Source organism: Ziziphus jujuba, chromosome 3, assembly GCF_031755915.1.
Source record: "Ziziphus jujuba cultivar Dongzao chromosome 3, ASM3175591v1".
NCBI classification, from domain to species: Eukaryota; Viridiplantae; Streptophyta; class Magnoliopsida; order Rosales; family Rhamnaceae; genus Ziziphus; species Ziziphus jujuba.
The window spans coordinates 2,412,061-2,556,239 of record NC_083381.1 but is presented as its reverse complement, the minus strand read 5'-3'; the positions used below and the strand labels follow the sequence as shown (position 1 = coordinate 2,556,239).

General features: G+C 33.0%; 8 protein-coding genes, 5 long non-coding RNA genes and 2 pseudogenes across 42 annotated transcripts; 9 read left to right on the top strand and 6 right to left on the bottom strand.

Moving 5' to 3' along the window:
- The first annotated feature begins 17,135 nt into the window (after positions 1-17,135).
- LOC132803259 (putative disease resistance protein RGA3) lies at positions 17,136-19,529 on the top strand. The gene is made up of 3 exons (XM_060815846.1): positions 17,136-17,139; positions 17,283-19,420; positions 19,524-19,529. The coding sequence occupies exons 1-3, from the start codon at positions 17,136-17,138 to the stop codon at positions 19,527-19,529; spliced, it is 2,148 nt and encodes a 715-aa protein (XP_060671829.1).
- Positions 19,530-19,589: 60 nt separating this feature from the next.
- Positions 19,590-21,627, top strand: LOC107433806 (putative disease resistance protein RGA1). Of its 2 annotated transcripts, XR_009638449.1 has the most exons (4): positions 19,590-20,519; positions 20,651-20,717; positions 20,860-20,949; positions 21,049-21,627. XR_009638449.1 is itself a non-coding variant. In XM_060816015.1 (3 exons), exons 1-2 carry the CDS (start codon positions 19,604-19,606, stop codon positions 20,713-20,715), a joined length of 981 nt encoding a protein of 326 aa, XP_060671998.1. In that variant the 5' UTR covers positions 19,590-19,603; the 3' UTR covers positions 20,716-20,717; positions 20,860-21,627. The 2 variants fall into 2 exon arrangements, 1 of the variants encoding a protein (XP_060671998.1); XM_060816015.1 differs by having other exon boundaries at positions 20,860-21,627.
- Positions 21,628-34,715: 13,088 nt separating this feature from the next.
- Positions 34,716-36,615, top strand: LOC125423330 (uncharacterized). Its single transcript, XR_007241860.1, has 4 exons — positions 34,716-34,915; positions 35,154-35,292; positions 35,831-36,026; positions 36,542-36,615. It is a non-coding gene; the product is annotated as an uncharacterized LOC125423330 (long non-coding RNA).
- A 1-nt stretch (position 36,616) lies between these two features.
- LOC125423331 (uncharacterized) lies at positions 36,617-39,966 on the top strand. Its single transcript, XR_007241861.1, has 2 exons — positions 36,617-38,974; positions 39,504-39,966. It is a non-coding gene; the product is annotated as an uncharacterized LOC125423331 (long non-coding RNA).
- Positions 39,967-42,141: 2,175 nt separating this feature from the next.
- LOC132803218 (uncharacterized) lies at positions 42,142-45,760 on the bottom strand. Of its 6 annotated transcripts, none has more exons than XR_009638240.1 (4): positions 45,453-45,760; positions 44,312-44,827; positions 42,974-44,215; positions 42,142-42,891 (listed from the first exon to the last, which is right to left on the bottom strand). It is a non-coding gene; the product is annotated as an uncharacterized LOC132803218 (long non-coding RNA). The 6 variants fall into 6 exon arrangements; XR_009638242.1 differs by having other exon boundaries at positions 42,142-43,069; positions 43,303-44,215; positions 45,453-45,755; XR_009638244.1 differs by having other exon boundaries at positions 42,142-43,069; positions 43,312-44,215; positions 45,453-45,755.
- Positions 45,761-47,969: 2,209 nt separating this feature from the next.
- On the top strand, positions 47,970-56,477 carry LOC107433818 (putative disease resistance protein RGA3). 23 transcript variants are annotated; one of them, XM_048477557.2, is made up of 10 exons: positions 47,971-51,554; positions 51,674-51,740; positions 51,842-51,921; positions 52,020-52,408; positions 52,640-52,722; positions 52,839-53,017; positions 53,126-53,244; positions 53,515-53,620; positions 54,440-54,556; positions 54,650-56,477. In XM_048477557.2, the coding sequence occupies exons 1-2, from the start codon at positions 48,074-48,076 to the stop codon at positions 51,736-51,738; spliced, it is 3,546 nt and encodes a 1,181-aa protein (XP_048333514.2). In that variant the 5' UTR covers positions 47,971-48,073; the 3' UTR covers positions 51,739-51,740; positions 51,842-51,921; positions 52,020-52,408; positions 52,640-52,722; positions 52,839-53,017; positions 53,126-53,244; positions 53,515-53,620; positions 54,440-54,556; positions 54,650-56,477. The 23 variants fall into 23 exon arrangements, with proteins under 23 accessions (XP_048333523.2, XP_048333519.2, XP_048333517.2 ...); XM_048477555.2 differs by having other exon boundaries at positions 52,835-53,017; XM_060815710.1 differs by lacking the exon at positions 52,640-52,722 and having other exon boundaries at positions 52,347-52,408.
- A 2,934-nt stretch (positions 56,478-59,411) lies between these two features.
- LOC107433823 (uncharacterized) lies at positions 59,412-68,094 on the bottom strand. Of its 2 annotated transcripts, XM_016045183.4 has the most exons (11): positions 67,919-68,094; positions 67,192-67,412; positions 66,116-66,600; positions 65,333-65,679; positions 63,733-64,024; positions 61,984-62,142; positions 61,124-61,489; positions 60,603-60,668; positions 60,436-60,484; positions 59,997-60,120; positions 59,412-59,903 (listed from the first exon to the last, which is right to left on the bottom strand). In XM_016045183.4, the coding sequence occupies exons 1-11, from the start codon at positions 67,987-67,989 to the stop codon at positions 59,831-59,833; spliced, it is 2,253 nt and encodes a 750-aa protein (XP_015900669.3). In that variant the 5' UTR covers positions 67,990-68,094; the 3' UTR covers positions 59,412-59,830. The 2 variants fall into 2 exon arrangements, with proteins under 2 accessions (XP_015900669.3, XP_015900668.3); XM_016045182.4 differs by lacking the exon at positions 67,919-68,094 and having other exon boundaries at positions 67,192-67,668.
- A 2,331-nt stretch (positions 68,095-70,425) lies between these two features.
- Positions 70,426-78,465, bottom strand: LOC107433824 (uncharacterized). The gene is made up of 10 exons (XM_016045184.4): positions 78,078-78,465; positions 76,852-77,336; positions 76,104-76,450; positions 74,985-75,276; positions 73,436-73,594; positions 72,395-72,760; positions 71,490-71,555; positions 71,282-71,330; positions 70,813-70,936; positions 70,426-70,656 (listed from the first exon to the last, which is right to left on the bottom strand). The coding sequence occupies exons 1-10, from the start codon at positions 78,274-78,276 to the stop codon at positions 70,584-70,586; spliced, it is 2,160 nt and encodes a 719-aa protein (XP_015900670.3). The 5' UTR covers positions 78,277-78,465; the 3' UTR covers positions 70,426-70,583.
- A 3,412-nt stretch (positions 78,466-81,877) lies between these two features.
- LOC107433816 (uncharacterized) lies at positions 81,878-88,802 on the bottom strand. The gene is made up of 9 exons (XM_016045178.4): positions 88,498-88,802; positions 88,014-88,350; positions 87,636-87,860; positions 86,990-87,249; positions 85,499-85,725; positions 84,475-84,600; positions 83,710-83,895; positions 82,550-82,687; positions 81,878-82,452 (listed from the first exon to the last, which is right to left on the bottom strand). Exons 1-9 carry the CDS (start codon positions 88,634-88,636, stop codon positions 82,141-82,143), a joined length of 1,950 nt encoding a protein of 649 aa, XP_015900664.3. The 5' UTR covers positions 88,637-88,802; the 3' UTR covers positions 81,878-82,140.
- A 217-nt stretch (positions 88,803-89,019) lies between these two features.
- On the top strand, positions 89,020-96,679 carry LOC107433815 (dihydroorotate dehydrogenase (quinone), mitochondrial). Its single transcript, XM_048477543.2, has 12 exons — positions 89,020-89,367; positions 89,547-89,692; positions 90,251-90,333; positions 91,295-91,618; positions 91,804-92,059; positions 93,062-93,142; positions 93,239-93,346; positions 93,475-93,504; positions 94,301-94,438; positions 94,831-94,868; positions 94,991-95,090; positions 96,169-96,679. Exons 2-12 carry the CDS (start codon positions 89,549-89,551, stop codon positions 96,241-96,243), a joined length of 1,377 nt encoding a protein of 458 aa, XP_048333500.2. The 5' UTR covers positions 89,020-89,367; positions 89,547-89,548; the 3' UTR covers positions 96,244-96,679.
- An 8,374-nt stretch (positions 96,680-105,053) lies between these two features.
- LOC125423584 (uncharacterized) lies at positions 105,054-105,826 on the bottom strand. Its single transcript, XR_007242295.2, has 2 exons — positions 105,696-105,826; positions 105,054-105,255 (listed from the first exon to the last, which is right to left on the bottom strand). It is a non-coding gene; the product is annotated as an uncharacterized LOC125423584 (long non-coding RNA).
- A 232-nt stretch (positions 105,827-106,058) lies between these two features.
- Positions 106,059-107,674, top strand: LOC125423543 (uncharacterized). The gene is made up of 2 exons (XR_007242235.2): positions 106,059-106,361; positions 107,358-107,674. It is a non-coding gene; the product is annotated as an uncharacterized LOC125423543 (long non-coding RNA).
- A 961-nt stretch (positions 107,675-108,635) lies between these two features.
- LOC125423451 (probable L-gulonolactone oxidase 6) lies at positions 108,636-110,418 on the bottom strand (annotated as a pseudogene).
- Positions 110,419-120,562: 10,144 nt separating this feature from the next.
- Positions 120,563-124,674, top strand: LOC107403832 (probable L-gulonolactone oxidase 6). Its single transcript, XM_048477035.2, has 4 exons — positions 120,563-121,319; positions 123,074-123,329; positions 123,480-123,581; positions 123,710-124,674. The coding sequence occupies exons 1-4, from the start codon at positions 120,633-120,635 to the stop codon at positions 124,468-124,470; spliced, it is 1,806 nt and encodes a 601-aa protein (XP_048332992.1). The 5' UTR covers positions 120,563-120,632; the 3' UTR covers positions 124,471-124,674.
- Positions 124,675-136,033: 11,359 nt separating this feature from the next.
- Positions 136,034-138,022, top strand: LOC125423450 (probable L-gulonolactone oxidase 6; annotated as a pseudogene).
- Positions 138,023-144,179: the final 6,157 nt, after the last annotated feature.

The following is a 144,179-nucleotide window of genomic DNA, read 5'->3' as shown; positions in this document are numbered from 1 at the left end:
ATTAATTATTCAATTACATCTTGCTAACTTAGTATGACAATCTTGGTTTCCAAAAAAAAATTATTATGACAAGCGACATTACCCAATTAATATTCGTATTAATTAGCTATTATATTTGAGCTCTTGTCTAATTACATGGTTTTACTTAATCAGAAGAATGTAGTTTAGAAGATGTGACCAGTTCAAATCTTTGGAAAATTGAAAATATTAGAACAAAATCTCTTTAAGTTGTCAATTATAGTGACTTGTCAAAAAAATTTGATTGTAAAAAAGACCAAAATTTGATCCCTAGAAGTCTTTTTTTTTTTTTTTCATATTTTTCACTAAGGTATCAGCATAATTTTTTTTTGTTTGAAAAAAGGAACTTGAATAGGAAATTATAACCATCGACCAGGATAGCTAATTGAAGAGTGACATTTCACTTTGTCGTTTACTACAACTTCGATAATTTAAAACACAAAATATTAATTAATGTTGATAATTAGTTGTCCTACCCACTTATTTTTTTTTTTATCATGATTATTAAATTGAGAGGGGAAAATTTTATCGAGATTAGAATTTGAGCCTTCTGAGTAAAGGTGTATTTTCAGTAGTTTTCTCACTTAGCTAAGTCTATTGACACTTTGTTTTCTTAATTAATTAATTTCATTTGATTTCATATGTAAATCATCAAGCAAGCTATGTAAAGATTTGACAAGGGAAGCTTGAATATCCAAAAAAAAAATTGTTGTGGGTAAAATTAGATCAAGGAAGCAAGGTAGGATCTCAACCATTTGTTATTCTTAAAAGCACTAAATTTAATGGTGGTGACAAAAATCTAATGGTGATGATGACCAATATTCATTTGAGGTGCTCATTTGAAATGGAATATGCGATATCTTTGAAAATAGAAACCAAGTATGGTTAAATAGTAGTTTAATTCATAACTAGCATTTCACTCAGCTTCTTGATGTGTGCAATTAGATGGATCCATCAACCAACCATCACCACTATGGATTTGTATGTTGACAGATCGTCTAACTGTTGGATTAATGCTCTTGGAACAAGCTAATCCATTATCAGGAGCCTTGATTAATAATGGGCCGTAGAATCTCCAAGCTAGCTAATAAAGTGACAGAGTTCATTAACTAATTGTTTAGAAACATGTGTGGCCCGTCTGTTGGTCCAAGGCAATTAGGAAACCTTGAGAGGCTAGGGTTTAGAGTCTATAAATAGACTGCTTTCTAAAGAACCTCACGTGATATAGAGTGTAACACCCCATTCTGAAGTACACCAAAATTTCTTTCATGTTGACCAACTTGACTAGGTTTGACCATCGTTGACTTATAAAGATCAAACTTTGACTTTTTGAATGGGAAAGAATTCTAGGCTGAGGGATTTGTGAATTGCTTAAAATCTAGATTTTATTTTTGTATTCTTTGGGGATTATCAAAAGTGCAATGAGAGTGAAAACAAAAGAAAAGCAAGTGGTTTTTCATGTGTTTGGGTGATATTTGCAAAATTTCATACAAAAAACAGGGGACGGAGTTTTTATGATTGAAGAGCTCAAAGAAGTGGCAGTGATGGGTAGTTAAAGTATGCAGACTACAAAACAAAAGAACCATAAAAAGGAAAAAAAAAAAAAAAAAAAAGGCAGGGACGTTAATTATTACAACTATGTAGTTAGAATGCTTGATATGTCATGTATACCATCTATCTTGGTGTTCATCTTTGCACCCAAGATTAACCCCTTTGTAGTGGTTGGCACTTGGCAGGCTTTGCAGTAGAAAGTCACCAATGGCAATTATAATTCATTTGCTCTCTTTGTCTCTTTAATCTCTTTTCACGTAGAAAAGTCTTCTTATTGTCAAACAGTGGTACTGTTAATTGCTTTGTTGCTTTGTGACTTTTCTAATGGAATCTTTATCATGGTTTCACATGATCATATTTATTAATTATAGTTAATCTGAACCATAATTTTGCTATTTTATTTATATGGTTACACTTGGACAGAGAAATAATTTATAATGATTTATATATTTGTACATATTTGCTTACTTATTTTATTATTTATCTTTTTTATGTTAGCTGCTGCTATATGATATATTTTCCTTCTTAATATGATTTGATTCTTATAATTGTAATTTTAATTTTTAGATGGATGAAATTCAATCTAATGCTTCTAAAACTCCACCAACAACAACATCTGCTACACCAACTGAAGTATGTAGTACTACACCAGCCACTTGTGATATACTAGTAGTGCCACCATCTTTTTCTTCTCAAGTACTTCCACCATCCATTTTGAGCAAGATGAAACTGATAAGAACTTCAGAAATTTAGGCTTATTTTAGTAAAATTGAAGGAAACGATAGTTGTAAATGCAATTATTGTAGGGATTATGCATGTAATATTAAAAAATGTGGGGCTACTACTCTGTGGAATCATTTGAGTCAATGTAAAAAGAATCCACATAGAATAGAGGATATGAGTTAGAAGAGACTCTCTTTTAGAAGTAAAAAAGATTATGAATGTGGTAGTAGTAATCTTATTGCTATGGGATTTAGTAAAAAGGCTTGTAGGGCTGCATGTGCTAGAATGATTATTATAGATGAGTTGCCATTTACATTTTCAGAAGGAGAGAGATTTAGAGATTTCTGTAGTGTGGCTTGTCCAAAGTTTGATCCACCATCTCGAGTTACAATTGCTAAAGATGTGTATCAACTTTGTTTAGAGGAGAAAAAAAAGTTGAGAAATTTATTTATGAATAACTCATCAATAGTTAGCTTAACCAGAAACACATGGACTTCTATTCAAAATATTAATTATATGGTTGTCATAACTCACTTTATTGATAGTGAATGAAAATTACAGAAGAGGATATTGAATTTTTGTCAAATAGCTAATCATAAGGGTGAGACAATTGGTAAACTAACTGAAAGTTATTTGATTAAGTGGCTGATCGAAAAGGTCTTTACTATCACTATGGATAATGCATTGGCAAATGATGTTACCATTACATACATTAGAAGGAGGATTAAAAATTGGAATGGTCTTACCTTGAATGGTCAATCCTTCCACATGCGTTGTTGTGCTCACATCACTAACTTGATTGTGAGTGACGGATTAAAGGATCACATTACCTTAATTGATCTAATTTGTCGTGCTGTGAGGTTTGTTAGATCCTCACCATCAAGGTTAGCCACGTTTAAAGCAGGTGTTGAAAAAGAAAAGATAGAGTCTAAGAAACTCTTATTTTTGGATGTGCCAACTAGGTGGAATTTCACCTATTTAATGTTAGAAAGTGCAATTAAGCTTTGAAAAGCTTTTGAGAGGATGGAGTAAGAGGATGGATACTACCTCAGTTATTTTGAAAATGAACCACCAGTTGAACAAGATTAGAATGATGCTAATTTGTTTCTGAAATTTATAAGAAGTTTTTATGATATTACTTTGAAATTCAGTTGCTCTTTGCATGTGACATCTCACTTGTTTGTGATAGAGTTTTGTAAAATTAAGCAACAATTGAGTAGGTGTATTTTGGAAAAAAAATCGACCTTTGAGCACCGTGGCTAAAAATATGAAGCTGAAATGTGATAAGTATTGGGGGATAATTGATAAGATTGGTAATTTGTTGTTTGTTGCTATTCTTCTTGACCCTCGATACAAGCTAGATTATATGATTTTAGTTTTGGTAAACTTTATTCAAGTGATGTGTGTGAAACAATGATTAAAAGAATGAAAGAAACTTTGGGTCAATTATTGCAAGTGATACATCAACAACTGATAGTCAATCTTCCAAGAATGTCAAAAAAACTAATTTTGAGGTTTATAAGAGAGACAATGATGATGAAGATGATTTATTATGGGAGTACAAGAAAAAGATAGTGGACAATACTTCACAAATAAAAAATGAGGTTGATAGATATTTAATGGAACCTATAGAGGATTGCAACAACCAGCTATTTGATTTTTTGGATTTGTGGAAATTGAATTCCATAAAATTTAATGTTTTATCATCTATGGCTCGAGATACATTTGCTATCCTATTGTCTATAGTAGCTTGCGAATCAGCTTTTAGCACTGGAGGACGCATTTTAGATCCATTTCGAAGCTCACTTACTTCGAAAATGGTGGAATTATTGATTTGCTCTCAAAATTGGATTAGTGCAATCCCACTCCCATTAGATATCTGTGACTATGCTTATGATGAATGATTTGCTATTTGTCAATATCTTGAGTTAGGTAATTTTTTAACTTGTAATTTAACATTCTATTTTAATATTTACATTCATTAACATATTTAAATGAAACTTTTATGTCTTTTAATACTTTTTTTTTCCTTCTTTTAGATACAGGATCTGCTGGAACTTCTGATTAATATATGAAGAAATTATCTTTTAATTGAGTTTGGTGGTAAGCAAACTATGTTTTAATCATATGTATATTTTATTTATTTATTTATGGTTATTTGTGTTGTAAAATGTAATCAACGGGAGTGATGTGTATTGTAGATTGAAGCAGTTGGAATGAAGACTTTAAGCTAGCTTTGGAATTACAATGGCTTGGAGAGATTGAAGCTTTGATTGGATAATATATATATATATATATATTTATTTATTTGATGTGTGTGTTGTATTAAGTTGTGACATGTTATTTAATATTATTGAGTTATAAAGAGTTTATGATGACTATTTTTTGTTGTAATTTGATTGAACAAGTTTGGATTTAATATGTGTTTGTTTTAAAGTAATTTGATTTTTTAGAGAGTTCAAAATTAGTAATTGTCCTTAGTTTTATGAATTTTTATTGAAAAATTATCAACATTATTATTTGGGCTTCAACCCAACTTGAGGCCCAATTTTCAATATTTAATATTTGGGCTTACACCCAATTTAAAGTCCAACCCAATCATCCAACCCAACCCAACCCAACTATTGTTGGGTTAGGTTGGGTTGGATTGGGTTACTATAGGCCATCCGCTTGGATCGGATAAAAATCCAACTTAAACGGGTCGGTTATTATTTTTCTCTCAACCCGACCGATCCGACCCGAGTACACCCCTACTAGGATATACCTGTTCTATCAGTCACTTTTGTTCTAAACAACTAAAAAATTCCCTAGAAAACTCTCTCCCTCTCTAGGTTTCTGCCGCCACATTATTTGTACCAAAATATGATATATTTGTTGTATAGATTTGGTGACTTTTCTTTCCTTGTATCAATAGCTCATGATTTCAAACATTTTCTTTTCTCTGTCTAAAAACTTTTGGATCTCTTTCAATCATTAGTGAATCTAGAGAGCTCTTGGGTGATTTTCTTTTAGTCCAATCAATTACTAATTACTATTAATAAAATATAAAAGTTTAACAAATTTTCAAATCAGCATAGTAATATTCTTGTTGGAATTTTCCCCACTATATATATATATATACATATATTTTCTTTTTTCAGATTAATATACAGTTAAAGTAGAGGGGGAAAAAATAAGGCAGAAGAAAAAACGAAGGAAAAAATTAGCATTTATTGAAACGAAGGAATGTAAAAATAGCATTAAAATCTATTCTTTATGTATTTATTATATATATTAATTACCAAATTGATTAATAGATGCGTGGAGTATTTAGAAATATTAAAAATCTATTCTCGCAAGTAACCTATATTAGAAATATTTTGAACTAAAATAAAAGAAAATAAATGTTGACGATGGAACAGGTTGATAGACACACATCATTGCCTTATAAAAAAACTTAAGTGAGGCCAAAATGATGAAAGGATGCATATCGTTTTATCATTTTTAAAGTTATCATTTCTTAAAAACGAGCAGTATCCTTTTCTTATCTAAGATTTACCTAAGTTTTTGAGGATTTTGTACCATATTAACTTAAATATCAAGGGCTATGTGTAACATCCCGTTCCAAACTATATCGAAATTTTTCTCACGTTGACCAAGCTTGATCGAATTGATCGATGTGACCAAATGGGCCCACATTGACTTTTTGTTTTAGATGATGTTTTATGTTAAGAAAGGCATCATTATGAAGTATGCATCGACCCAAGTTTGAAGACTAGTAGCATGTTGAAAATGGAGCTACGGTTTGAAAGTTATAAGCGAAACAAGTTGCGGCCCGAACTGTCCAAGTAGTGCCATGTTTGGTTTTTTATTCTTGTAGAATTTGGTTTTGACTTGTACATGTTTGTAAAGTACTCATTGATATGATTTCATAGACTAATGGCAGCCTCATTTGGACATTTGATTAAAAAGTTATGGGCTTGCAAAGTTTTTCTAGGACTATATACCATATACCAATCTCTGTGTGTGTACAGTGTCCACTAATATTGTATCACATATCAAAATTTTAACCGATCCCGCGGTGCACAGTGGTACCCATGGATGTTTTTGATTGGGTGAGAAGGGTGTAAGAAAGGAGAGTAGTTCGAGAGAGAGGGGGAGAGAAAGGAGATAGAAACAGAATCGGCGACCACTGGTTCGCTTGCTTGTTGGCATGCATGCATCGAACAAGCAGGTTGATGGTTGTGAAATCGGCCGGCTGGCCAAGTTTCATGGCTGGTAGGACGGCGATGCACTAGGATTAACCACATTTCCACAACGGTTCCACCTATTTCACCGGCTATTTTCTCTCAATCCAGCCATCCATTTTTGACACTGTCCATACCAAATTTCACTACCAGTGGTCTTTAGATGAACTACCACCGACGATGTTTACCGGCGACCATTGTGGTTCACCGGAATTCTTTGTTCCGATGAGTTTCCAACAAGTTCACCAACCTTTCCCCACTAATTTAACCTTCCTAAATCTAAATCCGAGGTCCATTTTCTCCAAATTGCAGTGGATTAGGAGATTCGACGATATTTGGTTCCCAACCTTCTTGGTTAGGTTATGGCTATCACTAGTCCGATCTCTGAGAGGCACACGTATGAATTGTGGAACCGATCCTATTGAGGATCTTGAGTGATCCACACATTTGAGGTGAGTGATTCTCTTTCAAAAACTATCTTGGGGCTATTAAAATACTTATTTTGCGTTATTTGAATTTCTGAAAAATAATTTGTGTTTACTATTTAAAAGAAATTGCTATTTAGATTTATAGTGCCAACTTATATTGATTTAATATATTTGTTGCTACAATCTATATTTTGGGTTTTAAAAGAATTGTGTTTTTAGATTTTTGTTAAATTATTGTTAAATTTTATTGTTGGAATTATTGTGCATAATAAAGATGTATTTATGTGGATTTAAGTATATGTAGATTTTATGTGATTTTATGTAATTTTCGCACAAATGGATTTTAAGGTTTTAGGAAGTATTTATACTAAATTATTGTGTTCAAAAATATACTTGTGCATTTAACTATTTATGGATTTGGAATTTTATTATGGTAAAAATTCATTTATCTAGATTGGTGGATTTATGACGTTGATTTAAAAAAGAAATCTGAATTTTATGGGGTTAAAAAGATGTGATAAACCCATTGCATTTTATGAGATGATGATTTATTGGTTTTAGATGCAATATACAGTACTGGTGTTCTGTATTATATCTGTTTGTTAGTGCACAAGTTTCTGTGGTTTTTCTGTGGGATGCCATGGACCTGAGGTTGACAAGTATTACACAGCTAGCATCAGTCGCCCCCTTCATAGCCAGGATGATTGTTATAATGATACGAACCTAGGTCGACTTGCTCCTAAACCCATATTAAGTTAGCCCGAATTGAAAATTAAGTTCAGATTTCAATAGTCACCTGAACCCGTAATCAACTTGTGATTAGAAACCTTGGTATATGATGAAGACGCCACAATAGATGATGGATGTCCTATTGATAAGGCAAACTAAAACATTTGATTTCTATTAAGTGTTTTAGGTGTTCAAAGAGAATAAAAAGAATTCATTCTCACTAATAATTTTATATATAATATGTATGCTAATTTCTCATTGAAAATAAGCTTAAATAGGCTTTGAATAAACAAAATAAAACCCTAAAAGACTAGGTAAAACCAACCAAGTGTTTAGGAAACAAAGGTTTGGCCGAAATTTTATCTCCTTTCCTAATCTAATTTGGTTTAATTAATCCCTTAATTTTGAAATAGGAATTAATTAATTTACAATCAAAATAATAAAATTCTAACTTTTCTAATTTTTCCAGAAATTAAATAAATAAAAACCAAAATAAACACTATTTCCTAAAACAAAAATCAAATGTTCAAATTAGGAAACTAGTTGACTAGTTTGTCAAATAAGCTGTCTTTGACCAATGACCAGCTAGTTTAGACTCCAAATCAGCTCCAATTTGCCATGTACGATGCCAGATAGGATTAATATCAATTCCTATATGTTGGTCCTTGATTGAAATAAGTGAAACTTGCTTGATCAACAAAAGAAGTCAAAGCCAATACCAAAACATGCATTTTCAGCCAACACAAATCCTTGTATGCCAACATAGTTAATGAACAGCTTTGCTTCTATCTTGGCATGATATCATGGTCCCTTGGAATGCTTAATTATGTTCATAAGTCAATAAATTCATTCCTTATTGTTGGGAGTCCACAGAAGCACCAAAACAGCTTACCAGGTCCATTTCCACCTTCATAATTTGGGTGCATAAGATGGGATTTGAATCTTCAAGTATTGTCATGCTGTCTTGGGATTTAATAACACCTTGAATGAAGATAAGCAAGTTTTCCTTAAATCTCTTAGCTTGTGCCCTTGTGGTTGGTTCCGTCTTCAATTGTATAGGATCAGCACGTCAGCGGGCAGTCGATTGATACTTGGGAACTGGTTATCATCTAGCACCATTGGTATCCTTCCCATCAAAGTGGTACTTGGGATGCTGGTTATCGTCTAGCACCACTGGTATATAGTGTGGTGAGTCAAGTTTCTCTTTTTATCCTTCCTGTAAGAGTGGTACGAAAACGTGCATTTTCGGCCAACATAAATCCTTATACACCAATATAGTTAATGAACAGTTTTGCTTCTATCTTGACATGATTACATGGTCCCTTAAATGTTCAATCACATTCATAAGTCAATAAATTCATTCCTTGCTGGCCGAAGTCCATAGAAGCACCAAAATAACTTGTCAGGTCCATTTTAGCCTTCATAATTTGGATGCATAAGATGGGCTTTGAATCTACAAGTATTGTCATGCCTTCATGGGACTTGATAATACCGTGAATAAAGTTAACCAGGTTGTCCTTAAATCTCTTAGCTTGTGCTCTTGTGATTGGCCCCCTCTTTAATTGTACAGGATCAACACCTCTGCGGTTAGTCGGTTGTTTGGGGATGGGCAGATTCTCATTATTCACCTTTTGAAAAGGATTTGCCTTCAAATTAAAATTACCACCTGCAGTAAATGGAGATAAGTCACCAAATGTAGTAGTCACATTATACTCACTTGGTAAATCAAGTTTGTAAGCATTTTCTTTAACCTTCTTCAAGATTTGAAAAGGTCCATCTCCTCGAGGCATAAGTTTTAACTTTTGTTGTTCCAGAAATCTCTCATTTCTTAAGTGCAACCAAATCCAATCTCTTGGGTCAAATACTATCACAACAAATCTTATAAATACAAGCTCATCTTGGTAAAAATCATACTTTTTAAAATTAGCAAACAATATTTTCTTCCTAAGTACTCCTAAAACTACCCTAAGATGTCCTACATGATCACCTAAGTTTCTACTATATACAAGAATATCATTAAAGTAAACAATCACAAATTTTCCAATGAATAGATGCATAACATGGTTCATTAATCTCATAAAAGTGCTAAGGGCATTAGTTAAACCAAAAGGTATTACTAACCACTCATACAAACCATATTTAGTTTTAAATGTGGTTTTCCATCCATCCCCCTCTTTCATCCCAATTTAATGATATCCACTCCTAAAATCAATTTTAGAAAACATGCATGGACCATATAATTCATCAAGCATATCATCTAATTTAGAGATAGGATGCTCATACTTAATGGTTGTATTATTAATGGCCCTGCAATCTACACACATGCCCCATAAACAATCTTTCTTACGAACTAATAAAACAGGAACAGCACATGGACTCATACTCTCACGAATATAACCTTTGTCTAACAACTCACTTTCCTGCCTTTGCAGCTCTTTTGTCTCCTTAGGATTACTCCTATATACAGGTCTATTAAGAATTGTAGCTCCCAGCACAAAATCAATTTGATGTTTAATCCCTCGGATAGGTGGTAAACCATTAAGAATTTCCTCCGAAAAAAACATCATTAAATTCCTGCAAAAGAAAAGAAATAGAACTTGGCAATTCAAGCTCTTCAAGGTTAGCTTGTTTATTTAAATAAACATCTTTATAAATCATAACTAGCAATGGTTTATTACTCAAAATTGCTATTTTAACCTAATCTAAACTAAGGTATTTTTTTTTTCTTTTCTTTCCTCTCTTTTTCTTTGTGACTCACGGCTACCTCACTCTCTCTCATGCTCTTGGCTTTTTCACCCTCTCGGCTTTTTCACTTTTTTTTCCATTCAATTTTAGTTTTAGAAGACTTTCCTTGGATGGGTGAATTGGTCTTACCTCCTTTCTCAATTGGTGAAGCCGTGGGTGCCACACTTGCCTTCTCTTTTAACTTTTCAGCCCCCTTCTTTGTCACATTTGAAGTTGGTCTCTAAATACTTCCTTTGGAGTTAATGGTTTCAGCTTGATCTTATTTCCCTTAAATTTAAATAACATGAAATTCTCTCTACCATGGTGTATGGTATCTTTATCAAATTTTCATGGCCTACCCAATAGAATATGGCCAGCATGCAAGGGAACAACATCAATATATTTATCAATGCTAAATTTTACCTTGGCTTGTTTGTTTACTTCCATTTCACCATTATCATTAAGCCATTGTAATCTATATGGTTCAGGATGTTTAATGGTTGTTAACCTTAACTTTCAACCACAACATTACTAATTACATTTACACAACTTCCACTATCAATTATCATATTACAAATATTATCTTGAATTTCACATTAAATGTGGAAGATGTTTTCTCTTTGAACTTGGTCCTCATCCTTGTATATAGTCAACACTCTCCTTGCCACCAAGCTCAATTCGACATTTGAAGCTTTGAAATTTTTGGTTTCATATTCAATTTCTTCCTCTTCATGTTTGGACTCAATTTCAGTTTCATCACTACCGGACTCCAATTCGCCATTGTCCTTCAACACCATGATTCTTCAGTTTGAACATTGGTTGGTAATATGTCATCGGCCTTGACATTTGAAATACACAATATCTCCAATTCTTGAAGTTTTAGGATCAGATTTACCTTTAGATTGGTATGCTTAAGTAGGTTCGGCCCTAGCATCTTTTCTTAGCCGATTGGTGCTTTCAACTCCTTGCTTCGGTTTTGTCTTTGCTACATAGGTGGGATTGATTCTCCAAACACTAGAATTAGGCCTCCCACTGTTTAAAACACCTTCAAATCATGATTTTGTATCCCTCCTCTTGAATTGGTTTTCAATCTTGATAACCACATGAAGCATTTCCTTCAATTTTACATATTGTTATAACTCCACTTGGTTCGCTATCTCATGATTCAAACCACCTAAAAACCGTGCCATGGTTGCCTCACGTTCCTCATTTATGCTCTATCTCATCATAAGAATCTACATCTCTTTGTAGTAGTCCTCCATGGTCCTATTTCCTTGTGTTAATGATTGAAGTTTTTGATGTAGCAACCTATAGTAATGATTCAGTACAAATCTCTTTCTCATGGCTCCTTTCATTTGTCACCAAGTAGTAATCAATTCATCACCAACTCGTCTTCAAGTACTTTGCTCATTTGTTCACCATTGGAGTGCATAATGACTAAATTATAAAGTGGCCAACTTCACCTCCTTTGCCTTGAAAGAATTATGGCATTCAAAAATCATCTTCATACTCTCTTTCCATTCCAAGCAGGCCTCCTAATCACTCTTGCCCAAAAATGGTGGTATATTGACTTTAATGTTTCCAAAGTCATCATGTTCATTTAGAACTTGCCTCTCACGATTTTGCCTTCCTTGGAGAGCAAAAATACTATCAAATTCCTCATCAAGATTATCTCCAAAATTACCGCCCTCGAATTCTTCCCTAGGCTATCCACGACCTCGGCTTCCATTAAATTCTTGCCTTGGATTCGGCCTATCTTGTGATGTTTCTAACTTGTCATTCTTTGATCTAGGTGATCAAAAGGAGCATTCATCTTGTGTAATTGTTCCAAGACCGCCATCATGTCGATAGGTTCACCTCCACTTCTGGTAGCTCTAGAATCTCCTTTGATTCCCATGGATTCCTCTTCAATATTTCTTAATGAGTCACCTCCTCCTCTTCTCATCCTTGAATCTGTAATGTTAGCAAAAATAATGCAAAAATCCTTACCAAAATCACTCCCTCACGTGTTTCACTCAAATAAGGTCTCGACACTTGTGTTTACACACTAATTTCAGCTTTTAACCCTCTTTTAAGCTCACACGCTCTTGGCTTTTTCCACTCAAAGAATTATCTCAAAGTTCTATTAAAACACACTCAAAATAGCAATTAGATCACAAGTATGCCCTAATTAAACTTATTAATAAAACAGCAACAAAAAGAAAGCAAATACCAAGTGAATTAATAAAACCTAGTCTCGGCCTAACTAATCAAAAACAAGGTTAAATATCAATGAAATTTCAGAATCAATAAATAATGGTCCAGAACATAAAGAAACCAAAAATTTAAGGATAAAAATTTAGAAAAGAGATTCAAACAACAAACAAGGAACAATTCGAACAAATATGAGATAGTTGTTTGTTGTTGTTCTTGTAATTTAAATCTTTGTATCAAATCCTTTAACCAATTTTATTCCAAATAATTTTAGCACTCAAAATTCAAATATCCAGCAATCCAAATATTGAATAAATAATCAGCAACTCAATAATTACAATTGTATTTTCTCGAAAACAAGCCGCCCCAATAACAAGCCACCAAAACTGGTGTTTGTGTAGTAATTATTTATTTAATTTTTTTTTTATCTTTGGCTTTTCTTCCTTTTTTTTTTAATCACTCACAGAAGTTAAACACAAACTTCAGTAGTAAGAATCAACACCAAAATTGCAATTCCAAATGCCAAATTTCCACCAAACTCGAGACAAACTTTCAAAAAAAAACAAATTGCAAAAAATTGTATTTTTTCTTATGCAATATGTTCCGAAACTCCTTTTTTTTCCCTCTTTTTTTTTGAAATATATGAATGCAACTAATTAAGATTAAAATATCAAATCAATAATAAACCAAATTACTAAGAACAATTATGCAAAACAACCAACAAATTAGGAAGCAAAAATTTGGCCAAACAAAGAAACACATTCGGCTATGTAAGAATTTTTTTTTTTTTATATGCAAAACGTGGATAGATAGAAAAAAACCTTAACCTAATGTTAAAATTATAGAATAATACAAAACAAAATAAAGCAAATAAGATTAATCAAACCTGAACAAAATTTGACTCTAATACCAAATGATACGAATCTATGTCGACTTGCTTCTAAACCCGTACTAAATTAGCCAGGGTCAAAAATTAAGTTTAGATTTTAATGGTCACCTTAACCACTGATCAACTTGTGATTAGAAACTTTGGTATATGATGAAGATGCCACAATAGATGATGGATGTCTTATTGATAAGTCTAACCAAAACACTTGATTTCTATTAAGTGTTTTAGATGTTCAAAGAGAACAAAGAGAATTCAATCTCACTAATAATTTTCTGTATAATATATCTCATTGAAATTAAGCCTTTAAATAGGCTTTGAATGAACAAAATAAAACCCTAAAAACTAGGTAAAACCAGCCAAGTGTTTAGGAAACAAAGGTGTGGCCGAAATTTTACCTCATTTCCTAATCTAATTTGATTTAATTAATTTCTTAACTGTGAAATAGAAACTAATTAATTAATTTACAATCAAAATAATAAAATTATAAATTTTCTAAAGTAATTTTTCCAGAAAATAAATAAATAAAAATTAAAATAGAGACTATTTCCTAAAACAAAAGTCAAATGTTCAAATTAGAAAACTAGTTGACTAGTTTGTCAAACAAGCTGTCTTTGACCAATCATCAGCTAGTTTATTCTCCAAATCAGCTCCAATTTGCCATGTAAGATGCCAAATAGGATTAATATTGATTCCTATATGTTGGCCCTTGATTGAAATAAGTGAAACTTGCTTGATCAATAAAAGAAGTCAAAGTCAATACCAAAACATGCATTTTCAACCAACATAAATCCTTGTTCACCAACATAGTTAATGAACAGCTTTGCTTCTATCTTGGCATGATTTCATGATCTCTTGAAATGCTCAATCATGTTCATAAGTCAATAAATTCATTCTTTACTACCTAGAGTCCACAGAAGCACCAAAACAGCTTACTAGTCCATTTCCGCCTTCATAACTTGGATACATAAGATGGGTTTTGGATCTTCGAGTATTGTCATACCCTCTTGGGATTTGATAACACGTTGAATGAAGATAATCAGGTTTTTCTTAAATATCTTAGTTTGTGCCCTTGTGATTAGCCCCATCTTCAATTGTACAAGATCAACACGTTAGCGGGCAGTCGATTGTACGGGTACGGACAAATTCTCATCTTATATGCATAGGATATTGTTGGGATGCCAAAGCAACTGTTTGCATGTTTCTCTCTTTATTCTTCCCGTCAGAGTGTACTGGGGATGCTGGTTATCGTCCAGCACCACTAGTATATAGTGTGGTGAGTCAAGTTGTTTTCTCAATACGATTTTCAAAATAAAAATGTTTTAAAATTGTATTGAAATTTAAAATGTATTTAATTATGCTTTTTAATCATTTATTTCGAATCGATATTTTAAAATGTATTTATTCATATTTTTATTATTTATTTTAAATTGATATTTTAAAATGCATTTTGTCATATTTTATTATTTAATTTGATTTGGTGTTTTAAAATAAATTTTATTATATTTTTACCATTTATTTTAAAATGGATGTTCCAAATTAATTAAAATATTTCTTTCTTTATTTAATTGATTTATTAAATCAAATTTTATAATTTATACATTGAGCTTAATTTTGCATTTATGCAAAATTTTTCTATAACAAATTTTATTTGTGATTTCATTTTATTTCATGATATTTCATTTAATAATTTGTTACTAAATCATTTTCAATGTAAATTTGAAATTTGAAATTATTTGTATTTTATTTGTAAGTAAATTTGAAATTTGAAATTGTATGTGTTTTATTTGTATTTTTTTAATTAATTATTTATTTATTTCCTTGATTTAAAGGTATAAAAATGATGGATTTTGTGAAAATAATTTTAAATGGGAACCTTTCCAATTGAATGAAATTGTAATAATTTTGAGAGAAAATTATTAATTTTACTTATTTACTATTTTATATATTTATTTATTATTAATCACATTTATTCTATATTATTATATTATTATTATTTATGTAGCAGTTGGGATTATTCACCGGGAAAATTAGTGTCTGATGTTTTTAAATCTGTTTCCTTAGTCCTAGGTTAGTAGGCCTTGACCCTCCGGAGGCTGGCTCAACATCTTGTTCATTGCTGCATTCCAAGAAGTCTTTTTCTTTTATTTTTCTTCTTATATTGAAATATTTCTTCCTATCTTGTATTGTATTAAAATTCTATACTTAATTGTAAACCTTATGATGCTCTATGTACTGTGTTGAATATTTATTTAATTAATATTATGGTTGTTCCCTGTGTTATATTATTATGTAGTTTTGAAATTTGTGGAATTATTTGTAGCTAGATGAGAGGAATTAGGTAGTGCTTTTAGAAGTGTTTTTTCTATACAAGAAAATTTGTGGCTTATCTAACCTTTAAGGGAAATACTATCAAATTTTTCATTGAAAAGTTCGGTTGGGTTTCTGTGGGATCAAGGCTTGTCTAGGAGTCCACCAAGGGATCTTGGATCGGTCTTGATACTATGATTCATTATTCATTTATTCTTTTTTTTTTTCATTTAGGTTTTTCTTAATTTAGTGACATTAGGAAAATAACATATAAAGGATCAAGATCCATCCATTCATTTACTATTCTATTTATTTTCATTTAATCCTATTAAGTCTTAAAAATAAAATGTCAAACAAAAATAATTTTAAAAAAATTGAAAAATAAATACTCATGTATAAAGTCAGGCTCACATCCGTGGCAACTAGATGTTTTAGCATCAATCTTCTTTTATTAGTCCTTAGATCATATGAAATGTTAAGATTTAAAATTTAAAAAATGATTAAATATGGTTCAATGGCATACTAAAACCTTATTTAAAAAATTAATGCTCATATATAAAAATAGGCTCACATCTAGTACAACACGATCATTTTAACATTAGTCTTCTTTCATTAGTCCTTGGATCACATGAAATACTAGAATTTAAAATTTTAAAAATAATCAAATATGGTTCAGTGGCCTACTAAACACTATTTAGGAAAATGAAACTTTATGGAGATCCGATTGACTAATAAGTAAAATTTTAAATCTCAACACTTTACGCGACTTAAAGGTTAAAAAAGAAAATTTTGAGAGTCAAAAATGAAAAATTGTGGCATCAGTACTGATGTTGAGGAGCTGATTTGAGTCTAACTGCTCATACATATATATATATATATATAATATAGCTAGAAAATAGCTTTACTTAGAAGTAACTAAAATTAATCAAAAAAATAAAATAAAATCTTAGAATCTTCAAAACTAACAAAAAAAATCATAATAACATATATAAGTATTACAAGATACAAACATATGAATTATACGGTGAACTTATAAAAATTTGTAGAAGTACTAAACAAAAAGTATTTAATATTTAAATAAATAATAAATAATAAAAATTGTTTGTAAAACAATTTATAGAAGTACTAAGAATATCTGGGGAAAAAATATTTTAATAGAAAAATAAATCTGCAGGTAGTAATAATTTTATTACTATTATTTTAGCATTTGGCGTAAATTTTATTTTAAAAAAAATTCAAAAAATTAAAATAATAAACAAATTTTAAACTCACCAAAAGTGGAGAGAAATATGATCACCATGTAATTACAGAGGTAGCCACCTCCAATTGGAACAAATAAAAAAAAAAATGCGTATGCCCTGAAAAAAATTGCAATTGCTAACAATGTATATAACTTTATATTTAGATTAAGGAAATTAAAAAAAGCAATCGCATCCCATTGAATTTACTTCAATTAGATTTGACACCCCACAGCATTCCTACTTCTTGATGCAGAGGAGAAGCAGAGCCATAATCATCAAATCAAAAATTGGCTAAAGAGGCTTGAAGATGTTGTTTATGATGCTGATGACTTGATGGACGAGTTCAACACTGAGGCTTTGCTACAACAAGGGATGCTTGGTAGTGAAATGACCAAGAAGGTACGTACTTTCTTCTCCACCTCAAATCAACTAGCCTTTCGACACAAGCTGGGCCACAAAATAAAAGCTATTAAGGAACGCCTAGCTGTGATTAGAGACGCTAGACAATTCCATTTAGAGGAGAGACATGAGCAAAGCAGCGTTGTCGCTAGAAGGAGGGAGGATTCTCACTCGTATGTTCCTGAAGAAGAAGTTATTGGGAGAGATGAAGATAAAATAGCGATCATGAAATTCTTGATGGATGAAAAAATTGAGGAGAACGTAGCGGTGATTTCCATAGTTGGTACTGGAGGGTTGGGAAAAACTACACTTGCTCAATTGGTGTATAATGATGAGATAGTCCAGAAGAACTTTGATTTAAGAATGTGGGTGTGTGTCTCAAACGATTTCACTGTGAGATTGCTTGTTGAGAAAATTCTTAAATTTGCAACTGATAAGGACCTTAAAAACATGGAGATGGATCAATTACAAAAGGAACTTCGAAAAGAAATAAATGTAAAACGGTATCTCCTTGTATTAGATGATGTGTGGAATGAGAATGATGGATTATGGCTGAGTTTGAAAATCTTATTATCAAATTGTGCAAAAGGGAGTAGAATAGTGGTAACTACTCGTAGTACAAGAGTTAGTGAAATTATGAGTACAGTGGAGCCATATATATTAGAGGGATTAGATAAAGACAAATCTTGGTCTTTATTTGAAAGGATGGCTTTTAAGCATGGACATGAGGCAAACAATTCTAATATTGTGGAGATTGGAAAGCAGATTGTTAAAAAATGTGGAGGGATTCCTCTTGTTTTAAGGACCATAGGAAGGATGTTATATTTTAAAAATTCAGAAACAGAATGGTTATCCTTCCTTGAAATGGAAATTTCAAGAGTCCCTCAAAATGACGTTTTACCAACCTTAAAACTTAGCTATGATAATCTCCCATCTCATCTGAAACAATGTTTTGCATCTTGTCAATTATTTCCTAAAGATTATGAAATCAATGTACAGATGCTAATAAATGTTTGGATGGCACTTGGATTTGTTAAGCAATCAGATTCAACTAAGTCTTTGGCTGACACAGGTCGTGAGTACTTTATGGATTTACTTTGGAGATCATTCTTTCAGGAACATCATGAGGATAAATTTTTAAATATAAAATGTAAAATCCATGACCTCATGCATGATCTTGCAACACAAGTAGGAGGAACAAAATGCATTTCTTTGCAGCCAAAGATAAAAAGTAATTCTGACAAAAGTACTCGTCATGTGTTGTTTAATTTTCATTTAGATTCATCAGAACAAATTCCAACAACAGTTTTTCAAGTCAATAAGGTTCGGACAATTCTTTTGCTTGGTCAGTCATCAAGTACAGTTCAAGGTGGACGAGGTCAATCAGTTTGTGATGTACTTCTGTCAAGTTTTAAGCTGGTGCGCATTTTGGATCTTCATAATCTGGGAATTAAGGTAGTGCCAAATTCTATTGGTAAACTGAGGCATCTAAGGTATCTGGATCTTTCTCAAAATAAAGGTATCAAAGCGTTGCCATATTCCATCACCACATTGTACAATTTGCAAACATTGAAACTGTCAAAATGCAGACAACTCCAAGAGCTACCAAGTGACACAGAGAAACTAGTCAACCTTGTAAATCTTGATACTTCATATTGCAGCAGTTTGACTCATATGCCGAATGGATTAGATCAGTTGACTAATCTTCAGACACTAACAGAATTCGTGCTGAAGAGAGACAGCAAAGGATCTTCTTTATCTAGACATAGTGACAGTGGTGAGGTGGGTGAGCTAAGGGACTTGATGCAATTAAACAACCTTAGAGGAGAAATGGTAATTCGCAATTTAGGGAATGAGAAAGATACCAAGTCTGCGAATTTAATGGGAAAACATCTTCTTTGTGGTTTGCGGTTAAGATGGGATATTGCTGATGTGGACTATGAAGCAACACTAGCAGGCCTCCAGCCACACCCAAATTTGAAGCGGTTATACGTAAGAAATTATGAGGGTGTAAGGTTTTCAAGTTGGTTTCCATCTCTTGCAAGTCTAGTGAATCTTGAACTAGATAATTGTACGAAATGCCAACATCTACCAGCGCTAACTCAATTCCATTCTCTCAAGAAATTGTGGCTAACTGGATTGCTTTCTCTAGAGTATATTTCAGAGGAGTCCTCTATGTCATATACTACAATTCTGCCATCTCTGGAAAGCTTAGGCTTGTTTTATTTGCCCAATCTAAAAGGATGGTGGAGGGAGGAAGTAGTGGATGAGAATTCCTCTTCAATAAATAATCACTATGTATCTCATTCATTTCCTCGTCTTTCAGACTTGCTTATTGGTGGCTGCCCAAAGCTGACTTTTTTGCCACTATCTCCAAATATAGAGAGAATGGTAGTGGAAAATAATATGTGGAAGCCATTCCAACGGGCAATGCAAAAGATTCCAGCTTTAAAGGAAGCATCATCTTCCAGCAGCTCTCTCATTCCATTCTCCAATTTGAGTTGCCTAATGCTTTACAAAATTGAGGATTTAAAGTTTCTTCCCGAATGGCTCAAAAACCTCACTTCTCTCACAGATATTAGTGTTAATGCATGCCGTAACTTGAAGTGCTTGTCTCCCGGTATTCAACATCTTGCCTCCTCGCTTCAACTCTTACGCATTGATGAATGCTACCAACTTGACATGTCCAATGCTGCTGATGAGTTTACGTCGCTAGCCCTTAAAAGTAGTCTGCATTCACTCGTTTTGATAAATTTACCTCAATTAGAGACTTTACCTCTGGGTCTTCAACATGTTACGAGCTTGCAACGACTTCAAGTCAAACGCTGTGAAAATTTGATTGACATTCCAGAGTGGATAAGCAACTTCAAATCCCTACACACACTTGAATTTGTTAAGTGCTATAATTTGAGATCACTACCACAAGGACTACGTCAGCTCACATCATTACAGAAACTGAAGATTAAGAATTGTCCCGTTTTATACGGAAGATGCCAAAGAGAAACCGGTGAGGATTGGCCTAAAGTTGCTCGTGTACCAGAGTTGATCTTGAGATTAGGTGCTTCCACAAAACCCTCCACCAGTTTTTCAGGTACTTTCATGAATCCACCATCATTTAAATTTTTTTTTTTTTTTTTTTTTGTTACTCTTTTTTTTTTTTTTTTTTTCCCCCTTTTTTTCACTCATGCTATGATGACATACCTAATTTGTATTTATGCTTAGGATGTAATTGGGGAATACTTAACAAGTTTCGGATATCACAATTTTGCAATAAAGGAATGTCATAATGGTAACTACGCCCCTTATTCCTTTTTCTTTGCAGCGAAGAAATGCCACATGTTTTTTACTTAATGACATTGTTTTTGTTTTTTTTTTTTTGTTTTTTTTTCTTTTTTTTGTTTTTTTTTTTTTTTTTTTTGTTTGATTTTTAGGATCCAATTTTCATATTCGAAAATTTCCAACTTAATTTTGAATTGCATAGATGGACTAAGGCATAACAAGCTGAGCTAATTAAGGAATAGGTAACTATGAGCCATTTCGCTTGTACCTTTTATATGTTTGTATGTAACCATCACAGTTTTTTTATAATTAATTGTTTCAATATTTTAATCTTAAACCAGGTTGATGAAGCATTTTGCATTGTTTAAAGCAAAAGATTATGGTGTGCCTCCTGGTTTAGCAACACTAGCGAAGATTGGCTTAATTATTTATCGTAGAGTTGTTTTTGGGGAGATGGAAATGATAATCCTGTTCTCGTTCTAGTATATAAATGTCAATTGCTATTGCTAATCTCTTGACGTCCCCCTTACTCTGAATGACTTCAAAATTTTGAATAAGTTTGCCAAAATAAAGCCCTCTGTCAATGCTGATGATTGGTAATTTCAGTTTGAAGCTAATTTATTCCTCTTTTAACATGAAATGAAGTTTCATATATTTATTTATTGTTGCAAAATATATAGATGGTGATGAATATATACTGGTGTTCTTTCACGATTGAAAGATGGATAATGAAGTTTGTGTTACAAATAATTCCAAAAAAGCAGTGATTCAAAGTTTGTTTCTGAATGGCTTCTCCTAGATGTTCTAATTCTTATTTTTAAATTAAAGGGTATTGCTAATAGCATGGATCACTAATGGTTCATAATTTCAGTTTCAAATTAATTTCTTCCTACTTTAATATGCAATGGAGTTTCAGACATATATATGTTGCAGAATGGATAGTGATGAGTACTGGTGTGCTGTCTATGATTAGAAGACGGATAATGAGTTTATGTTGCACAAAACTCCAAAAAATAGTGACTCAAAGTTTGCTTCTTAGTGGCTGCTCCTAGATCTTCTAATTCTTGCTTTTAAGTAAAAGGGTATTGCTTGGACCTTATTAAAAACTTCTGTTGTTTGTCATCGTTTGAGTACATCTAACATTTCCAGTTTTTCATAGATGTTTCTGTTTTATGTAATTCCATTGTTCATATGCTTCATCTTTATAGCAGATTATAATTTTGATCAAATTTATAATAGTTTTTCATAAATAAAAGTGTATCTACGTTTCAATACAGATATAACCACAAAGCTCATGTTTCTTTTTTGGTCAAACTAAGTTGCATTCAAAACTAAGAGAAAGCAGAAAAACAGGGCATACAAATCAGGAAAAGAAAAAAAAAAAAAAAAAAAAAACAGGCGAACAATCTGCAGCCTGTACAAGGTTGCTCACCCTAGCTCTTGTATTTATTTCATTTTTTTTTTTTTTGTCCTGGGTCAGGTTTGGTCTTTGTGTTGCCAACCTAGTTGGGATGTTCTTCGTCCTCTCTTCTGACTTAGACAACTTACCTCCCAGACTTGGAAGAATGCCAAATTCTCCCTTAATTTAGCTACGAACTAGGTGGGTTCTACCTTAATTTAGATTCAATATTGCCAGGAGAAGATAGGCAAGCACCACATATACAAATCATTGATGCATTATGCATATCCTCCATGTTACATACACATATGTGAAACTGTTAGTTGCATTATTAGAATAAAAAACCACCATCCAACATGCTCTCAAGATTAGTTTATTGCGTTGTTAAGACCACTTGTCTTGGTATTCTCCATCACCACCGTAGCACAGTAGATTTTTATTCATTACAAGAGCCACAGCGGTGTTGGATTAAAGCATGAAGGATATGATCCCGCTGCAGAGGGCTTTCATTTCATGGCAAAAATGGAAGAATTTAAGATCCATTCCTAAGTAAACAAGAATTTGGCAAATCTACTATAAGAATAAGAAATAATCAAAATGACGCATAGTTGACCAAATATAATTGTTGCTTTTAAATCAAAGGGTATCGCTTGGATCTTATTTCAAACTTTTGTTTTTTGCCATTGTTCAAGTAAGTCAAACATTTCCGGTGTTTTCATAGAAATTTGTTTGTTTATATGATTTTATTTGTTCATATGTTTCACAAATACGGTAACCCAAACCCAAAGCACAAATATGGTTTTTCTTTTTGGTCGAACTAAAATTGGGTTGAAAATTGATGAGTGGTGTGGAAACAAAAAAACAGGGGCTATCAAACCAAAAAACAGAAGAACAATCTGCCATAAAAGGCAACCTTTCCTTCTACTCCTAGAAATTTTTTTCCCTATTAAGGGGTGTGGAAAACTGATGCAACTGAGAAAAAGCCATGAGAAAAAGTGGATATATTCAAGAATATTTGGAGAATATCTGAAATTCACCTTCTAGAGAATCTGTCTTTAACAATAATCTAAAGCCATGGGTCCTTGACGATGAAAAAAGCTTGAAGAACAGCACAAAAAACGTTGTCCCTTTCATCTCTGCCCTCTACTCCTTTTCCTGCTTTTTCTTAACTAGCTTCACAATTTTTTCTTGACAAACATAATGGTTTCTGACACTAGACATTTGCTGCATTAATACAAGGAATGACTGCTTGCTAGTGCCAATCTACGCGTTTATCCCTGAAAGTGAAGCTTATTCTTAGCCTTCCAACGAAGCTAACTGGCTTCGCTAAACAGTTACTATTCTCATTTATTTATTCCTGATATAATCTTTGACCATATTCCTTCTATATATAATCTCAAGTATATCGGTTTTGAAGATTTACATGCCCCATTGATTTCCACTATCAGAACCTCAGGATGCTCTGGTTAGAGAAATAATATTGGAAATTCTATAAAAAATCTGACATTATTGCCTTTGTAAATTGAACTTTTCCACTACACAAAAAATACACAAAAAACTTACTTAAAAAATATACATCAGCTTTATTCTTTCCCTTTTACTACAAGTTTCCACTAATTTATTGAACTTCAATAATAACGACCTAAAAATATAAATATAAATAATAAATTATAAATTATAAATTATAAATACATTTTTATGTATGAGGGCACATCCCGGGGTTTCCTACCCCAACCCTAGGATACCCTCGACTCTTTCTTAAGTTTTAACTCAGCATAGAAAACATACTTTTATAAATTCATAGCTGCCCACATCTTTCGTTACTACAATTCCACAATTTTTACTATACTTCATAAATATACTAGTACATAAATAAAAATAAGAAAATAATAATAATAATAATAATAATAAATAAATAAAGACAATCTGGATCCTAGATCCTAAACCATATGATCCATATCTTAACATCTAAGAAATTTACAGATATGAGTTTATATCATTGAGAAAAATTAATAGTAGTATACTTTTAAATGAAATAAATTATATTAAAGTAAACATGTATAAATAATACTTTAAATTGAATAGCTAATGTCGTAATAATAATTCTGATAATATCACCACTATCGAAAACCAACCTTTTTATAAATATACCTAAATATGAATATGTATACAGTCTCTTGAAGGATTTAAGTAACCTACCTTTAAAGTAATACACTTTCTAAAAAACTAATACATCTACACGAAGGCTAAAATATCTATCCGAAGGCTAATCCAAATTTTTCTTATCAGTACTATACGAATTTTTCCACTACCTTATAATTTTATACAGGTACTTTCAAATGCTTAGAGTTATTAGTTTAAACGGATACAATAATTATGCAATTGATGATGATGATAATACTAATAATAATAATAATAAATAGAACTTAAAAATGATAAGTATGTTACTTAAATCGCATACTCGTAGCGAAAATACACTCGATATACATATAATATATTAGTGCATGGTCCTATGATATTAGTTGTCCATAGTTATATTACTACCAATATGACTATAGATGGTTGCCTATAATGATCATTTAACTCACTGATCTAATAGGCAGCAGAAATACGATATTAAACCATTCATGTGCCTAACCAGGTTGTTACTCCGGTATGGTATGATAACCCTAACACATAATATATATATATATATAAATATATTTATCGAAAAAACATCTGATGCATCATACAATATACCAGTATTGTTAGATGGTATTTGGCATCTTAACACCACTTGACAAATAGGGGGGAGGGGGTGGGGGAGAAGAAAACTTGCACGCAATCCTTTTAATGTCCTAAAAGTGCCGGTGCTAAACAACCTACCATCTTACATCTAAAGGAAAAGTGGCTAACGTCGTCAGTGCAAAAAAATACATGTCTATTCTCACTTACCTTGGCACCCATAAGATGATTAAATATAACCTAGAGGATGGCTAATGTTACTACTGTAAAATACCTGCCTATCCCTGCTCACTATGGTGTACAAAGGATAACTACATATAACTAGTATGCTAATATTGATCATGTGTATATCAAGAACACTTGATGAGAATCCACCCGTACCCACACAATCAACTACCCACTGGGTGCTAACCCAATATGGATGAAGACCAAGTCAATCACTAAAGCTCAAGCTAAGAGATTTAAGGACAACATGGCTGCCTTTATGCATGGAGTAATCCATTCTCAAAAAAGCTTGTCGATACCCAAAGATACAAAACTTGTTTTAAGCATTCGAGTGGTGGAGGCCGACAAGGACCGGGATAGCTATTTTCGTGTAAATATGGACTCGGGGCAGCATGAAATGGTTCCAACACTTCATAGATTCAATGAATATCACTAAGAGGTCATGGAATCAAGCCAAGGAATAATCAAAGGCAAACAAAATGGGCTTGTGTGCATAGGAGGAGTTTTGGTCGATTTTTATTGGATTTTGTTGCTGGCTTTACTGTATTTTGCTAACTTGGCATTTTCTCTTTGTTCCAAGCAAGGGCAACATGTGGGACTGAATGATAATCTTATTTGGCATCCTACAAGGCATATGAAAGCTGATTTGGAGCTTAAATTGGTCAAAGACAGCTTAGTAAAAAAAGATAGTCAATTAGTTTCCTAATTTGATTTTGACTTTTTGTTTTAGGAAATTAGTTTTTTATTTGGTTTTAATTTATTTATTTTCTGGACAAATCAACTTAAGAAAGTTATTATTTTATTATTCTCATTGTAAATTAATTAATTTTTATTTCAAAATTAAGGAATTAATTAATCCAACTTTAGATTAGGAAAGGAGGTGATTTTCAACCAACATTCGATTTCCTATTCCATGTGGCCGGTTTACCTTTTTTTTTTTTAGGGTTTATTGTTTTGTGACTCTAGCCTATTTAAGGGCTTATTTTTTAGGAAGAACACACCTTCAATAATATTCAAAAAATTAATTTGTGAGATTAAATTTCTCTTTGCTTTCTTTGAACACCTAAAACACCATTAGAGAGTGAGTGTTTTACTTTTGACTTATCAATAGGATAATCATCACTTATTATGGCATCTTCATTATACCAAGGTTTCTAATCATAGGTTGGTTAGGGGTTAAGGTTTTCATAAGAACTTTAACTTAATTAAGATCAGGGCTAATATAACACGGGTTTAGGCACGAGTCGACATAAGTTCGTATCATTTGGTATTAGAGCCAAGATTTTGTTCAGGTTTGATGTATCTTTATTTGCTTTATTTGTTTTTATGTTAATCTAAAATTTTACCATTAGTTTAAGATTGCTTCTATCATCATATACGTGCTGCATATTGAAAAAAAAAATCATTCCTAGTTAAATTAGGTTTTCCTTGTTTTACCGTATTTTTGCTTCCTAGTTTGTTGGTTGCTTTTCATTATTGTTCTCGGTAATTTAGTTTATTGTTGATTTTTTTTGCTTTTCTGTTTTTGATCTTAAATAGTTGCATTCATTTATTCAAAAAAAAAAAGAGGAATTGAGGCATCATATATAATTTTACAAAAAAAAAAAAATTGCAAATTTGTATTGCTGTCGTTAGAGGCCACTGGTTTGGTGAATTTTTGTTGTTGGAATTGCAATTTGGGTGTTAATTCTTAATACTACAGTTGAGTTGATATTCTATGAGTAAAAAAAAAAAGCCGAATAAAAAAAATCGGTTTGTTGATTTTTTTTATTTTTATTTTTTTTTGGAGTTGAATTTGTTTGTTAGAAATTTATTGAAGCTGCTGAGTTGTTGATTATTTATTCAATATTTGGAGTTGCTGGAAATTCAATTTTGCTACTGGATATTTGAATTTGAGTGCTAAAATTATTGAAATTAAAAATTAGCTAAAGGATTTAATACAAAAACTTGAATCACAAAGAACAACAACCAACAACTATTCTATATTTTTTTTCAATTTTATTCTTGTTCTTGTTTGAATTTCTTTCTCTTAATTTTATTCTTGAATTCTTAATTTCTTAGCATCTGGTCTAGTTCTTATTGATTTTGAAATTTTCTTTGTTAAATTGCTTTATTTTTGCTTGGAAAAGCCGAGAAATAGGTGTTTAAAATTCAATTAGTAATGCTTGCTTTTTGCTACTGTTTTGTTGATAAGTTTAATTAAAACATACTTATGATCTAATTGGTCTTTGTGGGTGTTTTAATTAGAACTTGGAGTTAAATTCTTTGAGTGGAAAAAGGTAAGAGAGTGTGAGCTTAGCAAAGGGTAAAAGCCGAAACTAGTATGCAAACACGAGTGTCGAGACCTTGATTGAGTGAAACACGTGAAGGAGTGAACTTGGTGAGGAATTATTTTATTTTTGCTATATATTTACTAAAATGGCAGATTCAAAAGTGAGAAGAGGAAATGTACCACTAAGGATTAATGAAGAAGAATCCGTAGGATTCAAAGGTGATTCCCAAGCTACAGGGAATGGGGGTAAGCATACGAACATGATGGTGGTCTTGGAGCAATTGCAATGAATGAATGCTCAATTTGATCATATAGATTAAAGGATGGACAGGTTGGAAACATCACAAGGTGGGCCGAATTTTAGGCAAAAATTCGATGGTGGCCGAGGTCGAGGTCGAGGAGGTCACGGATGCCATAGAGAGGATTTTGAAGGAGGAAATTATGGAGATAATTTGAGGAGGATTTTGAAGACATCTATGTTCTCCAAGGAAGGCAAAACTGTGAGAGACCAGCAAGGGAAAAGGATGATGATATTGGGAATATTAAGGTCAACATACCACCTTTCATGGGAAAAAGTGATTCGAAGGCATACTTGAAATGGGAGGAGCGAATGGAGATGATCTTCGATTGTCACAACTATTTGGAGACTAAAAAAGTTGAAGTGGCAGCAATAGAGTTTGGTTATTATGCATTCCAATGGTGAACAAATGAGCAAAGTACCCGAAGGAGAATTGGAAATAAACCCATCACTACTTGGCGACAAATGGAAGGAGCCATGAGAAAGAGGTTTGTACCGACTCATTACCATAGGTTGCTGCATCAAAGACTCCAATCATTATCACAAGGTAGTAGGTCCGTGGAGGATTATTACAAGGAGATGGAGATGCTCATGATGAGATTGAGCATGAATGAAGAAAGAGAAGCTACCATGGCACAGTTTTTAGGTGGATTGAATCGTGAGATAGCTAACCAATTGGAATTGCAACAATATGTGGAATTGGAAGAGATGTTGCATGTGGCTATCAAACTCAAGAATCAATTCAAAAGGAGGGGCACAAGTACATAGCTTGGAGAAGTTTCAAATAGCAGGAGGTCAAATCCAAGTGCTTCAAGAAGCAATCCCACCTTTAAAGCAAGACAAAAGTTGAACCTTGGAGAAGAAAGCACCAATCAGCCAAAAAGAGAGTCCAAAGTTGAATCTGTCCAAGCACACAAGAATGAAGGAAAATATAATTGTAAACCTTCTAGAACTCATGAAATTGTGTGTTTTAAGTGCCAGGGATGAGGACACATCGCTAGCCAATGCCTGAATAAAAAAATCATGGTGCTAAAAGGTAATGGCGAGATAGGATCCCAAAGTGAAAAAAGTGATGCTGAAATCGAAATTGTTGAAGATGAAGTTGGAGATGAAAGGCATGAAGAATCTGAAACACTCAAGGCATCTAGAGCTGATTTGAGTTTGGTGGCAACGAGGGTTCTAACCATGTACAAATATGAGGACCAAATTCAAAGAGAGAATATCTTCCACACCCAATGTGAAATTCAAGGTAACATTTGTAGTATGATAGTTGATAATGGGAGTTGTGCAATTGTAATTAGTAATTTGCTAGTTGATAAATTGGGTTTAGCAACCATTAAATATCCTGAACCATATAGATTACAATGGTGTAATGATAGTGGTGAGATGAAAGTAAATAAACAAGCCAATGTAAAATTCAGCATTGATAAATATGTGGATGTTGTATTGTGTGATGTTGTTCCTATGCATGCAGGTCATAATTTATTGGGTGAGCTATGGCAATTTGATAAAGATATCATACATTATGGGAGAGAGAATTCTATTGTATTTAAATTTAAAGAGAAAAAGGTTAAGTTGGAACCCTTAACTCCAAAGAAGGTATTTAGAGATCAACTTCAAATGCAACAAAGGAGGGAGGCCGAAAAGCTCAAAGAAATGACTAGTATGGCACCCACGGCAACAACACCAATTTAAGGGGGCAATGCCGTGCAAGACCAAACAGGTAAGTTCTAAACTTAAATTTGAGGGGAAAGAAAGAGAGAAAGCCGAGAGGGTGGAAAACTTGAAAAAAGCAAAGAGCGAGGTGAAAGTAGTGGAGCCCATGAATGAGAAAGAAAAAGAAAAATAAAAATTTTATCTTAGCTTTGGTGATGTTAATAAAGAAATTTTGACTAAGAAACCATTGCTGATCATGATTTGTAAAGATATTTATTTAAATATGCTTTTGTTGTATAGAACTTTATCTACATTGTTGAGAGCTTTACTTAGAGGAAATTTGAAAAATTAGGAGAAATTATTTGCTAACTTTAAAAAGTGTGATTTCTATAAAGATAAACTTGTATTTTTAGAATTTTTTGTGATAGTGTTTGACCCAATAGATTGGTTATAGTTGTATTTAAGAAAGGAAAGTTTTCCAGAGCATAGAAAGTCCAAGCTTATGTCGCGTGGAGGTGGATCTCGTCAAGTTTTGGAGCGGATTAATGAGAATGCTTATAAACTTGATTTATTGAGTGAGTATAATGTTAGTGCTACATTTAATGCTGCTGACTTATCTTCTTTTTCTACAAGTGATGATCTTGATTTAAGGACAAATCCCTTTCAAGAGGAGGGGAACGATGAGAATCCACCGATACCCGCACAACTGACTACCCGTTGGGGTGCTGACCCAATACAGATGAAAACATGGCCAATCACTAGAGCTTAAGCTAAAAGATTTAAGGATAACCTAGATGCCTTTATACAGGGAGTAATCCATTCTCAAAAAATCTTGTCGATACACAAAGATACAAAACTTGTTTTAAGCATTCGAGTGGTGGAGGCCCACACAGACCCGGATAGCTGTTTTCGTGCAAATATGGACTCCAGGAAGCATGAAATGGTTCCAACACTTCATGGATTCAATAAATATGGTCATGGAACCAAGCCAAGGCAGAATCAAAGGCAAAAAAAATGGGCTTATGTTCATAGGAGGAGTTTTGGCCCGTTTTTGCTAGATTTTGTTGCTGGTTTTAATGTATTTTGCTGACTTGGTATTTTCTCTTTGTTCCAAGCAAAGGCAACGTGTGGGACTGAATGATAATCCTATTTGGCATCCTACAAGGCATATGGAAGTTGATTTGGAGCTTAAATTGGTCAAAGACAGCTTAGTTAAAAAGATAGTCAATTAGTTTCCTAATTTGATTCTAACTTTCTGTTATAGGAAATTAGTCTTTTATTTGGTTTTAATTTATTTATTTGCTGGATAAATCAACTTAGCAATGTTATTATTTTATTATTTTCATTTTAAATTAATTAATTCCTATTTCAAAATTAAGGAATTAATTAATCCAAATTTAGATTGGGAAATAAGGTGATTTTCGGCCAACATTAGTTTCCTATTCCATGTGGCGGTTTTATCTAGTTTTTTTTTTTTATTTTTTTTTTATGGTTCATTGTTTTGTGATTCTAGCCTATTTAAAGGCTTATTTTTTAGGAAGAACACACCTTCAATAATACACAGAAAATTAATTTATGAGATTGAATTTCTCTTTGTTCTCTTTAAACACCTAAAACACTATTAGAGAGCGAGTGTTTTAGTTTTGAATTATCAATAGGATAACCATCATCTATTGTGGTATCTTCATTATAAAAATATTTCTAATCACAAGTGGGTTAGGGGTTAAAGTTTCCATAAGAACGTGAACTTAGTTAAGATCCGGGCTAATATAATATGAGTTTAGGCGTGAGTCGACCTAGGTTCGTAACAACACTTATACTATATGATGTATCTATAAACCAACTAGTCACATATAAATATACAAATACGACAGCATCAATTTTCATAAATACATTAAAACCATAAACAAATGTTTTAAATAATTAAATAAATAAATAAAATAAAATAAAATAAAAATATATATAAATAATAAACAAATAAAAGTAATTAGGATTAAACATACCGACTAATTTTATATATTCCATAAAATCAAACCTAACTCTATCCATTTAAATATTATCCAAAAATCAATAACTAATAATAACATTTTTTAAAACCTAAATATAATTTTTAACAAAATAGACCATATTAAGATCATCGTAATATTAAATATTTTTATAACTCTCAATTCCTTAAAATTAACATTTAAGTTAACAAATAAATGTATAAATAAATAAATAAATAATCTTATAAAATTATATACATATATTTAATTGTATACACAAACATACACACACATATATATATATATATACATATACGCGTATAAATAGACATGTTTTAATAATATGATTATTTTGCCAAATGTAAATTAATGATAAACAATTTTATAATTCAACATATTTTATAATCAAATTAAAACAATAAAGCATTAAAAAAGAACCGTATAAACTAATATTTTTTAATTCTACAACCAACCTAAATAAATAATTTAACATTTAACTATGCCCAAATTACTTTAGGAAGAAAACAAAATCTTTGTCAATCCAATCTCACTACATATTTACTATTATACATAATAATAATACTTATAAGAATATATAAAAATACATTTACACATTTTATTAATATGAACACTAATTACAAGCTGGGTAGGGGAATGAGATGAAGTAGGCAAAGGTTCTTGGAAGCTCCTTTTATCATCAGTGCCAAAATAATTTTCAAATCACCTAGGACCTATTCAACCTCCCATTCTTGGTCCATTCCGCACTTTCACCAGATCTTCATAGTGCCCCCAAATATTAGGGAAAGACTCTACAAATAATTGCATCCTCAACTCTTTTGGATTCCATCCAAGCTTAGCAATCTCTCAAGTGCTCCAATGGATCACCTTTTTCCCATATAATGGTCCAAGGTTGGGATTTTCAAATTTTGAGGAAAGGTAGCTTAATGGATTTCATTTGTCAAGGATGAAGTGGTCTACCCTTTTTGCAGATCAAAAACGTGAAAAAGTGGTTGCCCCCATAGTTCCTTGATCCTAAACTTGACATGCCCAAGGCATCCCGGTCTCCTCATCAAGTAATGTGTTATGTGCTGTCCAAGGTTCCATGTCATTAAGAAGTCTTCTACCCTCCTTAGCTCTAATTATTCTTCTTCATTTAGCTTGAATTCACATTCTCTTTTCCTCCTATTGTATTCGCCAAGTATCACGGTCAAACAAAGCTCCTATCCTCTCCAGCTCCTAAGCTTGCCTTGCATGCCTAGACTGAGTTTGTGCTAGCTCATCCTCCTCATGAGCTTGCCTCCTTGTATTTGAAACAGCCTAAGGTCATCCTTATCTAGCCTGTCATGTCGTAAAGAGAGTGCCTAACTCACTAATCTCAATTGGGTACTACACCTTTGCTTTCCTACTAGTGGGGGAGTTAGGGTCTTGAAATTCCTAGCTTGAGTTTGCTTCTCATGAGTTCCCATGAACTGCTCCCTCCATGAGGTGGACAACCTTTATCTTGTTGCCTGACCATCTCGACTCGAGCCCAAGATCCTTGAAATTGAACTATCTCCTTGGTCTACTAACTGGCTTGTACTCCCCTCATTTGATATCATAAAGAATCTACAGGTGATGGGCTTCTTTAAAGTAGGATGACGCCCTCAATTTGTGCCGTTCGATTCTAGATATGAGCGGTCATGGTCCCCATGGATCGTGTAAAATGATTCTCAAATTTAGACACCTTAGACTACTTAGAACGAAGTGGAATGCGTTGCTCACTACAGCGCCTAGCTAGAAGTGATATAACCTGCTGAAGAGGTTGCTAGGTTGAGTCATATCTAGGTTGCATAGAAGCTATTCTCATGGTATGCTTGTCACAAGATGGCCTAATAGATGGCTCAATCATCTCCATAACAACCTTTTGTCTAGGTTGCAAATTGGATATCTTTTCAAGTGTACAACAAATGTTTCAAGTTAATGTTCACAAAAGCAATAAATTTTTTGGTAAATGAAGGTTGAAATAGTGTTTGAAGGCTAAAAACAAAGCTATAAAATATTATTATATTTAGGAAATGACAAGGTTCTTAGGTAGGTGATGAGGACATGACCAAGAGCACCACAAGATGGAGTCCAGAGCCACTTCAAGTCTCCACAGGACCGTTAACCAAGCCATGAGCAAAGCGGTTTAAAGAAGCACTAAATAGTTTAATCCAGGAGGTGTTCACATCCCAAGGAAGCAAGTCCATTACTAAAGATGAACCAAAATTGGTCCATATGATTGGAACGGTGGATTCCAACATGAAAGAGAGCCTAACGCATGGAATCCAACAAAATGGTGACATGGCATCATATGGTGACATGGCATTTTTGCCATGTGGAGGGCGATATGTGCCTACATGGCATCCAACTATGCTTCGCCGAATTTTATAATTAGGAAACATTAGTTTTTATTTTTATGTCTTGATTGGATTTTGACATGCTGCCTATTTTATTTTCCTAATTTAGTTTTATTAGGTTTTTAAATTACTTTCCCATTTTTATTAGGAAACTAGGATGTAAATTAGGTTTCCTAAACCTAACCAAATTAGGTTCCCTAAACCTAATTTTCGGCTACAATTATTTTAGGTTAATTTAGGAAACCTTTTTGTAATTTATTTTGCCTACTTAAAGGCACATAAGTCATGAATAAAAATCAAATTACAATTTTGATTCAAAGTGAGAGTGATTTTCTTGGTTCTCTAAGAACTATATCGAACTTTTCAAGCTTTGCTAGTAGTTCAAACTTAACTTATCAATAGGTTATTCCATACCCTATTGTGGTGTCTTCACCATACCATGGTTCTTACCTCAAATATAGGTAACGGGTCGAGATCTTCCATTGATAACTTGTAATTAGACGGTCTAATTCAATCTTTGTTATGGGTTTAGAGGTAGGTCGCTCTAGTTTCATATCAGTAGGGATGGCAATAGACCGGGCCAAGGTGGCCTCCTCTGATCTCCACTTCGCAAGGATTCCCCATCCCCATCCCTACCCTATTCCTCATGCATTGAAACAGTTTGGGTGAGGAGGATATTTCCTATATCGAGGCAAGGATTCCCATTCCCTGCCTATTTCCCTGTTTTATAATTTTTTAATTTTATTTCTTCAAAAATTAATTTTTTTAGATTTTTTAAATTTTTTTAAAGAACATATTTAAAACTTTGTTAATATTTTCATGTTCTTTTTAAAACAAATAATATTTATATATATAATAAAATATATAGAAAACATAGGAAAATAAATAATAATAATAATAGTTTGGGGAATTTGGTCGAATACCCTTCTTTGAAAGCGTTAGATGAAATTTACCCATCCTTTTTTCATCTTTTTTATTTTACCCTTTCATTTTTCAATATTCCCAGATTACCCTTCAAATATTAAAAATGAAAAATCAACATAAATTGCTCTTCCAGATCACGAAGGAAAGAGCTACTTTTCTCTTGAATGGGGCACAAAGAAAAGAGGGAGAAAAAGTGAGAGAGAATGGCGCAGCAGCTACTAGAGAGTTCGTCAAGAGGAGGGACTAGTGGAGAAAGCATCCTAGGCTTAGCAATAAGCTCCACCATGCCCTTCCCGGTCTTGGCCCTTGGAGTTGACACCTTCGACATCTACATGGTCGACGAGCAGGTCTACAACAAACTCCTTGCTCCTTCCTACTCCTCTGCTTCTTCTTCTTCTTCTCACCACTCTTCCCATTCCTCTACTTCTCATTCAAATAACTAAAACAACAACCTCATCCAATTTTCATTTTGTTTTCTGGAAATTTTTTTTTTTTTTTTTTTTTTTTTTTGGTTTCTTTCCCATTTGGATCCTAAATGGAATTAGAAGCGGTTACTAAAATTTTCCTTTTCCCACATTTTCTCAGCAACTAACTATACCATTTAAAAGATCAAATTCATTAGCATCATCGTCGATTTTTTGTGCACTCTCTGACTTTGAATCTACGAGACTGAAAATGATGCTAAATCTGGTAAAATCTCGCACTGAGCAATGAGTTACAGAAGGTAATCTTTATATTTGGTAAGATTTACATTTCAAGCAGTTTTTTTAGTTTATATATTTTCTGTAATCATAGTTCAATAGTCAATTAGTCATCGCCTTTCCATGTTTAATGCTGTATGATGAAAAGAATATCATTCTATAGTTTACAACTCATTATAGTTCATCTTTTCTAATGTTATGTTTGAAGAAAGAATGTAATAGCTTTTTATATCACTTTTTAATTCTTTTCCTTCTAAATACAATATAATGCATCCATGGTCCTTTTATAGCCAAACGCATTTAACTAAATGATTATGAGTCGATAACCCTTAGCAGGACATTTTACAACTATTGGAATCTCATGACATCTATTCCAGTGTTGACTTATTTCATGAATATCGATCCTATAATACTATGCTTTTAGGCATTCAATTAAATCTGACTCTAAAGAGACATCCAAGCGTATACCTTGATATTCAAATAATTACTGCGTTATAATGTTTCAATAGCATGTTCTTTACATAATGGTCTGAAATGAGCTATTGATAAATGAATGTTTAGGTTACAAAGTATTTTGATGCTACCATTGCAAAGGGACCAGATGTGAAATCGGCTGCCAACTGGATTATGGGTGATATTGCTGCCTATATGAAAAATAAAAAGTTGACTATTGATGAGATTAAGCTGACGCCTCAGGTTGGCTGAGTTGATAGCTTTAATACAAGCTGGTATTATTAGTGGGAAAATTGGAAAAGAGGTAGACATTTGCTTGTTAAATGCTTATGATAGATATAATATGCTATCTTCATATTCTCAATTGTTTCATTGAATTGAATATTGTATCTGCAGTGTTTTGAAATGGTTGGTTCACTAGTCTATACTTTCCCCAAATCTTTTCTATCTTTTTGTTTCTTATTGGACTTAAAAAGCTAGCTCTAGTCTTTAATAATTTATCATTATAAAAATATTCTATCTATCCGTTCGTGCGATATAAGCACTGGGGATTTATCAAAATAGTAATACTACCCAAGTCATTTGATGCTAGTGCTACGTAAATGGGCCACTCAGACATTTGTTAATGGGTTTTGTGTTTGAAAAATGTCTTTCTGGGGTGTACTACTGTTTTAGTTCATTTACAGATAGGAAGAAAGAAAGCCCTTAATTTTTTATTTTATTATTATTATTTTTTTTTTTTGCTGTGGCAGATAATTTGTCCTTTTTGACAGCTTATGATTCTATTTATTTCTAAATTTATCCCTGAATGATTTGTAGATATTGTTTAAGCTATTGGTTAAAGGTGGAACTGTCAAGGGACTCATAGACGAAAAGGATTTGGTTCAGGCAAGTTATTCAAATCATCTTTTGACATAAATTTAGGTTGTGCAATCGCTCATATACATTTAACATTCATATATTCTATTTGTAATATTGCTCCACATTAGTGCAATTGTTAGATCTATGTAAAATTTAGGTAAAATTGTGGTTTGCTCTTTACCATTGACCATTAACATCTAAAGCATGTGGTGTTTGAGGTTCTTTATTTGCTGCCAATTATCTTTTATTTATGGTTTTGTGATTGTAATCTTTAGATTTATTTGTGTACTTCTTAACCTATGGTTGCTGGCAATGAGTATATTTTTTTATTGTGTTAATTGAAAAGCTAATTGATTAAGAGTAAGTAACTTAGGATAGTATAGTGCAGCAGCTAGATTTTAGATTACAAGCTTGAGAAATAGTAAAAATCATGTCTTCATCTATAACCTAAGTAATTTATCCAACCATATTCTGTTCATGTACATGAAGAAGCCTAAATATTTTAAACTTAAAAGAATGTTTTAAGTTAACTTTATGATTATCATCTAATGGTTTGTATATCTTGATAAGTTTCAAACTATGATCTAAAATCTAGAAGATAGGATGGGGTTTATGTTTGTTAAATTTGAATATAAGAAGACAACATGATTCAACTTTGAAAGCAAAATGTCTAAGTTTGTGAGTTTGTTTGAATTTTATAACTAAAAAGTAACTGCAAGTTAAAAGTGGCTTGTAAAATTCCAATGAAATTATAAGGTCACTAAAGTGACTTGAATCACTTTCTTGAGAAAGTGGCACATGCTTCCTACTATGGCTCTATTTTTTCATACATAACTATATAAAGATTGGAAAGACTTGATGTCTTGTGGTGAAAACTGCTAAACATGGTTATTAGGCCATAAAAGTAAATGAAACACTGCATCAAATAAACATTTGGACTTAATGACGGTTGTCATACTTCTTTACTTTGTTTTCTTTTATATGATTTACATTTGTCATCTGCATTATCTTGTTGCTTGCAGAGTTGGTAATATTCATGAGAATGTTTTGTTTGTTTTTCCCCCAAGAAAATTGAATAAGCTCCCATATACCAAAAAAAGAATAGAAAACTTCAATAAGCACCCTATATTTGAGAACTACCTGTAGTCAAATAATTTCACCAATTCTTGCTAATATATTCATTTAACTTTAACTCGAACACACCATATATAGTTAATTTAATATTTATGCTTCCTGAAGGAAAAAGGTTTATAATATAAATAGATGCTATGGTAATCATTATTAATGTCTTTTTAAGTGGTGGCATTTTCATTTAAATTTTATCAAGTTGCCATAATTCATTGGGTTATGACTTGTCCTTTGAATTTAATTTAGAAGACAATTTTATTCTTCATTTCTAAGTTTGCCAGCTGAAAATTTTTCTCGTCCTTTGTTGTATTATCATGCTAATATGCTGTGCTTGGGCCATATGGAGCTTGTTCTTGCCAAAAATACTGTAGTAAAATATCATACTTCATTTAAGCATTTCAAATATATTCATGATTCTAGCAAATTCTTTATTTGATTTTGCAAATGGATGCATAGGAGAAGGAAAGGAGCATGGACTTGTAATTCCATAGTCACCTTGTTGGTTTGTTCTTTTAGCAATAAGCTTTTAATTGGCAAAAGACTCGAAGAACTTGAAGCTTGTGAATTTATAATGTATTTAATTATGCTATTGTTATTTACACTATATGTCTTGCAATTTATGGCTCAATATATTGAATCAATGCAAGTATCTTTTCTTTTAAGACTTTCATTGTTTTACTACAATTTGATGATTTTTTGGGTTAAATTTTTTTAAAGATATTATGGTAATTGATCTTGGTATCAATGTGAAAATAGGAATGGAAAAGAAGGTAGTTGGCCTAGTTCCAAATGATTTAAAACCAGGGAATATGCAAGAAAGGAACAAGGATTTTGTTGGATAATTATCAGTAACCATTGTGGACGCTCGAAAGCTTTGTTATTTCTTCTATGCTAACAACTATATGCTTTTATCTATATGTATTTCACAAGATAATTACATTATGCTTTATGTATTAGTGAAATTTAGCTACTTTTAGTCATTGATATGTTTTCTCCTTTTAGATTTTTAGCTGATTTGTGGTTTGTTCGAAATTTTGCATCATATTATTCTTGACTAGATTGCATTGATATTTATGTACATATCTGGTTAATATTCACCCAAATATCTCTTGTTGGTTCCTCTTGAAGTTTTAGTTTGGAACTTTCTTTCCAGGCAAGACCGATCCATATGTTATTTACAGCCTAGGGGACCAAGCCATATGCAGCAAAAAGAACAGCCAAACCACAGTCATTGGACCTCTTGGTGAACCAATTTGGAATCAGGTAAAGGTCCTTGTAATTCTGCTTCGACGTCTGTGTTTAAATGAATTTGTAAAAGTTTTTCTAAATGATCATATATGTTTTTATATATATATATGTGCTTGCTGGCAAGATTTTCATATGCTTGCTATGAACCCTAGAAAACAAAAGTTATCCATACAAGTGAAGGATTCTCTTGGATTTACAGATTTAACAATTGGTATAGGAAAGGTAACTACCTTATTCTTGTGGCATTTTTCACCGTGTTATTCATAAACATAATCATGACCTAAAGCGGTCTAAGGCTGGTTTTCTTATGTTTATTATCTAGTATTGTTGGGAAACAAAAAGTTTAAGAAGAACAGAAAAAAGGGTGTAGTTTTGTAAATTTGATGGTTTATAGAAGAAAAGTGAAAGCTAATGATTTTTCTTTTTGTGACTTGACATAGACTAAAGCTATCATATGCATGGGTCTATTTGGTTCGCTCTATGTTACAGTTTACTTTTACAAATTCACTGTATAAATAGCTTTTTCATACAATGAAATTTATAGGTTGATCTAGGATCTCTCCAAGACACTCTGTCAATAGACAAGATTGTAGTGTTGCAAAGAGGCTAAGGACTTTTTAGAAAGAGTTCTTATGGAGAAATACTACTTCGACTGACATATAAAGCATATGTTGAGGATGAAGAGGATGACAAAGCTGAGGCGGAATCCACTGACATTGATGCTTTGGATTGTGATGATGAGTTACCTGATTCTTATGTGAAAGAAGAAACAGAGTATTCTAAAGAAGCAGATAAAGCGTCATTCATGGATGTCTTAGCTGCTTTAATTGTGAGTGAAGAATTTCGAGGAATAGTAGCATCATAAACTAGAACTACCAAAATATTGAGCTGTTGTCTATTATAAATGTTGAGAGATGGACTTCTCATCGTGTAAATGACCTGTAGTAAGTTTTAAGCTTTTGCAGCTTGAATTCAAATCCAGTAGCAATTTCTGTTTTCATTTTTTAGCTCTTACTTCTTTTCCAGTGCCTCTATTATATTTTCTTTTTGAGAAATTGCTAATTATTAGACCCTGACTATGTATTTTTCTCTTTTGTGTCTATGTTGGGGAAGTGTGGGACCTGAGAGTTAAGTAGTATGCATAGTTTGGAGACAGTAGTTATGTTATGTTATGATTTAGCACATGTGTCACAAACTTGACATCTTATTCTCCTTGATCCACTATGTCTGTCAGGAGTTATTAACTATTCTACTAGGCGCTAATATGCAACATTTAAACATAATTGTTAGGCTTATTTTCTGTAATTATTTTTTGAAATTGCATTTGTATTTTTTCATTAAATTTGCTTCAAGATTATAGTTAAACCTTCCAGCAAAGATTCTACAATTGCAATTATTTTTAGTCATACGACCTCACGAATTACCACAAGCTTGTGACAAGGAGATATTTATTCTGTTTTGAATTAGTCAACCCTTTGTGCTCAATGTCACAAATTTCAATTCTACTGTTCTATGATGGAACATGGAGTTTATGTTCTGAAGGTACTTAGAGATATCAATGTCAAAGAACAACGATTATACGTATCAAAAGGAATTGTACGTTGGCAAAACTTAAAGATGTTGTCTACAATGCTCTCAAGTTGTATTCTACACAACATCAATTAATCTTCAAGTTTATATACCATATGTGTTTATCATGCGAGCCATACGTTGTGGAAAATGAGGAAGACCTAGAAAGTTTTATAGAAGAGTATAGTTCACACAGACCTCAAGACAGATCTCCACTTATTGTTGATGTGTTATCCAGGGTTCTACAGAGTATTAATACTGCTGGTTGTGAATAGCATACCTAAAAGTTCAGGATTTATGACTGTTGCCCCATTATCTGAAGTTCCAGAGACAGCTATATGTACCTCTGATGCTGACATGTAGTCCCCAGCGATTAAACTTCATGTGCCAGAAACTTAACCTGGACTTTCTGAAAATCAAATTTGTGAAAGCGATGTGCAATCTGTGGAACATGATCATGATAATGAGTGCTTTGACATTAATGATATGAATGAATATCGTGGCCCTGATTATGATAAAGATGAACAATTTGAGGTTGAGGTCAACACTGATCGTAGCGAAGATGGATTACGTGACATTTGTTGGACCCAACATTCGGTAATCATGTAGAAAAATATACATTTTTCAATGATCCTAAAGAGAAAAAAAAACCCCAAAAGTTTTGAAAAAGTTCTCAAATTGGCAAAAAAAATTTATTACCATCGGACCTTCGATAATTACCAATGAAATCTACGATAATTTTTTCAGCAACTACAAATTGATTACCATAGGTTTCATCGGTAATTACCGAAGGCCCTACGATAATCAAATTTTTATGCCAATTTGAGAACTTTTTCAGTACTTTTGGGGTTTTTTCTTTTTAGAATCATTGAAGAATGTATATTTTTCATGTTGTTACATTTAACACACATTAGGGGACTTGTGGAGGCCAAAAAATTGGTAAAATTTGATTACCATAGGGGTTTCGGTAATTACCGATGAAACCTACGGTCATTTTTCAAGCAAGGACAAATTGATTACCGTAGATTTCATCGGTAATTACCGAAGGCCCTACGATAATCAAATTTTATGCCAATTTGAGAAATTTTCAAAACTTTTGGGGTTTTTCTCTTTAGGATCATTAAAGAATGTATATTTTTCATGTTGTTGCGTTTAACACATATTAGGGGACTTGTGGGGGCCAAAAATTGGTAAAATGTGATAACCATAGGGGTTTCGGTAATTACCGATGAAAACTACGGTAATTTTTTAAACAACTACAAATTGATTACCGTAGGTTTCATCGGTAATTACCGAAGGCTCTAGGGTAATCAAATTTTTTTACCAATTTAAGAACTTTTTCTGAAATTTTGGGATTTTTTCTTTTTAGGGTCATTGATGAATGTATATTTTGCATGTTGTTGCCAGAAACACACATTAGCGAACTCTTTGGAGTCAAAAAAATATGTGAATTGATGTTACTGAAAGCGTATCGGTAATTACAGATAGACGCATCTTCATTGGGAATTACCGATGCATCATTGGTAATTATCTTTGTTTGAATTTTTATCACTTCCGAGGGTCTTATTTTGTCGACGGTTATCATTAGTAAAGCTAGATTCAGCATATTAAGATAACATTAATATAGGGTGCCATAACATTAAACATGATCTACATTGAAATTTATTAACGTACAACTCAATAGCATATTTTTTCCTAAACCAACTAATGTCTTCCAGGCCAAATAAAAGGTTCTCCTCACTGCTTCTATGCTCAATAAATTTCAAAGCGAAGACGCCACAATCACCCCTGCAGAATAGCATTAATGAAAACCAACCATGTGCATTTCCACACGTAAGCACAGTTAAACAACAGCAATAGAAGTGGTTGGAAATGATAACACATTCATACCCATTATCTTGTTGGGGTGCATCTTTGATCATGGTCATCATGAATGGATCTAAAGTGGGAGGCACGTCCGGATTCTTCTCGTAATATCCCCCATCCCTCAATAAGTAAGGCAGCATAAACCTAAGGCAATTCTCATTTTCTAGCTCTCTAGTATGGACATATTTATTTTCGATATTTGGATCATATAAATTAATATATCGAGCCTTCAAGTCCACACATGCTACCAACCAATGGACACCTCCATTGTTGATAGGGATGTACACCTAAAAATTAGCATGTAACCTCATTATCCACAAATTGGGAAACTTAGTGAGCATTTTTTTAAATATATGTATAGATTTACACAATCTCCTCTCCAACACGGCATGCTAGGTTTGGGTGACTTCCCATGCACATAGCTTCGCAATGTGGAATCACATAAATATATGCTTCGAGATGCCTCCCATTTTGGGATAACACCCTTCGATGGATGACTGCCAAATTGATTACCATAGATACAATATAAAATGTTATCAATATAACATTAAGCAGCACAGTAACATCCCATCATCTTACCCAAAATAACGTGTCTAATATGGCATAGTTGTGGGTGAACACCTTCTCATTCTCAAACCGCCATTTTCTTATGAAATACAAAATAGTGTCAATATGCTGCAAAAAACATTAAAGGAAATAAGAAACATTTCAATTTGAGTACTCCCAAGCCCAGCAAGACCAATATTTTAAACATATCAAGGTGACCATATGTAGAACATAACATATCTATATTAAATTGTTCATTCACACAATTATTAGGCACATGTACCAGGATTCATAAGTGAACATTAGTCTATTTATTTCAGGGACAAAGTAACTCTTGTAAGCATAATCAACAAACACATTACCAAAATTACCAATGTCTCAAAGGTCATTTGCTTGCTTCACTGTTATGATATAGTCCAATGCTTCTCTCACTTTCAAAACCTTTTAGATATGAATACAAACAAAATATTCAATATTAAATAAATTTACCAGATATTTACTTCTTACACAGGCATTAAATATACATAAAAGTCAAATCTAGCAATAGATAACTACTAAAAGTTGCACACGTACAATTAATATATCAGACCAGATTATTCCTACTCCACAATTTCAGAAGATCTTCTCTTCTCTTCTCTTCTCACCTCTTAATGTTTTGAAAAACTGATATGCTAGAGTGAAGTCCTAATGAGTCTAAATGGAGTATAATAGGTCCTGATTTTTCTTCTTCATCTGGGAAACAACTAATCAGTAAGCTTCAATGAACACTGAATACATTAAACACCAAGTAAAAAATCTTGCAGGAATTATAACCTTAAACTAAAAAGAAGGACAAGATATTTATTTATAACTTTTTTAGGGCAATTTAATAGTTACATCAAATGTTAGCCATCAATACAAAGGAGAAATTTAAATGTTCTCATAACTAAATTAGTACCATCTAGATGTTCAAGTCATCATGCTTTTTCTACTCTTCACTTTCCATTAATCTTTTTTTGAGATAACATTTTCCCTATTGTATTGAAATCATTCTAGTTTGGTATTTTGAAACTAATTCTACCCTTATTTGGTAGTCACTGAAGCATATTTACTATTTCCCTTAAATTCATTTATTTGGATAGGAACCAAAAAGAAGAAAAAGAAAGAAAGGGTCAAATAAAGCAATTATGAGTAAGTCTATTACTTGCATTTGGGGCATATTATACATTCCAAGAAATTTAACAGACTAAGGGACTACACCTGCTTTGATAACTTCATCAATTGGAGGGTTGTGGTCTACAAAAAATGCATCATTATGAAAGAAAATCAGAAAAAAAAAATGATAATTCACCTGATAAAATTAGTTAGTTTGTGTATATATAGCTTTCATACCAATTGATAAAAGCTTCCTAAAATGGGCAGTAGACTTCAATTGCTCATAATCATCATCAAACTATACTCATAGTCCCCTTAAAATAACATGATCTACCTATTTTTTTATAAAAAAAAAAAAAAAAAAAAAAAAAAACACTTAACATCAATATATTAAATATCAAAATTATTATCACCATCGTCATCATTATTATTATTAGGTTAGAAGAAACTTTCTTGGTTTAGCCTCTCCACCTCCTCAGGTGGCAATCGGTGTAGGTGTGCTTGACATTGTAGAAAATCCTTCCTATTCTCAATCTCACTTTTGACATCATCGTACTCCTTCGGCTGCTCCAAAGGGTATGCCCTCCTCCATGTAAACTCATCCACTTTGTCCCTGCCAAATTAACGATTTATGCAAGCCTTGCACCGATCTTCAAAAGACATGGTTGTTGCAGTTAACTTTTTCTCTTTCAGTTTTTTCTTGCTTGCTTTTTTGCCTTGGTTATCCTACTCCGTTTGTTTTCTTTCTTGCTCCTTCGAAATTGAGAGGGATATTGAGTTAGAGAAGATGAAATTTAGGATTTAGGGTTTTAGAAAAAAAAAAAAAAAAAAAAAAAGAGGACTTTCATGTCATTTTATATTTTTATGGAGGATAAAATAGATACAAAAGGGTAAAACAAACAAATTTGAAAGTGGAAGGGTAAATATCCTTAACGGCCTTCCAATAAAGGAAACAGACCAAATTTTCCTAATAGTTTTTAGGGAAATTCAGCCCATTACCCCTCTCTTGGGAGGGGTTAATAAAATATACCCATACATTCTCGTACTTTTTTAATTTATCTTTTTTTTATCTATTTTGTCCTTAAAAAAATTTAAAATAACTTGAGTGTCCCCTTTTTTTTTTTTTTTTTCTTTTCCCTTCGTCGGATAATCCTACACCTATTTTGTCCTAAATTCCTGCACTCTTTCTTCCTTCTTTCCACATATAATCTCCCATTGAAAACAAAAAAAAAAAAAACGTCTGCTTTCTTCTCTTAGCTTTGTTCTTTCTCCGTGAAAAGCATCCCTCACTTTAGTTATTTGTGTATTTTTTTAGTTGGATTATTTGGAAAAAAAAGAAAAAAAAGCTTGATACATGGGAAAAAGTTCTTGAAGAGACCTGAATGGGTGCTTCTACAGTGCGACCAAGCGACAAGAGTGATGGCAATTTTGGATATTCTGTCGAACCATTTCCAAGATGAAGAGTACCTTGACAGTCAGTCAAAGGCTATTTGGAATGAAGATCCTGTTATAAAGGCTGCTTTCGAACGGTTCAATGGCAGGTTGAGGAGTTTGAAAGCTTTGTTAAGGAAAGAAATGCTAACAACGATTTGAAGAACCAAAGTGAAGCTGGTGTTTTACCAGAAAAAAAAATGAATTTTACTTGGTTTTATATTAAATAAGGGTAACTTAGGCATATTAAAAAATCAATGGGTAAAACAAAAATTATTTCAATGAAAAGGTTATATTTCATCATGTTTCTAGAAAAAAGGACATTAGGCTAAATACCCCTAGTTTTTATTATATATATGTGAATGGGTAGGGGCAAGGGGTGAGGACCATATTCCGTAGCCCCACCTCAACCTCGACCCAGGGCCCAAAAAAAATTTACGCTGTCCCACTTTGCCATCCCAATTAAGTAGGGAATTTTTGCCCCGTTAAAGATGAGCACCATGGGGATGGGGCAAATCGGGGTAATATGTCATCTCTATGCTTAAGTGGATGAAAAGTAAGATTTACAATTGGCAACCTGAATTTAAAAACACAAAATTAGATCTACAACTAACAACCAGAATCTAAAAACCGATTTCGGCAACAACAAAGAAATTATTTCACTCAAAAGTTTCTTTCCCAAACACCACAAAACAAACCATTCATCTCAAGCTTGAGTCACTCAATAATAAGAGAACAAAAACTCTTTTTTTTCCCTTTTTTTTTTTTTTTTTTTTTTGTGTTCTTGGGGTTGAAAAGAAAACAAAAACTCATAAACATCATGAACCAAGAGGTATATTTTTTCCAAGCTTTGAAGGTGAAACACTGGAACAACGACTAGGATATAAAACTATATAAAATAGCGGATGTTGAAATCTTAACCCAATAATAAATAATTATCTAACCATCTTAATGATATTGAAAATCCTTTGAAATAGTGGATCTTGAAATCTTGACAAAAAATTATCTAACTATTTATGAGGTTGAAAATTATTTGAAACAGTGAATATTGAAAATCTTGAACCCAAAAAAAAAAAAATTAATAATAATAATAATAATAAAAGAGAGAGAAAAAAAAAAAAAGTCACTATATATCATATTCAGTCTTTCAAGCAACTTTGTTTCCATTCAAGAATGCTAGCCACGTTTTCATGGGCTAATTATAATACATTGCATAACTGATAGGACACTGCTTAAATATCGCTTGTCATTTTCTATTTTAAAAATGAGGAAAAGGAAGCTTTTTCACTTTCGTCATTATTTTTGACCTTTCAAATAATGTTTAAAAACATGAAGCCATGGAAGAATTGACAAGGGAAGCATTGGGTTCCACAACGTCTTTTATATATTTATTGTTAAAGTATCTCTCTCTCTCTCTCTCTCTTTGTCAACCATCTTTCATATATTAATAAAAGTAATAAACTTAATTACCAAAAAAATTAAAAGAAATAAGCTTTAAATTTAATTTAATTTGATAAACAACACTTCTAATCAAAATAAATCTTCAAATAAAAAGTTTTTGCCATGTATAAATAATAAACAAGAAAATTGGTACCCAAAAATTTAACAAATTGGATAACTCTTTAAAACTTTTTATTTACATATAATTTATAATATAAAAAATAATAATATGCCAATTGAATATAATTAATTTTAATCAAATCTCTCTGCATTGCACGTTGCTAAAACTAATATATAAATATATATATATATATATATATGACCGTGCTATGATGTGTTTTAAAATTTACAATATAATATAAATCAACATTTAATTGCGTATAATTTATGAAACATTTACATATATTCTTTTTTTTTTTTTTTTTTTGAATTACATGTAACTGAGATAATTATATGGAAGAAGAGAGGGAGAATTTTGGTACATGAAAAAGACCTGTGCTATCATATTAGTTGCCACATGTGGTTAAATAATTTCAAACAACTTTATAAAAAATATTTACTCGAACAATATTAATAAGTGGTTCCATGCAAATCTTAGATTTTTCTTTTAATTTTTTCTTTCCTATTTAAGCTTTATTAATTTTTTTTTTTTTTGGTAAATAATGTGATTATTTTGATAATGTAGACTGTCAGCTACAAGTTTACTCCATAACATCCCATGGAAATGTCAAAAGATAATAAATAAATCCTCATGGAATCTTACCGCATCAAACTTTTATTATTATATAATAAATAATTAAAAAAAGGAAAAAAAAAGTTAATTTTAATAAAACAAGTTATTATTATATGTAATTCATTCCTTTACTTTGGAAAAAAAAAAAAATATATATATATATATATTTCCTACCGTACCTACCCCCCACCCCAAAATTTTGAATTATTCCAAATTTGCTTCTTAAATGTCATTCATTTTTAATTCTTTTAGTTTTCTTCCCGAGGTAACTCACTGATGGTCTACTTTTAATTTTGAAAAGATAGATTTAAAACTCAAAGAAAATGGAAATTCTTTTACTTTTGTCATTTTGTAATTTGAGTTCAAATAACGTAAAAAGCAAGACATATAAATAAATGGTTCTCCACAGCATAATCACCTATCTCTTACATACCTTGAAAACTAATTTTCTGCTTTCTGCGTACCTTTCCAACAAACCCATGGCGGAGATTGTCCTCTCAGCTATTGCCAAGGAGATCATTGAATGGTTAGCTTCTGCAGCTGTGCAAGAAGTTGGATTGCTGAGGTGTGTCAAGCATGAGCTTTCAGGACTCGAAGACACCATTTCCACAATAAAAGCAGTACTTCTCGATGCAGAGGAGAAGCAGAACCACAATCATCAAATCAAAAACTGGCTAAAGAGGCTTGAAGATGTTGTTTTTGATGCCGATGACTTGATGGACGAGTTGAACACTGAGGCGGCTGTGCTACAACAAAGAAGGATGCTTGGAAGTGAAATGACCAAGCAGGTATGTACTTTCTTCTCTACCTCTAACCAACTTGCCTTTCAACACAAGCTAGGTCACAAAATAAAAGGTATTAATAAACGCCTAGCTGTGATTAGAGACGATAGGCAATTCCATTTAGATGAGAGACATGAGGAGAGTAGAGTTGTCACTGGAATGAGGGAGGATACTCACTCTTATGTCCCTGAAGAAGAAGTTATTGGGAGAGATAAAGATAAAATGGCGATCATGAAATTCTTGCTAGATGAAAATATTGAAGAGAACTTAGCGGTGATTTCCATAGTTGGTATTGGAGGGTTGGGAAAAACTGCACTTGCTCAACTGGTGTATAATGATGAGACAGTTCAAAAGAACTTTGATTTAAGAATGTGGGTGTGTGTCTCAAACGATTTCAATGTGAGATTGCTTGTTGAGAAAATTCTTAAATTTGCTACCGATAAGGACCTAAAAAACATGGAGATGGAACAACTGCGAATGGAGCTTCAAAAAGAAATAAAAGTAAAGCGGTATCTCCTTGTATTAGATGATGTGTGGAATGAAAATGATGGATTATGGCTGAGTTTGAAAATGTTATTATCAAATTGTGCAAAAGCGAGTAGAATAGTGGTAACTACTCGGAGTGCAAGAGTTAGTGAAATTATGAGTACATCGGAGCCATATATCTTAGAGGGACTAGATAAAGACAAATCTTGGTCTTTATTTGAGAAGATGGCTTTTAAGCATGGACATGAGGCAAGCAATTCTAATATTGTGGAGATTGGAAAGCAAATTGTTAAAAAATATGGAGGGATTCCTCTTGCTATAAGGACAATAGGAAGGATGTTATATTTTAAAAATTCAGAAACAGAATGGTTATCCTTCCTTGAAATGGAATTTTCAAGAGTCCCTCAAAATGATATTTTACCAACCCTGAAACTTAGCTACGATAATCTCCCTTCTCATTTGAAGCAATGTTTTGCATCTTGTCACTTATTTCCTAAAGATTATGAAATCAATGTAGAGATGCTAATAAATGTTTGGATGGCACTTGGATTTGTTAAGCAATCAGATTCAACTAAGTCTTTGTTTGACACAGGTCGTGAGTACTTTATGGATTTACTTTGGAGATCATTCTTTCAGGAACATCATGAGGATGAATTTTTAAATACAAAATGTAAAATGCATGACCTCATGCATGATCTTGCAACACAAGTAGGAGGAATAAAATGCATTTCTTTGCAGCCAAAGAGAAAAACTAATTTTGACAAAAGTACTCGTCATGTGTCCTTTAATTTTCATTTAGATTCATCACAACAAATTCCAACAACGCTTTCTCAAGCCAAAAGGATTCGGACAATTCTTTTGCTTGGTCAGTCATCGAGTACAGTTCAAGGCGGACGAGATCAATCAGTTTGTGATGTACTTGTGTCAAGTTTTATGCTGGTGCGCATTTTGGATCTTCATAATTTGGGAATTAAGGTAGTGCCAAATTCTATTGGTAAACTGAGGCATCTAAGGTATCTTGATCTTTCTCAAAATGAAGATATCAAAGCATTGCCAGATTCCATCACCACATTGTACAATCTGCAAACATTGAAACTTTCAAAATGTAGACAACTCCAAGAGCTGCCAAGGGACATGAAGAACCTAGTCAACCTTGTAAATCTTGAGATTACTAAATGCAATAGTTTGACTCATATGCCAAGTGGATTAGATCAGTTGACTAATCTTCAGACATTAACAGCATTCGTGCTGAAGAGTGAAGGCACAGGATCTTCTCTGTCTAGGCATAGTGACAGTGCTGAGGTGGGTCAGCTAAGGGACTTGATGCAATTAAACAACCTTAGAGGAGAAATGGTAATTCGCAATCTGGGGAATGAGAAAGATGCTAAGTCTGCAAATTTAATGGGAAAACGTCTTCTTCACAGTTTGTGTTTAACCTGGAAAAGAGATGTGGACTATGAAGCAACAATAAAAGGCCTCCAGCCACACCCAAATTTGAAGCTGTTGTATTTAAGAAATTATGAGGGTGTCAGGTTTTCAAGTTGGTTTCCATCTCTTACCAATCTTGTATGTCTCAAGATAAAAAATTGTAGGAAATGCCAATATCTACCACCACTAACTCAATTCCATTCTCTCAAGCAATTGCACCTAATGGAATTGGATTCTCTGGAGTATATTTCAGAGGAGCCCTTTATGCCATCTACAACAATTCTACCATCTCTGGAGAGCTTAATGATGCGTTATTTGCCCAATGTAAAAGGATGGTGGAGGGAAGAAGTAGTGGATGAGAATTCCTCTTCAATAAATAATCACTACATATCACATTCTTTTCCTCGTCTTTCAGAATTGCTTATTGGTGACTGTCCAAAGATGACTTTTTTGCCACTATCTCCAAATATAGTTAGAATGGGAGTGGAAAATAATACATGGAAGCCATTCCAACAGGCAATGCAAAACATTCCAGCTTTAAAGGAAGCATCATCTTCCGGCAGCTCTCTCATTCCTTTCTCTAACTTGAGTGATCTTCGCCTTCACGGAGTTGATGATTTAAAGTCTCTTCCCGAATGGCTTAAAAATTTCACTTCTCTCAGAGAGTTTGCTGTTGTTAAATGCCGTAACTTGAAGTGCTTGTCTCCCGGTGTTCAACATCTTGCCTCTACACTTCAAGATTTATGCATTAAAGGATGCCACCAACTTGACATGTCTAATGCTGCTGATGAGTTTACGTGGCTAGCCCTGAATAGTAGTCTATGTTCACTCCAACTGATAGATTTACCTCAATTAGAGACTTTGCCTATTGGTCTTCTACATGTTAAGAGCTTGCAACAACTCCGAGTCATAGCATGTGAAAGTTTGACTGAAATTCCAGAGTGGATAAGCAACTTCAAATCCCTACACACACTTGAATTTGTTAAGTGCTATAATTTGAGATCACTACCACAAGGACTACATCAGCTCACATCTTTACAAAAACTCACGATCATCGATTGTCCTGTTTTATACGAAAGATGCCAAAGAGAAAGAGGTGAGGATTGGCCTAAAGTTGCTCATGTACCAGAGTTGATCTTGAGATTAACTGTTTCCCCAAAACCCCACACCAGTTCTTCAGGTACGTTCATGAATCCACCATCATTTTTAAAATTTTTATTTTTCTTTTTTTTTCTTTTTATTTTTATTTTTTTGTTCACTCAACTTATGATGATCTACTCAATTTATATGTATACTTAGGATGTAATAGGGGTATACTTAACAAGTTTCGGATATCACGATTTTGCAGTAAAGGAATGCCATAATGGTAACTACGCCCCTCTTTCCTTTTTCTTTGCAACGAAGAAATGCCACATGTTTTCTACTTAATGACATTGTTTTTGTTTTTATTTTATTTTTTATTTTCAGGATCCAATTTTCATATTTGAAGAATTTCCAACTTAATTTTGGATTGAAGCATAAAACAAGCTTGGCAAATTAAAGTATAGGTAACTATGAGCCATTTCGCTTGTGCCTTTTATATCTTCGTATATAAACATCATAGTTTTTTATTATTAATTGTTTCAATATTTTCATCTTAAACCAGGTTGATGAAGCATTTTGCACTGTTCAAAGCAAAATAAGTTATGATGTGCCTGCTGGTTTAGCAGCATTAGTGAAGATTGGCTTAATTATACATCATAGTGTTGTTTTTAGGGGACATGAAAATGATAATCCTCTTCTTGTTCAGGAATATGAATTGCTATTGCTAATTTCTTAACTTCCCCCATGCTGAGAATGATTTCAAAATTTTGTATAAGTTTGTCAAATTAAAATCCTCTGTTAGTGCTAATGATCGGTAATTTCAGTTCGAGGTTAATTTATTCCTCTCTTAACATGAAATGAAGTTTCGTATATTTATCCATTTTTGCAGAATATATAGATGGTGATGAATATATGCTGGTGTTCTGTCATGATTAAAAGATGGATAATGAGGTTTGTGTTACAAATAACTCCAAAAAAATAGTGATTCAAAGTTTGCTTCAAAATGGCCCTTCCTAGATATTCTAATTCTTATTTTTAAATCAAAGGGTATTGCTAATGGCTTGGATTTTATTGCAAACCTGTGTCGTTTGTCATTGTTCAAATAAGTCAAAATATTTTTTTCTTGCACAAAAATTTTAAGGTTTGTGTGATTTTCATTGGTCATATACTTCATTATAATAGATGATAATTTTGATCTCAAAGTAGCTGGTAGATGAGATGACAGTGGAAATGCATAAAAACTGTGGAATTTGACACTCCATATGGTAACCACAAATCACAAATACAATTTTCATTATTGGTTTTAAGAGAGAGGGGGGGGGGAGGTAGTTGCATTTTAAAAAACAGGGCCAATTAAGGTTGCATATTTTATCCCAGGAAGGTTGCATAGTTTCCTCCTACAATTTTGTTTGCCAAATGAGGGATGTGGAAAACTGACGCAACAGAGGAAACACCACGAGAAAAGTTGAGCTTATCTTCTTGAGAATCTGTCTCTACAACTATATTCTGAAGCCTTGAGTACTTGACCATGAGAAAAGCTTGAAGAATAGCATAAAAAAGGTCGTCTCTTTAGTCTCTATCGTCTACTCCTTTTGCTTCTTTTTCTTAGCTAGCTTCTAAATAGGCATCATTGTTTATATTGACAAACACTACCATTTTTGACAGTAGACCTTTGCTGCATGAAGACAGGGAATGACTGCTTGTTAATGACAAATTCCACACTTTTTTGCTGAAACTGAAGTTGATTCCTAGCTTTCCGATGAAACGAACTAACTTCAGTAAAAAAGGTTCTTCTTCTCATTCATTTTTTCCTAGTATAATCTTTGACCATGTTCCTTTTAAATATAATCTCAGATAATCAGTTTTGAAAACTTACATGCCACAAATTGATTTCTACCACTTATATGAGTGTGTGAAATTACTTTTCAATGGTTTTACCTTACAGTTTGTAGAATGAGCATGAAGCTTACACATTCATGTAAAATGCATGGTTATTGTTGCTCAACTATGCTGCTAGTTAAATTACTGTACGATGTTATGGTGTTGTATATGTGCAGGAACCAGAATACAATGCTGCAAATTGATGACTTATTGATTATCCCCTTTAATTCTCATCATTTGATGAACTTGCATGGGCAACTCAATCCAAAGTCGTTGAAGAAGGTTAAGTTGTTTTGTAAATTTTCATTTTCTAAGGGAGAAGCTTTACTTGTTGAGGTAGAAGTAAGATTTCAACTCTTTGAAATTCTTTGAATCCAAATTCCTAGAACATGAACAAGTTTCTTCCACTGGAGTTCTATGGTGCTAACAATGGCTTCTGAATACATAATACATGGATCTGTAACATAAACCAAATTTTAGATTCATTGCCAGCAAAAGTAGTCATGCACATGCACTAGATACAAACTTATAAGGGATATCCATCATGTACATGCATATGTGTATGTGAATTGCATTATGAATTTAGACTATTTATTAGTTGAGACTACCTGTCTTGGTATTCAAAATATAACTTGGCAATGCGTATGTTGAATCTAAAACATTTTAATGTATTTTTCTTGGTCAGAGTAATACAATCTATATTTTTATTCATGCATATCCGTCATGTGTCTGAGACCACTTGTCTTAATATTCAAAATATAACTTGACAATGTATATGCCGAATTTTAAACATCTTTATGTATTTTTCTTAGGCATAGCACAGATTAGATTTTTATTCATTACAGATTTCATGTGCCACAACGTTGATGAACTGAAAAGAGAGAAAGGATATGAGCCTAGATAGGGCTTTCATGACAAAACTACAACTACTATAATGCATACCAAGTACATCAATTGTAAAAAGAATTTCTTCCTATTGTAATGCATCACTAATGGTTCATAATTTCTGTTTTAAATCTGTTTCTTCCTCTAATATGAAATGGAGTTTCATATTGTTAAATAAATAAATAAATAAATATATATATATATATATATATTTAGTATTGCAGAATAAATGGTGAAGAGTACTGGTGAGCATGTCTATGATTGGAAGACGGATAATGAGGTTTATGCTACACAAAACTCCCAAAAAATAGTGATTCAAAGTTTTCTTCTAAGGTGCCGTTCTTTTATCTTCAATTCTTGTTTTTAATCAAAGGGTATTGCCTGCATCTTGTCAATTATTTACTAAAGACTGTGTAATCAATGTAGAAATGCTAGTAAAACTTTGGATGGTGCTCGGATTTGTAAACAATCAAATTCAACTAAGTCTTTGGTGCACATGGGTCATGAATACTTTACTGATTTATTTTGAAGATCATTTTTTCAAGAATTACATGAAGATGAATTTTTGGAGACAAGCATGATCATGCAACACAAGTAGGAGGAACAAAATGCATTTCTTTACAGCCAAAGAGAAAGAGTTATTTTTGACAAGAGTACTCATGTGTGATTTAATTTTCATTTAGATTCATCGCAACAAATTCCAACAACACTTTCTCAAGCCAATAAGATTCAGACAATTCTTTTGCTTGGTCAGTCATCAAGTACAGTTCAAGGAAGGCCAGGTCAATCAATTTGTGATGCAATTGTGTCAACTTTTAGGTTGGTACGCATTTTAGATCTTCATCGTTTGGGAATTAAGATGGTGCCAAATTCTATTGGTAAACTGAGGCATCTAAGGTATCTAGATCTTTTTCAAAATGAAGATATCAAAGCATTGCAAGACTCCATCACCATGTTGTAAAATCTGCAAACGTGGAAACTCTCAAAATGCAGACAACTCCAAGAGCTACAAAGGGACATGAAGAAACTAGTCAACCTTGTAAATCTTGAGATTACTAATTGCATCAGTTTGACTCATATGCCAAGTGGATTAGATCAGTTGACTAATCTTCAAGCATTAAAAAAATTCATGTTGAAGAAAGAAGGCACAGACTCTTCTCTGTCCAGGCATAGTGACAGTGGTGAGGTGGGTGAGCTAAGGGACTTTGATGGAACTAAACAAACTTAGAGGATTTATGGGAATTCATGATTTGGGGAATGAGAAAGATACCAAAGTCTGCAAAACGTCTTCTTAGCAGTTTGTATTTATGGTGGGATGCGGATGTGGACTATGACGCAACACTAGAAGGCCTCCAGACACACCGAAATTTGAAGTGGTTGTATTTCGGAAATTTTGAGGGTGTCAGGTTTTCAAGTTGGTTTCCATATCTTACCAGTCTTGTATATCTTATGATAGAAAATTGTAAGGAATGCCAATATCTACCACCACTCACTCAATTCCATTCTCTCAAGGAATTGCACCTAGAGGAGTTGCTATCTCTAGCTGCCATCTCTGGGGAGCTTAGGCTTGTATTATTTGCCCAATCTAAAGGAATGGTGGAAGGAGGAAGTAGCGGATGAGAATTCCTCTTCAATGCATAATCACCACATATCACATTCATTTCCTCGTCTTTCTAAATTGCTTATTGGTTGCTGCCCAAAGCTGACTTTTTTGCCACTATGTCCAAATATGAAAACAATGTCAGTGGAAAATAATATGTGGAAGCCATTCCAACAGGCAATGCAAAACATTCCAGCTTTAGAGGAAGCATCATCTTCTAGCAGCTTTCTCATTCCAATGGATGCCACCAACATGACAAGTCCGATGCTACTGATGAGTTTACGGTCAGCCCTGAAAAGTGCTCTACATTCACTCCATCTGATATATTGACCTCAGTTAGAAACTCTGCCTCTGGGTCTTCAATATGTTATGAGCTTGCAACAACTTAAAGTCTAAGAGTGTGAAAAATTTGATTGAAATGCCAGAGTGGATGAGCAACTTCAAATCCCTATACACTAATTTATCGAGTGCTATAATTATAGATCTTGCATATAATGGTAATTATCCCTTATTCTTTTTCTTAATTTTAACTGGGGGACTTAGCCACTTTTGTATGTACTTAAAGTTGTATGTATGCAAGGTGTAATTTGGGAATATACAAAAAGTTTCCAATATTACAATTCTTATTAAAAGAATGTTTTCTTACTTACTTCACATTTCACATTTCACTTCTTCTTTATGGTTTAGTGGCTTTATATATCTGTAGCAGTTCTGTATATGATATATATAAAGTTAGACTAGAAATACTCAGATACCCTTCAGAAGCTAAAAGCGCATATCTCAGTTTTATGTCAATTTCTTCCACTTTTCAATATAAAATGGTGTTTCTATATTTATTTTTCGCTGCAAAATAGACGGTAATAGGTACTGGTGTGCTGTCATGATTGGAAGATGGATCCAAAGTTTACTTCTATGTGTTCTTAGATTTTCTAAATCAAAGGCTATTGCTTGGTTCAAAGTTCAAGTAAGACAAACATTTCCTCTTTTTTCTTAGAAATTTTCAGGTTTATGTGATTTCATTGCTCATGATATGTTTCTTCATTATAATACAATATAATTTTGATCTTAAAGCTGTTGCATTTTGCTGTTACAATGATAAGATACTGGTGGAGCATATAAATATTTGAGCTCCAACTTCTAGAGAATCAGTCTCTACGACAATATTCTAAAGCCTCAAGTCCTTGGCATTAAGAAAAGCATGAAGAACGGCATAAAAAAGGTTGTCTCTTTCATCTTCGTCTCTACTCATTTTGCTGCTTTTTCTTAACTAGCTTCCGAAATCAGATCTTTGCTGCATTAAGACAGGGAATGGCTGCTTGGTAATGACAAATTCCTCACTTTTCACTGAAAGTGAAATTGATTCCTAGCTTTCCAATGAAACCAATAGACTTTGGTAAAATATATATATATATATATATTCTCTTCTGATTCATTTATTTCTGAAATAATCTTTGAGCATCTTCCTTTTATATATCACGTTTGAAAACTTCATGCCACAAATTGATTTCTACCAAAAATTGTGTAAAAGTGATTTTTCAATAGCTAATTAAATTATTATATGATATTTTGATGCTATGGTGTTGTATATGTACAGGAAGCAGAATACAATGCTGCAAATTGATGGCTTATTGATTACACAATTCGAGGTCACTGAACTTTGATAAACTGAAATAGGTTAATTTGTTTTTGTCATTTGATGAACTTGTGTGGGAAACTCAAGTGGTTGAAGAAGGTCAATTTGTTTTCAAGAACGGTCATTTTCTAAGGATTGGCTGGCTGGTTTGAGTATAAATTGCATAAATCTTCATAAACCTTGTCTGGTTGTTGATATAAAGTGCTGTTCTAGATCTTCTAATTCTTTTTTTTAAATCAAAAGTTATTGCTTGGATCTTATTGCAAAAATTTGTTGTTTGCGATTGTTCAAGTGAGTCAAACATTTTGTGTTTTTTCATAGAAAATTTCCAGTTTATGTGATTTCATTGTTCATATGTATATTCATTACAATAGATTATAATTTTGATCTTGAAGCAGTTGGTTCATGAGGTGCTACATTTTGTTGTTACAAATTGAGTAGTAACAGCAGAATAAGATACAGGTGGAACAAGTCAATATTGTAACCACAAAAGCACAGACATGACTTTCCTTTTTGGTCTGACCAAAATGCACTATAAACTAAGTGAAAACAAAAACAGACCCTAAAACTCAGAACGAGAAGAACAATGTGCCAGTAGAAGGTTGCTTATATCATGTTGATTGCACAGCTTCCTAGTTGACATTTTCCCCCTACAATTCTTTTGTCAAGAAGGGGAATGACTACTTGTTAATGACAAATTCTTCAGTAGCAAGAAAGGTCATTATGTTGATTCCTAGCCTTCCAATGAAACCAACTGACTTTGGTAATTATTAAAGTTCTTCTGGTCATTCATTTACTCCTGATGTTATATATGTAATTAAAAAAAAAATTAATAATAAAAACATAAAAAATAAATAAAAAATAAAAAAACCTTATTTTTCAGCATGTTCCTTTGAAAATTTCATGATTTTTGTAATTAAAAAAGCTTTCAGTAGATTCCTTTGAAAATTTCATGCCACAAATTGATTTCTACCACTTATATATGTGGTAACTCTACCTTACGGTTAGTAGAATGTGGAAAGAGCCTACATATTCTTGCAAAATATATAGTCTTATTGTTGCTCAACTAGAGATCTATACTCTGCTTCTAATTAAATTATTATATTATGTTTTGGTGTTGTGTTTGTACAGGAAGTAGAATAACAGTATTGCAGAGTGCATGAAGCAGATTGATGGCTTATTGAGTACCCTCTCTAGTTATAGAGGCTCAATTCAAAGTGAATTGAAGAAGGTTAAGTTGGTTTTTTGTAGACTGTCATTTTCTGAGGGCTACTGGCTGGTCCGTTTCTCTTCTCATATGATAAAATGAAGTTTCATGTTATTTACTGTTACAGAGTAAATAAAGTTTGTGTTTGATATGAAGTTTGTCTATAAATTACACAAACCTACATAAACATTGTCCAGTTGTTGATGTAAAATATGTATATAAAGCACCTCCTCCAAGCTCTTTCAAGTTTCAATCAAATCATATATCTAGTTTCCGATCAGAATTCTGAGTCAACTCTTATCAACAAATATACCACTAAAGATATCAGCGGCCAACATTTTTATATGGAATTGTTTCATGGTTGCCAAACACCCAAAATAAAGGTGATAAGAGTGGAAACAAGATTTGTCCCTTACCATTTTGGAAACATATCCGCACAGCGATAAAATAAGCTGAACCTGTGGAGAAACTACAGCAGACTGATGGGAATGCTAACTACCATAAATCGATAAGAGGGAGATGATTCCATTTATTTTCACAAGCATGTGACAGTTTACAAAACCGATGGTAGACACTGGTGTAAAAAAATTTAAAAAAAGAAAAAAAGAAAAAAACCCACTAAACTTATATTCAATTGTTGCACGGATGACGTGGTACAATAAGATAATAACTTTGGAGAGCCCAAGTACTTGACTTTCAATGATTGAGTTTATATTGCACCTAATTATTGACCGTTGTGCAAGTGATGTTGCATAAGAAACATAAAAAATTATATTGTGGTTTTAGAAATAAGTATAAATCTTTCAGAAGCAACAATAGATTTAAATACATGACAAACAACTTGTAAAATTTCCAAGCCAACTGAATATCAGAAGTCTTGAACATGCCTCTCTGTCTCTCTCCGTTTCACCCCCCCAAAAAGGAAAAAAAAAAAAAAAAAAAAAAAAAAAAAAAAAAAAAAAAAAAAAAAAGGAAACAAAAACAAACAAACACACAAACTCTCCCTTTTCACTCCAAGCATTGTTTTAATCAAGAATGTGACATACTCTCCGATATTAGAATTTAAGGAGTTGGAAGGAGTTAATGAAATTGTTTTACCAACTAAAAATTCAATCTAAGGAGTTAGATCGTTCCAAAATCCATTTTCTTCATTTCTGTTCAGACACCTTAGACTGGAATCATATCAAGAGCCTTAAATATGAAAGCATATGTGAAAGCATCTTCCTGCAGCTTCTCAAATCTACAGAAACAAAAGGGAATAAAAAGAAACTACAATTAGGAAACCAAAAATATCAATGAAACGATTAAACATTGGATGACATTTAATAGTTACCTCCCTGACTTGGAAGAATGACCAGCACCAAATTCACATTTAAACAACAGGATGTTATCATCGGTCTTCATATCCCTTAATTTTGCCACAAACTTGGCAGGTTCTGAATACATAACGCGTGGATCTGTGGCAATAAACCAGATTTTAGATCCATTGCTAGGAAAAGATACACATGCACTGGAAACAAACTTAAAACATATATCCATCATGTATATATAATAGATAATACCACTTGTCTTGATATTCAAAATACATCATAATGTATTTTTCCTAAACAGAGTACAAAGGCAGATTAGATTTTTATTCATTACAGATTTCATGTGCCACAGTGTTGATGGACTAAAACATGAAGAATATGATCCTAGAAGCTTTCACGGAAAAACTAGAAGTAGTATTAAGAAGTTGTTATCGACTAAATAGAAGTGAATTGAACGCATACCATGTAGACCAGCTGTGATAAGAATGTGCGGATAATGTTGAGACTTAACCTACAAACAATTAAGTTTAAGAGTAAGAATAACTGAAATAATGGCTCTTACAAATTAAATGTTCCACTGGTAAAGAAATGATAAATATAAGTACAGTATGATTTGACATCAGGCTTACATTATCAACAGGAGAATACGACTTCATGTAGAAGTAGAATTCCTCCTTACGTGGGTCACCCCATTCCTGAAACGATATTTAAAAAAAAAAAAAAAAAAAAAATCAGCAACAATATTTGACTGCAAATACGTACCCAGAGAACAATGGTACCAGACAAGCATACAACAGCAACTGACGGAGAATTCAAATTGCATAGGTGACTAAAGGTGATGATTAAGCATGTTAAAATCCCTGATGATCCTAAAACTCACACATACTATAGATAAAACCAATACAAAAATATTGTATTGGAAATAAGCTAATATGATTTGACCAGAGGACTGGGCAGACAAACAAGCTCTGGTACCATTGTTGCCTGAGTCCTACTATGCATATATCAAGCTAATACAACAATAGAGTTATCGAGTTATATCCATAAAACTACATGTAAGTCATATAGTATAATTTTCAAGCATATGATAGCTATAAGTTTTCTATTTTACAATTTGTTCAAAATTTCATGAGGCAAGAGAAACCCATACCTCCCACTCCGAAGTTGTGAGAGGGATGGTTGGGTCAAGCATTGTAGTCAAAACATCTACAAAAGGAACTCCAGCAACAGCAGCCTTGAACAAATCAGGCCTCATGTTAAGAACAGCACCAATAAGCAATCCCCCAGCACTTCTTCCATTAATGCATAATCTTTCTTTCGAACAGTACTTATTTTCTATTAAATACTCAGCAGAGGCAATGAAATCAGTGAAAGTATTTTTCTTCTTTAAAAGCTTCCCATTCTCGTACCACTGCCTCCCCATTTCTCCACCCCCACGAATGTGTGCTATAGCATAAATAAATCCCCGATCTAGCAAAGACAGCCTTGACGCCTTGAAACTGGGATCTATACAAACCTGTTCCCAAGGTGAGATTCAGAATTTTAAGAAAGCTCAAATGACATAATGAAAATAAACAAGAAACAAAGAGAATGTTATAGCTCTGTTTTAACCAATAGACTAAAATACCAACCTTTTACCCCGTTATGTTTTTTAGAACCAACAAGTAGGCTCCATTGTTCAATGTTCCAAGTACCCCATGCATAAAATCTCTAATTAGGATCCTAAAGGTTTTGATTTTTTACCAACAGCAGATTACATATTCTGAGCTGATGCAACTTAACAAAATCAAGTTGACCAAAAATAAATAAAATAAAATAAAGAAAACATCGTAATGAGGACCTTAATCTTCAAGAAAGCAAACTGTTCAAATATAACAAAAGAAAACCACTAGCATTCTTTTTCCTCTTTTTCTTTAAAAAAATAATAAAAATATTAATTATTAAACAATTTTGAATGCTTAGATATCACATTTGCTGGCTTCCAGTTTAATAGTTATATTATTTTATTACCTCATAAGAACCATAGCCATAGAGTAGTAAGGGATCAGTCCCATCAAGTTTCACAATATCCTTTCGATAAACAATTGATATAGGAATCTGAGTGCCATCTGAAGCAGTAGACCATTTCCTCTCAGTAACATATTTCAATGCATCAAAACCTCCCAAAACCTGAGCAAATAGTGAATAAAGATAGTACATTAAGTAATACTGAAACAGAAAACGGAAAGTCTAATACTGAAACAGAAAACGGAAAGTCTAAACTATCAATGCAAAAATGCCACTTTATTTTGATTATAATATGCCAACAGAAAGGAATTCATTAATCACATAAGACATCTAGTTAACCTTGCCCTTTAAATGATTTCAATCTGAGATATTGATGGTTTTAGTTTTCCTCAAAGTAATGACTTCATGGAATATTAAAGGATCTAAAGCATTATCGTCAACTGATAAAATTACTGACTGTAACCTATTTAACATGGCACACCCTCCGTGTTTCACTCTGCTAACCTCAAATGCTTCCTTAGGAGCATGTAGAACCAGAATGGACAGGGTCAACATTCGCTAGTAACCATCTAATTTTGTCAAACAATTAATAAATAAACAAATAAGTAAAAATATTAGGGTTGCTTTAGAAAAACATCAATAATTTTTTTTATTATTAAGGGGGAAAAAAAAGAAAAAAAAAAAAAAGTGGCAAGGAAGACAGTAAAGACTGAGACAATACTCCATAAATTTCAGAAGAAAAAAGTTCCATGAACAGGAAATGATCATCTCATCTCTTATGTCATGATCATCTCTGCCAACAGTAAGTCAGTCTTTCTTAAGGAAAGTAAAGAGTTGAAATGCATCTTCCCACAATTTTTTTTTTTTTTTTTTTTTTTGTGGTCTGGATTGTCCAGATGTCAAGTAAAGTGCGAACAAATCAATAAAGCCAGGGGCATTTCTTATGAATATGAATTCTAATGTCAATTACCTTTTTGAACTAACCAAAATAAGAAAATTGTATAGTGGTAACTAAAACATTAATCAATTACATTTAAGCAAAGTTACCATATCCAGATCTCTGAAGAATCATACATATCTTAATTGTTCAACACTTTGTAGTGTTGAAAATTTAATTATATTAGATCACAATCAAAGTTGCAGTCAAATTTTTCTTCATATTTCCAGAAAATCCCTTTCATACAACTAATATGCAATTCCTATTGTTTATACAGTTTTTAGATATATTCTTCAAAACTAGTTCTACTTTAACTGATTTACATTCTTTTATTCCACTATAGTATCAATCTTCATGCTTAGTACCAGGATTAATGACTCAACAAAACCATGATTTCCAAGCAAAAGCAGAATCATATTCACATACTTGAGAAAAATAAGTAAAATAAAATAAAACCCCCAAATTCCTAATACAGCTAAGCACTTTTCATAAGGAAACAGACAAATAAGGTGACAACTCACAAGAGGAAATAAAATGGGAAAAAGCAACATAAAGAAAAATGTGCAGCCATAATTAAAATTTTATGTACCATAAAGGGATTTTAAATTCTACACAGAACAAAAGGTAATTATGCTCATCAAAAAGGCCAAATAAGACAACTACATTATGAGTCTTACGTATGTCCATCAAATGCATGATAGTCTAATTTGGATGGCTGATCCATATGACTTACTGGATCAACTACATTATTAGTCTTACGTATGTCCATCAAATGCATGATAGTCTTATTTGGATGGTTGATCCATATGACTTACTGGATCAATCTTTTTCAGAACTGAATCGCCTGTATTCATATCATAATCATATACTGAGGGGGGTGTCTTCAATGAGCTGTAAGAAAACCGTAAAATGCTGGAAGAAAATTCTGACGCTGCTGGATCCACTGAATATACAGGATCCAAAAAATCAACAGCCTGCCCATCTTGAAGTTTTTTAAGTGGTTCCCCAACATCTGGAAGGCGATAAACAATTACTTTTGGCAGACCATCTTCACGCTCATACACAACAAGATGATCGTTAAATAGTTGCATGTCCTGAATTTTGACACTGGAGAAAATCCAAAGATTATTATGCTCCGAATACCAGAACAGATATGTGATTGACAAACCTGTCACACCTTATGAGCAAAAGTTTCTATGATAAAATGCAAAGCATAAAGAGAAATTGCAGTAGGTGGAGTGATGCAAGATGGAAACAACCTCTGAAAACTTATCAGAGAAGAGGAAAAACAGATTCTAAGGCCCAAACATTAATTTGGCATGATCTAGGACAAGATGGGCTTATTTGGGATCTTCAAGGATTTTAGTAGATTAATTTAGTTTCCTATTTTTAATTAGAGCATTTTATTATTTAATTAGGTTTCCTATTGTTTTCAGTTTCTTAATGTTATTAGTTTCCTTATTTAACTAGGTTTCCTATTATTTTAGTTTCCTAATATTATTAGATGATTTTAATATAAATAGGGTTCTTTGTAATTCTGGGAGCAGTTAATCAATATTACAAGAATTTTATGAGATTATTTTCTCTGGTTTTGTGTGATGCAAAACAAACTTAGGTGTGATGCCTAGGGTTTTGGGAGTGATTCCTAAAATCAATCTAGTGTGATACTAGAATCCTATCTATTTCTTTCTATTTTCCTTCCTGCCCTATCTGTCCTACATCATGGAGGCAATGATTAAACAATGTATCTAGGTTTCTTCTTGCATTTGATATTTCACACAACGATTTAAACATCAACATATAGCATATATACACCAAACAGAAAAAGAAGAAGATTGAAATAGTTGTGAAAATGTATTTACACACACATTTACAAATTTTCAGTTTTTACCAAAAATAAGGAACAACACAAATTACTATATGGAAGCTTATATACGCGAATTACCAGGAAAGTGACCAAAAATGAAATTTTCACATTATACATAGATTTAATTTAAGTGAAGATCCTTAATGAGCAAGATATCATTAACTAGAGCTATAGGAGAACCCACTCTGTCAAGAATGATATACAGTCCAAAGGCCCCCGCAAGAATATTTGATTGAGAATTAACTAACAGAACAATTCCAAAGGCACCCTTAAAAAAAATGGCTACCAATTCCTCATTAAGAAACAATGGATTATCTTATCTAATCAGGAGGGGAAGAAATTGGATTCCTTAATTTTAAAATCATCGGCATCTCATTCAACATTCCATTCAACACTTAACATGGATACATATATTGCTTAAGCCACACTTTACATAAAGCTGAGAATTCAAGACAGTATATTCTAGAAAAACGGCACCACAATTCATGAATTAACAAAAGGTAAAAAGTTCAGTTATAAATAATTAAATGTAAAAAACTCATTATTACCTTTTCCTGTGAGGAATTAGAAGTGTTGTTTCAGATACATTATCCAGTGGACAAGTGACGATTTCAGAATTGAAAAATTTATCACTTCGCCTCTGGATAAAAAAATGATTTCCACGATGGCTGACAGATGTATCAATGCCATCCACACGAGGTGTCAGTACCTTAAGCCCATCTCCAGGCTTTGAAACCTCAAGGTAAAAGTTGAATCTAGTATTTTTACTTTCAGATGCAACAAACAAGAAGTTTCTGCTCTCTGACGCATGCAGATCAAGAGAAAAAGTTTCATCCTCTTCGTGATAAAGACAGGAGTCACTTGATTGATCTGTTCCCAACTTATGTAACCAGACCTATGACAAAAGAATCCACTCTGTAAGCTATCTTGGCAAAAACATCGAATGGAATTTAGAGAAAGAGAGAATCTATTAGGAATCCTTTTTTTTTTTTTTTTTTTTTTGGGTGTGAAATCCCAAATAAACCAAACCCACCACACCTCCTGGCTGATTGCAAGAAGTTAAACATTAGGGCAACTTATAAAAAGCACTCATTTAACACAAGCATGGCTTAGTTAGAAAGATTTCTTATCCTAGTAACTAGTTCCTTCTGATCCTATACAGGTAGTTATAATTCACCCATTATCGTTTCTAAGTTTCATATTGAAGAATCTCAGTTATAAAACAGGACATTTGCATTAATCTAAATCTAAGGTAACTTTCAGTGACGAACAAGTAAAAGAGCACCCAACAACAAAAGGAAGTACAAATTATTCAAGTAGAATCAGTTTACCTTATCAGGGCGGAGAATTCCATCCATTGTGACATATACCAGAGCCCCATCACCAGCCCATTCCACATATGAAGTTGCAGCCACTATAGGCTTCCCTACAAGAGCTCCACTCTCAGCATCAATGACATAAATGGTATAAATCTCATCCCCTTTGGTGTCCTCAGCATATGCCACCATTTTATGATTTGGGCTGATCTTAAAAGCACCAATGGAGTAATATCCATGATTTTGAGCCTTAACATTCTCATCCAATATCACATGCTCCGGAGGATTATCATCACCAATGGGCATTGTATCATTGACAGATGCTGGACGGTCAGCTTGAGAATGAGGAAGAAGTCGCCGACAGTATTGCACATACTCCTTCCCTTCCAAAGTTCTCTTGTAGTAGTAGTAAGACCCCTTTCGCTGTGGAGCAGAAACATCGTCCTCTTTGATTCTTCCCCTTATTTCCTCAAACAGCTTTGCTTCAAATGCTTTAGTCCCTGTTGAAACAAACCAACTTTTTATTCAGTTACCATTCATGAGGTTTCCACAGAGATGACTAATCCAACCCTATCCATAGCATATGGTTTAGGATCAAACAAAAGAAAAATAGCATATGGCTGGACTGTTGACCAAGGATCAATAGGACTCAAAGTGTAAACCCCTTACGACTTGACATCATCTATTTCTATCCGGACATAGCAAAATAGCTCCAACGAAATACAAGAGGAGCTTCTAAAGCCTCTCCAGCCGTAAAGCAATATTTTCACAACCAGCCCTACTAAAAGCATATGATTTTGAGCCAATGGCCATGGATTAACCACAACGATCGGTGGTGAGAGATTATCATCATTCAAAATGCCTTGGACCAAAACACCCCAAAAATAAATTTAAAAAAAAAAAAAAATCTTCAATTGAAATTCATGGGGTTTCTGGTTTTTATCCCAGAAACTGAAAATGCAGAGAGATAATCATTCAAATGCTTTGGTCCCTAAAAAGGATTAAACCTTTTTTCTGTAAAAACCACTGAAGGGGTTAATCGGTTTGATCCCAAAAACTGAAACGGAGAGTGAGAGAGATTGAAATATTACCGGACATAATGGAATTAGTGTAAGCATTTTCTTGCTTCAAGTAGGAAAGCACTTCAGGGTTGGAACGAGAATCATCTCGGAGCCAGTAGTAGTTATCCACCCTCACGTCCCCAAAGAGCTCCATCACGTGCTCCACCTTCTTCGCCGCCGGTGGCTGAGGTTTGTCCGACGTCTTTCCGGTGTCGGCGGAGGCCATTGATGCAGTGGTAAACCGAAATGTACTAGGGAAGGAAGAGTGAGGAAGAGAGGAAGATGAATATGGTGATGGGGACGAGAAGAGTACGGTGAGGTGCAGCAGAATATTAGATACACCACCACCACGATGATGCATTCTCATCATCATCATCGGCATCATCATTTTAAAATAAAATAATATTTAGTGCTTTTTATTTTAATTCATGTACACAAGAATTTTATAAAAATTAACGCCTTCATAACTTAAAAAGGGTATCAAAATGGCATAGCAAAGTAAAAAATATGTGCTTAATCAGATTTGTTATATTTGTATTTGTTATTTGTGAAAATGTAAATTTAAAATTTAAATCATAAAAATAAAATTTTAAATAGTTTATAAATTAAATAAATTATTCAAAAGAAAATATTAGATTTTTTGTCTGAAAAGTAATGTTACAATATGTTTTTTTTTTTATCTTTTAGCAAAAAAGAAAAAAAAAATGATTTTTACCATATAGGTTGTTATAAAAAGCAAAGAATTTTAGATTGGAACCTGTTCAAAGAAATTTCAAACGGCAAAAGAGTACACAGGAGGAGGAGGGTCAGCCCACCCTCCCAACCCATGATGGGGTTGAAAAGCAACCCTTCAAGATGACTCTTTTATCTCCGATACCAAACTTGCTTTGTGAACTTCATATAGCTATTGGTGCTCTATGAATCCGATGCTGTTCTTATTCCTCTTTCTGCTATTCTCTATATTTCTTTCCTAGCATGTTTCTTATGTTATTTTATATGGTTTAGAAAGATAGAAAAAGATATTTGATAATGAGGATATTAAGTGGATGGAAACGGAAAAATTTGGATGATGGAATAAATGATTAAAATGAATTAGAGTGATGAATGGTTATGCCTTGTACCGTGTCACTATCGAGTGCAAAAACAATTATAAAAATGAAGAGTTTTTTTTTTTTTTTTTTTTAATGGATCCTTTACAAAGGGTTTCGAAAGTATGAATGATTTACCTATTGAATTTATCTCACTTGATAAAAAAATAATTATCATAAAAAAATTTTATTATTATCAATTTTATGAATTTTTTTTAATATTTTTGAAGATTATAGGAATATTTTTTAATATTATTTAATTAATTTTATTTATGTATTTAAATGGATATTTATTCATATTGAGTTAAATGAATTTTTTAAACCATTCATATGTTTCCATATTATTTAATAAATAAATTCGATATTTATTATATAATATGAATAGAATTAATTAGCAATAATGTAAGATATATTAAATTGTTAATCCAGTTGTTATAGCATATATTATACTAATATTTGTATTTAAATCTATTTAAATTATTCTAATTTCTTAATAGGTTACACATAATCTATTTATTATTTTATTAACAATTAGAAATATATATATATATACATATAGGGATATTTTATGGTACGGACCGCATCAAAAACTGATACTTTTTAAAAAAGAAAAAAAAAATTAATTTTTTATGCGGTCTACATACGCACTATCCGCATTGTAAAACTATTCTCTCTCTCTCTCTCTCTCTCTATATATATATATATATATATAACTATATATTTTAGAGATATTATGTATATATTTTACATATAAGTATCAGGTGGTATCATTTTCCATTTAGTTATTGAATGTTGTTTTTCATTCAATTCCCTGATATGATTCTTGTTTGATGATAATAACTTCTTAAATCCAACTTAGAAAACGGTACCTCCCCAATTTATCTAGCAGGCCTTCTAACCTTGGAACTAGGAACATATACCTAACAATGATGATCATTTTAGTGGTCCTGCTATCAACATATATTCCCCAACTTTCATCTTAATTGAGAACCAGCAATGCAGAGACTGCCAAAGGGCTGAGACTCACCTTTATGAGTTGCTTTTAAGGTAGATCATCTGTCATTTTTTGCATAGTCGCGGCATCTTTTGGATTCATTCTCTAGTGAGGCAAATTAGAAACAGAAACATGGAGATGAAGGTCTATGTTATGTTGCATGTCTCTGATAAATGGTGAGCAATCTGGTCTAAGAGGCTCCCCTTTGAAACTGTTTGTCCACTTCCCTGGGCCAAATTGACTGCATAACTGAGGTTCCAAACTGGGCCCAATTATAAATTCTCTTGAATTGGCACATTAAGTCCCCAACAGATCTTGCAACTTGCAACCTTTCATTTTCTTTCAGGTTGTTTCCTGCACTCAGTCTCAAAGTCCTCTTTTTAATAATTGACAGCTCCTATTTGGTTAGTTACACTGATGGTATGGTATTTTTGATACAAGGTTTGTTCATAATCAGCAGTTAATAAAAGAAGCCTAAACAACTGCATCATTCAAGGCCAGGACTGAACCGGACCTTTTCCTTACTTCTTGTATTGCAATTCAATTGTTCCTACATAGTAGAAGTAACCCTTTAAACTTATAAACTACTAATTTCACTCTTTTTAGTTTCAAGCACAATCACACATACTCAAAGAAATTCTCAACGGTATTAAGCTAGTTAATAAAATCTTTAATGTTCAAATATCCATTAAAAGTTGGATTATCAACATTAATTCCATAATCAAAAGAGTCATGAGGTCAATTATACCCATGTGACAAATCTAAATTAAGGTCGTTCATAAGCAAGGGCATCAATATTCATTTGAATCTTTAATTCAATGGTAATTGATAATGTGGAGGAGAAGGGTGCGGATTCTCTGCGTGTCAAGAAACTGCAAGTCAATAAGAGAGAGGTGATTGGTGATTCACTTAGTCTTCACAAGCATGTGCAAGTTTCCAATGTATGATGTCAATCTTGGATCAAGAAAGGGATATCAAGGTTTGGATTTCTCTAAAGGAGGAAGACATGGCCAAGTTTGAAACAGATGAAGTGCTCCTCATTAGCATATCCCTAAGCGAAAAATATGGTACAAAAAAGATAATTATTTTGGTGAGCCTTAGTACTTGACTTTCAATGATTGAGTTTATATTGCACCTAATCATTGACAGTTGAATAAATCATGATGCATAAAGGCCATTTCATGAAACATAAAAATACGACATTATGATTTCATCAGTAAATGTGATATACCACCCAATCTTTCAATTTAAGGAGTTGAAGTAGTTAATGAAACTGTTCTACCAACTAAAACTCATTCAATAGTTCAAAAAATCATTTTCCTCGTTTCCTATCGGACACCTTAGACTGGAATCATATCAAGAGCCTTAAATATGAAAGCATATGTGAAAGCTTCTTCTTGTAGCTTCTCAAATCTGCAGAAACAAAATAAGGCCCAAAAAAAAAATAAAAATAAAACAATTAGGAAACCAAAAATATTTTTGAATAAAATACTACATATTTCAAACGAGAAAGGATACTAGAGCTTTGATTTGAAAGAGGTGGCATTCAACAGTCATAGAAGAATTTACCTCCCTGACTTGGAAGAATGGCCAGCACCAAATTCACATTTAAACAACAGCATGTTATCATCGGTTTTCAAATCCCTTAATTTGGCCACATACTTGGCAGGTTCTGAATACATAACGCGTGTGTCTGTTGCAATAAAACAGATTATTAATTCAATGCTAAGAAAAGAAGGGCATGCACGTGATACAAACTAATTATGTAAGGCATGCACCGGATACAAACTTATAATGCATATCCATCATGTACATAATATATGTATGTGAATAATAGACCACTTCTTAATATTCTAAATATATTTCCTAGTCAGGATATAAAACAGATTATATTTTGAACATTGCAGATTTCAGTGTCACAGCAGTAATGAACTAAAACATGAAGGATATGATCCAAGATAAAGCTTTCATGGAAAACCTAGAAGTACTGATAATTAAGAAGTTGATGACTAAAGTAGAAGAGAACTATGTTGCTTACCATGCAAGCCGGTTGTAATAAGAATGTGTGGATAATGTTGAGACTTAACCTGCACACAATTAAGTTTAAGATCAAGCATAATAAGTAAACAAGAATTTTGAAAACCTAGTATAAGAGAAAGACATAACAGAAATAATGGCTCTTATAAATTAAATGTTCAGGTGGTAATGATCAATATAAGTACAGTGTGATTTGACATCAGGCTCACATTATCAACAGGAGAATATGACTTCATGTAGAAGTAGAATTCCTCCTTTCGGGGGTCACCCCATTCCTGCAACAATATTAAAACAAAAAATCAGCAATTATACTTAGCTCCAATTACATTCATAGAGAATAATGGCATCAGACCAGTATACAACTGTGACTGACAGAGAATTCAAATTACAGAGGTAGGTGACAAATGGTGACTAAGCATGTTAAGTCCCCAACAATCCTAAAAACTCACACATGCTACATATAAAACCAATACAAAGATATAGTATTTGGAGACAAGCTAATATGATTTGACAACACAACTAGGCAGGCAATCAAGCTCTGATACCATTATTCCCAAAGGTTAAAAATGTTTGGAAGTAAATCTAATTATGTGTATAAAGTTAACGCAAACACGAATGAGAAAGTCACATTTACATGTATCCAAATGCAGAACAAGTTAGTCAATTAGGCTCTGTTGCCAAGTTAAGATGACATAAACTCTAAAAGCTTAAACTATTAGAAAGTGAGTCCAAACATGTATATTTCAAGCTAATACTACATGATAGTTAACAATGAAAAGCATAAACATGTAAAGCTATTAAAAAAAAAAAAAAAAATGAAAATCATAAAACCATAACCCAGGTCAAAAGCATATAGCAAAATTGTTGAGCAATGCACATTTTAAATACTACAGAGCATAAACAAATAACCGAGGTCCATAGTTCCAGACTATTCAAACTTAGATACGTTTGGAGTCAATATAATGGAATTAATCAACTGATTCTCAATTTCATCTGTGCTACCTAAACTAATTTTAGATTGTTACTAATTAATGGTAATCTTTGAATTCCTCATATAGCAAAAAGTTTTCCATTTTTTAATTTGTTAAAAATATCATGATGCAAGGAACCATACCTCCCACTCCGAAGTTGTAAGAGGGATGGTTGGGTCGAGCATTGTGGTCAAAACATCTACAAAAGGAACTCCAGCAACAGCAGCCTTGAACAAATCAGGCCTCATATTAAGAACGGCACCAATAAGCAATCCTCCAGCACTTCCTCCATTAATGCATAATCTTTCTTTAGAACAGTACTTGTTTTCTATTAAATATTCAGCAGAGGCAATGAAATCTGTGAAAGTATTTTTCTTCTTTAAAAACTTCCCATTCTCATACCACTTCCTCCCCATTTCTCCACCCCCACGAATATGAGCTATAGCATAAATAAAACCCCGATCTAACAAAGACAGCCTTGAAGCCTTGAAACTGGGATCTTTACAAATCTGTTCAGAAGAAGAGATTAATAATTTTAAGAAAGCTCCAGACACTGTTGTACAGAAAGATGAAAAGCACACTGTGCTCCAAGTTTTGTCTGTATAATTTAAGAAGTGATCGGATTGCTGACTAAAAATTATGCAAACAAACAGTCAACTAACACATATGCCCAAAAAAAAAACAATCAACAAACAGAGTGTGTTAGAGCTTTGTTTCATTTATTAGACCCATAAATTATTTAGATTAGGTTGCCGACTTTCACCTCAGAATGGTTTATTAGAACCGAAAAGTAGACTCCAATGTTGAAACTTCTAAGTAGCCCCATAGTGTCTCACTAGGAAATTCAAGATTTTGAATTTGATTAACCCATACAATGGAAGCACTGACCATAGCCAAACCTTACAATAATACCCAAATTATGATTGGCATCATATTCATATTCTAACAGCAGATTAGATATTAACTACTGATGCACCTTAATGAAATCAAGAAAACTTAACAAGGACCTTAATCTTCAATAAACAAACTGTTTTCAAATATAACAAAAGAAAATTGCTAGCTTTTTCTTTCTCTCTTATTTATTAATTTTTTTTTTTTTTTAACTTAATTGCCAACAATATATTCAAAAGCATAGATATCATCATTTGCTAGTCACCAATTAAATTGTTTAATTATTTGATTACCCCATAAGAACCATAGCCATAGAGTAACAAGGGATCGGTCCCATCAAGTTTCACAAGATCCTTCCGGTAAACAATTGATATAGGAATCTGAGTGCCATCTGAAGCGTTGGCCCATTTCCTCTCAGTAACATATTTCAAAGCATCAAAACCTCCAAAAACCTGAACAAATAGTGTATGAAAATAATGCACTGGTAAACAAATAGAATAATAATAGAAAAAGACAACAAATAATCAATCAAATTATTTGAGCATTAGAGAAATTATTTCACTGCACAAATGGCATCTTATATTTTTATTCTAATATACAAACAGAAAGGAACTCTGTTATCTCATAAGACGTCTTGAAAACCTTTTATCCTAAATGATTTAGCACACCCTATACTTTGCACTCCTGTAACCTAAAATGCTTCCTAAAGAAAGCATAGAGCTTGGATGGGCAAGATTAACATTCTTTAGTAACCATGTAATAATGTCCAACAAGGAAAAATAAATAAGTTAAAATGTACATTTTTAAATCTTTTTTCTACAAGATTTTTTTTTTTTTTTTTTAAATTTAAAAAGAACAAAGAAAGAAAGGGAAGAAGGAAATATTGAGACAACTAGAAGGAAATATTGAGACAACCAGCAGCAATAACACAGAAAACTCCACAGACTTCAGAAGCAGAACAAAGTTCCATGAACAGGAAACAGCTGTCTCATTGCTAGTCTCCGGTTCATCTCCCCCACGGGTAAGTCAGAGTTTGTAAGGGAATGAAAGAATTCAAAAGCATCTTCTACACAACTTATTTGGTCTGATCTTCTAGTAAAGCAAGAATATATGACTAATCCTAGGGAAATTTCTTTTGAATATGAATTTTAATGTCTATCACCTCTTTGAATTAATAAACCAAAAAAGAAAATTGTATAATGGTGATTAAAATATTAATCAATATGCATTTACATTAATCAATATGCATCTAAGGACAGTTAACAGATCCCAATCTTTGACAAACCATGCATGTCTTAATTTGTTCAATATTCGTGGCGTTGAAAAATTAATTATATTCCGTGACAATCAAAATTTCACTCGAATGGTTCTTCATATTCACCATAAAATCTGTTTTGTATAACTAAATATGCAATTTCTCTTGTTTATAAATTTTTTGAAGATCATCGTCAAAAGTAACTCCCTTACTGACTTGCAGTTCTCTGCCACTACAGTATCAATCTTCATGCTTCATGTTTCAGAAATAATGACTCAACAAAACCATAGTGTACATACATACTAGTAGAAATAAAATAAAATACTAAAATACAATAAACCTCCACTCCTATGACTGGTCTGCACTTGCCTAAAGGAAATAGAAAGGGAAAGGGCAATGAAAAGAAAAAAGTGCAGCCATAAATAGAACTACATATATATATATATAAGATGTATTGAATAGGATCTTAAATTCTACGCAGACCAAAAGTAATCATGCACATCAAAAAGACCAAAGAAGGTAACCACATTATGAGTCTTAAGCATGTCTATCAATCAAATGCATGATAGTATATCAATATGACTTACTGGTTCAATCTTCTTCAAAACTGAATCGCCTGTCTTCATATCATAATCATATACTGAGGATGGTGTCTTCAAGGAGCCGTAGGAGAACCGTAAAATGCTGGAAGAAAATTCTGAGGGTGATGGATCCACTGAATATACAGGATCCACAAAATCAACAATCTGACCATCTTGAAGTCTTCTAAGTGGTTCCCCAACATCAGGAAGGGGATAAACAATTACTTTTCGTAGGCCCCCGTCACGCTCATACACAACAAGGTGATTGTTGAATAGTTGCATGTACTGAATTTTGACACTGAAGAAAAACCAAAGATTAGTAAGCTTCAAATGATGGAACAGACTTGTGATCAACAAACCTGCCGCACCTTATGAGAAATGGTTTCTCGATAAGATGCAAAAGTATGAAAAGAAATTGCAATAGCTGAAGGCAATGATTAAACGATGAATCTGGGTTTCTTCTTGCATTTGATATTTCACACAATGATTTGAACTTTATCATAAAGCACATATACACCAAATAGGGAAAGAAGCTGCTTGAAATAGTTGTGAAAACGTATATAACATTTTAAACATTACACATTTACAGTTTTTCCTGAAAATAACATACAATGGCACAAATTACTAATGGAAGCTTATATATGAAAATTACTTGGAAAGTGACCAAGAAGGAAATTTTCATATTATATATAGATTTAAGTGGATAATCTTTAAAGAGCAAGATATCATTAACTAGAGGTACAGGAGAACCCACTATGTCAAGAATGATATAGAGTCCAAAGTCCCCAGAAAGAATATTTGATTGAGAATCAACTAACACAACAATTCCCAATGCACCCATTAAAAAAAAAAAAAAAAAAAAGCATTGGCTAAGAGTTCCTTCTTAAGAAACAATGCGTTATGTTATCCAATTAGGAGGGGAAGAAATTGGAATTCTTAATTTTAAAATCATTGGCATCACATTCGACATTCCATTCAACACTTAGCAGGGGATACATGGATTGCTTAAGCCACACTTTACATAAAGCTGAGAATCCAAAACTGCATCATCTAGAAAAATGGTACTTCAATTCATAAATTAACAAAAGGTCATAAGTCAGATTAAAATGAAAAAGTCATTATTACCTCTCCCTATGAGGAACTAGAAGTGTTGTTTCAGATACATTATCCAGTGGACACGCGACTATTTCAGAATTGAAAAACTTATCAGTTCGCCTCTTGATAAAAAAATGATTTCCACGATGGCTGACAGATGTATCAATGCCATCCACACGAGGCGTCAGTACCTTAAGCCCATTTTCAGGCTTTGAAACATCAAGGTAAAAGTTGAATCTTGTATTTTTACTTTCGGATGCAACAAACAAGAACTTTCTGCTCTCTGATGCATGCAGATCAAGAGAAAAAGTTTCATCCTTTTCATGATAAAGGCAGGAGTCACTCGATTGTTCTGTTCCCAGCTTATGTAACCATGCCTATGAGAAAAGAATCACATTGTAAGCTGGCTTGACAAAAACATCCAATGGAATTACGAGGAAAGAAGCTATTAGGAATGACAATCTCATCATTTTCTTTGAAATGCCAAATAAAAAAAATCAATCACTCTCCTGGCTAACTGCAAGAAGTTAAACAATAGGTCAACTTACAAAAGGGCAGTCATTCACCACATGCAAGGCTTAGTTAAAAGATTTCTTATCCTAGTAACTGTTTCCTTCTGATCCAACCATTTTTGTTTCTAAGTTTGAAATTAAGGAATCTAAGTTACAAAACAGGAAATTTGTATGTATCTAACCTAAGGTACGTTTCAATGATGAACAAGAAAGAGAGCACCCAACAACAAAAGGAAGTACAAATTAGTCAAGTAGAATCAGTTTACCCTATCAGGGCGGTGAATTTCATCCCTTGTGACATACAACAGAGCCCCATCACCAGCCCATTCCACATAATAAGTTGCAGCAACTATAGGCTTCCCGATAAGAGCTCCATTCTCAGCATCAATGACATAAATGGTATAAATCTCATTCCCTTTGGTGTCCTCTGCATATGCCACCATTTTATGATTTGGGCTGACCTTAAAAGCACCAATGGAGTAATACCCATGATTTTGAGCTTTAACATTCACATCCAATATCACATGCTCCGGAGGATCATCATCCCCAGTGGGCATTGTATCATTGACAGATGCTGGACGATCAGCTTGAGAATCAGGAAGAAGTCGCCGACAGTAGTGCACATACTCCTTCCCTTCCAAAGTTCTCTTGTAATAGTAGTAAGACCCTTTTCGCTGAGGAGCAGAAACATCATCCTCTTTGATTCTTCCCCGTATTTCCTCAAACAGCGTTGCTTGAAATTCTTTAGTCCCTGTTACCCAGGAAAAAAAAAAAAAAAAACCAACAACGACAACATTTTCTTTAGTTACCATGCATGAAAAAGGTAGGAGGGAAGGTGGCACATCCTATTCAGAGATTACCAGAACAGTCCCCACCCACTGTAACAACAAACTCGACTGGTCGAACCTAATCCATGGCATATGGTTTTGTACCAAATAATATATACATATATATATATTATAGTAGGAGAATTCTGTCCAGAATGCGGATAGAATGAGAGAAAAACTATACATTTATATATAGCACATGGTTTGGAGTGCTGACCAAGGATCAAATGGGCTCAAGACGGATCCATCTCCATCCAGATACTACCGAAATAGCTGCCAAACTTCTAAAGCCCCTCGAGCCCTGAAACTGTAGTTTGACAACCAGCCTTACTACTAAATGATAAATGATTTTGTGCCAATGGCCATTGATTAACTGGCGTGAGCCTGGACACTCAAGCCACTTGGCTGCACACTAGTGACCACAACCATCGGTGACATGGTTGCATGCTGAGAGATTATCATCATTCATCCTTTGGTACCCAAAAGAAATCAATTTTTTTCTTCAAATGAAATTCATGTGGATTTCTGGGGTTTTATCTCAGAAACCGAAAAATGGAGGGAGAGATAATCATGCAAATGCATTTTGGTCTCTAAAACCCATTAATGGGGTTTATGGGTTTGATCCCAAAAACTGAAACAGAGAGTGAGAAAGACTGAAATATTACCGGACATAATGGAATCAGTGTAAGCATTTTCTTGCTCCAAGTAGGAAAGCACTTCAGGGTTGGAACGAGAATCGTCTCGGAGCCAGTAGTAGTTATCCACCCTCACGTCCCCAAAGAGCTCCATCACGTGCTCCACCTTCTTCGCCGCCGGTGGCTGAGGTTTCCCCGGCTTCTTTTGAGGGCCGGCGGAGGACTCCATTGATGCGATGGATAACCGGAATGTAGTAGTGGAGTAAGATGAACGTGCATTCGCATCATCATCGTCATGATATTAATCATCGTCATCAGTTCATGATAATCATCATCGTCGTCCTCGTCATTATCTACCCAAGAATTTGATTTTGATTCAAATTTGTCTACAGCAATAATTTTTGGGCATATCTTTTTTATATGAATTAGAAAAGATAAAAAAAAAATTAATAATGGGATTTAACTTTTAAGCCTTGTGGACGTATTGTAACATGTCATTATAAAACCATAACAGTGAAAGATAATGAGATTTAGAAAAAAGTAAATAAATAAATCAATAAATCAATATATAAAAAAGCGAAAAATATAAAGTAATTACTATAATATTTTCTTTCTTTGTTATTATCAGTGTTAAAAAAATTATATTATAATTTCATAAATTGTAAAAATATTCCAATGATAATAAATAATATAATAATATTTAATAAACTTGTATTGAATTTTACTTATTTATTCAAAAAAAAAAATTATACATATTTAGTATGCATATTTATTTTACTTTAAAAAAAAAGTATGCATATTTATTTTAATTTATATAAAAATTTCAACTTATAATATATTCACATATTGTTTATTGTTTAGTATATGAATTTGTATACATATTTTAACGAATAATAGGGAAACCAATCATGTTGCGCATATTCACCCCAAAAAAAAATAAATAAATAAATAAATAAAAATCATGTTAGGCATGAATTGGTTAGAAATGCTTGACGTTTTTACTTTTTTTTTTTTTTCTATAACAAATCGCCTAAATCATAAATTATTTAAAATTTTCTTATATTCTGTGTAATTCAAAATCGTATTCTTATAAATACAAATAAAGATATTCAATGTTAAGCATGTTTTACTTCTAGATGTTTTTTGAAACTTGAACAAAGGAGGGAGGATAATTGTGGTTGATCTTTTCCATTCAGGCTGAACGTATGTTTGGGAGAAAGTTTTTAATCAATGATATTTTACTTCAGAAAAAAAATATATATATATTATAACAATATTTGGTTTCTATTACATCAAATAAATACAATTGATTAATAATATTAGATTTATTAAATTATTAACTAGAATTATTGGCGAATAACATTAACAATATTTTATTTATAAAGTTCACTTATGTATATTTAGTTTTTTTTTTTAACTATTAATATATTAACACGTTTTATTATTGTGTAAGAAATATTTGATAGGTAACAATCATTTATAATCGATGGCATATTTAAAAATTTTGTTTAGAAGATGCACCATTAAACCATCAAATATATTTTTGAAACTAGGAAAGGAAAATTATTGTATTAAACTAATAGTTATGTACAAAATTTCCATAAAAATTGATTTAAAATTTAAAAATATGATTGGTTTTCTACAATTTTGAGTCAAACGGTATAAAAAAGGAAAATTTAACATACTAGAGGCCAATAATTAGATAAAAAGGTAAATTGAGGTTGAGAATGATAGAAACCATTTTAGTTATTTAATTTCCATAAAAAGCTATATAAAGAAAAAAAAACTTATTGAAAAATATAATAAAAATAATACAATTAATTATTATTGATTATTGGACCACGTAAATTTAATAACTGTGAATGAGAGCAAAAATCTTCTATATTTCTCTGAAAGTCAAGACGAATCCTTTATATTTTCCAGAAAATAAAGAATCTCAATTTTACTTAATAAAATTATACCACGTTAGCTTTTCAGATCCAATAGCTATAATAGTTCTATGTCATCTTTTTTAACTCGGAAATAAGTACATTAGTTACTGATTGATGCTAATTTTTTTTTTATATATAATTTAGAATTAAAAATTAATTAATGAAATATGTCTATTTAAAATTGAATTGCAAATTTATTACTCTTATAAAAAATAAAAATAATATATAATATATTTCTATGATAATTACTTTTTAATAATATTTATGGTTAAATAATAAAATAAATTAAGAGCAAAGAAATTAAAAACAAAGTTAGTATAAAGAAAGTGATTCAATAACGGTGGAGGAGGCTATGAAAATGTTTATTATCATTCCAGACGAATAATCAATAAGTAAGATTTTTGAATGAGAATAAATTATATATGATTTTCATAATGAATATGATTTTTAATTATAAATATTATGGCTTAATACATAGAATCCTTAAAACTATTAAATAATTACAAATAACTCTTATCTTTTAATCTTTTTATTTTTTTAATGCACAAATAGCTTCTTAAATTATAACAATAATAATAAGAAGAAGAAAAAAGAAGAAGAAGCTCTTAAAAATTAATAAGATATTGCTTATTAAATCTCAATATCGATTTTCATAAATAATAAAATGATTACAGTAGTTTTTTTTTTTTTTTAATGACAAAGAAAGAAAATACTCAATCGCATTTACTATATCCAATGGGTTAAATTGACAAATAATATGTTATAATTAACTAAAAATAATATAAAAAAATACACTATAATGCAATTGAGAATAAAATAAATGTTACAAAAGTTTTAACTACAATATTAAATTACCAGAATAATTTGAGAAAAAATTATGAAAACTAATATAAGTATTTAATATAGAATTAATGAACTCTAAAGCTTTTATTTATGTTTTTGTAGATGATAATTTTTTTAACAAAATTATTTAACATTTCATACTAAATTTTTTGTAGATGATAATTTTTTTAACAAAATTATTTAACATTTCATACTAAATTATTTTAACTTCCAAAAATATATATGGTATTTATCTAATAGGGTGACTTTTTTTTTTTTTTCTTTCCTTTTTTGTTGCACGACTAATAGGGTGACTTTATGACATTTTCTATCTTATAATCTTATTGCACAGAGAGAGAGAGAGAGAGAGAGAGAGAGAAGAAGAAGAAGAAGAAGAAGAAGAAGAAGAAGAAGAAGAAGAAGAAGAAGAAGAAGAAAAAGAAGAAGAAAAGAAGAAGTTATTATTGATCTTAATCTTGTTTATGCTTATTTCATGGTTTAGGAACTTTTTATTTTATGCCTTAAATGTTAATATATTTAGCGATCCAAGCTTGTGTTGCATTATTTATTAAGCATAAAAATAGTAACCAAGAATAGTAAAAAGGAAAGTGGTTCATATAGATTGCACTCTAAAAATATTGGCAGATTTCATAAATATAAATAAACAAGATGTTTAAAAAAAGATTAATAAACCATTAAGGCTGTAGCAGAAGGTATAAAAAAAAATTTCCTTAGAATACAACAGTTACTAACTTTATTCTCTAAATTTTGAATGTCATACTATAAATTTGGTTAAACAATCTAAATTGGTAGACAATTAAATCTGATAAAACAATGATGTAGCATATCAGTCCAAATCAGTTTATATCCAAAATTTGGTAAATAAATACAAATGATAACTCTAATTAAAAAAATGTTTTGTATGAATTGATTCTGGTACAAAAACATTTTCCTAAAAGACACCTATCCAATGTTTATTAATCATATAAAACATTTTCTATCTCCACTTCTCTAAATTATATGCACTTTGTTGCATTTTGGTCCCTTATACACTGTATTCATAAACTATGGAGATCATGTTAAAACACAAACATTTATCATTAAACAAAGCAATCAAAATAAAATTTACCATTACATGTTATAAATTACAATTTTCTTTCTAGTAAGACTATACAGAATTACAACACTTGGCAGTAACCAAGATCAAAATAAAAATTAAAAAAAATATAAGAAAACTGTGACATTATTTTCAATCTCAGCATCCAAGGGGCTAATATCACACCTACCAAAATTTCTAAGATGATGGGAATTTCACCCTCTTTCATGTAAAAATTATTGTTCTAAATAGATGATGAAACTATTCTCTTGTCAGAGGAGTTCCTTTCAGCTATTTTGCCAGAATATTGGATGCTCTTGTTAGTGCCACCGCCCGCATTGTTTCTTACAGCACTTCTCTGCATGATTCTGATTGGAATTCCACCCAAGTCGAAGTCTTCCTTCAAAGACTTTGTTAAAAATCTGATATCTGTATCAGAGAGCTGTGTCTTCCCACTCACGAAGGCAACAAATGTTGGTGGCCGGGACTTCACCTGTGTGAAGTACTTGACCTTTGGTTGTGCAGCTTGATCTTTCCAAGAATGCCTGCTCATAACCTGGCCAAATAAGGGAAATGAGAATGAACAGACTTTAGAACACAATTAAATTTTATAATGTTGGAAGGAGGGAATGAGACTAAGATCATCAACTGACCTTGCGCAGCCAGCGATTGAGACGAGCTGTGGACAATCTTAAACACCATTTCTCATATGTATCAATCACCTGGTGCATGACAGCTAACCGACCCCTTCCCTCCAGTGCTGATATAAAAACAACTGGTATTCCTGTCACCTGTTGACAAAACAGCCACATTATGAATGCTAATTTAATTTTCACCGTCATTTAGAGCGAATGAGAGAGACAAACAGAAGCATTGAAATGCCTAACGTAAAAAACTGGTGGAAGAACATCAAATCTCACTATATAATACACTGTTGCAACCTATAGAGAAAATGCATCATGGAGGCAACAAGTGAAAACATTATATGGGTTAAAGAAGGCGGCATCAATTCCAAATCTTTAGATTTTTTCCCATAATATCAGCATGAGACTGGGAGAACAGCAAAGAACTTCATTCATAAGTTGGAAAAGATGATGATTCAATATTAGAGAAGAGAGTCAGAGTAAGAATTTGGTATTTTTCGAAAAATCTGTGTTCTAAGGGAAGAAGAGATCAGTTTGAATGAGTGAAAGGAGGAGATGGTTGTTTTGAAGAACTCATATGAGAAGTTTATCTTCAAAAAAGATATGGTATGGAGGCAAATGTTATGAAGCTTATTTTTTAATATGACAGTTCTTTCCAATTGTAAATATTGTGAAATTTATCAGGGTATTTTTGTACGTAGAACCTAAGGGATGATCTCATAACTTTATATCTTAAACTATTATCATTAATAATGAGTAGATCTGTCTGTCTTAGGGGCCAGTCTCTTATTCTCTTATCTCATATGTCACAGGGTGGCTAATAGATGTATATGATGAACCTAAGCTATATTTACAACATTCATGTTTATGGTTCTAATTGCTACAAATAAAACAGTCAAATCAAGCTCCAATAACTTGTTCAAACCATAGTATTCAGTTTTATGTCCAGACACCTTTCCCGCACTTCCAGCAGAAAATACAAATTAATTATATGAATTGAAAAAAAAAAAAAAAATTTATTTAAAAGCAGAAGAACCAACTTATTATAACCAGAAAGAGTCAGACATGAGGAAAAGAAGACTTGGATTCTTCTTTTCTTTGCTAAGTTATTAGTTATTGGTAGATGAAGTTAAAAAGGACCTCAAATCACAGGGATACTAGAGGCATACCTGGGGTATAACAGTTTGAATTTCTTCCGGAACTGCTTCCATAACTCTGTCATAGAATGTAGAATTTTGTTTTCCTCTTAAAAGATCCATCTTGTTAACAATCACAACCAAACCACGTCCTTCCTCAACTGCTCGTCTTGCTATAACTACTTCAGCATGTGTCATAGTTCTTTGAGCTTTTGCAATCTATTCATTATTGCGTACATCAGTTGTAGAAAAAAAAATGCAAGGAATATAATAGCAAAAGAAAATCTTATTTTAACAGTTAAAACAATGTTGGTATATGGCTGCTATCTCATCGCAATGAGATAGCATTTGCAAAAATAGATAACTTAAAATTTTAGTAGTATCTAATTTGAATTTATATCATTGTCATCAGAAAATAGAAGAAGTTAGTAGATATAAGTTATATATCCATAGAACCACCTATAAATGCATAGAAATCAATGAGAATAGAACAAGTTGTGTATAGAAACTAGTCAATTTAAAGCATCAAATTGATTCTGAAATAAAATAACAAAAAGCATTATATATTAGATCTAGATATGTAATGCTTCCTGTTTTACCTTATCCACGAAAAAGAAAAGAATAAAAACAATTTTTTGTCGTAAAATAAAGAATGCTAATTTTGAAATTAGTTCTCAAGACACTTTCAAGACTCCTTATCCTTTTCACAAAATACTGGTTTTTTCATAACATAGACTTGAAGAAAGTATTTAATAACTTCGTCAAATTAGGTAAAAGACAACATGATGCATAGCACACCTCTTCTGCATCAAGGACCAAAGCAACTACTTGTGCTCTCATAAGACTCTTTCTTGATTGCACAATACTCAAGGATGCTGGTCCTTTCTCCTGTTTTGTCCTCTGCAACCAACCTGCAGTATCAACCTGACGAGAAAGCAACAGAACAATACATAAACACAGTTTGAATGTAAAATGGTATTCAATTTACAAGCAAAGGCATACAATTATATCTTCTCAGTACTACTAAAAATAATTCACAGCCAGTTAGTAAACATTCTGAAGCACCTTGTAGTTGGGTACTTTAAGACCCCAAAAACCTAAATTCATTGTCTTCACTGTCTTCCATTTGATGATGAAACCAAAAAAGGAAAATGTCTTCTATTTGAATATGTATATTCAACATGTTTGCCAACAAAAAGTATGAAAAACTGCACAACAATTAACATTAAAGATATAACTTAAACACACTAAAAAAACACTTTACCAGTATAAGTCTAATGGCTCAAAAATCCTTCTGATTCATTTTTTTATTTACAAAAAATAAAATAAAATAAAATAAAGTTTGCAAAGCTAACTGGATGTTTAGTTTTTGCATTCTTAATAATTTCTCCCTAGCCAACAGCTCCAAAGGCATAGAATCTGGTAATGCCAACCAGACCCTATGCTACAAAAAAGCATTCCTACTAGCTAATAGTTCACTAAAATATCAATGAATTAAATATAAATTTATTAGCAGCAGTTAATCAAAATCTCAACATTTGCCACTTGCTGCGCCTATATCTGGTTTATAAATGCTATCAAAGTTAGAGTTGAGGAAAATAAACTAATGCTGCATGAGAATACGAAAAAAGAGGTTTCAAACGTGAAGGTATTACAAAAGACCACTACCATACTGTTCCAATCTAAACAAGATAAAAGGACTCAATTTGAGAGTTTTAGTAAATATAACCATTTGTTCAATTTTCACGTAGAACAAATGGATCTGACATGTGTTTTTCTATATAATTAACAAAGGGAACAAGAAATAAAATACTGCATTTACCAGATATATAGTTCTCCCTTCAAATTCAAACTCAGCTCTAACTGAATCTCTTGTCAAACCAGCTTCTGGACCTACCAGAACACGATCTTCTTGTAACAACGTATTTAGCAAGGTCGACTTCCCAACATTAGGTCGTCCAACAATTGCCAATTGTAATGGCAACTTACTTTCCTCAGCCTCAAATGAATTGCTATCTTGACTGACAATATTATCTTCACTAGCTTCATCTAAAATCAGTAGGAAAAGGCTAGGTATGGATTCAAAAATGCCAAACTTTATCAACAAAAGAACAGAATAAGGTGATGATGTGCAGTTGCAGTTGCAGAATTTAAAAGGACAAAAAAAAAAAAAAAAATTCATGCAAAGCAAATTCTTAATTTCTGCATCCAATAAATCAAAATTACAGTAGCTGATAGATATTTCCTTGAAATATACTGAAGATCTAGATTGTAAATTCCTCTTAAGAACAGCTGCCACAGTGCTAATAAGTCCAACACTTTGTGGGAAAAACATCCACACTAAACAGAAACATTTTAAAACTAACCCATAAGAGATCATCTTAAGAGCATTTTAAGCATATATGTCATAATTTTGGTTTCTGTTAATGTCCAGTGCATAGAAAGAGCCAGAACAAAGTTGCAATATAGCATAGACAATCAAAAAACAGAAGCCTGTATGTCAGGATTAGGGTTGTCCACATTCAACTAGATAGTTAAGCTTTAAAGTCTCAATTTTCTAGACTTTACAAGAGGGTTTCAGGTTTACAATAAAACAATAGAAAAGAATCAACCTAAGGTTCAAAAGTTGCAAGAACTCAAACATAAGACGCTGTAGTATTTTCATGGCAGGATCTATATAAATACATCATTCCATTCTCTCAATAGCTTTTTGTCTTAACCTTAACCAAAACTATAACCTTTCTGAAACAAATACCATATAACAAAAACTTTGTTTTAGTTTCTAATCAAACATGTCAACAGCTAGGGTTTCCCAAGAGCACATCATTCTCTATGATACTATCAAATCTAATTCTTGGTGTCTACAAATGTATCAAGCATTCTCAAATAAAAGGAACAGAATATGCAGCAAGTAAACTTCAAATATCACAAATCTGCAGGACAATGAATTTGTAGGCATTCCAATATGTGCCTTAACAGAGCAGCAACCATCAAATAATCATTCAGCCATCATGACATGCTACAAATCAGTAAGCATTCAAATCATAACAATAAAGCAACAGTAATGGCAGTCCACAATTGGTAGACCATATCCATATTTTAAAAGGTAAAATAGTTATCATGTTTCACTTCTACAAATATCACATGTAGTAACGAGATGATGCTCTTTAAGGTTATAGATGGTAAAAAGACCTTATATCAGTTAGGCAGACTTCCAGTATACAGGAAAATTCTTATTCATTCAATCAGAAGAACGTATACCATGAATTAAATGTTTTCTTTGAAGAAAGAAAAAGATTAAAAGCTGTCTTACCTTTTAAGACTTGGTGCACATAATCCTCAAGCATAGGCCTAAGTGCCCCATAAAGATCTTGCATACCCAGTCCAGTTTCAGCTGATATAGCGATGGGGTCCCCAAATCCTAATTTGTAAGCCTCAGCAGCTGCTGACACAAGAGAGTCACTACCATCAAAATGTGATTCAGACTTGTTCATCGCAACTATACGTTTAATATTAGGTGCATGTCGGCGCAACCACTTTCCAACCTCCATATCAACGGGGTGCAGTCCATCTCTATCAGAACATAAAGTAAAAGAGTAATGAAGTATACAACCAAAGAAAGAACAGGAAAAAAAATGGTGGCTCTCCAGATATCCTATGCATTACAACAATGAACTACAAAATCAAGGAGATAGAATCCATGTTTTCTCTATAGGATGTAAAAAAGTGCTCCTATTCAGTCTGAACTGTTCATATACGATATTTAGTAACAGACAGAAAGTCATGTTTCTTCTTTGACCCCAAAAAAATGCGTTCTTACTCTATCTCACAGGCACACGGGCACCAACTCATATACACACACATATACATGTAAAACACATTGAGCATTGGATTTCCCCACTTATAGCTCTTGTTTTAATTTTTATATCTGAAAATTTCACCAACATTCAAAAACCAACCTTGCATCTATTAGGAATATAGCAATCTGAGACCTATTCAGCACATTAGCTGTCATTCCTGCAGTTCTGTCTAGAATAGAACCCGAACATGCTGCTGTTTCTAAGCCAGCCGAGTCCAATACTCTAAATCTTAAATCACCTAGTTTAGCTATGCCTTCTCGTACATCCCGAGTAACATGATCATCTGGTGTGTTGTAGACAAGAGCCTCCCTCCTCCGAATCAAACTAAAAAGCCAAATCAGTTTATAAGAAAACAAGAAATGAGAAATAAGTTTAAAAAGTGCACATTACACCCAAATAATAGTAATTCAAAATCATAGATAACAAAAAAGGGTATCAAGCTAAAAGAACTAACATGTAGAAGTGAAACCCACCCACCGGTTAAACAATGCTGACTTGCCCACATTTGGCCGCCCAACAAGAACGACAGTTGGAAGCAGATTCTTATTAATTTTGGTGAAGTCCACCGCTTCTTGGCACATGCCTCTATCTTTCCCCGTTTCAGTATCATTTTCAGAATTGACAGAGGAAATCCCAACATGACTAACTTTATCATCGTCATCATGATCATCGCAACATTCAGATTCAGGCAATTCATAATTGGATACAGTACAAAATTCTCTACTACTGGTCCAAGCAGCAAAACGGTGGAAGATGAATGAACCCAAAGATGGATTTCTAATACCATTCAAAAACCCAGCATTAAACAATGATCCTGAAAAGACATCATATCACACCGAGAACATCATTTTCAGAATCATTCTTGCAAAAACATTGGCTAGCAAACAAAAAGTCTCCAGCTCATAACACTAAAATTAACAAACAAAAAAGAAATGTTGTAGAGGGGTTATGAAACTCTTACCATATTTAGCAGTGATGATATCACAATGATTTCCTGTTGAATAAGAGCGTTTCAACCTCTCTATGGTTCTATTGGGGATTAAAGCAGCAACCTTGTTCCTGGACAAAAGAGCTCGAAACCGAAGCCATAAGTGAGACATACCCACCAACCAAAGCCAAAGATTGTTTCTTTGACTGAAACTTTACATACTATCCAACTTCCTACCAACTTGAAATGGGTGTGTAAATGGGGAAAAAAAGCCAATTTACCAGAAATTCAAACTCCTAAAGGTCCCTTCTTTTTTTATCTAAAGCCTAACCTCCTCAGTTACTGTTTGGATTAAAAAAAAAAAAAAGGAAAAAATATTTACATAAATATGGGATTTTTTTTTTTCTTTTGATCTTATGGTTACAAGAAAAAAAAAAAAAAAGCGAGAAAATAGAAATGAAAAAGTAAAACCCTAAACCCTAATATGTGTCTATTTTGGTAATTTTATAAAAGCTTTCTTACTAACAGATGTCTATGTTGTGCTGCATTTACGTTTTTGTTTTCTTCTTCAGCAAAAACGCTGGTGAAGAAAACGACATCGTTTCAATCCTCACAAAACCACCGAGCTTGTCTCTCTTCGAAATCTCAAATCTGCCCTCAATCTCTTCTCGGGTGGTCAAATGGATCGTTATCGGGTCATCGGTTCGGAGCCGAATTGGTTGATGGTTTACACGCGAGAGAGAGAGAGAGAGAGAGAGAGAGAGAGAGAGAGAGAGAGGGAGGTGAAGGGGTTGGAGCATAATATAATGGGGTCGTGAAAGCCACGCCACCACCATTTCCAAGTCTATTGTATGGAGGCCAAAAGGCCACCACCTTACGCGTAAAGAACCAAACAACGAAAAGGTCTTTCTCTCTCTCGTTTTGGTGGGGTTTGACCATTTTGTCGAACACTCTGTGGGCATTGTTTTTTGTATTGCTTGGTTTTCATTTTATTATTATTTTCTTATCGGGGGTTTTTAGAGGGTTTTTGGTTGTTATTATTATTATTATTATTATTTTTTTTTTTTGGAAAAATTCCAAAGTTATGGCTTCCGGTGCTTCGAGGAGATTGTTGAAGGATTTTTTGCGAAGAAGGCCGGTTTCGAATCCTGTTGCATTTACTAGGCATTGCTCTTCTACGTCGGAAACTTTTCAGACTGCTCCGAAGATCCCTCATTTTTCCAAGAAAGTATGCTCACTTTCTCTGTGTGTGTGTGTGTGTTTGGTTGCGGATAAAATTTTGAAACTTCAAAGTTTGCTGCGTCATTGTTCTTCTTTATAGGATATCGTATTCTACTTTTCAAATTGGAGTTCTTTTTTAATGGGGATTTCAAACCATAAAAATGTGTTATTATTCATTATTTTTTTGTTTTACAGATAATAAATGGGTGTTAGTTGTTTTTCAGAAAATTTTGCCGTTGAACACTTTTGAATGATTATTGTACCTCAACGGCTAATTTTTAAGTTCCCTTTTGGCAATTTGAGAATTTACTTAGTTGATCGGATAGATTTCTGAATTGATTATGTAATGTTCAAAGGGCATGCCAAATTTGTTTTTAATTTTATTTTTCTCTTAACATAATCACTTTGTACTCATACTATGATTTTGAACTATAGATTTCCTCCACGAATAGTCTGCATTTGAAAAAATTTTACTTTATATTTCTTTGGTAATCTAGTTTGCAAGATATTCCTGTCTGATTCTGAATTCGTTGTTGCTTCCTGGATATTTATATTGAACTTGTAGGGGAGGTTGCTTACAGGAGCAACCATAGGCCTAGCTATAGCCGGAGGAGCTTATGTCAGTACTGTGGATGAAGCAACTTTCTGGTACCTCATTTTGATCTAAGTGCGAAATTTATCTTTTGGAAGCTCAATACACATTTAGCCTTCGATGATACAGCTACTTAAAAAAAATAAAGAAAGAAAGAAAAAGCTTTGCTTTGCTGCCATCTTGATGTCCATTTTCAATGGCATTTATAATCTGGTTAAAAATTAAACCTTAACCCATATTGTGGCTTTCCTTAATGCAACTCTAATGATAATAAAAATGAGATTCTGCCATTACAGTTGCTTCAAATGTTTATGCACTGATGTTGGCCATGAAATGTTTATATGGAATGGCTATCTCGAATTCTCCCATGAATGCTCCTCTTTACCCGATTAACTCTGGAACCCATTTGTCAAAGTTATAAAATTTTGTATTTAATAGAAGAAAAATCTTTTTATAACCTCTTATCATGCATTGAAATTTTAGGAGGTAAGGAAAGTAGTAAAAGGAACTTTAAGTTATAAAAGATTATGTAGAAGTACTATATGTTAAATTTGTTCTCTTGCTCACTTATTCACACTCATTGTCGCTTCATACACTAATGTTTTTAGTAAGAAAATTTGAGTGCAAAGAAGTTGTTACCTTATATGGTAAGCATACTGTTGTTGAACTCTTCATACTGTCATATGTGTATTTATATCCTCTGAAGAAATTCAAGGACTATCTGAACTCTTTGATTACTAACAGCTAAGTGATGGTATCCCACAGAGAAAACAAGAAAAATATCAAATTGCTATTTTAATATCTAATCAATTCATCATTTTCATGGTAATAAGGTTTTATATTTTTATGTTAATGCATACTTGTTACACTGTATAAAGTCAAAAGTTTATATGTGTCATGTCTGAGCTTTATAATATGGTTTTTCTTTTTTTTCCTTAAAAACAATTTGACTAATCATTTAGAGTTTTGATCTTAGTGACATTCATTGCTAATCTTTTTGTGATCAAACTTATGCAGTGGCTGGCTATTCTCTGCAACAAAACTTGTGAATCCATTTTTTGCCCTTCTGGATGCAGAAGTTGCTCATAAACTAGCTGTTTCAGCTGCAGCTCGTGGTTGGGTTCCAAGGGAGAAGAGGCTTGATCCATCAATTCTAGGGTTAGAAGTTTGGGGAAGAAAATTCTCCAATCCAATAGGGCTTGCCGCTGGATTTGATAAAAATGCTGAGGCTGTTGACGGCTTACTTGCTTTAGGCTTTGGCTTTGTAGAGGTTGGTTCTGTAACCCCTATTCCTCAAGAGGGTAACCCTAAGCCTCGAATCTTCAGATTGCGTCAGGAGGGGTAAGTGTGTTAATTTATGTTGTTCTTCGAATCTGAATTTAGAGCATGAATTGGCACATAATTTTGTATTCACTTTTTAGGAAGTTGGTAAATTTTTGTGCTATTAAACTCTGAATTCTGATTGCTATGACAAGATAAAAGTTGTTTTATAATTTATTTGCTGACAATCTCCGTGATTTTGTCAGGGCTATCATCAATCGCTGTGGTTTCAACAGTGAAGGAATTGTTGCTGTTGCAAAGCGGTTGGGTGCTCAGCATGGTAAAAGGAAGTTAGATGAAACATCAAGCACTTCACCTTCATCCAGTGATGAAGTCAGACATGGAGGCAAAGCTGGGCCTGGCATTTTGGGTGTCAATCTTGGAAAGAATAAGACGAGTGAAGATGCTGCTGCAGATTATGTTCAAGGAGTTCATACATTGTCCCAGTATGCCGATTATTTGGTATTTTTATAAACTTACTATTATTTATTTTTTACTGATTCATAATAGGCTAACCATTTTTTTATATGAAGTCTTAAACTTATTACTATGTAATAAAATAGGTATAAGGCTGTTAAAAAATTGTGTAAAATAGGTATAAGGCTGTTAAAAAATTGTGTACTTAAGCCAATATTTTGCTGTCATGTGATAAGGTATGTACATTTACTCTTGTACCCAAATGCGTCTTGACCGTAGAGTTAATTTGGGTGGATTTCTATAATAAAGCTAAAGCCCTTGCCTTGTTTGGTTTGTTGCTATTCCCAAGTAAGTTAAGTCTTTGCCTATTTGTGTGCAATTGGTAAGATTAATATTAAGATGTAATGCAAGATAAGTGATCTTTTGTGTTTTATCTCTAATTGGTGTGTCTTATGTAGAGAAAGTGTCAGGAGTGTTCATTATTTAATTCTGGCTTTCTGCATTAATAAGTTTCGCTGAAGTTATGGTTTTGGTTACTGGGAGTTGTTGGAGGTTCATTCTGTTCCCTATAAGTTGTGGTTCCATATTTATTGAAAACTTTAAAAGGATTTGGTACTGATAACAGGGTTAAAGTTATGTGAAAATATGCATTGCTACATTTTGGGCTTTGTTTATTTATTTATTTATTTATTTTTTTTGGGTTGGAGAGGAATGCATAACAAAGAAAAATCACAAGATGAGAATTTTGGTACACAATTCAATTCTAGGCATCTGTACAGGCATATTCAGCAAAATAATTGAAAGAGTCCTTTATTATTTTTATGGATTGGAAAAATGTGGCGTTGTGTTTATTGTTTTAGATATATTATGTCTGCCAAATCTTGAATTTCATTTTTTTGAGGTGCAATTTTCTTCTATGTTACCTGTATATGTGTGGTTGGACCTAGTTTCTTTGGAGAAAAAAATTGTCCTAATTAGTCATGATTGGCACATTTCCACTGATGTTTTGGGATGATTTCTAATAAAGCATGTTTTGTTTCTTTGTAGGTGATTAATGTTTCATCGCCAAACACACCAGGGTTACGCATGCTTCAAGGAAGAAAGCAGTTAAAGGACCTTGTTAAGAAGGTATGGAGTTCAAGGTGTCCACCTATCTTTTGTCTACATGTAATTAACCACAGTGTCTAATGCGAAGTTAGCTCTGGTAACTTTTATTTTGTCAAGGTTCAAGCTGCTCGTGATGAGATGCAATGGGGTGAGGAGGGTCCACCTCCATTGCTTGTGAAAATTGCTCCAGACTTGTCTAAAGAGGACCTTGAAGATATTGCAGCAGTATGTACATATGCTTCAAGTTTTATTACGTAGCCGCGTTTTTTTTTTTTTTTTTTTTTTTTTTTTTTTTTTTTTTTTTTTGGCCTTCTTCTGATGTTGGTCTAAATTTTGTGCCTTTATGGTTATAGGTTGCCCTTGCCCTTCGCCTGGATGGATTGGTAACTCATCATCTCACAAACTTCAACTGTTTCCTAATATGGCATGACTATATGCTCTACTCATTTGTCTTGGTTGTTAAAGTTAAATTGACTCAAACTGGGGCCAATATCAGGAGTCCCATATCCAACAATGTATAGGACTTCTTAGAAGATGCCCCAAAGTAACTTAAGGCACTTTTAATTTGTGGAATATCAATGAAAGAGGAATTTGGATTTGTTTAAAGGTAAGTAGGATGCACAAGCAAATATTGGATTAAGGTTTAAGAAAATGGTGGAAAAAAGGAGTTTGACTGGCTGCGGCAGAGATTTTTTCTAAAAATATGTCCATAGGATTATCAAATTTTCAATTAGTAGAGGAGGTGAAGGGCTGGCTGCCTAATTTCTTGACTATAATGTCCATCAGCCCTTGTACATTTTATGCATGCTTGGGTCTTAGTTGTAGAGAGATCCAAAATTTTAAGATAAGAGTACTAGTACCTCATCATAAGATACCCTCACACACACATTGTCCTCACACACATATTACTTTAGATTTAGTATTAGAAAGTTGCAAATTTAAACTTATAATAAACTTTAACAGGAAGTGACATTATATTGAAAAATTATATTAATCATCACAGGAACAATCTCAAGGGGTCATAAGGTTGATGGGTTTGTGATCCTAAGTTCCATCATTGCTTCAAATTTTTATTTTTCTGATAGAAAATGCTTCATTCTTTCTTTGAACGTTTTGCAAAGTGAAATTTTCCTCTAGGGTAGTTGGTTATGTTTTTCTAAAAAAAATTTGGTTTTCTAGATAATATCAAACACGACCGTTTCAAGACCAGATTCTGTAAGCAGAAACCCGGTGGCTGCAGAAACTGGTGGATTAAGTGGAAAGCCTCTCTTTAATGCCTCTACCAATCTCTTGAAGGAGATGTACATTTTGACGAGGGTATGTTCTTATTTGGAATTCTTGCAACTTATAATTTGCTATGCTAAAAAATACAGTTATTTTAATTTTCTCCATTATTACTATTTGTATACTTATAAAGTGTTCATATTGGGAGTGTTATCATCTCACTGTGGTGTATGGTAGAAGAAAGAGTTGTATGGTGAGATAATTCCACCATGATTTACAAAATTAAGATTTGGAATTGAATAATAATGGGACCTAGGCGCATCAATATCCAATCTCCAGAGACTATATGGTGAATATGACACCTAATTACAGCTGTATTTATGCATCAAAGTACTGATTCCACAATTTATATGATACCTTGCTGAGCGACATTTACTGATCTGCCATTGGATAAGAACTTGACACTGTTCGTTTATCTTTATCAGGGAAAGATTCCTTTGATTGGTTGTGGGGGCATTAGCAGGTAAAGTCATTTTGATTTGTATGGTATAGTCATTGCCATCTATTTTTCATGAATACAACTGTGCTTTATTTAATTCTTCATTAGCTTCTCAACCCGGCTTATATGCCCCTTTGATTTATTAGTGGTGAGGATGCATACCAAAAAATAAGAGCGGGAGCAACTCTTGTTCAACTGTACACAGCATTTGCCTATGGAGGACCTGCCCTCATTCCCCAGATTAAGGTATATTTTTTTTCGTAATTATATTTAAATATAATTTTTGTGCATTAACTAATTTCTGCCTGGGTTGTTTTTTGTTGCTTGGAGTAGTCCGATCATTTAAATTACACATCTTGTGTTTGGAAAAGTCTCCTACTTTATGAGGTTGCTTCTGTTAATGCTGAAACAAATTGAGAGCAGTGGCTAAAAAACAAGAGCATAAGAAGTCTTTTGAAAAATTCTGCTAAATGAAGAAGAAATTTCTAATGATGGATATATGCTATAAAAAAAAGCCGAAAAGGATAATTCATAAAACCACCACCATATTTTTTAAAATAAATAAGTAAAAGTCGAATACTATTCACTAAAACCTGAAATTAACTAAAACCAGCTTACATTATTAAAAGTCACCTTATTTTGGGTTGTATAGCAGAGTAGGAAGTGAATTCAAATTAATGGGACTTTTGGTTGAAAATTCCCATGAATAAAAAAGAAAATTGGAAAATCGTTCGAACAAAATGTCTGTATGTATGTGTTTTAGTGTTCCACTGGAAGAGATATTCAAGGAAAAGCCTAAAATCTTTTTGATTTCTTGCATTTTAAATTTTTTAGTTCTATGAATGTTAAAAGAGTATATATATGCTTAATTTATTATAAAACTCATAAAACAACATGTAAACATTAACTCAATGTTAGGATGTTGAGCACAAAGTTGTTATTGGGTCTTGTTCAGATCCTCATCTTAGGTTAAAGTGCAATTTTCATTCTTATAGTTTCTGGCATTAGATTTTAATTTGGTACTCTAATTTTAACTTGTCTAAATAAATCCATATATGGATTGGTAAGTGCTTTGACACTTGTATCTAAAATAACCCTGCAAAGCGGATGATGAGACTAGTTAGTTCAACTGAAATAGAGACTGGTTAGTCATTTTAAGGTTAAACAAGGGTGATATAAGATATAGTGAAAAAAGACATTGAAACTGAAAGAACTTAACAATTTAATTATAACATTTATAAGTTGAGAACTAAAATCGAACAATGCATGATATGGAGATTGATAAAGTGTATTCTAGCCTTCTTACTTTGCTATCTGTTTGTAGGCTGAATTGGCCGAGTGCTTGGAAAAGGATGGTTTCAAGTCCATTCTTGAAGCAGTCGGTGCAGATTGCAGATGACTTGATTGCATTTAAATGTTCAAGGATGGTGCAGATTGCAGATGATTATTATATGTTAGAGGATGAGTTTAGACAAGGACGAAGAAAGAGGTATACTGAGCCATACGGGTGGTAAATTTTGAATAAATACTTTTTTCTCTCTGTAGATTTTGTTTTCCTAGGTATTTGTTTTTGTGTTAAACTTTTTGTGGTGGAGTGAGATGGGAGAGTCGAAGATGGTGCATTTTGAGTTGTAAAAAGTACAATAAAAATTTTGGAAGCAATTTATTGTGCTTTTTTTTAATTTTATTTTAAATTTACCATAGGTATTCCAAATGAACTCTGAAAGTGAGAATTACATGTCACGAAATTACTCTATAATCATCATGTTATTATTGGCCAGGGAACAAGATTTCTTCACCCTAGCATAATGAGTAGTGGAAAATGCAGACTTGAGTTCTAAGTGAAAAATGGTCATATGATTAGCATTTGATGAGTTTTATGTGGTTGTATATGGTTAGACGGAGCCACAAATTGTATTATCTTTTTGGGTTAAATTCATGAAAATTCAAATAAAATATTTTCAAATATGTTACTGAGTTGAATTTCAGTTTATGAGGCTGACCGATGCGAGAAACATATAGAAACTAATAGATTTAGGGGCAAAAATTTTAAGATAGCTTAAGATTAAAAGCAAAATTAACTAAGAAAGTTGCAAAATTATCCTAAAAACAATCTTTATTGTGAAATGGGATTAAGGCTTGGTTTGGGAGACTTCTCATGGATAATTTTGATAGTTTTAAAGGGAATTTGGCCCATTACCTTTCGTAAAACTTTTTTTTGTCTATTCATATATATCTATTTCATCTTTAATAAAAATTAAAAATGACTTCTGTATCCTCTTTTTTTCCTTCAAGAAGCCCACACCACAATCCCAAATCCTTGCACTTTTTCTTCCTTCTTTCCAAGGCAATCTCTTCCATTGAAAAAAAAAAAAACAAAAAAAAAAAAAAAACCCTTTCTACCCTCTACTTCCTTCTACGTGAAAAAGAATCCCTCAGGTAAAAATCTATGTATTTTTTTAGTTGGGCTATTTGCCAAAAAGGAAAAAAATAGCTTGATACGTGGATAATGCATTATATATTGTAGATTTGATTTTTAGATGGTGTGCGTTGATTTTAGCTGGTATATAACATTTTTTTGAATATTTTATAATAAATTTAGGACTTTGAATCAATTAATTTGGCTTGAAAATTAGTTAACAATTGAAAATTTGTTAAATTAAGCTCTTTTAATTAAAGTCATTATAAAATAGCTTTTGGGAGAAATTGATATCAAGTATCATTTGAAATGAAGAGATGAAAAAAAAGGGACCAATTTGGTTGGAAAAGATGGTCGGAGGTGAGAGATTCGACCAGGTTGGAAAATGGATCTGAAACCCGATTTGCTGTAAACGGGTTGACCTGTGGACACGACTAAGCTGGAAGACAAACCAAACAACATGTCGTCATGTCGTTTGGCTTGGATGACATGTCATTTGGCCTGGAAACATGTCGTTTGGCTTAAACGACATGTTGTGTAGCTTGGACGACATGTCCTTTTAATGACATCACTAATGATGCCATTCTTTTTTTTTTCAATCTTTAAAAAATTGTATATATTTTTTCCAATTCAAAAAAATTGAAATTTTTATTTTTTAAAAAATTATAATTTTTATTTTTTGAAAATGTTGCTTTTTAAAGCTAAATAGTTATATATTTATTTATTTTTTATCAATTATGATCTCTCTTAATGGATATAGTAGACCAATATGTATTGTTTTGATTTTTTTCATTCACATTATAAGATTCATATATATGATAAAAAAATTGGAATAATTTTGATGAATATACATAAATAATATACACGTCTATATCTATGAACTTAAACTATGGATAAAAAATTATTAGTGTTTTCAATTTATATATATATATATATACATGTCTATATCTATGAACTTAAACTATGGATAAAAAATGATTAGTGTTTTCAATTTATATTTATAGATTTTTTTTTATTATTGATTTCATTTATATATATATGTGTGTATTTATTTTTAATTTAGGGTTGTAGTTATTTATATATAAATATATGACCATGTACTTAAATGTGCAGAAAAATTGATTAGTATTGTCAATTTATATTTATATGCTATACTTTAGAATGACGCAAGAAAGAAACTACGATCTCATTTGAAGAAGGAAAATATGAAGCTGCAACCCAAGAAGCACAATGGAAGTACGTCACCATCTCCTTCAAAACGTTAGCAAACTTTTAGGTTGCAATCCCAATTAAAGAAGAAAAGGACTAAGCTGCAATCCCAATTTAAAAAGGAAAGCACTAAGCTTATTCTTCAAACCAAGCTTCTAGCCGATGTCCTAATGTTTTCTCCCCCATCTAAAATGGTAAGTTTGATACTTTTTAACGTATCTTGGTGTGTTGAATGTGTGGTTTGGTTCAAGGCTCAACTCATTCATGTTTTTACTATATGTATTATAAATATACAAAATTATGAGACTTTGATGTGCATTAATGAATTTGGTGAGAGTTATATAACTTTTATTGATAATATGTCTTTAACTATTTATTCATGAATATGGATACTTGTGGTAAACTTCTCTCAGTGGTCTTCGGTAATTGTTCATAGGCCATTGGATTTTTTTTTTTTTTTTTTTTTTAGTTTCTTGTACTTGATTACCAAAGATTTCATCGGAAATACCACTTGTGTAATAACATTAACACATATGTGTTTGGATTAGTTTAAATATATTATTGTCAAGTTTGGGTGGGAAAATAGTGTGCGTGCAATTGATTGACTTCCATTCAATTTACAGTACATTATTTTGCAGTTCACTGAAGCTTCTCGATGGAAGGAATGCATTTTCAAAGATACCAATATATTCAAAGCTAGGATGCATTCTTTTGCAAATCCAATAGAAGCAAACTTAGTAATCAGAAGTACTTATAATTGATGAATTGAATCTGTATAGGACCTATTTTGGACCTTTGCTTGAACTAAAAAACCTTAAATTGTCTGGTTACTTAGTGGACAATCTGTTATGGAGAAAGTTATGTGAAATGATTTTAAAGTTCTTGAATTCAACTTTGGTGGATCAGGAGTTCGATTTACTAAGTGGAAATTTGCATTCATTACTGGTTTAAAATTTGGTCGGTTTCCCACTGAACTTGAGGTGCGAAATATTAAATCCACCAACTTAAATGAGAGGTTGTTAGAATATAAATCTAACCTCAAACCACTTGAGTTGGAACAAATGTTCAAATATGCACACTTTGAGGACGATTGGGATGCAGTTAACATCGCATTGCTTTATTTTTTAGTTTATGATGTACTTAGAATGGACCTAAGGGTTCATATTAATAGGAAAATGTTGATATTATTGATGACATCAATGTTTTCAATTCCTATTCCTGGGGCATTGTGAGCTATAAAGGGACAATGGAGTCATTACACAATGTATTTTGTCATAAAGAAGAAGAGGTTAAAAACAAATGTAGCTCTTACGATATAAAAGGTTTAATTTTAGTGTTTCAGGTACATTTTATTATCACATATAAATTTAATTGTAATTTAAAAATTAAATTTGATCATCAATATCTTATTTTTTACAGGTGTGGGGTTATGAAGTCATTCCTGATATTAGCAAACAATTTGCCGAACAACATAGCACTATTTGTCATCGGCTTGTTGAATGTTGTGCTACAATTCCACTTGAACATAAAACTATGAATTTTTGGTTTACCTTTAATAGCAATGTAAGGCAAATTTAGTTCTACTACCATTTTATTCAAGTCATACCAAATATAACTTAAATGCTATTTCATTCAAGTTACACCATTTTTTTGATTTTGATATGTGATTTTTCCACACATTATACCAAATTTATTTATCATGTAATATGGACATATATAATTTCTTTCTTTTTTTTTCCCATTTCATGTAGTATATTATGCATTGGCAGTTAGATGCCATTGAAGATGAGAGAAATACGAATTATTGGCGAACCTCAACAATTGACGTACATGAGGTTCAATAACTGATTGCATCCAAGGTAAATATCAGTGCTTGAGATGCAGCTGAAAATAAAAAGCTTGCCAATACCCCATCAACATCCAGCTCTCCCACATGGGCCACATATGAAAATGTAAGTTTATATAGCAACTATATTTAAAATATGTATTACATAAGATTCATTTGTATTGTACTAATATTATTTATTTGTTTTCAGATACTGGTGTTGAATAGATTAGTCGCGTGGAGGCAAAATTGGGTAAATTAAAGCAATATGTGGCTGCCTAATTTGATGAAGTAAAATAGGAGATGATTGTCTTGATGACGATGTTTGGTTCTCTCATGGAAAACTCAATTATCAATATCACATTACACTAGCCCATAGAATAAGGTTGTTCAGTCACCTGTGATTGCATTTGTTCATACATAATATTTGACGGTTACGTTATTCTTAAATTGTATACTTATTCATCGATGCCTTTTTTATTTTTTGAAACTACAAATTAACCATTGTGTTATGCAGGTTGAACAAAATGTGCAAACACAGTTATCGCTCTTTTTGGTCCGATAGTCATCATCCTCGTTGGCTCCTTCCGATTATGAGCAAGAAAGAATGGATTGTGATGAAGAAAAAATAAATGATACTCCAGTGGACGATGACTATGATGCAAAGATAGATGCTGAATGTCCAACACCACTCGGTCTAGTCATACTTAATAGCTCTAATTCAAATAATTCATGGGCATTGATGCCATATACTCGTGGATATCAGACTTTGCAAATGGAAATGGATATTATTGATTTGGCCGATGTTCACAATATGAGCTGCATGTGGAATGGGATAGTGATATGGCTGATGGTTTACAAAGTGTGGATGTGAAGTCCCACATCGGTTGGAAAGGAGAACGAAGCATGCCATATAAGTGCATGTGGATACCTTTCCCGTACGACCCATTTTAACAAAACCTTGAGGGCTGGGTTGTAAGAGGATTTCCCAGATCCAAAGAGGACAATATCGGACGCGGGTGGTTTGGGCTGTTACAGTTGGTATCAGAGCTAATACCCGGATTGATATGCCAGCGAGGACGCTGGGCCTCAAGGGGGGAGGATTGTGAAGTCCCACATTGGTTGGAAAGGGGAACAAAGCATGCCATATAAGTGGGTATGGATATCTTTCTCGTACGACATGTTTTGATAAAACCTTGAGGGCTTAATTGTAAGAGGATTCCCCAGGCCCAAAGAGGACAATATCGGACGCGGATGGTCTAGGCTGTTATAGTGGAGATTGTGACGCAAGATTTTTCGAATAAAAGCTGTTTTGGTAGAGTTTATCAACAATCACAACATGTCACCTCACCATACATTAACCTATGCAAGAAGAAAGTGAAGTTGAATCTTAAACAACGCATTGACTCAGCCAAAGAGAGGTCGTTTGATGAATCGTATTGAGCAGCACCAAATGGATCGAATGTGGTTATCAATCATATGTAGTTGGACAGATAGTTTTTTGAGGTTCTACTTACCTCTTTTGGATGATTGACTTCCTATGTAAGTTATATAGCTTATAATGATATATGTTTATATGCACCATTTTGGTTCTTATATTATCACGACAAACTTGCACATGATCTCCTTTTTATATTGGTTGCAACATGTGGACACTATTTTATTCTATATACGAAAAAGACGGTTTTGATCATCGCAGTATCTTCACACAACAATATACTATAATGGACATTTTATTTTGGGCAACATTATGTAAACTTACATTGTTGATATTTACTAGTGAAAACATGCTTTGTTGGTTCTAAAAGTTGATTGTACCCATTTGATTCATTGTTAGGCATTGATAAAATGATGTTATCCTATGTTCGAGGAATCCCCAAATCCATATGCATGTGATTCGATACTGCTAAGTTATGTATATGGGACCGCCCTAAGATACAGCATGCCGTGGTAGATTTATGATTATATAAGTATATATATGTTGGTAAATATGGATTTCATTTCTTTTATTTGTGGATAAAGAAGTGATCTTGATCATTTTAATTGTACAACCCCATCAGTAATGGAGGAGTCCATTGGTTTGCAGCATATGTTGTTTCTGAGTTTAGAATCATTCACAATGACAATCATCAATGACGTACCCCGCTAAGAAAATTTTTGCAAATACGTTCTACTTTGAAATTTCAGTTTGTTGATAATATTATCTTATTGGTAAGGGGGAAAAAAAAAAGGATGCTTTTCATATAGATTTGATTTCATCTATATGCTCCTGGTCCTCGTATATATTGCATCCATTTTACAATTTTTAGACATTACTTTTTCAACTTTCTTGATCCTATATATGTTTTGAAAATTATAGAGGTGATCGTAGGGTGTTTGCTTTGAAGTATATTGAGCACAAAAGCAGTGATGAAGCTCTTTTATTCGGATAGAACGATATTGATTGGTTTAGAAAGAAATATGCTGTGAAGTTGTATTTTAATAGATTTTCAATTTAGCTCCAATGTTTTTGACTTTTGACATCCAAACACATTATGGCACCCTATTTGTTTTATAATCAATTTATGGTATTATAATTATTTTGATGTTATATATGATATTGTAGAATTTGTATTCATAAATTTACTCAATGCAACTTAAGGAATGAGCAAAAAATAAAAGAAAAAGAACAAATTATGGCATAAAAAAAATGTGCAACCAAAATTACCAACGATTCATTTCTAATCATGATAGTCTCTATTGGTAATTTTTTCAAGAGAAATATACTTGTCATTTAGTTAATGATAACATTTTTATATTATATATGACACCATAGAATTTGTAATTATACATTTATTTAATGCAACTTAAGGAATGATAAAAACAAAAGAAAAAAAAAAACAAATTAACCCATTAAGAAAAAAAAAATTTTTGAACCAAAATTACCAATGATCCGTCAGTAATCTTGATAGCGCCTGTTGGTAATTTTTTCAAATAGTAATATATTTGTTGAAAAAATTACTAATGACCCCTATCGATATTCCCGATAATTATTTCGGTAGTTTTATATGTCATTTTTTATTTTTAATGATAATCCATATGTTGATAAACATGTTGGTAATTTTTATGTTATTTTTTTTTTTAAAATAACACTCCATATGTTATTATAATTATTTTTTATTATCTGTGACAGCATAGAATTTGTACTAATACAAGTATTTAATACAACTTAAAAAATCATTAAAAACAAAAGGAAAAAGAAAAAACAAATTAACCCATTAAGAAAAAAACTTTTGTGCAACTAAAGTTACCAATGACCTGTCGATAATCACGATAGCGCCTGTTGGTAATTTTTCCAGATAGTAATATATTTGTTAGAAAAATTATCGATGGCCTCTATCCGTATTCTCGCTAAGCATTTCGGTGATTTTTTATGTTATTTTTTTTTAAATCATTCCATATCTTATTACAATTATTTTTATATTGTATATAATACCATAGAATTTGTAGTAATACATTTATTGAATGCAACTTAAGGAATAAATGATAAGAAATGGAAATTAAAGCTTAAGAAAATTCTCATTGATAATTTTTTCAGCTGCTATTAAGATAGCGTAAACAAAATACAAACCATACATCTAGCAACTATTAATAAGAACATTGCTTAATTTTTACATAGCATAAGTAAAATACACATAGATTTCAAGATAGATAGTGAACAATGATGATACTGTGCAAGATTTTATAGATGAGTATACTTTACATAGATTTCAAGATAGATCTCCACTTACTATTAGCATGTGATTTTGAAAGTGTAAGAACTCTACCAATGTCTACAACCATGAATTCGTAATCACTCCAAAAGGATCTACCATACAAGCGATCCCTTGTTACCCAAGGTTCATCAACAACAATTGCCATGCTTCTTTGTGATGTATTAAAATAAAAGTGAATTCAAGTTACAGATTGTTAAAAACTTAAATTAAGAGTCATGTTCTCCAAAGTAAATGCTAAATGCAAGGCTAGACTTCATCATACAATACCCCTAGAAGACGATTAAATAATTAATGCTGACTTTTCAACATTTGGCCTTCCAACTATTGCAACTTTCGGAAGAAGATAGTCAGGGATCTGCAGTTGAAATTTAAAAAGGTTTAGAAACTATAAATTCTTCACTAATTGCTTCTTCTCCTTGTTCTTTTTTTTTTTTTTCCTACTCTTTTTCTTTCTGTAAGAGAAAGAACTACCAACTTAAAATAATGAAAGAACAGTTTCATTATATCTTAGAAATTTCTAATTTTTTTATTTTTTTTTTCTGGTTCTCAAGTTTTAATTTTATTTTATTATTAAAACAAAACCCAAAAAGTGGATTCTTGCCTACATTTTTAGTTGTACTTTTCTGCCTCTTCTACTTTCGACTAATTTCCTTTTGGTTAATTTTCTCATCATCTAGAACCAGACAATAATAATAGATAAACAATTCTTATAGATACAAGATGACAAGATCACTTAAATACCACTCAATCTATGATTAACGTAAAGATTTCCCTTGTAAAGCTTAAAAATAAATTTGGTGATGTGCTCATCAAAAGCCATCATTCCAGAAAGTTTCTACATCCACCTCAAAAAAAAAAAAAAAAAAAAAACTTATTATTATTATTTTAATTAAAAAAAAAGTTGCAAACTTTTACCAAATTTTAGAATAATAGCAAAGTGGGTTGATACCAGACCATCCAAATTTTAATTGCCAATTCTTCCTCGAACTTCAATCCCCAAATAGAAAATTGAATGTCCTTTTCCATCCCATTGAAACCACATTGACTTCCAAATATTTGGCAAACATAAAAAAAATTATTAAAAAAAAAAAAACCCAGCTTTACAAACTCATCGAGACTGAATTGGTTTGATAAGGAGGAAGAGAATTCTCAAACAGCATCCTGACTTCTTCTTCCAAAGCATCCGTATCGAACATTGAGTAACTCTCATCATCAAAAACATCAACATCTTGTCCATAACTTTTTAATTTCTATAGGGTTAGAATTTGTGTTTTGATGGTGCTTTTTTTCCTCATCTTCTCTTTTGTCAATCAGTTTGTTATGCCTTATCAAAATTTAGTTTTGAAAGTTTGTCGAAAGTACGAGTGAAAGAAGGAGAAAAGAAGATATTTTATCGGCAGAAAAAATGAATTTTGCTTGATTTTTCCTAATTTTATATTAAATAAGGATAATTTGGAAATATTTAAAAATATATAGGAAAATTACAAAATATTTGAGTGGAGAGAATATATTTCATTAAGCCCTCTAAAAGAAGGGCACTGAACCAAATTCTCCTAATTTTAAGTTAGGATACTTATTTCAAAAAAGATCAACTTGATCTTCTTCCCCAGTTTAACATCACAGAAAGTAAATAAAAAAATTACCTTCAAATTACTGATCGAGTTTTGGATGAGAATATATCCAGCCCTGCTTGAATCCTTCAAAAGCATCTCTGGATTTCTCCTTGAATCCTCCCTCATCCGATTTCGTTTTATGGGTTTTTCTGAATCTGAATAAAGAATTTTGGTGGGCATGGCTTTAAAGATTTTTTTGTTCAGGACCTACATGTCAATTTGCATGGATGACTTTCCAAGGATAATGCTGAAAATTGAGATCATCTCTATATTTGCAATTTTATACATATTATGCTGATTAAAAAAAAAAACAATAATAACACGGCGTATTTTGTCCCTTGTACTTCATTTCCATATGGCAAAAGTGAGCAGAGCAGAAACAGATATAAACAAGAAACAGAGATGGACAAACAGTGGTATCCGTTTGGACGGTTTTGATGGGACCTCTCTGATCAAGTTGAACCTCTTCCCCTTCTTTCCCATGGTTTTGCAGTTATCCACATGTCTAGCCATCTTAATCTCTCTTCAAGATCGTAACTTGTGGGAAAAATAACAGGAAAGAAAGAAAGAATAAAGGAGCTCTAAAAGTGCAGAGAGTAGAAGACAGAAGAGCTCATGATGGGTTTTGATAGATTTTGTTGTTTATGCATTCTCTGATGAGAAATTCTTTGTGGAAACTTTCCATCACGCCACAGGGTCTGTGTTAATCCTCATGCCTTTTTGTTTCAATTACTTTTTTCTGGATTTGGATGTGAACTTTTTTTTTCTTTCGGTTTTGAATTAAAGAGTTAACGATTTGCTTGAGTCATTTTATATTTTTCTCTGATAGACAAGAAATAAATTTTTGTTCAATAATGAAATATTGGCTAGTAGGAAAAAAAAAGAATCTTAACAAAATGAAATACTTCGCTGTTTTTTGCTCTCTTTATCCTGAATTTTATCCATTTCAGAAAATAAAGCTTCATAAATGCTATTACTATCGGTACTGGTTAAACCTTAGTAACCAAGAGAACCTTAATTTGTAGTTCTTATACCAATTTGGAGGTACAGTACAAGCATTTTGGAAAAGATAGAAGGTGGAGGGTGCATTAGAATTTTCGTGGAATAAAGAAGGGTACAAATGTTATAGAGACGAAGAGTTTGCTCACATGTTTTGGATACTCAACATAATTTAATTTGCAAACTTTGTTGTACAAGTATTTCACACAATGATGTCACCAAAGCTAATATTAGATTTGATACTTCAATTTTTAAAAAATCATATAAGATAGCCATAGTCTGCTTTTGCAATTGACTAAATTGTCACACTATTGTGCTATTGCATTTATTTCACATCCTCATGGAAGTCTTTGGAATTTGATGTTGCAGTCAATATTTTTTTTTTTTTTTTTAGTTTTTTGGTTCATCTATGCATTTTATGATCCTCTCATACCAATTCACATAAGGTGCTATGATGTTAACAACAGTTATTTTAATTACTTATTAAACCCTTTTGTGTGTCTACTCGTCTAGTTTGTTTGCTATAATTAAGTGGAGAAACCGGGTTGTCCTTTATTAAGTAGCAGTGACACGAGGTAGAGAAGAAAGCCTATATATCACAGGATCTTCCTCTAACCAAGCTAGTTTTTTTTTTTTTTTTTTTTTTTTTTTTTTTTTAATTTTTAATTTTTTTTTTTTATTGTTTAATCCCAGATACACCAGGGTGTCCTCCAGCCTTTAGCTTGATGTTTGACATAAACGCTTTATTTTTGGAACAACGGAGGAGGGCCAGAGCTACTGCTTCTACTGGCATAAACTTTGCTTCTAAGACTGATTTCACATTGGACCATAACCTTTTTAACTTACGACCTAATCCCTCATACAATTCCCCACATATTCCCCTTGTTACAGGCTATATTTCTTTAATTTTCGTGGCTTTTTTTTTTTTTGTTATTTTTTTTTGTGGAAACCGAAAATGTACAAGACGCTACTGGAACATCTTTGAAGAACAATGTAACCTCAATTTTATATTGTTAGAGGATAATATTCGTAGTACAACAAAACGTTCCAAGAATATTTCACAAAAAAAAAAAGACCAAAACAAAAAAAGTTCCAAGAATAATGCTTCAAATTAACAGCTTCTGTTATATTTGTATTGTATGCATATTATGCTGCTTAAAAAAATGTTTATTTTGTCCATTGCACTTTGGTTTCCATGGGGCTCAAACGAGCATAGCAGAAACAGAGATAAATAAACAGTGGAATCCATTTAGACGATTTTGATTGGGTCTCTCTGATCAGTTGACGCTCTTGCCTTTCTTTCCCATGTCTTTGCATCCATCTACATGTCTAGGCATTTTGGTTTTTCTTCAAGATCATAAATTGTGGGGCAAAATAAAATAAAAGAAAAAAAAAATAGAGGAGCTTTGAAAGTACAAAGCATAAAACAGAGGATCTCGTGATGAGTTTTGATCAATTTTGTTGTTCATGCATTTTCTGATCTGAAAGTCAATTCTGGGAACATCCAATCGAGCTACATATCTGTGTTAATCCTCCTGAATTTTTGTTTCAATTGCTTTTTTGGGATTTGGACATGAGCTTTTTTCTCTTTCCTCTTTGAATTAAATAGTAAACTTTTGCTTGAGTTCTTTCTATATTTTTTAAATAAAGTCCGTATATGCTATTACTATTAATGCTCATTAAAACTAAGAGGCCCTTAGTTTGTAGTTCTCATACCTGTTTGAAGGACAGTACATGCATTTAGAAGGGTGCATTAGAATTTTCATGGATCGTAGAAGAGTACAAAATGTTATAAAGACGAAGAGTTTGCTCAATCGTTTTGAATGCTCCACATAATTTAACTTGCAAACTTAGTTGAACTTTATTTAACCCAATCGACACTAGTTTCTTTATTTAAATTAATTCTTGTTTTTGTCTTTTTTATTGTTATATTATATTTCTAGCAAGGATCTCATGGAAAATTATAAAAAGCTTCCCCTTGTATTTGTCTCCTATTCTAGTTTGTTTGCAACAATTACAACTTTTTCTAGTTTATCAAAATCTTGAAGCTAAATCAAAACAGAAAACACACACAATAAAAAAAGAAAAAGAAAAAAAAAGGTTATCAAACAGATTCTTTATTAAGTAGTAGTAGGAATAATATCCTTCATAGTTTATTTCTTACAAGAGCCAAGATACGCAAGAGAGAGTCCTCCAGCCTTTAGCTTGATCTCTGAAATATTCACATTATTTATTGAACAAAGGATGGAGCCATTGACGGCTACTACTCGACATAAACATGGCTTCTAAGATCACTTACTTGATGTCGACGAGAACATCACCAACTTGATTTCGACGAGAACAAACCCTTGCATCCTTGAAAACTTTACCAGGAGTACAGAAATAGCCCTTGCTTGGGGCATAGTGAATATTCTCTTGGCATATGCACAAACTTTCCAGTGCATAACCTTCTTTGAAAATGGTTATCCCACCCTACAGTCCAAGAACTTGGTCAGTCCATTCACTAGAGAAGAGCCCCATTGGATCATACGATTTCTTTACTGCCAAGAAGTTGTCAGCATTTTTATACTTTTTAATCACCCCATCAAATGCTATGTTGCGATTCTTCCCCCAGTGCAACAATGCCCTGTATTTGATCAATGCCATTTGCTCTATTTCCACAATGATATCCTCGTAAAGCCTGAGTCATTACATCGTGGCTTCGATAATATGTGATATCGAAATTCACTGCATCTTCTTTGCCCAGGTAAGTGCTAGAGACTGTAACATAGCGTATGAAAATCCCATTGTAGAGTTCAAGACCACACAGAGCCTTAGCTTGTAGCTTAACAAGCTCTTGCACATCTTGAATGAAGTTTTTAACAGAGGATAACCCTTTTTATCTTTCTCTTCCACTTCCCCTTCCGTAGTTTCTTCCAAGCACGACCCAGTTCTTCATCACCATCCTTAAGTACCCGAACCTTGACATATTCATCTTCAAGACTTCCTGGGCTGACAATTTTAAGTTCGGTAACATAATCATGAACCGAGCTTCCTTTACCCCACAACATGCTGCCATGGGAACCAGTACTTAACAAACCTCTGATGGTCAAGCCCAACCAAGAGGGTGTATATGGCAAGGCAAGCCTTGCATTGGCAACTTCATTTATAAGCTCTTTTAGTGGCACACCAAACTTTAAAGTTATCGTCTTTGCTTCCTCATCGATCTTCAATACACGACTTAGATTTTTGGTGCTTATGAGTAGCCCATCTTGGCCACTTGGACAAACTAGCTTGGGAATGCTGTAAGAGTAACGGGTTGCCACCTTTATTTTTTACCCTTTCTTGGTTGCAAAAGCCACCGCTGAAATGAGCTCCTCCTCGGTTTTGGGGTACACCACATTGTGAGCTCTACACACACTGCAATCCAGGAACGTAGAAGAAGCCGTGGACTTTGATCTCACATATTACCGAAGAAAAAATCCCTTGATTCCAAGGCTTTACGAGGACATCCTCGAAGAAATAGAGCAAATGGCGGTGATCATAAACGGGGCATTGCCGCATTGGGGGAAGAATCAAAACATAGCATTTGATGAGGTGACTAAAAAGTACAAAAATGCTAACAAGTTCTTGGTTGTAAAGAAATTGTATTATCCAATGGGGCTCTTCTCTAGTGAATGGACCGATCAAATTTCCACGACTGCAGAGTGGGATAACCATATTCAGCCAAGGTTGTGCATTGGAAGGCCTGTGCATATGCCAAAAGGATATTCATTGTGCCCCAAGCAAGGGCTATTAGTGTACTCTTGGTAAAGTTTTCAAGGATGCAAGGGTTTGTTCTCGTCAATTCAATCTTAGAAGCAAGGTTTATGTCCAGTAGAAGTAGTAGCTCTGGCCATCCTCCGTTGTTCCAAAAATAAAGCATTTATGTCAAACATCAAGCTAAAGGCTAGAGGACACTCTGGTGTATCTCGGATTATGCGATAAAAAAAGTAGTTTGGTCAGAGGAAGGTCATGTGATATATAGGCTTTCTTCTCTACTTTGTGTTACTGCCACTTAATAATGGACCCGGTTTCCTACTTAATTGTAGCAAACAAACTAGACGAGTAGACACACAAAAGGGTTTAATGAGTACTTAAATAATTGTTGTCAACATCATAGCACCTTATGTGAATTGGTATGAAAGGATCATAAAATGCATAGATGAACCACCAAAAAAAAAAAAAAAGTATTGACTACAACATCAAATTCCAAAGTTTTCCTCGAGGATATGAAATAAATGCAATAGCATAATAGTGTGACAATTTAGTCAGTCGCAAAAGCAGACTATGGCGAGCTTATATGATTTTTTAGAAAATGAGGTGCAAATCTAATATTAGCTTCGGTGGCATCATTGTGTTAAATACTTGTTCAACAAAGTTTGCAAATTAACTCTATAACATTGTACCCTCCGTCAATCCACGAAATTCTAATGCACCCTCCACCTTCTATCTTTTCCAAATGCATGTACTATATCTCCAAATTGGTATAAGAACTACAAATTAAGAGTGTTATTTACTTGGGTTTAACTAGTACTAATAGTAATGGCATTTATGAAGCTTTATTTTATGAAATAGATAAAATCCAGTATAAAGAAGGTAGAAAACAGCCAAGAATTTCATTCAATCAAGCTTTTTTTTCTTTGCTACTAGCCAATATTTCATTATTGGACAAAAATTTCTTTCTTTTCTAACAGAGAAAAATATAAAATGAACTCAAGCAAATCGTTATCTATCTAATTCAAAACCAAAAGAAGAAAAAAGCTCACATCCAAATCTAGAAAAAAGTAATTAAAACAAAAAGGCATGAGGATGAACACAGACCCTGTGGCTCGATTGGAAGTTTCCACAAAGAATTTCACATCAGAGAATGCATGAACTACAAAATCGATCAAAACCCATCATGAGCTCCTCTGTTTTCTACTCTCTGTACTCTTAAAGCACCTCTGCTCTTTCTTTATTTCCTGTTATTTTTCCAACAATTAACGATCTTGAAGAGAGATTAAGATGGCTATACAGGTGGATGACTGCAAAGCCATGGGAAAGAAGGGGAAGAGCTTCAGCTTGATCAGAGAGGTCCCATCGAAACCGTCCAAATGGATACCACTGTTTGTTCATCTCTGTTTCTTGTTTATATCTGTTTCTCCTCTGCTCACTTAAGCCATATGGGACTGAAGTAAGGGAAAAATATGGAATGTCTTTTTTCTCTTTTTTTTAATCGGCATAATATGTATACAAATGCAAACATAGAGAGGATATCAATTAGTAGCGTTATCCTTAAAAAAATTTGATAATATTCTCTTCTAATAATATAAAATTGAGGTAGTTACCATCTATTATTCTTTAGAGATGTTCTATTAGCGTCTTCTGGGGCATTTTCTATGTCCACAAAGCGAGAGACCATGATGATTCTTGAACTACACATGCATCCTGAATATAGAGGACAACTGGAATGTGAAGGAATTATTTGAGGGATTCTTTTCTTTTCTTTTTTTTTTTTTTCTTTTGGTAATTAAATTGTTTGACGGACTAGATAGTATGAGAGAGAAAAATAGTCTTTCCTAAATACTTATGTCTTTCTTTTGTAAGAGAGAAAGTGTGTGTTTTCTCCTATTATAAAAGAGAGGGTATCGTTAATTGTGCTCTTCTTCTTTTAGAGAAAAATTATTATATTCTTTTGCTATAATAAAATCCTTCTACAATTGCCAATTATTTTGTGGGTATTTTATTTGAGTATTTTACACACAAATTTCTCTTGCTTTATAATTTCGACTTTAGCTGTAACTGTGTGCGCCACAACACAAATTTTTAATAGAATTTTTATTCCCATGCTGCTCATGTTTTTACCAAGCCAATGGAATATCTAAACCACATAATGTACCAGTAAAGTCTGATCCTCCATCACATAATGCAGCATTTGAGATACCCTTCACATATCTCAGGATCCTCTCCATAGCATTCTAATGCTCTCCACCAGGATTTGCCATGTATTGACTAACCGCTCCCACTGTTATGCAATGTCTAGTCTTGTGCAAACCATAGTGAACATTAAACTATCCACTGCTGATGCATACAATACTAGAGACATTTCCATTCTTTTTCAGCTCATACTTGATGATAACTTGAAATTAATACGAAGAGGGGTATGAATTGGCTTACACTTTTGCATGTTGAAACACTGCAAAATTTTCTTGAAGTAGTTCTTCTGAGAAAGCCAAATCTTCCTACTATTTCTGTCTTGGTAAATTTTCATCTCTAGAATCTTGTTTGCTGGTCCTAAGTCCTTCATTTTAAACTCCCTAGCCAATTGTGCCTTCAAGTCTTTAATGCGATATTTGTTGGGGCCTACTACCAACATGTCGTCAAGTCTCTTGTAGTAAGCATAAGCATCTTAACTAAGTCTGTTGTATCCAAGGCTTATGATGAAGGGATCAAATCTCTTATACCAACATCTAGGCACCTGTTTGAGACCATATAGAGATTTATTCAACCTGCAAACCAAGTTCTCCTTCCCTTTTTCTTCAAAAACCTCCTGGTTTGAGCATATAAATCTCTTCTTCAAATTTCCCATAAAGAAATGTAGTTTTCACATCTCTGTTGATTATTACGTTGTGGGTAGTGGGATCCCATAGGTGATACCCCTTCACTCCATTAGCATACCCTAAGAAAATACACTTTTTCTATTTTGGATCCAACTTTGATATTTCTTGGGCATTATACATAACAAAAGCAGGACTTCTAAATATATGGAAACAAGAATAATCAGCTGGCTTACCAGTCCACATCTTTATCGGCGTTTTCAGATCAATTGCGTTTGATGGTGACCGATTGATCATATAGCAAGCGGTCTTAACTACTTCTGGCCCAAATGACTTGGCTATCCCTACAGTTCTCAACATCGCTCTTGTCCGTTCCAACAAGGTTCTGTTCATCTGCTCTGCTACTCCATTTTGCTATGGAGTGTATACCACTGTGAACTGCCTCTTGATACCTTCTTATTAACAGAAGCTATCAAATTCTTCACCAGTATATTCTTCTCTATTGTCCATCCTCAAACACTTGATCTTCTTCTTAGATTCAAGTTCCACCCGTGCTTTGAATATTTTGAAAACTGGAAATACATCTGCTTTCCTTTTGATTGGATACACCCAACATCTCCTAGAGTAATCAATAAAAGATACAAAGTATCTTGCACCTCCTAGGAACAGAATTGGTGCTTGCCAAACATCAAAGTGGATTAGCTCTAAGATAGCTTTGCTTCTAGCATTAGAACTGCTAAACTTTAATTTGTGCTGCTTATTAATAACACAATGCTCACAAAATGGTAATGAAACCTTTTTGAGCCCTAAAAGAAGCTTTTGTTCAGCAAGAATCTTCAAACCTCATTCCAACATGTGGCCAAGCTTATGGTGCCGCATCATCGTTGATTCTTCTACAAAGCTTGTTGACGCTCTGGATGCTTCTCTTTCTTATTGTGTTTCTCCTTTAAGCATGTACAGATTTGCAGCTATCTTTTCCACTTTCATCACCATAAGTGAGCCTTAAATTATTTTTTATAATCCCATCTTGAATATGGGTTTTTACACCCACTATTATCTAATTGTCCCAAAGGCAATAGATTTTCTTCAGGCCTCATATACTTTTATCAGAGTGTCCCATATTTCTTTTGCCGTCTTTTTCTCCCCCACGCATGACAATACTTCATCGGCTAGTGCTAGGTGTAGATTAACAATAGCATTGCCATCCATCTCGTTCCACTTGCCGTGGTCAACGATTTCTAAGGGCCTTCCTTCAATTGCCGCCAAGTAGTTATCTTTTTTTAAAACTGCTTTTATTCTCATTTTCCACAATGAGAAATTATTCCCATTGAATTTTTCTATTTCCTACTTTGCCACCATTGTTGAAGATGCCTATGAACCGGACTCTGATACCACTGTTAGGAAATTGTGTTGTGTGACACACAATTACAGCTGAAGTTGAATTATAAAACAGGAGAAATTTGCGTGTAAAATACTCAAATGAAATACAAACAAAATAATTGGCAATTGTAGAAGGATTTTATTATAGCAAAAGAATATAATAATTCCTCTCTAAAATAAGGAGAACACAATTAACAATACCCTCTCTTTTATAATATGAGAAAAATCACACTCTCTCTCTTACAAAGGAAAGACACAAGTATGTAGGAAAGACTCTTTCTCTCTCTCTAATACTATCGAGCTGTGTAGCGATAACTTGTGACTCGAGCGAGGGCATCAAAATGTTTGAACAAAATGAGTCTAATCACCAAGGTTTGGGTTTATATAAAGCCCACCTTGACTGGCTCTGGAGCACAACAATCCTCAGGCCATGAGTAGGCCTCTAGCTCAAGGGTAGAAACTGGTCTAATTTGAAGGAGAGTATTAGAGAGAGAAAAAGAGTCTTTCCTTTATAAGAGAAAGAGTGTGTGTTTTCTCCTATTATAAGAGAGAGGGTATTGTTAATTGTGCTTTCCTTATTTTAGAGAAAAATTATTATATTCTTTTGCTATAATAAAATCCTTCTATAATTGCCAATTATTTTATGTGTATTTTATTTGAGTAGTTTACACACAAATTTCTCCTGTCTTATAATTTCTACTTCAGCTATAATTGTGTACCACAAAACACAATTTCCTAACGGATAGCAATTGAAGAAGCTTATGGTCCAAAATGAAATGTAATATAATCCGAAAGACATCAACTTATTTTAATTAACTTCTTATTACTCTCATATATTATCCATTTACAGCTTAGGAGGTTTTTCGAATCTTTCTATTTATCTAATCTTAATTTAGGCCATATTTAACATAGTTTTTTGGAAAGCAAAAGCAGCTCAAAGCTTAACAGCTGTTTTGGGAAGCGATTAGATAATTTTTATTAAATATATTCAGAAACACTTTAACCAAAAATAGTAAACAGCGATTTTTGAAAATGCACTTAAAAAAAGAATAAAAATTAAGCAAAACACGATCTTTGTCCACCCTAATTAAGAAAAACTCCTTGATTTTTCCTCCTTAACTATTATACATTTTACATTTTTATCCTAAAACTATAAAAGGTCTCACATTTTTTTATTGAACTATTATTTTTTGTCACTTTAATCTAATTATGCATTTTTTAATGATGAATTTAATGAAGCCAACCTTATACAACTCATAATTCTATTGGAAAACTGTTTTCTTATGTTTTTATTTCATTTTATACCAATTTATATGCTTAATTTTGCTCATTTAATTTGACAAAAGTGCAAAATTGGACAAATGTGACGAGAATAATAGTAGTTGAGGATGCAATCCAACTATTTTTTTTTAAAATTTTTATTGGAGGGGAGTTAAATTGCAAAACATGTAGAATTTAGGATGGCATGAATAACATTTATAATTTAGATGGTTATCAACTCTATTTATAAATTGATATATCAAATATGTGTTTTTTTTACTTTTTGCCCAATATATATATGTGTGTTTTTTTCTCACATTTTTTAACTATAAATTAAATGAAATCAACCTTAAACAACTTATAATTCTATTGAGAAACTGTTTCCTTATTTTCTTATTTAATTTTATACCAATTTATATGCTTAATTTTGCTAAATTAATTTGACAAAAGCGCAAAATTGGACAAATGTGACTAGAATAATAGAAGTTGAGGATGCAATCCAACTAACTTTTTTTTTTTTTTTAAATTTTTACTGGAGGGGAGTTAAACTGCAAAACATTTAGAATTTACGATGGCAAAGTGTATTTGCTAACACTTTTTTGATTTTAAGAAGAAATATGGTCAAGCATAATAAAAAATAAATAGAAAAATAGAAAAAAAAAATCAAGCAATGACATGGCACAAACGTGATCAATGTTACTTTCTTCTGAAAAAGCGTGGTTGTTGAATAGACTGCAAAGTTGGATAACGATAATACAATTGGAGAAACGTTAAAAGTTTTATAGAATGAGCCAACATGAAATCTTCTAATTTTTTTTGTAACCCAAAAAAAGAAAAAAAAAAAAATCTTCTAATTCTTTGGTTTGACCAAACCTCCTAATAAACTTTGAAAACGCATCCATGCAAATCGAAATGTAGGTCCTGAACAAATAAAACTTTAAAGCCAATCCCACCAAAAGTCTAAATTCAGATTCAGAAAAACCCATAAAAAGAAATCGGAAGAGGGAGGATTCAAGGAGAAATCCAGGTATGCTTTTGGAGGATTCAAGCACGGCTGGATATTGTCTCATCTAAAACTCGATCATTTATTGACAGTCTTATTTGCCATTAATGTTTGTGTTTTAAAGGTAATTTGGTATTAGCTTTCTGTGATGTTAAACTGGGGAAGAAAATCAAGTTGATCTGTTTTTGAAATAAGTACGGTGTTAAGAGAGGGACGAGGACAAGTCTAAGACATCAAAGACGGAGTTTTCTCCATCCGTCATTAAATAACTTAAAAAAAAAAAAAAAAAAGGAAAAGCAAATGATAGTGGAATAAATGTCGAGAAGGCAGAATCTAACTATGGACAGACAGGGGCAGACAACCACTTACTAGTACTTAGTCGTGTGTAGGCACTCATAGCATTTCTATAATACTATCCCCTTCTCTCTGGTGTTTTTTTTTTGTTTTTTTGTTTTTTTTTTTGATATTGTTAATTTTGTGGTTGCACAATCCAAAATAACGATGATTTCAATTTTCCAGTTCAAAGGTTAATGATTAATTTAACCCAAAAAATAGATAAATAAATAACTGGACGAGGACCACAAGTTCAGTTGGTAGACCGAGAATCTTGTTTATATTCAGAAAAACCGAAAGAGGACCACCAACATATTGAAAGGAATCACCTCACCTAAGGCAATTATGGTCAGAAAAGTTTATTTCATTAAAGTAACAAAGTGCTGTGGTCACTGGATTTTGACAGACAATGAGATTCAAAAGGATAAGGCCTACCTCCATAGTAATGGGATTATGTGAATCCCACCTAAAAGGAAATTGTCAATTATAGTCCTAATCTTAGTTAATATCTACCCCTATATAGTCTTTGCATCAATTCTAACATAAAGAAAAAAAAAGGGTGTGAATGTGAATGATTAGATCAGTTGAGCCAACCGCACCCAACATTTTTCAGTTAATAATTGCCTTACTTATTAGTTAACATTTGTATAAGATCATGACATGATTTTTTTTCTGTGACTTTTTGTAATTATTTATAACTTTGTATCAATACTTGTAGCAAGAATAATGGTTCAAAAATCTAGCACGGTGATTAGCCGGTGAGTTGATGGGCTACACCACCTACATAAGTGAGAGCTTATTCAGCATGCTTTATAACCCTTTGAAAGCTCTCTCCATGTATATTTGATATTAATACAGCAAATGCATCTTATCCCATTACTTTGTTGTTTTGTATATGCGGAGTCCCCATTTTTGTGTTTACTTTTATTATTCTTTTGTTGTTTGCTTTGTAGCAGCATCATTTAATATCTTGTGGATTGTTTGTTTGCTAGGAACACAAGTGGGGCTGGTAAATTAAGCACTTAGGTCCATTTTTGCATGCAAAAGTTGGAACGTGACAGTCGGCTCCTCTGTCAGCATTTCCACGTATATTTGCGTTTTTGAATCTTTGTAAAAGATGAGGAATTAGCCTCACCGTGTAATATGTGTAATTTGGGCAATATTATTCCACGGTGGTATTTCCACTGGTTTTTCTCTTGTTGCAGGTTCGAAGGCTTCGGGGACCAGGAAGAAATGCACGTGTTTTAGACTGGTTTTTGGCTTTTCAGAAAAGTAGGAGGCACAAGTGGGGAGTAGAGCAGGTTACGTAAATGGTCAGCCTAGGGCCATTGGTAGCCTAAGTTTTATACTGGCTTTTTACAAAACTGATTCGATGGCTTACTAATTATATAAGTAATTAAATGTGTTTTTCTTCATCATTTTTTATTTTGCAAGGCATTAAAAATGATTTAAACGCATTTAAACGGAAGCAAAATAGTATTACTAATAACAATGCCAACGAAAATAATATTAATGATAGCGAAACAATACAAATGATAATTATACGAAAATAAACGAGCAAATAAAATAAATAACTGGTTAATCTTTTTTCATGCTTTTTGTCTTTATTTTTTTTAATACCTTCTTTTGTTTTTTAAATTTCTTAATGTTTCACAAAATTCAATAATAAATAGGACTTTGTATTTTATAGTTAGAGTTTGTTTTTTGTCATAATGATCGTTGCCATGATTATATGCATTTATCCTATATATTATATATTTATTTTTATAAAATTTAGTTATTGTAAATGATGCAATATTGATTGAGTTGGCACTTTTAAAATGTTAGAATTAAGTTTTATTAATCTTTTGATAAAATATAAATTGATTTCGTGGCTTTTCTTGAGTTTTTTTCTATCTCGATAGTTTCATTGATATTTATTTATATAAAATTTGATTTTAATATTTTCATCAATAACAATAATTTTTCCTTTAACAAATCAGATAAATAATATTAACAATTTAAATGGTTATCAAATCTATTTATAAATTATATGTCAAATATGTTTTTTTTTCCCCAATATACATATGTGTGTTTTTTTAGTTTTTTATTTTTTTTATTTTATTTTTATATATAAGGGTTCCCCAACCAATTGATAATCAGAATATAATATAATATATTTGTCATATTTATTGGTAAAATAAGTTGGTATTTATAGCACTATTCTAATTGATTTCTTGTTTTAAAAATTCAAAATAACTACTTAGTGACTCTGTTAAAATGCTCTTCTGACTTGTATATGATATTTAAATGTATATTGAATATGTACAGTACTCTTTTTTTTTGGGCTGAAAATTTTGTTCTAGTACTCGTATAACTTGCAATGCTATGAAGTGACTGAATTCTTTCAAAGCAACAATGCATGCACATTCAACCAAACAGAAAAATGTTATTGAATTCTTTATGAACGATGTGATAATGAAAAAAAAAAAAAAAATCTTTATGAACAATATTCCATTCACTACCAACCAAACAAATAGGACAATTTTTTTTTTTTTTTAATCACACAAAGCTTTTTTTTATATTTTATTTTGGTCAAAAGTGATAGAAAGCTTGTTAATGCTGATAATATAATTAGTATAGATAAACCTTTGCTCGTACAGCTGTTAGCTCTTCTATTTTTTGTGTGACACCTGTACATATGTTTTCTAAAATATTCTTTTGTACCTGTATGTAATACAATTTAAACTGTGCACATGTGCTCCGTAACATTTTGAGTCCTCTCGAAATATCTCTATCCATACCTTATATTTCTTTCTTGGTACCAAAGCCGCGGTTATAGACTTTATAATATATTAAATATATTTTAATTCAAAAGGGTCGTTTTAAATGTGAGACACATAGCACTATTTAAATGTATATAGGGCATATATATATTGTTCCAATACCTGTACAACTTGTAATGCAATAAAGTTATTGAAGTTAATTATTAAATTTTATTTCAACCAGACAAATAAAGATTATTAAATTCATTACAAATGATATTCCTTTCATTTTTAACCAAATAAATATCGCAATATTGGTTTTTATATTTTTAGATTATAATAATATTTTAATATAAAAAAATCTATGAACTCTTTTATACGTGAATAAAGGTTATTAAATTTTTTATGGTATCTAACCAATAATATTCCATTTACTTCCAATTAAACAAATAAAGTAATTATTATTTTTGTCAGAAATATAATAATATTCTAATATAAAATATCCCTTTAAATGTGAGAGATATAGTGTGGACCATCAAATTATTTACATAACCAAGTTCCCTACATTATGAATTCATATGCCTATGCATGTTCTTGGTATTATATATATATATATATATATCCTGATAGGCATGCAACTGCATGTACAATATCAAGAACAGAGCATTGAGATACGCTCTAATTAGCAACCATGTCTTTGTCATACCCAAGAAATGGTGTTGTGGGGGGGCTTCTCCTGTCAACATGCCTATTTCTCTTGTTTTTTATGGTATGTTGTACTCCAGAGGAGCCAATTCAGTGTAAGTCCGAGAACACAGACTGCACCATAACAAACTCTTATGGTACATTCCCCGATCGCAGTGTGTGCAGAGCTCAGAGTGTGGTGTACCCCACAACGGAGGAAGAGCTTATTGCCGCAGTGGCTTCTGCAACCAAGAACGGGTCAAAAATCAAGGTGGCAACCCGTTACTCTAGCAGCATTCCCAAGCTAGTTTGTCCAGGCGGTCAAGATGGGCTACTCATAAGCACCAAAAGTCTAAACCGTGTATTGAAGATCGACAAGGAAGCAAAGACGATAACTGTGGAGCCTGGTGTGACACTGAAAGAGCTTATAAATGAAGCTGCCAACGCAGGGCTGGCCTTGCCATATACACCCTACTGGTTGGGCCTGACCATTGGAGGTTTGATAAGTACAGGTTCCCATGGCAGCACATTGTGGGTCAAAGGAAGCTCGGTTCATGATTATGTTATCGAACTTAAAATTGTAAGCCCAGGAGGTCCTGAAGATGGATATGTCAAGGTTCGGGTACTCAAGGATGGTGATGAAGACCTTGATGCAGCCAGAGTTTCACTTGGAGTCTTGGGAGTTTTTTCACAGGCATATATATACATATATATATATTCTTTAGCTTGGTGTTTATTTTCTACTACTTGGGGTTTGGTTTTGTTTTATTTAATTAAGACCTTTTTTCTTTCTTTTTTTCTTTTCTTTTCGAGTGAACCAATTTACTCTATTACTTTTCCAAATTTTTGAAAATTAGTATCCTATCTTCATTTTTCAAACCCCGAAAATTATCCAAAAATATACAAACAACCAAGAGAAACGAGCCCTAAACTGTTTGTTTTGTTTATGGTTTCTTTTTTGTTTTGTTTTGTTATTATTCTTTTTTTTCCTACTTGATTTGGTTTTGTTTTATATAAGAACCCTAAACTGTTTTTGAAAATTGGTTTCAGCTCCTAATCTTGGGTTTCTAACTAAACGTTCACGATTTAATAGCAAGTAAAATAATATTTTCTTTATTTCGAGGGAACCAATGTACTTCTAGTTTCCAATTTTTTCAGAATTAATTTTCTCTTTGCTTTATATTTCGTATACCAAAAAAATACAAACTGCACTTTTGAAAAAAATACTATGGTTGTGTGATAGAATACGAAGATATGTACTTGATTGAAATATTAAAATGATGAGTTTTGTTAATCTAGAAGATCCTCAAGCCACTTCCCTGTTGCTTGACTGAAGCTTCGTTGGTTCTAAACAACACAGAAAAAAAATCTTTAGTATACACCGCTAGATCTTTTGCATAAAATTATATTAGAGGGCGTACCTTATACTTTACAAAGTCTTTTTGACAAAAGTATTGACAAATAATTTAATATTTTAATTTATGTAATATAACGATTTATATTTATCTTTTTAAAATTTTTAAATATATCGTATTCATATATAAATACGTTTTACTTTAAATTATTATATATAAATAGTATTTATTTTTTACTTTAAATTATTTATAACTTCTAAAATAATCCTTTTGTTTTTTCCTCTCAATATCAATCATCTCTCTCTCCTCAATCTCCAACCCTTCGATTTTTTTTTTCCTTTACTCTTTTTTTTTTTTTTTTTCAAATAGATACTTGTATTCTTGATCGTCTGTATAATATACTATCTAAATAATTAAATGATGAAGTTGAAGATGTCTTTACAAGATCGACAAAAAAAAAAAAAATGCACATATAAAATATTATTTTTAAATAAATAAAATATTTTCTATTTGACAATATGAAACATTTCTTTTTATATATTAAATTCATTTTTATTTTTAACTAGAAGAGAAAAACATATAATTTTTGGTTAGATTGGTCTAATTAAAAGGGTTTAAATTATTTGCTAACAAGTTTTGTTTGTTTTAGCTAGAATGTTTTTTGTACCCATATCTATGAGGTTATAGAATTTAGACATCTGCGGAGAAATTATTTTATTTGTCTTAATTGATATATCCTTTATACGCACACCTCTAAAGTTATAGATTTTAAACATCTAAGAGGGAATTGTTGTGAATGATAAAAAGAAAAAAAAAGGAATTATATTAATCTTTCTAATGTCTGCTAATATGGGTGTATAAAGTTGTTTGTTTGGTGTATCTATAGAGCCCATTCAAGATGATAAAAGCATTTATAATTAGTGTAGTCGTTGAATGATGGGATTGTGTCTGGTTTTACTTAATAGCATGCATGTTTCTCTGTTTGACCATTGTAGTTTTACTTAATGGCATGCATGTATCTCTGTTTTACCATTGTAATTATAAATAGAGGGACTAAGTTAAGAATTAATTTAATGGGCTTGGCGTTGTGTAGGTGACTCTGAGACTGGAGCCACTGTTCAAGCGATCCATTACTTACACGAATGAGAACGATTCCAACTTGGCAGATCAAATAGTAAACTTTGGCAGAAAACACGAGTTTGCAGACATATTTTGGTACCCCAGTCAGCAGAAGTTTGTGTATCGAGTCGATGATCGAGTCCCCACTAGCACTTCTGGCAATGCTTCATATGACTTCATCCCTTTCCGCCCCAGATCCTCCGAACTCCTTGAACTTATTAGATGCCTTGGTAAATTAATAATTAGCTACCTAGAAGAATAACATATTTCATATTTTCTAGCTTTTTTACGGTTTTTTCACATTAATTAATTCATGATTTTTTTTTATTTTTTTATTTTTTGTCTTCTTCTTCCTCTTCTTCTTCTTCTTCTTCTTACAGAGGGGGGTCTGGATTCATCGCATAATGCTGAATGGAAATGCGGTTTTGGAAATTTGGTCACTACCCTTCTCTCAAACGGGAAATACGGTTTGACCGATGATGGTATATATAACTCTATATATATATATATATATTCTGTTTTATTCTTCCTTGCCTTAAAAAGTCTTAATTGGGTGCATAATATAATATTGCATTTGTTCCTCTGAACTAAAAATATGTGGTCTTGGAAGGTAAAAGCGATTATCCCATGGTCGGATCTCAAAACCGGCTCCAAGCATCTGGGTCCTGCCTGGAAGGAAATGCGGAAGGGGAAGTGGAAGAGGAAGATGAAGATGCAGGGAAGAGTTATTGCCCATGGGACCCAAGAGTGAAAGGCGAATTCTTTTTCGAAACCACACTCAGTATTGGGTTGTCCTCTGTTAAGAACTTCATTCAAGATGTGCAAAAGCTTGTTAAGCTACAACCTAAGGCTCTGTGTGGTCTTGAACTCTACAATGGTATTTTTATACGCTATGTTACAGCCTCCAGCGCTTACCTGGGCAAAGAAGAAGATGCAGTGAACTTCGATATCACATATTATCGAAGCCACGATGCAATGACTCCCAGGCTTTACGAGGATATCATTGAGGAAATAGAGCAAATGGCATTGATCAAATATAGGGCATTGCCGCACTGGGGGAAGAATCGCAACATAGCATTTGATGGGGTGATTAAAAAGTATAAAAATGCTGACAAGTTCTTGGCAGTAAAGAAATTGTATGATCCAATGGGGCTCTTCTCTAGTGAATGGACCGACCAAGTTCTTGGACTGCAGGGTGGGATAACCATTTTCAAAGAAGGTTGTGCACTGGAAGGTTTGTGCATATGCCAAGAGGATATTCACTGTGCCCCAAGCAAGGGCTATTTCTGTACACCTGGTAAAGTTTTCAAGGATGCAAGGGTTTGTTCTCGTCGAAATCAAGTTGGTGATGTTCTCGTCGACATCAAGTAAGTGATCTTAGATGCCATGTTTATGTCGAGTAGTAGCCGTCGATGGCTCCATCCGTTGTGCTATAAATAAAGTAAATATTTCAGAGATCAAGCTAGAGGCTGGAGGAATCTCTTTTGCGTATCTTGGCTCTGGTAAAAATAAACTATGAAGGATATTATTCCTACTACTACTTAATAAAGAATCTGTTTGATAACGTTTTTTTTCTTTTTCTTTTTCTTTTTTTTTTTAATTTTATTGTGTGTGTTTTTTTGGTTTCGATTTAGCTTCAAGATTTTGATTAACTTGAAAAAGCTATAATTGTTGCAAACAAACTAGAAGAGGAGACAAGCACAATGGGTTTAGTAAGTAATTGTTGTTCGCGCCGTAGCACGTGAAATTCATTGTTAATGCACTGTAAAATTGGTATGAGAGGATCATAAAATAAAAAAGATGCATAGATTATTCTGCATTCATGTGAAGGAACGAAACTATATTAAAACTTAATTGTCCATAATATCCGTGTGAAGTTTTTTTCTCAAATTGTTAAAATTCAGAATAGACGAGGCAGAAAAACCGCTAGGAATTTGATCAAATCAAGCCTTTTTTAATTTCCATTAGATCCTAACTAGAAATCTAGTACAGTAATAAAAAAGATAAAAACAAGTATCGATTGCGTTGAAATAAAGTTCGACGAAGTTTGCAACTTATGTGGAGCATTCAAAACAATTGAGCAAACTCCTCGTCTCTACAAAATTTTGTACTCTTCTTCGATCCATGAAAATTCTAAAGCAGCCTTCTAAGTGCATGTACTGTCCTCCAAACTGGTGGTTAGTTTCAACCAGCATTAATTGTAAAAGCATATATGAAACTTTATTTAAAAAATATAGAAAGAACTCAAGCAAATCATTGACTATTTAATTCAAAGTGGAAAGAGAAAAAAGGTCATGTCCAAATTCAGAAAAAGCAATTGAAACAAAAATTCAGGAGGATTAACACAGATATTTGGCTCAATTGGACGTTCCTAGGGGTGAGCTCGGTGCGGATTGGTTCGGTTTTTGGGGTTTTTATAAACCTAACTGACCAATTCGGTTTGGGTTGGTTATATAACCGAACCGAACCGAACCCAATATACAATCCGAAACCGACCGAACCGACCATATTTGATCGGTTTGGGTTGGGTTTGCGGGTTGGGCCGGTCTGGGCTTCGTGTTGGGCCTCGGCCCAAATTGTATATATATATATATATTTCGAATTTGGTATTTTTTGGACCAAAATTGTATAAAAAATTTTTTAGACCTTTTTAATCATCAATCTATATTTTAAATTAGATATTCTTTTCAAATTATTCTTTAAATTAAATAATTTTAACATACATCCATCCACCTAAACAAAAATACCAAATAAGTTAATTATTAAGCATCAAACATATTAAATAATATAACACATAATCATACAACTATAATACAAATCTACAACTACCACCACCCAATTATAAACCATACATCAACAAATAAAGTATATAACAAGTCTACAACCATTATTAGCTACAAAATAAAATACAACCCATATTTGAAATCTAAAATTTTAAAATAAACTTATAATTAAATAAACTAATAATCCATAAAAATAAAAATTATTTTAAATATTGTTTTCTTCCACATTCTCCATTGCATGAAAAGCCACCAGCAGCAACCACAAGCTCACTACCTCAATAAACCAAATTCCATTCATCCTTCAACAAACATTAAAATTATAAATAAACATTAAACATTAAGCATTAAATGTAAAGAATTAGCAATCAATAAACATTAAGTGTATTACTAAAATATTATCTAACTTAAAAGATAATTGATGATTTGGAATTAACAACAAACTTACCAAGTAATCATATATCAATTACGTGGAGGTAAACTTTGTTTTGTAACCCAAGATGCTCCTAAACAAATTAAAATATGATATTAGATTAATTAGTAAGCTAAAAGAAGTTGTAAATATTACTAAAAAATTCTAAAAACTCTAAAATAGATAATAAAAATAAAATTACAAATAATAATAATAAAAAAAATTCTTACCCGATTCAATAGAATCATAATATGCGACATCTTCTATTGGTATTTCAACTCTATAATCATACGTCATAGGCTTTGATTGCAACCAATTTTGAGAACAAATCAAAGCCTCCACCATTTTTGGACCCAATGAACTTCGGAATGCATCAAGAATACGCCCTCCGGTACTAAAAGCAGATTCGGATGCTACTGTAGAAACTGGAATGGCCTATACATCTCTTGCAATTTGAGATAAAATTCGATATTTTGTCCAATTATTTTTCCACCAAGCAAAAATATCAAATTTCTCACTCTCCACATCCTCACATGGATCAAATAAAAATTTATCAACCTCATTCTTTATTTCCAATACATTTTTTTCCATTTTTCTTTTTTTAAATTGTGATTCTTTCAAATGCCGACGATCATCTATGCTTCCATCATCCAATGAATCCATCATCATCCCACTTTGTTGTGCTTGCATTGATTGACCATCATTTGAATTTGATACTTTAGAACTCCCATTCATAGAATCAATTTCCTTATAGAAGTTGTAAAGGTTAACTAAAGTATCTTTTACATCCCTAGTCAAAGATTCAACCATACCACTTTCATAAGCATCCTCAAAAAGATATGATACATATTCCAGCTTATATCGTGGATCAAGCACAATGGCAATAAGCAACAACTTGTTGACGTTTCCAAGTGAACCCCAATATTTGTCAAACTTTATCAACATTTTCTTTGCCATATCGGCCATCAAATGATTTTGACTATTACTCCATTCAACAAGTGCATTATACATCAAACTCAATTCATGAAAACATATATTAGAAGTAACAGTCAAAGAGGCACTAAACTTTAAGGTAACTTCATAAAAAGTAGCAAGAAATTTCACAAAAACCCTTGCACTATCCCAATCTTTAATTAGAGGTGGTCCGGCTCTCTTCCTTCCTACTTCATCTTCCTCAAAATATCCAAGATAATGTCCATCAGCATCTATCATCCTATCAAAACCTTTTTGATACTTCAAAGCTGAGTTCAACATCAAATAGGTGGAATTCCACCTAGTAGACACATCCAAAACCACGGTTTCTTTATATTCAATTTTCTCCTTCTCTACACATTCTTTAAATTTGTTTAACCTTGAAGGAGATGATCGAACATATCTAATAGCATTACGAATTCCAGCAATACTATCATGGATTTCCTTTAATCCAAATGTCACAATTAAATTTACAATATGTGCAGCACAACGAACATGTAAAAAATCACCATCCAAAACATTTCCTTTCCAATAATTTAATTTTTCTTTCAAAAAATTAACAGCCACATCATTTGAAGAAGCATTATCAACCGTTATTGTGAAAACCCTTTCAATACCCCATTCAATCAAACAATTTTCTATAACCTTACCAATTGTCTCACCCTTATGATTTTGCACAATACAAAAATTTAAAATTCTCTTATGCAACTTCCAATCATCATCAATGAAATGAGCGGTAAGAGTCATGTAATTGTTATTTTGAATGGAAGTCCATGTGTCCGTCGTAAGACAAACCCTTTGCTTCCTCAATGAAAACTCACTTTTCAAAATTTTTTTCTCATCTAAGTACAACTGAAACACATCTCTAGAAATTGTTCTACGAGATGGCGGTTCAAACTTAGGGTTCAAAGCATTACAAAACTTTCTAAACCCTTCTCCTTCAACGTGGCTAAATGGTAACTCGTCCATGATGATCATTTATGCACATGCAAGCCTACATGCCTCTTTACTAAATGTTGTACTCATAGAGACCAAATTGCTACTACCACTTTCAAATGAAAGAACTTGTTGCTTTTTATCCTCCATCCTATTAGGGTATTTTTTGCATTGGTTCATCAAATGGTTTCGCAATGTACTAGTTCCACATCTCTTGGTATTACATGCATAATCTACCCCACAATGTTTACATTTGCACCTAGGATTATTTGGATCATTATCTGGAATTTTTTCAAAATGTTCCCAAACCCAAGATGGAGCCCTAGAAGGTTTTCTCTTTTGCGTTTTATAAGGTTTATCCAACTGTGAAGGTTGAGATTCAGCTTTATCTGATTCATTTAAATACTCTTCCAATTCATTAATATCATACAAATCATTGTGGCCCTCATCCATCTAGAACCTATTAAAAACAAAATAAACATATTGAAAAACATATATACAAAAAAAAACAGCAGCATAATCAAATTTCATGCACAATTCCACATATAAATTATGAAAATGTCACAAATAGATTTTCATAACAAGTTCTCACCCATTTTCTGTGTCTACAATTGTCTGAGAATATTTAATGGACATGTATATTATATATAAGTAATAAAATGTAGGCCATGCCTAATTGTCAACAATACTAATTAGAAGAAAATGGATATGATGAAAGCAATGCCATTTGTGAAATATGAATGAAGTACCGCTAGTGAAGAAAGTCAGACAGAAATATTTAATACCAATTGAAAATTTTCCCATAACTGGTAGTAATGAAAATGGATTCATTAATGGTACTAGTAAAGAAAATTTTAGTCCTTTTTTTTTTTTTTTTATTTTGTACCCAAAACAGGGAAAGTCTAAGAAACAATTGCAGCTGATATGTTCATGGAAACTTTTCTTCTTCTGCCATTATTTTGAGACCCCATAAAACGTTTTTTGGCCATGTTATTTTCTAGACAACCAAGCAGACAATAATAGCAAAGATCTTTATCATGTATATGGTTGAAAAAAAAAATTTGGTTGAAATTTGGTCCACAAATTATGAACATTGAGAGTTTGCTTATAAAGAGAATTTTTGATAAATAATGAGTATTGGGAATAGCTAGCTTTTGTAGCTCGGATTCAATGTCTCACTTATCCAGTCCAAAAAAAGAGTGAAAAATCATGGTGTTACCTTTTTCATATACAGAAAATTGTTGAGAATAATTCATAATTCTGTTTCATTTTTTGAAACAAACATATAGATGCACTTCATGGAAGAAGATTTTGCTGGTTGGTTTGTGACCAGCTAGTTCTTGCCTAGATTAATTTAATATAAAGAGAAACAAGAAAGGAAAAATTGGTTTGTGACCAGCTGAAAATGCCCATCAGGATCTTTTAATTAAGTTTGCTTTTTATCATTAAAATACAAAGCTATAGATATAATATATGTATATATATATATATATATACAAATATATATACATATAGCTGTCAAAATCAGCAGGCCAGGTTATATTAACAACTTCACAGCAATCAAGTCACACATCACTTCACAATCTCCAAACTTCACAGCAAACAATTTCACAGCCTATGCTTCACTACACTTTCCAAAAGCAATTTTTGACCTTCCCACATGCAAAAATAACGAGAAAAAGGCTAAGTAACTTACCTCCAAATAATAGACAATCACACAATTGTTTGTGATCTTGGAATTAAATGAAGAAAAGGAATGCTATTCGATTTATGCAAGTCACGATAGGCTGTTTGATTTTATCTACAAAACAGGGGAAAAAATATATTAGACCACAAAGCAAAATAAAAAAAATAAAATTGCAATACTAATTAGAAAAAACAGAAAAAAAAAAAGTTTGCTATACACTTCTTCCATCCAAACTCCTGGTGTTAAGACTGATTAGAAAAAACAGCATTCCATAGTTTCCATGTATAATATTTTATGTATTTAAAATAGCATAGATTCTTTAAGTAATGGGAAACAACCACCAAAGGAAATTAAAAGAGAATAAATTCCAGAGAATTAGAAGCTTATCAAACCTGCCACATCTGTTCTACCATTTGGAGAGGAATTAGATTCACTGCCCAAATTAGTGCTGACTGCTGAGAGTTTGAGAAGCCTGTCCAACAGGTGATTCAAGCAAGCTGTTTGGTCCTTGAAGGTGATTGAAGAAGTAGCTTTCTTCCAATATATTCTGCGCTTGTGAACAAAAAATGCAGGTTAAGGTTTTTATTCATATTTATCAAGACAAAAAGTTTTAGTTATGCATAAATAATTTTGAGTGACTTGAGGAAAAGAACCTCATATATAATTATATATAAATATATAAATAAAAAAAAAAAAAATATATATATATATATATATATGCAGCTTGTACTTTAAGTTTAGCTTGTACATAATTATGAACATTATTATGATGAATTTATATAATAATTGGACAGATACTGCCAAGTCCACCATTCAACAAAATAAGCCATTTGAATCAAACAAACAACAATATAAACACTCTGATTTGCACAAGATTTTAGGGCATAAATATAAATGAATTGAAATAAAAAAATAATATTTATTTTCCATCATTCATGCAAATGACATAATTGAGTACAAGTATGCATTTTTAACCATTAAGAGCAAGAATCAAATTGGCAATGACAGATTGTTCAACAAAGAAATTAATTTTCAAATATTTTTAAAGTTCTAGATTCAAAATTACTATTATTTGATAAAGAAATTGTACATAACCCAAAAAGTTTCCACTTATTAGTTTTCTTAATCATTGTTCTTTTTTATATCACTTATCCCCAACCCAATCATTCTGCACCTACACCATTACACAAGAAAAGAATAAACTTAAACATCACCCAAATAACAGGAAAAGAAAAAAAGTGAAATTTGACTATCTTTTAAGAGGAAAAACCAGGTGAATATTTTTATTGAATTAAAAAAAAAAAGGAGAAAGGTTTTTTGTCCATTTAATTCTCTAAAATGTAAAATTTAGAAAATATATTTAAAGAACTCTTAACATTGACTAGTCTGAGTCAATATTTTATTGGATTACCGGGTTTTAGACAAGAGCATGAAAAAGTAATGAATTAACTGCCTTCTATGGCAGTCTTTAACTCTTTTTAAGCCAGCAAAAGCTCCGCTACTCACTCTTTTAAATAGATCACAGCAACTGGGTATTTTCTACTTTTCGTTTTCAGTTCTCTGTATTTGCTTTCTCTGAATCTGTTTTTTTTTTTTTTTTGGGTGTTTCCAGAAAGTAATAAAAATACTATTTTTCTATTTTTCTGCTTGTGTTTGTTTTTTCTCTAAATCAGAATCAGATGGTGCCATTCTCATCTTGTTGCTGTATCGATTGAGATGAGAGGAGCTTCTCCGAGTCCCGTGGAGCCCAGACTCCGTTTGTCTGCTTCAGCTAAGTCAGTCTCTTTCTGTCTCTGTCTCTTTGTTTTTTTGTGTTTCATTGCTTTCATTTCTGGGTTTTTAGCTTAATTGGGTTGTGAAGGATGATTGCAATTTCCCGGAAAATTGTTTAATTTGTGCATAGGTGTTTCAGTGTTTGTGTAATTAGGATGTAAAGTGAGCCTCGTGAAAGTGTTGAGTGTTACAAGATTTGAATTGTGTGAGATGCAAAGATCTATTTAATTTTCCAATCCGAAGGGAAGCAGAAAGGAACGAAAAAAAAATAAAATAGAAGTTGCTAACTCGAAATAAAATAAAATTATGAAAGATTTCCTTTCAATTTCAATCAATCAATAATCACTATAATAATAATAAGAAATATAATGATTTTTACCTGCAGAGCTTAGGACTTGGGAAGGCGACGAGTGGTGGTGAATGGCGATCGGCGAGAGGGCGACGAGTGGACTGGGTCCGGTGCCGGCGGTTGTTCAAGTGGTGGCGTTGCTTGGGAGTTCAATCGGGTGGTGGCTGGCCGGAGGATGCTGCCTGCGAGTGGCGATTGGCGACGTGAATGCTAGGGCTTCAATTTCGTTTTGTGAGAATCTGAGATTGTGTTGACTGTTGAGTGCTGTCACTGTTGTGTATTGTGTTTTCATCTTGAAATCCAACGGTGGTAATTAGATGGTGAGAGATCAATGGCTTACAAAATTTCATAGAAATAATTTAGTGAAAATAATTTTTGCAAAATGGCTCTTTGGGTATGAAACGGTTCGGTTCGGGTTGGGTGGGTTAAAATTCCTTCCAACCCGTAACCCGAATCGAAAATCTAACATTTTTATATGTATAACTCGACCCAAACCGACTAAACAATAAAAACCAACCCAAACCGACCCAAATTCTTCGGTTTGGTTGGTTTTGTCGGGTCAGGTCGGTTTTTGCCCACTCCTAGACGTTCCCAAGACTCTTTCACATAAGAAATACATGAACAACAAAATTGATCAAAACTCATGACGAGCTCCTCCTATGGAAACCAAAGTACGAGGGACAAAATAAACAATTTTTTTAAGTAGCATAATATGCATAGAATACAAATTTAAAAGAGGCTGTTAATCTGAAGTGTTATTCTTCGAATTTTTTTTTTTTTTGGTGAAATATTCTTGGAACGTTTTGTTGTACTACCAATATTCTCTTCTAACAATATAAAATTGAGGTTACATTATTCTTCAGAGATGTTCCATTAGCGGCTACTGTAACACCCTGTCCCAAATCACATCGGAATTCGTGCACGTTGACCGAGGTTGACCGTTGACCGAGTAGGTCAAAAGTTGACTTTTTGTTCCAGTTGAAATTTCGAGTTGACCAGGGTACCGTGGCGAAGTGCATGATGCCCCGAGTTCGTAGACTAGTAGCACGTCGAAAATGGAGCTACGGTTTGAAACTTATGGGCAAAACAAGTCGAGGTGCAAACTGTCCAGAAGGTGCCGGAGTTGACTTTTTACCATTGTATAATTTTGTGTTGAATCTTATATGGTTGTAAAGTACTCGTCAATACGAGTTCATAGACTAGCGGCACGCTTAAATCGGACATTTGGTTGAAAAGTTATGGACGTTTGAAGTTCGCCGGATACCGTAATATTTTATTATATCTGGCTTAAGTGCACAGTGACGCCACGTGTCACCACCTGATTAGTCCACGTGGAATGAACAGTGTCACACGGTGGTTTTTATTTGACAAAAATCTCGGGGAAGAGAGAGAAAGAGAGAGAGGAGAGAGAAAGAGAGAGAGAGTCCGACCGGCCGTCGGAGTTTCTCGAATTTTCCGGCCGATCCACCTTACACGCGCTGGCCAGACAGAATCCTCTTCCCATTTTCGGCAAAACCCCAAAATTTCACGGCCATTGGCCGCCGGACGCGCCCGGATCGAGGCGGCGAAGATCGGTGGTGATTTTTCCCTCCACCGCCGATTGACCCATTTTCGGCCATTTTCCTGCCACACGCGCCAGCCAGCCATCACCACCTCCTCAAGTCCGGCCTACCCACCAAATTTCACGGCCACCGGACCTCCGACGCGCCGGGATCGGAGCTTTTTCCGGCGAGGGGCCGGAATTCTTCAAACCCCGATTTCTCCGTCGTCCGGCCTCCGTTTGCCTCACCGCCGGTCCCGTTGGATTCCTCTCCCCTCGATCTACAAATCTGCAAAAAATCTCAGCCAATGGCCACCGCACGCGCCACCGCCGGCGACGGTTGCCGGTGACCGTGCCGGTCCACCGGAAGTTACTGTTCTGGCGAATACCCAGTTGCACCGCCGATCCCTCCCGATTGTGTTCGACCTTCTGAACCCGAATTCGGCATCCGTTTCCGCCAATTCACGACGGTTTGGGAGAATTGCGAAGTCGAAACCCGAAAGCTTTCCGGCGAGATTCCGACCACCTCAGGTCCGATCACCGGAAATTAAGACCGAATCCGTGATCCTCATCACTCGAGCTTCGATTCGGTATATAATTCGTAAATTTTAGATATCGTTTGGTGTTCGCTCCCCGGGTACCCATTTGGGAGTTACGCGATTAAAATATTAATATTTGTGGTTTGGTGTACTGTGGATGTTTTAGGTGCACGTGCGAGTAGCCGAGTCGATTCTACGGAGGATCTTGATTGAGATACGTGCTTAAGGTGAGTGACCCACCTTCAAATTAATTTTGGGAATTAAATTGGTGAATAATATTGTGTGATTTGAATATTTGGAATTTAAATTCTATGTGCCAAATATTTATTTGATTTATTATGGAATTATTAGTCAATTTATTTGTTTAAAGAAAATATGCATTATATAAATTTATGCCATATGAAATTATTTTATGGTTTTGAGAATTTTGAAATTCTTGTGGTTTTAACATTAAATCGGGCATGATTTGATTTTCAAATATTTCAAGGAAAATATTTGTTTATGTTGGTGACTCCAATTTTTATAAAATATGCCCATGGAATATTATGAGATTTAATTATTATATTTCGACAATTATTTATGCTATTGGAAAAAATTGGAATATTTAAATTGGTAGATTTGGGAGTTGGTGGATTTGAAAATCATGGAATTTATGGTGTTGGTTATAAAGAAATTGTGGAGAATTTCCGGGTTCAAGCGGATGGAATAAACCCGCTCTATTTATGCAAAATGTGAGATTTGATATATAAATTAAATATGTGGATTTTATGATTTTTAGATGCACCGTGCACGTACTGGTGTTCTGTTTATATGTGATATGGTTAGTGTGCACACAGATGTGATTAGCGCGCAGGTGGATGTGAGTAGCGCGCAGGTGATATTATGAGGTTGTCCTGTGGTTGCCATCGGGTGAGGGTAGGCCACCCCTCCATGGCCGGGACACCAGGTTAGCAGTGGCGCAGTGGGACGCCACGCGATCGTATGGCGGTTTCTTTCTATAACCTCCTGTCTGGCGGTACCTTGGGACGCTGGGTACTGTTGGCGCCACTGGTATATAGGGGGTGCATCAAGTGATTTTCAGAACTGTGATTTCAAAATAAATATTTTGAAACTGTATTGGAATCAAAAATATAATTATTACCGTTTCTGGTATTTATTTGATGTCTTAGTTTTCGGGGAATACGAACAAAGGGTTTTGTGAAAAGGTTTTAAAAGGGGAACTTTTCCAACTGAGAGAATTGTAAGGGTTTTGAGAGAAATTATTATTTCCAAGTAATCATTAATTATCTACTTATTACCGTGGTATTATATTGTATAGTAGATAGGGTCACTCATTGAGATGACTAGCATCTCATATTTTCAAATTCCGTTCCTCTAGGTACCAGGTTGTCGGTGTTCATCCGGAGCGGACTTAATCTTCATCGCTGTTTTAGTTCGTGAAGTACGCTGTTCTTCTTTTATTGCAGTTGTAATATTTCTTTCACTCTTGTTGTATTCTATACCTAGTAGTACTTCACGAAGCTCTGTATACTGTATGGAACACTTATGTATTTATTATGCACTGGATTACTGTATTTATTTTTGAAGTGCTGAAATTTGTGGAACCAACTTGTAGTATTGTGGGAGGAATAAGGGGGACGTTATAGAAGTGTGTTTTCAGTGCAGGAAATTGTGGTAAGTCCATCTCTTAGGGGAGGTTCTGCCGGATTTTCCATAGGAGGGTCCGGTAGGGTTTCCCTGGGATCAGGGCTTGTCTAGGGTTCCGGTGAGGAACTTTGGACAGGTCCTGACAGCTACTGGTAAATTTTCTGTATCCACAAAAAAATAAAAAACAAAAACAAAAGAAAAAAAGCCATGAAAATTGAAGAAATAGAGCCGGTGACAAGGAAAATGTGAGGGAATTGTTTTAGGGGTTAGGAAGTAAGTTAACAAGCTTATGATCCAAAATGAAATGTAAGAGAACCCAAAAGCCTTCAACTTTTGCTAACTAATTAACTTCTTGTTACTCTAGTATATTATCCATTTACCACTTGAAAGGTTATTTGGAGTCTCTGTTTATTTAACTTGGTACACCGTAGTTAAGTAAACTTCCTTATAACTTATTTGCAATCTGTGAAACTTGCAAGTTGTTTTGATTTTTGGGAATAAGGAATGTAATATTTTTATTTATTTATCTATTTATTTTGCAATTGACAAGGGGATTATAGTCGAAAGCAAAATAAAAAAATAAAAAATAGGAAAAAATCAAGAAATAAGAATGGCACTAACGTGGTCAATTTTCATTGGGTATTAAAAAAACATACGACGGAGCAATTGTCATCTGGATTTAAAAAGCCAATAAGTTTTTCATTCTCAGCCTTTCCCAAAAAGCATAAGTTTTCAAAGATAACATGGTACCAAGTCAACACAAGGCAGTCTATCGAATCGATGGCTGAGTGATGGTTTATATGATCTCACACCATTCCGCTCCACACCCTCCCTAACCCTTGCAATTATTAGAACCAAAGTTAGGTTAGCTAGCTAGGTAGCTATATGTCAAACCACTTTGCACACACAAATATATATATATTTATATATATATATATATATATATGTGTGTTTCCTTTAATGGTTTTTGTTTGCTGTTCTGATCAACTGTATCAGAGGAGAATCAAGAATTCGGAGAGTGATGATGATGGGAAATGCATCGATGCAAAGTTGGTCACGTCTACTCTCTTAAACACTGCATTCGGTTTGACAAACAATTGTATATCTCAAAGTCTAAATTGTATGAATAAATGTAGTATATGTTTTCTGATCGAGAAGTATATAAACTTGGAAGGGTGTTATCTTTACGGGCCATCCCGTAATCGGATATCAACGCCGGCTTCAAGCATCAGGCCCTGCTTGGAAAGCCTAGAGGACAAAAGGATCATAGCTTGTGCATGGTAAAACTTTGAAATCAACTTTGAAAATAGAGAAAGATATTGAAAACAACCTCGAAAATAGAGAAAGATATTTTGCGCTGTAACAAAGGAAATGGATGTCACTCTCTCCACTGTTCATTCCTTTAAGATATATATTTATATTACAGCTCCTGGGGATCCTATCATTAATTGATACAATAGTAAAATGCAAAAAAAAGGGAAGCTTCCTGGAAGTTGCTTAGTGGGATAACGATAAGAATTACACATAGAAAATTATGTACACATTCTTCTAGATAGTTCGTGAGGTTGCTTAAAGTATTGGGCTAAGAAGTCTTATGTGGGTTTTGCCTTTTATTATTTGGGCTTTTGTTATCTTGGCTAACATATGGGACCCAAGAGTGGAAAGCGAATTCTTTCACCAAACTACATTCAGTATTCGGATGTCCTCATTTAAGAGCTTCATTCTAGACGTGCAGAGTCTTGTTGAGCTACAACCTAAGGCCCTGTGTGGCTTAGAACTCTACAGTGGGATTCTCTTGCACCATGTTACATCCTCCAGTGCTTACCTAGGCAAGAAGAAGATGTAGTGGACTTCGATTTTACATATTATCAAAGCAAAGATTCAAAGGCTCCGAGGCTTTACGAGGACGTCATTGGAGAAATAGAGCAAATGGCAGTGATCAAATACAGGGCATTGCCGCACTGGGGGAAGAATCAGAACATAATACTTGATGTGGTGATCAAAAAGTATAAAAATGCTAAAAAGTCCTTGGCTGTAAAGAAATTGTATGATCCAATGGGGCTCTTCTCTAGTCAATGGACCGACAACTTCTTGGACTGCAGGGTGGGATAACTATTTTCAAGGAAGGTTGTGCACTGGAAGGTTAGTGCAAATGCAAAGAGGATATACATTGTGCCCTAAGCAAGGGCTATTTCTATACGCCTAGTCAAGTTTTCAAGGATGCAAGGGCTTGTTCTCGTCAAAGTTTATGTCCAGGAGAAGTAGTAGCCCTAGCCCTCCTCCGTTAATGTCAAACATCAAGCTAAAGGCTGGAGGACACTCTGGCGTATCTTGGATTATGCAGTAAAAAAACTAGTTCGGTCAGAGGAAGGTCCTGTGATATATAGGCTTTCTTCTCTACTTTGTGTTACTGCTACTTATAAGGGATAGCCCGGTTTCTCCACTTAATTATAGCAAACAAACTAGACGAGTAGTGTTTAATAAGCAATTAAAATAACTATTATTAATATCATAGCACCTTATGTGAATTGGCATGAGAGCATCATAAAATGCATATGAGAATAAAAAAAAAAAAATATTGACTATGAATATTTTGTATTAATTGAATATTTGAAATTGATATTCTTTGTGATAAATATTTAGTAGATTTATATTTGGAAATTTAACACCCTAATCAGAGAAATTGTCTTGAGTTTGAAATTCTAATCGGGTTTAACCAAGGTTGATCGGGTTGATCAAGTGGGTCCTATGGTTTACTTTTAATGTGAGAGAAATTTTGTGTTGATCGAGGTACCATGGTAAGGTACTCATCAACATGAGTTCGTAGACTAGTAGTATGACAGAATTGGAGTTAAGATTAGAAACTTATCATTAAAAGACCTGAAGAATCAAAGTTTAGGGATGAATTTCACTCACCCCCCAAGTATGTTATCTTATCCCTTGTCTTTAATTTTAAACATTGGGGACAACATTTTGTTTAAGTTTGGGGGTAGGAATTCAAATTTTAGAGTCTTTTTGAAAATTTGGTTGAAATTTTAAAAAATTTTGTGCTTAATGTTTGAAATTTGAATTTTTCAATCATCTTGTTAGAATTTTAAATTAGGTTTTTAATAGTTTGTTTTTTTTTTGAGAAAAACTTTTGAAAATTCATAAAAATTTGAAAAATTCCAAAAATATTGTACTTTCTTTTATGTTAGATTTTTATTTTTGAAAAATCGAAAGATATTTTAGCTTTTAGTTTTGAGTAGTTTTTGGTTTTGGTAGATAGAATAATTGGAAAATGATGAATAAACTAATAATTAGATGCACATTCTTATGATAATGAATTTGTGATTTGTTGTTTGATTACTAGAAGATAGACTTTAATATTGTTGTTCTTGAGAAATTAGAGCACTTAATGATTATGGACATGATATAGCTTGTATTTTGATGAAAATTTGCATGACTAAGGTACATTATTAGATTAGCTTTAGAACTTACACTGTAACACCCCGTCCCGAACCATGTCAGAATTTTTGGCACGTTGACCGAGGTTGACCGTTGACCGAATGGGTCAAAAGTTGACCGTGGTACCATGGCGAAGTGCATGACTCCCCGAGTTCGTAGACTAGTAGCACGTCGAAAACGGAGCTACAGTTTGAAAGTTATGGGCAAAACAAGTCGAGGTGCAAACTGTCCAAAAGGTGTCGGGAGTTGACTTTTTATAGTTGTATAATTTTGTTTTGACTTTTGTATGGTTGTAAAGTACTCATCAATACGGGTTCATAGACTAGTGGCACGCTTAAATTGGACATCTAGTTAAAAAGTTATGGACGTGTGAAGTTTTCCGGATACCGTAATATTTTATTATATCTGGCTTAAGTGCACAGTGACACCATGTGTCGACACCTGATTGGTCCACATGGGTGAACAGTGTCACCCACGGTGGCTTTTATTTGGCAAAAACGACGGTGGAGGAGAGAGAAAGAAAGAAAGGAGAGAGAGAGGGAGAGAGAGAATCGCCGGCCACCGGAGTTGTCAAATTTTCCAGCCGATTCTTGCTACACGCGCCGGCCAGATAGGAGCGCCTCCTCATTCCCGGCCAAACCCCAAAATTTCACAGCCAACCGGCCGGCGACGTGCCCGGATCGGGGCTTTTTTCGGCCGCGGCGCCGAATCCTTCAACCGCCGAGATCTCCACATTCCGGCCTCCGTTCTTGTCACTGTCAGTACCATTGGAACCCTCTCCCTTCAAGCTACAAAACCTCCAAAAATCTCGACCATCAACCTGTGCACGCCTGCGGCGGAGACGGTTGCTGGTGACCGCGACGGCTCGCCAGAGAAATCCCTGTTCCGGCAAGTACCCAGTCCCGTCTCCAGTCCTTCTCCACTAATTCCGACACTCTGAATCCAAATTCGGCGTCCTTTTCCTCCAATTCGTGACGGTTTGGGAGAATCGAAGAGTTGAATCCCGAAAGCTTTCCGGCGAGATTCCGGCCACCTCGGGTCTGATCTCCGGGAAGTGAGCTCAGATTTGTAATCCTCCGGGTACCCATTTGGGTGTTACCCGATTAAAATATTAATATATTTGGTTTGGTGTATTGTGGATGTTTTAGGTGCACGTGTGGGTAGTGGAGTTGATCCTGCGGAGGATCTTAGCTGATATACGTATTTAAGGTGAGTGACCCACCTTTAAAAATATTTTGGGTAATTAATTATATTTAATTGGTGTTTAATTGATATTTGGAATTATGCTCATGTGGTGAGATTTAATTATAATTATGGAAAATTATTATTTTATAAGTACGTATATGTTTGTTGGTGCTAAACGGAATTTTGGGTTATCCAAAAAACCCCAATTTTTATTATTGTGATTTAATTGTATTTACTACACATGAGCAAAGTATTTTCATTAATTAATTGTGTTTGGATTTTTATATTATTTTCTGGGCATAATTGGTTTAAATATTTTAAAGAGAATATTTGTTTAAATTGGTGGTTTCAAATTTGATAATTATACCCGTGGAATATTATTTGTTGAACCTCGTGTTACGAGAAAAATTATTTTTATATTGTTATCGATGGTTTCGTATCGGAAATGTTAAAAGAAAATGTGGGATGGTGAATTTGAAAATTTGTATATTTCCCACAGTGATTGTGGAAAATCGGTACGGTAATAATTAATTTAATAATTAATTTAGACGCACTCATACAGTAATGGTGTTCTAGTGTATATGTGGTTAGCGCGCAAGTTATTATGTCTCCCGTGAGTTGCCATTGGACCGAGGGCAGGCAAGTTTTAAATAGTGCACATAGCCGCCCCCCTCCTTGGCCGGGATGACGGTTTCAGCAGCGGTACTGTCGGGACACCGAAGTGCCGTATGCAAGTTTCTCTCTTTAATCTCCCCGCCAGTCGGTGCTCGGGACGCTGGGTATCGGAGGGCATCACTGGTATATGGTGTGGTGCGTCAAGTATAAATTTTCGGATAAAAATTTAAAACCCCAAAGTGTTGAAAAATTATTTATTATATTTTATTACATTTTATTTATATTTGGGTATTTATCTATTGTTTATTAAATTGATTGATCCCTTGGTTTTCGGAAAATACGAATATCGGGTTTTGTGAAAATGTTTTAAAAAGGGAACATTTCCAACGGAGTGAATAGTGAGGGTTTTGAGTGAAATTATTACTTTCAATCGTGTATTATTTATTTATCTATTTAATTGTTGGTATTAATTAATTTTCTTCATTTGTTATATTATTAATGTTAAAAGTGTTCAGTAGTTAGGGTCACTCACTGAGATGATTAGCATCTCACGTTTTTAAATTCCGTTCCCTTAGGTGCAAGGGGTGGTAGATGTTCTTCCGGAGTGAACCAAATCTCTGCTGCTATCGTAGTTCGAGAAGTACTTTTGTCTTCATTTATTTCAATTGTATTATTTCTTTCATCCCCGTTGTATTCTATGCTTAATAGTATTTCATGAAGCTCAGTATACTGTCTCGGACATTTATGTATTAATTATACACTGGATTACTGTTATTCATTGGAGTGCTATAAATTTGTGGAATCAATTTGTAGTACTGTGGGAGGAATAAGGGGATGAATTTAGAAGTGTGTTTTCAGTGCAGGAAATTTGTGGTAAGTCCAACCCTTAGGGGAGGTTCTGCCAGATTTTCCATTGGAGGGTCCGGTAGGGTTTCCCTAGGATCAGGACTTGTCTAGGGTTCCGGTGAGGAATTTTGAACGGGTCCTGACATACACAATTTCAACTCGAGGCGCAATCCTAATTTTATGTTGAGCTTAGGAGATAATTTAGGCTTTCTTGTTGAGTTTGAGCCTTTTGAAGCTAACCATACCATTTTATATCCCTAGTACCCTTTTTGACCCTTTAGGATGCATATAGAGATGCAACTAAAGCCTTTCCATTGATAAGTCTCATTTACTAACCTTTATGAACCTAATTATTATTCTTATCCCACCTTTTTCAGAATTAAGGAATCTTAGTATTGAAATGAGATGAATTTTAGCTTGAGTATGGTTTAGGTGAGTGAGTAATCTAAGTTTGGGAGAAGAGAAATGGAGATTGGACTTAGTTTGTTCTCTATGAGGAGCTTGAGTGTAACGAAAGAAGTAACAGTTCAATTTTGGGGAATAAAGATAAAGTTGGGAGTGATGATAGGGAGTGTATTTGAGTTAAAAAAAAAAAAAGTGTCCTAGATTTAAAGTTTGTAAACTCAAGGAAAGCATGAAATTGTAATGTAGCTATTTCCCTCTATTTAAAAAAAGGAAAAAAATGAAGTTCAAAAGAAAATTATAAAAAAAAAAAGATTGAAAAAAAAAGAAGCAATGAAAGTGAGGGATTAGCTTTCTTTAAGTTTATAGAAATAGCTTCCTTAAGTTGTAAGATTTGTAATTTCAATACACTTGGGACTTGTATATTAAGAAAATGAACTCAAATATTTAGGAAGCTTCATTAGTGAGAAATATAAGTTTTATTCTTCATTAAGGGAGTGTAGGCTGGTCATGATTAGTAAAAAGTATGTGAGTGAGAGTTGAAGTAAGAAAATGGGAAATTAATTTATAAAGAGGGTCAAGCTTTAATTCATGACTTTTGGTACTAAGAATCCTTCTTGAATATATTTATCCTTACCTTTTTCTTTCTATCAAACCCTACCTCATAGATTTTTCATTACAAGCTTTTGAAGTCCTTTTGATCCTAAGAATGACAATAATGCTATATTAGTGGAGAGTTTGAAACATCAAAGACGGAGTTTTCTCCATCTGTCATTAAATAACTTAAAAAAGAAGAAGCAAATGATAGTGGAATAAATGTCGAGAAGGTGGAATCTAACTATGGACAGACAGGAGCAGATAGCCACTTACTAGTACTTTAGTCGTGTATACGCACTCATAGCATTTCTCTAAGATTATCCTCTTCTCTTTGGTGTTTTTTTTTTTTTCGATATTGCTAATTTTGTGGTTGCACAATCCAAAGTAACGATGATTTCAACTTTCAAGTTCAAAGGTAAATGATTAATTTAACCCAAAAAATAGATAAATAAATAACTGGATGAGGACCACCAGCTCAGTTGGTAGATTGGGAAACTTGTTTATCTTCAGAAAAAACCGAACGAAGGCCATCAACATTTTGAAAGGAATCATCTCACCTAAGGCAATAACAATCAAACAAGTTTATTTCATTGAAGAAACAAAGTGTTGTGGTCAATGGATTGTGACACACAATGAAATTCAAAACGATAAGTCTTACCTCCATATTAATGTGATTATCTGAATCCCACTTAAAAGGAAATTCTCAATTATAGTTCTAATCTTAGTTACTATCTACCCGTATATAGTCTTTATACCAATTCTAAAATTTGTTGTTGATAGTTTCTTTTTTTTTTTTTTTTTTAAAAAAAAATCCTACTATTTGTTTTTATTAGTGACAATTGTTAGCTTATGTGGTAAATTTTAATTTGGTGCATTTAATTTTGTTACTTTTAATACTGAAACTTTAAAAATGAAGCATAAAATAGTAACCATTTTAATTTTTGTCATCAATATATTTTTTTAGTATTATTATTACAATTATTTATTATATGAAAAGAAAAGGGTGTGAGTGTGAATGGTAGACCAATTGATATTTGTCAGTTAATAACTGCATTAATTGCTAGTTAACATTTGTATGACTTTATTTTTATTTAAAACATTTTTCATTAATGAAGATCAGGCCATAATTTTGTCTATAACTTTTTGTAACATGGAAGTCCTTCAAACAAACTATTATAGCTCGATTCACGATGAAATCTAATTCATTGCATTAGATAAATATGTTAAAAAGGATAAATAGCTATGCCAATTTTTAGAGGACATTCTAAAGTGACCTAAACTTATACCACCAATAATTATACATTGTGATAGTCAACCCGTGATTGGTAGGACACAAAATATTATGTATAATGG

Excerpts from the sequence above, each read along its gene's own strand:
- LOC107433824 (XM_016045184.4), bottom strand. The coding sequence starts at position 78,276 with ATGGAGTCCTCCGCCGGCCCTCAAAAGAAGCCGGGGAAACCTCAGCCA. Across the intron at positions 73,595-74,984 it reads TTTTGAAGAAGATTGAACCA|GTTTTTGGAGGTTTTGATGC; the intron begins GTAAGTCATATT and ends CTATTTGTTCAG. Across the intron at positions 71,331-71,489 it reads CATATTCTCCTGTTGATAAT|GTTAAGTCTCAACATTATCC; the intron begins GTGAGCCTGATG and ends AATTGTGTGCAG.
- LOC107403832 (XM_048477035.2), top strand. The coding sequence starts at position 120,633 with ATGTCTTTGTCATACCCAAGAAATGGTGTTGTGGGGGGGCTTCTCCTG. Across the intron at positions 123,330-123,479 it reads TGAACTTATTAGATGCCTTG|AGGGGGGTCTGGATTCATCG; the intron begins GTAAATTAATAA and ends TTCTTCTTACAG. Across the intron at positions 123,582-123,709 it reads ATACGGTTTGACCGATGATG|GTAAAAGCGATTATCCCATG; the intron begins GTATATATAACT and ends TGGTCTTGGAAG.
- LOC107433816 (XM_016045178.4), bottom strand. The coding sequence starts at position 88,636 with ATGTCTCACTTATGGCTTCGGTTTCGAGCTCTTTTGTCCAGGAACAAG. Across the intron at positions 85,726-86,989 it reads TGTGCACCAAGTCTTAAAAG|ATGAAGCTAGTGAAGATAAT; the intron begins GTAAGACAGCTT and ends TACTGATTTTAG. Across the intron at positions 84,601-85,498 it reads AAGGGAGAACTATATATCTG|GTTGATACTGCAGGTTGGTT; the intron begins GTAAATGCAGTA and ends CTTTCTCGTCAG.
- LOC107433818 (XM_048477566.2), top strand. The coding sequence starts at position 48,074 with ATGGTTCTCCACAGCATAATCACCTATCTCTTACATACCTTGAAAACT. Across the intron at positions 51,555-51,673 it reads ACCCCACACCAGTTCTTCAG|GATGTAATAGGGGTATACTT; the intron begins GTACGTTCATGA and ends ATGTATACTTAG.
- LOC107433806 (XM_060816015.1), top strand. The coding sequence starts at position 19,604 with ATGTCATATACTACAATTCTGCCATCTCTGGAAAGCTTAGGCTTGTTT. Across the intron at positions 20,520-20,650 it reads ACCCTCCACCAGTTTTTCAG|GATGTAATTGGGGAATACTT; the intron begins GTACTTTCATGA and ends ATTTATGCTTAG.
- LOC107433815 (XM_048477543.2), top strand. The coding sequence starts at position 89,549 with ATGGCTTCCGGTGCTTCGAGGAGATTGTTGAAGGATTTTTTGCGAAGA. Across the intron at positions 93,347-93,474 it reads ACCTTGAAGATATTGCAGCA|GTTGCCCTTGCCCTTCGCCT; the intron begins GTATGTACATAT and ends TTATGGTTATAG. Across the intron at positions 94,869-94,990 it reads GGTTGTGGGGGCATTAGCAG|TGGTGAGGATGCATACCAAA; the intron begins GTAAAGTCATTT and ends TTGATTTATTAG.
- LOC107433823 (XM_016045182.4), bottom strand. The coding sequence starts at position 67,549 with ATGATGATGCCGATGATGATGATGAGAATGCATCATCGTGGTGGTGGT. Across the intron at positions 66,601-67,191 it reads CACTAATTCCATTATGTCCG|GGACTAAAGCATTTGAAGCA; the intron begins GTAATATTTCAA and ends TTGTTTCAACAG. Across the intron at positions 64,025-65,332 it reads CTAATTCCTCACAGGAAAAG|TGTCAAAATTCAGGACATGC; the intron begins GTAATAATGAGT and ends GATTTTCTCCAG.